The sequence below is a fragment of the Odocoileus virginianus genome, chromosome 23, assembly GCF_023699985.2.
Source record: "Odocoileus virginianus isolate 20LAN1187 ecotype Illinois chromosome 23, Ovbor_1.2, whole genome shotgun sequence".
Classification (NCBI taxonomy): domain Eukaryota; kingdom Metazoa; phylum Chordata; class Mammalia; order Artiodactyla; family Cervidae; genus Odocoileus; species Odocoileus virginianus.
In genome coordinates this window covers 476,049-595,145 of record NC_069696.1, presented here as the reverse complement: position 1 = coordinate 595,145, position 119,097 = coordinate 476,049, and the positions used below count along the sequence as shown (strand labels likewise).

The following is a 119,097-nucleotide window of genomic DNA, read 5'->3' as shown; positions in this document are numbered from 1 at the left end:
CCAGGCCGTCTGGTTTGCACTCTGGTTTGCCTTTTACTGACCATGTGGCCCCGGGGGGGAGCTCCCTTCACTCCCAGAGCCTCAGGTTCCTTGTCTGGAAAATAGGAATAATGAAGGTACCTGCCTCACAGGGCTACTGTGAGGACATATCAGATAAGGCAGGTAAATACCGCCCAGCACAGTGCCTGTTGTCTAGGCAGACTCCGCTAATGATAGTTGCCACCCTCACCATTATTATTGGTTTGGACCAGGGAAGGCTGCATGGAGCAGGAAGAGATGGCGCGTGACTGTGTGGGTTCCCATGGACCAAGCATGAGCTGGCCTGGGGCGCTGGAGGCTCACGTGTGTCCTCATTCGGGTGGTCGTGTGTGGAGGGCCGCCCTCCCTAGGCCTTCGATGGCAGGCGTGTGGGAAGTGGGTCCTGTCCCCACCCCCACCGCCACCCCGTGCTTCTCCCCGCTCTGCCCTAAAACGAGAAGTGAGTGAGTTCCCCCAAGGGGTCGGCCGCGCCCCTTCCTGTCCCCGCCCTGCCGGCTGCCCCAGGCCAGTGGAGTGGCAGCCCCAGAAGCAGGACAGGACTGTGCTGGGTGGCAGGTGGCCTGGGCGCTGAGAGCCTTCAGAGCTTAGCCCCAGCGTCCCCCGCCTGCCCAGACTCAGCGGCACCACCCCGTTGCCTGCACACCTTCACCCCCCTCCCCGCCCCGGGCACCCCCAGGATGGTGAGGTAAGGGCCGAGCACCCGTGGTAGGCAGGAGGCAGGGCGCCCCATGGCCCTGTGGCCTCTCCTCATCACCTTCTCGGCCCCCAGGTGGTTTCACCGAGACCTCAGTGGGCTGGATGCGGAGACTCTGCTCAAGGGCCGAGGGGTCCACGGAAGCTTCCTGGCGCGGCCCAGCCGCAAGAACCAGGGCGACTTCTCCCTCTCCGTCAGGTAGGTGGCCTGTGGCTCCAGCCGGGGGTGGGGTGCTAGACCTGGGCTGCTCATTTCGCTTCCCTAGGGCCCTGGGTGTATCCACCCCAACTCTGCCCGGGACCCCTACCCACCCCCTACCCCCACCTGACCTCCACTCTCCCATCCACTGGCCTTACCACCACCGGGTGCCCTGCAGGGTTGGGGACCAGGTGACTCATATTCGGATCCAGAACTCTGGGGACTTCTACGACCTGTATGGAGGGGAGAAGTTCGCGACGCTGACGGAGCTGGTGGAGTACTACACGCAGCAGCAGGGAGTTCTACAGGACCGAGACGGCACCATCATCCACCTCAAGTACCCGCTGAACTGCTCGGATCCCACCAGTGAGAGGTGAGGGGCTTTGCTCCCTGGCCCGCCCCACCGAGAGGTGGGCTAGCCTCCCTGCCTTGGGCCTCTTCCCTCCGTGCGATCCGCGGACCCCCTTTCCATCAACCCCTAGGAAGCAAGAGAAGGTTGCCTGACCCTTCTCCAGGGTCCCTGTCCACCCATGCCCCAGGCCCTACCAGTGTCAGAGAGGCCTTTCCTCGTGGCCGTGTCTCCCAAATGGCCGGCTCTGTTGTTAGAAAGCTCTTCTTGCCTGAGACAGAATCTGACCTCTTGTAACTGTTCCCTCCCCAGCACAGGTTCCTATGGTTGAGGAGGAGCGTAGGGGTCAGCATGTATGAGGACACGTAGCCTCATCTCAGTGTCCCCTGAGAATGGGTCTGCCTTCTGGGGCTGGCTAGTGCTGGACTAGTCCCTTGACCAGACCCACATCGTTGAAAACTGTGTCATAGGGGTGCAAGGGCCCTATAGCTGGGCACAGGACAATACTCTAAGCCTTTCCAGCCCATCTTTCTGGTTTCAAAGATATGGTCCCCAGAACTGGGCTGGCTACTCTCCAGGTTGTCTCCCCAAAGTGTGGGCACACCCCAAAACTCTGCATTTTATGGGCGGGTTGGGGGGGTGTCTCATTTTCCAGCCGTGTCTCCATAATAGCTTCTATAATTAGGGGAAGGGCAGCTGAAAAACTCTGGGTTGTTATGGGGGCTTTTTCTGGCACACTCCTAGGGCCAAGCCAACTTATCCTTGTCCTGTATTTGTGCATCGATTGTCGAAATGATTCTGAACCTGGATTCTCTCAACTTTTGGTCTTTCTGAGATGCATGCCTCCCAGCTTGCATCCATATTTTGTTCAAGTCACAGGTTGAGACTGAGATCTAGATGAGGCTGGGGTAAAGGCCCCAGACTCACCTCTGGAGACCCTTTTGCCTGTGAACATGCAGCCAGGGATCCATTTCTGGTGAAGCCGCCGCCCCTAGGAAGGAAGCACTTGGATGCCCTTGCTTGCGTCTGTCCTTCCCTGGTGTTCACCGCCTCTCACCCTCTTCCTGCACCGCACCTGCCACATTCATGGGGATTTCCTGTCCAGATCCTCTTGGGCTCCTCATGACCTGGCCTCCTCCTTGTCAACAGCCAGGGTCCGGCCTACTGGCTGCTGCCAGAGGATGGGTGGATGCAGGGGTGGTTGAGAATGGAGCTGGAAGAAGAATGGAGCTGAGATGACCCCCTGGGGCCTGGGGTCAGGGTTCAAATTGTGGCTGGAAGAGGTCAGGGACAGAGGGACTCAAGACCAGGGTAGCTGACTTAAAGAGGGGCTTTTTGCTCCCCACACCAGGAGGCCTGGATTCACCCTTGATCCTGGGAGCCTGTGAGGAAGGCCCTTTCTCCCAACCTCCGCTCTGGTTTGCTCTGGTTCTTGGCCTTGGCAGCTGCCCCTCCTCCTTTGGGGGGAATTTGCATTTGTCCCCTCAATGGCTAGCTCTTTGCCTGTGGTCAGCCTGACATTTGCATGGAGACTTCCTCATCCTGTGGGGCCTGGGGGAAGAAGGTTAGCCCCCTCCCCACTGCTTGGGGGCTCTGGCCTATCCCTGAGCTGTGGGATATGGTGGCCCGGGGGTTCTGCACTGGGCTGGGGACCCTGGAGGCCTCCGAGCTGTAGTCTCCTCCGGGCCACAGTACGATGGGGTGGGACAGACAGGCCCCCTCCCTCCTTCCCCCCATTCCTGCGGTTGGAAAATGCCCCCCTTCCCCTGTCCCTGGGCTGAGGAAACCTCACAACCTCACTTCTCACTCTCTCCCCAGAAGGAGTTTTGTGTTTTTTCCATCACGTGGTTTCCTGTGGGGCTGGGCATTGCGGGGCTACAGTTTCCTCCTGGGAAGGGGGTGTGTTTTGGGGAAAGGTCCTAGTTCTGCTTTCTGCCCCTCTGAACCCCTTGAGCCTCCCCACCAACACCAAACCCCAGCAGCCCCTTCAGTGACACCACCTGGGGCACCCCAAACCACTCTTCACCCTGTGGGGCTTGTCCACCTTCCCGGACCCCAGGGGCACTTCTCCCCATCTCCTCTCCCTTGTGACTTCCGTCTCTCCCTACCCCATCGCTCTCTGTGGTTTGGCCTCCATCTGCATTTCTGCTTCCCTTGCCCAGCTCTTTCATGGAGACCCTTCCTGGGTTTCTCCCCTCTGAACATTCTGGATGTGGTTGTCTTTCTGCCTGTGTCTTCAACTTTCAGAGGTGGGCTTGCTTAGAAGTCCTGAGGCTTGCCACTTATCAGCCAGGTCCTTGGGCCAGTGTGCAACTGCCCAGCCTCAGTTTCCTCATCTGCAGAATGGGTAGTACCTACCTCTCATGTTTCTGTGAGAGTGACGGACCTACTTATAGTGGCAGATTTGAGAGCGTGTAGCAGAGCTCAGTTCGGCACATGGCAGGTGCCCAATTTCCCTCCCCCTCCCTGAGCATCTGCCCAGCGCCCGCCCCGGGCCTTAGTCTCACCTCCCCGGATGCCGTCTTCCCTAGGTGGTACCATGGCCACATGTCTGGAGGGCAGGCGGAGACTTTGCTGCAGGCCAAGGGGGAGCCCTGGACCTTCCTTGTGCGTGAGAGCCTCAGCCAGCCTGGAGATTTTGTGCTGTCTGTGCTCAGCGACCAGCCCAAGGCTGGCCCTGGCTCCCCGCTCAGAGTCACCCATATCAAAGTCATGTGTGAGGTAAGGCCTCTGGGCACCACGGAGGCACCCCGCTGGGGGTCCCCTCTGGGTCCACAGCCTTGCCCGTGGAGAGGGGCAGCCTGGGCTTTGGCCCGAGGCTGGGGGTCCAGGCAGGGAGACTAAGGTGGCCTGACTTGGCACCCCTCAGGGTGGACGCTACACAGTGGGGGGTTCGGAGACCTTCGACAGCCTCACGGACCTGGTGGAGCATTTCAAGAGGACGGGGATCGAGGAGGCCTCTGGCGCTTTTGTCTACCTGCGGCAGGTGAGGGGTGGGCCTGGATGCCTCCTCCCATTCCTTGAGCCTCTGAGCTCTAGAAGCGGCTGACTTCTGGCCTTCCCCACCCAGCCATACTACGCCACGAGGGTGAATGCGGCTGACATTGAGAACCGGGTCTTGGAACTGAACAAGAAGCAGGAGTCAGAGGAGACAGCCAAGGCCGGTTTCTGGGAGGAATTTGAGGTCTGTGCTGGGACCAGCAGTGTGAAGGGCGTGGGGTCCCAGGCAGACCCTGTCCCCTTATTCCCCTCCCTCACATTAGTCTGCCCCACCACGTCTATACCCGTGGAAACCCCTCTCTGGGCCTGGGGCTCCATTTCCCTGACTCGTCTCACAGAGTCTGCAGAAGCAGGAGGTGAAAAACTTGCACCAGAGGCTGGAAGGGCAGCGGCCAGAAAACAAGAGCAAGAACCGTTATAAGAACATCCTTCCGTGTGAGCACCCTGGGCAACCTCCAGCCCGCCCTCAACTCAGGCAGCGTCCACTCACCCAGGAGATGTCTCTCCCCTAGCTGACCTCCCCCCATATCAGACGCTCTCCTTCCCCAGCTCTATGAGGGGCCCCCACCCACAAGGGCATCCCCCCTTCCTCCAGGCTCCCAGAGGATCCCCTCATACCCACCCTACCCCCTTCTTCCTCTGAAACCTCCAACCCACACAGGTTGAGATCCCTCAACCCGTGTGTGTCCCCCACCCCAGCCTGCCCACAGGGCCTCTGGGCAAGGATGGCCTGGGAGCTCAAGAAGGGTTTCTGACCAGGGCCCTTCTTGCTTGCTTTCTATCCACTCCCAGTTGACCACAGTCGGGTGGTCCTGCAGGGACGCGACAGTAACATCCCTGGGTCTGACTACATTAACGCCAACTACGTGAAGGTCGGTGTGCTCACCAGTCATGGTGGGGTGGGGGCGGGAAATGGGCCCCGGCTCCCGGGGATGCTGGGTCCAGAGACACTGGGTGAAGCCAGAGCTGCTGCCATGGGGGTGTGTGTGTGTGTGGATGAGGGCTCACAGCCCTGCTCATCTCTGCACTCTGTCCAGAACCAGCTGCTAGGCCCTGACGAGAACGCTAAGACCTACATCGCCAGCCAGGGCTGCCTGGAGGCCACGGTCAACGACTTCTGGCAGATGGTGTGGCAGGAGAACACCTGCGTCATTGTCATGACCACCCGAGAGGTGGAGAAGGGCCGGGTAGGCTGAGCCCCACACTGCCCCCACCCCCAGGACTGCTCCACCACCATTAAGCTGGAGAGACACTTAGGACCACCTCAGAGGGCAAGGGCCTGACCTCCTTGGGGAACTGAGGCAGAAATCTGAGTACACGATGACTTCTGGGTCTCTGCTTCCTATCTGGGACTCCCTTGACCATCAGACCCAGATTTCCAGAGGCCTCCATCCCTTAAGTGTCCCCCCACCCCGTGCCCACCGTCCCCCTCGGGGTAGCAGCCCCTCCTCTCCACTCAGCCTCATTACTCTCTCTGAAGTCGGCCCCAAACCCTCACCCCATGGGCAGGCTGCCCCCTCGCATGGCACCCTCTGCCCTGGAGTGGCTGTGACCTGTGCAGAGCTGTGTGACCTCTGCGTTAGGCTGTCCCCCTGAGGACCCTGGTACTCAGGTCTGGTGGCTGCCCTCCAGCCCTCACCTCTGACCTGCCGGGCTCCTTCAGGTTTCCGTGCCTCTGCAGGAGCTCATTTCTCCTAGGAAGTGACTTCATCTCTCCTCCCTATCTCTGCCCGACAGACTCCTCATTTTTTTAAAGACCCGGCTCACATGCTCCCTCCTCTGTGAAGCCACCCCTGATTTCCTCCATTACCTAGAGGGAGAGTTAGTCTCTTCCTGCCCCCCACCCCCACCCCGGGCTCCTCAGCAGCTCAGTTCCCTGGCTCACCCTTCTCTCTGTGAGCTCCTGGAGGCAGTGCGCACCAGGCTGTGTCTTACTTGTGTCGGTAACTTCAGCCTGGTTGGCGCGGCTTCAGGTGCGAGGTCCGTACCAGCCCGCGTGTGTGGAATGACTTGCTGAGTGGCTGGTCTGGCCTCACCACCTGGAGCACGCTGAGCCAAGACCTAAGCCTCCGACCCTCGGCTAGTTCACCCATTCATCCATCAGAAGCTGCTGGGCTAGCACCGGGCACTCAGGCCCTGCCTCTGTGCCTCACGTCCCCCCTCCACCCTCTCTTTTCAGAACAAATGTGTTCCATACTGGCCAGAAGTGGGCAGTCAGCGTGTTTATGGACCCTACACTGTAACCAATTGCGGGGAACATGACACAGCTGAGTACAAACTCCGAAACTTACAGGTCTCCCCGCTGGAAAATGTGAGTGTCCCCTGCCCCTGCCCCAGGCTGGGGGCCCTGCTCACGCTCGTTCTCCTGGGTTGGGTAGAATGAAGCCACACGGGGGAGCAGGGTGCACTGACCCTATGTTCTCCACCCAGGGGAACCTGATTCGGGAGATTTGGCACTACCAGTACCTGAGCTGGCCTGATCATGGGGTCCCCAGTGAGCCTGGGGGTGTTCTCAGCTTCCTGGACCAGATCAACCAGCGGCAGGAGAGTCTGCCTCATGCAGGGCCCATCATCGTGCATTGCAGGTGAGAGTGACAATGATCATGATGTCGGTGATAATAATCCAAGTAGTAGCTGGCAAGTGAGTACTGCCAAGCGTCCTGCACTGTTGTAAGTAATTTACATATGAGTGCATTTAAAGCCTCCTGGGCCCCCCACCTCTTCTGGGTTCCCTGATGGCTTTCAGACCCATGGGTGGAACTTAACTTGAATCAAGCCCATGGCTTGATCCCCTGCCTGGAGTGGGGAGTCCCCGTAGAGATGTAGCGTCCGGTCCAGTCTAGTTCAACCTGCCATGTGCAAATGAGGAAATGGGTCAAGCCTCTTGTGAGGTCACCGCTGGTCCATGGGGGGAACCTGGAGCAGGGCTCATGGTAGGCCCAGATCCTGGTCACTCCTGTTTTTTCACACATACCTACCCACGGTGTTTCTCCTTGGGGTCGGTGTGGCTCCCCATCTCTTCGCTTTACCATCTGCAGCCATGAAGGGGAGGGGTGCCGAGGCCTCTTCATGCCGCCCCTATTTCTCCCTTCCTGCCAGTGCCCCCAGCTCAGCCCCTTGGCTCATGCACCACTAGGTCCACTGGAGCTTCCCATGTTCATGTTTGGGAGACCCTGCTAAGCTGGGGAGCTGAGGGGTCAGCAGTGAGCAGCAGGGCCCCAGCAGGCTGCCTGGCCTGGGTGGAGAGAAGGGGGTAGGCAGGGGTTGCTGGACAGATGTAGCTTCTGTAAATTCCAGCTCCTCCACTCCCTGGCTGTGTGATCTCAGACAAATGACTTCATGTCTCTGATCCTCAGGTTCCTTATCTGTACATGAGACCCTCACACTGTGTCCGGAGTACAGTAAATGCTCCAGAAGGGGGGATCATTCATGTTTTGATATCTCCTGTGGGGGGGACGGAGGTCCGTCTCCTTCCCTTCCCTTCCTGCTCCCTCCATGTGACCCAGGCTCTGAGGGCCAGGACTTCCTCCTTCTGCCCACCAGCTCTTGTGTGTCCTGGGGCAGGGCCGGGTGGGCTGAGCCTGGAGGTACCCCCCACGTGCCGTCTCAGGGACTCTACCTCCAGGGACAGGCTTATCGCCAAGAATGACCCTGCTGCCTGTGACCCCCCCCCCCCACCTTCTTGAAATCCCCATGGCCTTAATTTAGACGTTACAGGAAGGAAGTGGGTGAGAGGGTGTTATTTTTAACAATCTGGGTTTGAAATTAGACAGTGCGACTTGGGGCATCGGCCTGACTGGCCTAGTGGTGGAGGTGAAACTGGGGTCTCTGTGGGGTGTTGAGGCTGCTGGGGTCTGTGTGCCCAGGGGGTGGCGGCAGAGGGTGGGGAGGAGGGGAGACCTCCTGTGAGCTGCTCTCCCAACTCTCCTGAGCCCAGTGGCCTCGTGGCACGCCGGCGGGGGCACTGTCTTCACCCTGCTGTTGGGATCTGAAGAAAAAGGGAGATGCAGCCTTGCAGAAAGATGGTCCTCATGCGAGGAGGGCAGCCTGGCTTGGGCCAAGGCTGTGGGAGAGGGCCAGGGGGCCAGGGTGCCAGGGTAGTAGGCAGAACAGGTGGGATGGGGTCCTAGGTCTCCTGGGGTGGTGGGGGGAAGGGGGAGAAGTGGAAGCAGGTGGCGGGGCTGGGAAGAAAGACTGGGAAGGGCATCGGGGAGCAGCATTTTAGCACTTGAGTGCAAGGCTCTCCCCTCAAATCCTTTGGCTGGAGGGATGAGCGTGGGTGCAGAGTTGGGCAAACCTGTGCCCTGCCTGCCCCACCCCCACCGCACTAACCCAGCCAGGTTCCTGCATCTTGTATCACTGCCCTTTCCCTAAGCCCCACCCCTGCCTTCTGCCCGCTCCCTAAGCCCTGCCCCTGCCAGCGCTGTTTGAGCCCCTGGTTCCCAGCCTATGCATGCTGGGCCTCTCACGCGCCCCTTCTCTCCCCAGCGCCGGCATTGGCCGCACGGGCACCATCATTGTCATCGACATGCTCATGGAGAGCATCTCCACCAAGGGTAAGGGTGACCGGTGGGGGACGCTGGGACTGGTGGGTGAGCAGCCCCCCGCCTCTTTCTTCGCTCGGGGCCTGACATCCGGCTGCCCTCTTGGCCAGGCCTGGACTGTGACATCGACATCCAAAAGACCATCCAGATGGTGCGGGCCCAGCGCTCGGGCATGGTGCAGACGGAGGCGCAGTACAAGTTCATCTATGTGGCCATTGCCCAGTTCATTGAGACCACCAAGAAGAAGTTGGAGGTCATGCAGGTGCGGGCAGAGCAGGGGCCTGGCTGGGCTGAGGGGGCCAGTGGGCGTCATGGGATGCTGCTGGGACCACCGGCCTCCCACCACACCTCTCCCCGCAGTCCCAGAAGGGCCGGGAATCGGAATACGGAAATATCACCTACCCGCCAGCCATGAAGAACGCCCACGCCAAGGCCTCCCGCACCTCCTCTAAGTGAGTGGCCCCTGCCTAGCCTGACCTTCCTTATCAGGGAGGTTCGGGTTCAAGTATAAGCTTGGTTCTTACAACCTGTATTCACAAATGTCTCCTGAGTGCCCTTCCACGTGGGGCCTGGGCTGAGTATACTGATGTGTGAGATGATGCCCCTGCCCCTAGGAGCTTCTAGTCTAGTGTCAGGACGCTGTCAGGGCTGGTGTCCTTGCTTTCCTGGCCTCAGTTTGCTCACCTGTGAGATGGGGTGACCCCATGTCACCCCAGGCTGGTGCTGGGGAACCCCGCCCTTGTCTCCTGACCCGCTGGCCCCCGCCCTGCAGACACAAGGAGGACGTGTATGAGAATGTGCACAGTAAGAACAAGAAGGAGGAGAAGGTGAAGAAACAGCGGTCAGCGGACAAGGAGAAGAACAAGGGCTCCCTGAAGAGGAAGTGAGCCGGGCCTGTCCTGGGGCGGCCACGGTACGGCCCTTCCCTGGCCTGTCTCTGGGGCCCCCCAGCTGGGCTTTCTGCCCCGGATAGAGGGGGCGGCTGTGGCCTCACCCTGACTTCACAGACCCACCAGACCTGCGTCTTGTCTCCCACTCCAGGTCCAGCCCCGCCTTATCCTTTCCTCCCTTCCCTTTGCAGCCTCAGCCCCGTCTCTGCAGAGGCCTCCAGTGGATGACCCACAGCCTGAACCTGGAGCAACACCTCCCCCCCCATTCTATTGTAATTTAAATAGCCGTGTCCCCACCTCCCTCCCCTGGGATTATGTATATAGCCCAGCAAGGCCCCAGGCGGGGCCAGGCTGTTCTCCTCTTGTAAATAAAGCCTCTAGGTCACTGTGTGTGGGTCTCTAACTTGGTGTGCCTGGCGGGAGGGGGAGACAGGCAGGGAGCCTTCACAGTCTAACAGGTGAGTGTGAGCACCAGCCAAGTCTGGCTGTCTCTTCCTTTTCTTTAAAGTGGAGGGTGATCCTGCCAGGGTGGTTGTGAAGATCACTGAGGTCAGGGATGGTGATATAACTGGCAATAATAATTCATCACACTTTTTTTTTTACACATTGTATTTATTGCATTGCACTGGGTCTTAGTTGCAGCATGAAGAATCTTTTGTTGCATTAGGTGAACTCTTTAATTGCAGCAAGTGAGATCTACATCCTTGACCAGGTATGGAACCTGGGCCCCTTGCAATGGAAGTAGGAAATCTTAACCAAACACTGGACCACCGGGGAAATCCCAATTCATTACACTCTTGCCATGTGTCAGGTCTGGTTTAAGAGACTAAAAGCACTGTGGACTTCCCTGGTGGTCCAGTGGTTAAGACTCCGAGCTTCCAGTGCAAGAGGTACAGGTTAGATCCCTGGTCAGGGAACTAAGATCCTACAGGTCATGTGGCATGGCCAAAAAAATGTAAAAAACAAGACCCCCGCCCCCAGAAAAGAACAAAACCAAGACTAAACGTATTGAACCGAGGTACCTGTATCAGTCCGACAGACTGTCTCAGTGGGACAGACTGAGACACAGAGAGATTAAATAACTTGCTCGAGGCCACAGGACTGTTTGTTGAGCAGTGAAACTAAGATTTTAACTCAGGCCGTTGGGCCCCAGAGCCTGCATTCCTGGAAACGCAGCCGGGGTCACTCCGAGGGGGGACACAACCACATTCTCTGGCCTGACTTCTGGGTCCAAGCGCTAAGAAGATGGATCAAGGCCATGAAGCACAGGCCCAGAGCCAAGCTGCCTGCTGTCCCTGCCCTCTGGACACCTGGTGCTCTCAGGACCGCCTGGCTCCTCCCTTCCTGGGGCCACTGCTACCTTTAGGCTCTTGATCAGAGTCTTAGTTTTTTAAAAAAATGTATTTATTTGATATCTGGTTGTGCTGGGCCTTCATCACTGCTAGGGGTTTTCTCTAGTTGTGGCGAGTGGGGGTTACTCGTTGTGGTGTGTGGGCTTCTCATTGTGACAGTCTTCTTGTGAGACATGGGCCCTAAAGCGTTTGGGCTTCAGTAGTTGGACCACGTGAGCTCAGTGATTTCAGCTCCTGGGCTCTAGAGCACAGGCTCAGTAGTTGTGGCACATGGGCTTAGTTGTCCTGTGGCACGTAGGATTTTCCTGGTCCAGGGATCAAACCTGTGTCCCTTGCATTGGCCAGTGGATTCTTCACCACTGAGCCACCAGGCTCCCCTAGTTTTATTTTTGATCACTTTCTGTGTGTACGCAGTGGACAACAATGATTCCTGTTTTATGTTGATTGAAAATGCTGGTCTCCTGGGGAGTTGAGTCTTAGAGAGCCCTACTCGGTAAGGCCCGGTTCCCTGCCACTGGGCCTGCTGAGACTGGATGGTCATTTGCTCAGTGGACACTTTCTGTATTGAGTGTCCCCACGTCCCTGGTGCTGGAGCAGTGCTGGGGCGAGGTAGTGGATCCGATTGTTCCTGTCATTGTGGAATCGAGGAGACTAGTGGGAAAGGCAGACCCAGAAACAGTCCACAAACAGAGAATAAGTACAGACAAGAATTAAGAAGGAAAAAAAAAAAAACCGAATTAAGAAGGAAGCAAACAAAGGTGGACTTCCCAGGTGGTAAAGAACCCACCTGCCAGTGCAGGAGACATAAGAGACTTGGGTTCCATCTCTGGGTTGGGAAGATCCCCTGGAGGAGGGCATGGCAACCCACTCCAGTATTCTTGCCTGGAGAATCTCTTGGACAGAGGGGCCTGGCGGGCAACAAGAGTGGGACACCACTGAAGGAACTTAGCAGGCTCACAAACAAAGGTGGAGGCAGAGAGCTGGGATTGGGCAACTCGGCAGGCATCTCAGCTCCCTGGAGCTGTCACCCTCCAGGGGGTGCGAGGGTGGAGCATCACCTGTGGGCCTCCGGGCCCCTCTCCCAGCAACCCTTTCTTCCCAGCTGAGCTGCACAAAAGAAAGGCGGGTCCCACCCCTCGAACCGCCCTGGGCTAATTGCTGGAGGCTGGGACTTGGCTTCTCCTGGGCTTCGAGGTGGGTCCAGGGGTGGCTCTGCCTCATGAGGTGCCTGGTCCTTCTGAAGAGTGGAGACGGGGACTGCGGCCAGGGCTGCAGAAGCCCTCAGAACTCCAATCGGCCGGGTCAGTGCAGAGGTTCCTGACCAGGAACTCAGGACTCTTGGCAGGGGCCCCAACACTAAGGGTGAGGACAGGGAGGTGCCCCTCGGAGATCCCTGTGCCCTCCGCAGGCTAGGATGTTCTGGGTGGGGGTCGAACTCAGTCCCTGCTGAGCTGAGCCCCCTCTGACCTCAGGATCTCTGGCAGAGGACTCAGAGGAAAGGGCTAGCGGACAGGGGGCAGGAGCGGCTGTGGGGTGAGGCCCAAGGAGGAAGGCGAAGGGGCCCAAAGGCAGCTCTGTCCTTTGTTCTTCTGGCGACAAGGCCTCCCTGGCCTGGGCCCCAGATCCAAGGAGGCAGGTAGCAGAGGACAGACTGTGGCAAAGGCTGGGGGCCTCCGGTGGGATGACTAGGCCTCGGAGGAGGTGCCTGTGGCTGGCACTGGGAGGGAAGGGGTTAAGGCAGCGGGGTGCAGCCTATGGCGGGAGGACACACCTGTGCGCAGGGGCGGCGGGCGGGGCCCAGGTGAGGAGACTGCGCTGCCCGGCAGGAGAGAAGGAAGAAGGAAGAGTGGAGGCCAGGGCGGCTCCGAGGCCTTGAATCCTGGGCCTTGATTCCCCTTGCTCTCCGTGGCCCATGCTCTCTGGGGGCCAGGCGGCCTGGTGACAGGTAAAGACTATGGGAGAGGGGTCCTGGGGCCAGGCTAGGGATTGCTGAAGGGGTTTGAGGGCGGGGAGCTGGTGTGTGGGGGCAGAGACTGGCTTTGGGGGTGGTGGGGAAGGGGCTCTGGGTGGAGAAGAGATGGTCAGGGGGCTTCCGAAGTTCTGCTTGGGCCTCAGTGGATCAACAACCCAGGGTGGGGCTGGTGGCCGCTGCAGGCTCACCCGGAAGTGTCCCCAGGGACGCGGATGGTGGGGGATGGGGGCCTGGGCCTAGGACTGGCCCTGGATGGGCGGCGGGGTGGGAGCCCCCGTCTTACCCAGCAGTGTTTGGGTGCTGGTTGGGAGTCTCTAATACTGCCGGGTAATGATGGAGGCCCCTGTCTCAGTGCCAGCGACGTCCACGGCCTCAGGGGCTCCCTGCGCACAGCTGCTGGCGTCCCCACTCCCAAACCTCCCCGCCCCAGCCCTGGAGGCCCCCTCTTTCTGAGTGGAGAGTGCTGGCTGGCTGGCTGCCCACAGAAGGGACACAATGGCCCCAGCCCCTCCCCCAACCCAGTGGGATTTGTCATCTGGAGGATCTAGGACCCACAGCTGACCTGGAGTTTAGGATTGGCTAGTAGACCTTCAAGAGACCTCAGCTGGCCCGCGGCCAGGGTCCCTGGAGGGACTGGCCAGCTCCAGCCTGGATGTCTGTGACCTGCTCTGGGTCCATCTTCCAGCACAGTGTTGGATGGTCTAATGGTGAAGCTCCTAACACTGTCTGGTAAAGATGGCCCCCGGCTGGTGCCCTCGGCAATGACCTTCAGGGAGGCCTGAAGACTACGGAGCCCTCCGGACCAGCAACCTCTGACCTTTACCCTTGGGGAGGTGGGGGAAGTCACTAGGAAAGGGAAACAATAGGAGGAATCAAAATGGCTGCCTCAGAGCCCCAGGGGATCTGGACACACAGGCTGGTTCTCTGGGCACCTCCATCCCCTTCCTGCCTCAGGGATGTGAAGGAAATGAAATTGTGGACTGGACTCTGGCTCATTCACCTCTCCCCTGGAGCTCCCAGCTCCTTAGGGCTTTGTCTCCCTGTCCCTGTCATGACAGTGAGCAGGGGCCAGTTAATCTAATTTCTTCAGAAGCCGAGAAGCAGCTGAAGGTGAGCCCCTGCTCTCTAACCCCGTCACCAGAACTCCCTGACTTCTGCACACACTTCCGCCCCAGGTGCCGACCATCCTCCGGTTCCCACCCTTCCCTGTCTCCCTTAATACAAGGAATGGGACACGGGTGAGGTGGCACGTGAGCACAGCCAGTGGGCTCCTTTCTCTGCCCGCTCAGTGAGGGCGGCATCGAGGAGGGAGGAGGCGACTGGTCTGTGGGGTAGCGGTGGGGGCAGGGCTGTGGGAGTGAAGCCCACCTCCAGAGGGCAGGCCCTGGCTGAGAAGAGCGGGCAGCCTGGGCAGGTGACAGGATCCGCAGGGCGGGGGGTTGAGCACGTAAGCCCTCCGGTGAGCTCAGGTGGTCTCCCCACAGTTGCGTGGAGCCTTGTTACCAAGGAAGCAGCTCCTGTTGGGATCATCAGATTTTTGGTCTAGCTCAGCAAAGCCACAGCTGCTCCGGCCTTAGAAAAGGAGATGTTGGTAAACAAAGGCGAGATGCGGTTTAGGAGGGCGGGGCGGGGAGTGCAGCTGGGCCTGGACCCCAAGGCCCGCGGTTCCCACCGTGGTCCTGTTTTGGATCCAGCTCTGCGGGCTTCCAGGGTGAGCAGCTGGCCAGGCTCTCCCGACCTGCCCCCGACAGCGTCCTCGCGCCCCCTGCTGGCAGAGACGGGGGAAGGACCCGGGAGTGCGCGGTGTGCGCGTGCGCATGTTTGCTTCCCCATGGGTGCCCTCCCTGGCCGCAGTCAAACACACACCAGGAGGCTTTGACTTCAGCTTCAGTAATAAAAATTTATTGAGAATTCCTGGGGTGGTGGTTATCGCCTCCGGACCACGAGGGAGGAATTAACACCGTAGCAAATCACTGAGAAATCACACTGTCCCAACACCCCTGGCCAACACAGGGAGGAAAGTCATTGCCCCAGAAGTGGTCAGTCTGTTCATCAGAAGGGTTGAGAGGAGCGATGCAGAGGGACCATCTCATGATAGCGGGGTGGGGGTGGGGTGGGCCCCAAGGTGACTCCTCAAACACCAGGGCAGAAGCAGATCCACTTCCTCCCTGGAGGCAGAGTTCTTGGTCACCAGGCTCATTTCTTACCCTTGATGAGACTGTCACTGTGGAAATGAGACAGACGGTGACATGATTAGGGGACACACCTGTGAGAGGCAGAGCATCTCGGGCCACCCCCTCCTCCCTGGTGTGTGGGTGGGGAGGTCAGAAAGGGGAGCTAGAGGGGGAAAGGCAGGTACTGGGAGATAAACCCCACAGCCCAACGCTGTGTCGACTACTTACCTTCCCCTGTGGACACCAGGTCACCACATGAACAAGGAACACAGAAAGACAAGAGAAAGGCACATGTGATTGATAAGTTTCAGGCCCCACCCAGCTCTAAACCCCTCCTCCCTCCCAAAAGAAAAAGGCAAGCCTGCTGGAAGCCGGAGTCTCTGGCTCTGGGAAGGAAGAGAGATGCTCCTGTGGCCACTGCCAGGTTTCACCTCTGCCTTCCTAGCATCCTTCGGTGACCCAGAGCAGCTCCCCAAGACAAGGACTGAATATCATCTTTCACTGCTTTGCAGTGGAAGGGAACTTTACAATTAAAGCCTTTACAGGAACAATGCTCTTCGATCTCATAAAATCAATCCCGTGAGACTCAAGGTCGGAATTACTAACCACCCACGTTTCTAACTTTGATCCAGAGAAATGGTGTTTTCCAGGGTCATATGAGTAGGCTAGTAACAGGCTCCAGAGCCGGAGCAGCCAGACTCCGGCCCCTGATCTGTGTGGACGACCCGTGAAGGCCCTGTCTCTCACCGGGTGAAACTTTCATCCTGTAGGTTGAGCACGAGGTTGTCAGCAGTGAGATAGATACGATTCTGTGAGGTGGCGATCTACAGGGCAGGAAATGAGACAAATGTTTGCATCAGGCAAAAAAGACCTTGATTCCTACCTGTACAATTCAATAACCACTGACAGAACACCTGGGGGTTAGAACAGGGATGCTGGGATGAGCGCCCTGGTTTCCGTGCTCACTCAGGGATCCAAAGCAACAAGCAACGGTGATGGGTTAGGTCCACAAGAGGCATGAACAGGTTAGGGGAGCCCAGGGAGTAATTTTTGATGAGAAGTGTCAGACAAGCCAATTTGAACAGAAATCTGAACAAGCAAGATTCTACTTCCCTCCCTTCAGTGTGTGCACACTCACCGTCTTGGAGATGTTCTGGGCTGCCCGGATCTTGCGTAGCTTGATATAACCTGGGTTCTTGCTCAGGGCCTCTCCCAGGTAAGCAGGATGCAGTTAAGGGGCCACATGAGGCCAGATCTCTATCAGGGCCCTGTCCTAACTACTCCCCGGGCTCGGCCCTCCTCTGGGCTGTCAGATCCAAGGTTGCGCTCACCTGGCTTGTGCCCAACCCCACCTGTCGGCCTCCCTGCAGGCTGCTGCCAGTAACTGGAGGCAGCGGCGAAGTGAGGCAAGGCCAGCTGTGCTGTTGATCTGCCTCATGGCAGGGAGCCAGCCCTCAGGTGCCCCACCAAGTTCTCAGATCCCACTTGGAAACCCCATCCCCAGGGGTCACAGGGCACAGGTCGCATTCGCCTTAAGTCTCATCAGCCAGCCTACGGGGGAGGATGTGGAGCCGCATGCCCCCGGCCTGCGCTGGGAGCGCTTCTGCAGAAGGATATCATCCGCGCTGCCTCGGCCTCACCCTCCGCCTGCACGATCTTCTGCCGCTGTTCCTGCTTCGCTTTCTCCACCAGGAACTGGGCGCGCTGGGCCTCCTGCTGGGCTGTGGTGGGAGAGAATCGGGGTCACGGGGATGTGAGGCAGCGGGAACGCAGTCGCACCTGCCTGCTTCCTCAGACGCCTTCGCCTCACTCACCCACTTGTTTGGCTTCCACAGCAGCCGTGTACTCGCGGCTGAAGCTCAGCTCGGTAATGGCTACGTCATCCAGAATGAGGCTGAAGTCCTTGGCCCTCTCTGTCAGCTCCCGTCGGATCAGCAAGGACACCTGGCGGGAGGGGGCAGATGGGATAGGGGAGTTGAGGGGGCCGGAGAACTGAAAGGAAGGCGTGCTGCCGTGACCACGGGAATCCCAGATCTCCGAAACACTGCAGGGGCACAGTGATGCTCTCCGAGTTCCTCACTGGGCCCGCGGGCCGAGCTGGAGAGGCCTCGGTCACACGGACTGCTAAGCTCCACTCTTTCCAAAATCGTGTGTACAGGTCTAGGTCATGGTTCTCCCTCCCCGCCTGACACTAACCAGGCCCGGCTCTCGTTCCCCACACTGGCCATCAGCACGGCTTTTTGGGTGGATGGGACCTCAGGTTACAGTCCTTTCCTAATGAGCTGTCTTTCCTAAAAGCCCGCCCATAGGGCTTCGGAGAGAAATGCTGACGTTGTTGCAGAAAAAGGGAGCTGGAGTCAGACCTGGGCCCGCTGGGTGATCAGCTGGGAGGCATTGAACTTGGCCACCACGCTCTTGAGCACCTCGTTGACAATGGACGGCAACACTCGCTCCTCGTAGTCCAGCCCCAGGCGCTGGTACATGCTGGGCAGCTCCATGGCATTGGGTCGGGACAGCACCCGCAGGGAGATGTTCACCATCTGCAGGTCTAAGAGAGAGGTCAGCAGTGGCTGGGCAAGGCTATGGGGGCTCACCTGGCTTCTTGGCAAAGCCGCCCTCCCCAGGCATTTTCTCCTGTGTGCGCTTCCGTGGCTATCTAGGGCAATGCCCTGTGGCCCAGAACGGCCTTGGGCAGAGGAGAGTGAGGAGGCTGACGAGAGGTGACTCAGCACAGGCCAAGTGCGTACTTGTCCATCCTCAAATCTTCTCTATGCATGGCCCCTCCTCCAGAAAATGACTTTTTTTTTTTGACGCTTCACTGAAAGTTGTTACACTGTATCATTATCACCAGTCTCCTGAACTAGACAGTAAGGACTTGAGAACAAAGGCTGTTTTGTGAATCCTTTATTTTTAAGGCCTAGGGTTTTGGGAATTTAAGCAACCTTCACTAAAGATAATGCAAAAAAGTACATTACAAGTGAGCTACTTGCCTCATTGAGTGTGTGTGTGTGTGTATTTGTGTAAGCGTTGATCTGGGGAATCTCAAAGGCACAACATCTGAATGGTCTAGGAGGGAATAGATGCCTTAGGGAATAGGTGAAGAGTGGGACCAAGTTTCCCCAGAACAGAATACACCAGTAGATTAATAAATCAAACAGTTAAACAAGGTTTTAAAGCGAGGCTTTGACCTAGGTAGTGAATAAGACAAAAGACAAACAATGCTCTTACTGAGTTTACATTAGGGAGAGGAACAGTTGAAAATGAGCAAATGCACAACATGTCCAGAATGTACTGCTTTAATCCCTGGGGCAGGTGCTTTTATTACACCTTGTTTGCAGAAGTGGAAGCCAAGGCCCAAGAGATCTGACACTACCATCTTCCCCAGTCTCTGACCAGGCTGCCGTTTTTACTGTCAGGGACGCCCCAGTGCCCAGACCTACCTTTGGAGCCTGTGGGGGAGGAAATTTTTCGGGGTCTGGCCCGAATGTCATAGATGATGGGGTACTGGAACCAGGGGATCCTGGAGGGGAGGGAACAGGGATAGGGGTTAGGAAGCTGCGATTTCACTAGTTCTGCCCGGTTTTCCTTCACCACGTGTTTCTTGGCCTGCTCCTCCTCTTAATGACCACGGTCAAGGAGAAATTCTCTTCTCCCTTCGGAAAATAACAGTATGTGCTGCTGGAGATTTGGGCAGCACGACTGTTCGGGGAGATGGGGTGAGGAGGGGAAAGGCAGCGCTGAATCTCGCTGTAAGTCTTACTACAGGTACTGGTGGGTCGACGTTCAAGGGTGAAGGGTCAGGGGCAGTCAGCTCTGCCCGCCATTACCTGAAGTGAAGGCCCTCGGCCAGAATGGTGTCCTGCTGCACGCCTCCGATCCGATTAAAGAAAATGGCTCTGTGCCCTCCTTCCACTGCAGGGAGAGGGGTGGGGGTCAGTCCAGGCCGGGCTCTGAGTACGTGCCAGCTTCTGGTGGGGCGGGGTGAGGGGTTGGGTGAGCGCGGGGCCCCGGCGGGGCTGGGAAGGGGTCCAGGGAAGGCTGGCGGGAGTCCGGAGAGCGGGCGCAGGTTGCTCACCGGTGAACACCGATTCGCGGATGCCGTAGGCCACGGCGCCGGCCCCCAGCAGTAGCTTCAGCGCCGTGCCCATACCCCGGGGCCCGGAGGGCAGCCGTCCCGCTAAGTCCTTCAAGTTCTGGGCCATGTTCGGTCCTGAGGCCGGCGGCACCAGTGGTAAGAAGGGGATGCCGGCCCGCCTCTACCGCGCTCCCCGGTTAGGGATGGCCACCCTTCACACGAGGGTTCGGGCCCCAGGTGCTCGCTGGAGAAAGGGCACCGGAAGTGCGCTCCCTTCTGATCCCTCCCCTCAGCCCACGGCGGACCGGAGCTGGGCGCACAGGAAATACGCATCCGGAAGTCCAGCCCCTTTCTGGAGCCCTGCCCTCCCAGAGAGGCTTTGCGAGTGCCAGACCTGGAGCCATCGCCATTTCCGAGCGCCTACTTTCGAAATGGCAGACGGAAGGAAGCTGGCGATTGGGGCGAGCTTGAGGCCAATTTAAAGACGTTACACAATTTCCGATCCGGATGCAAGATGGCTGCGCCCAGTGGGGCATTCCAATCTCGTGAGCGCCGGGCTGCGGAGCAGAAAGAGGATTGGGATGCTGTGGCGCTGAAGCGGCCCCGACTTGGGGCGGGAAGCAAGATCGGGGGCCGTAGGCTCATTGTGGTGCTGGAAGGAGCCAGTCTGGAGACAGTCAAGGTAGTCTCGGGCTAGGAGATGGAGAGCTAGTGGATCGATAGAATGGGATCCGGTGTGGTGAGGGTGGTGGGCTCAGGAGGTGATGGATGGAGAAAGCAGAGACGGGTGGAACATGCTTTTGGAGGAGTGGCCTAATCGACTGCCTTTTCGTTTAACATCCTGGGTTGGCAGTACTGGTTTTCTTTGCTCTTGAATTTCTGCCGCTCACATCCTTGCTTCGACTGATTTACCAGGATTCTGTGATAACCCTAACCCCAAAGTCGTCTTAGGGGAAAAGTTTCGTCCCTCGTGTCGTTCCTCGGTTCATCCCAAGACAAGTTTACTGGGCAAAGGGGAAAGGTAATTACTGTAGCTCAGTCAGTCAGTTCAGTCGCTCAGTCGTGTCCGACTCTTTGCGATCCCATAAACCACAGCACGCCAGGCCTCCCTGTCCGTCACCAACTCCCGGAGTCCACCCAAACCCCTGTCCATTGTGTCGGTGGTGCCATCCAACCATCTCATCCTTTGTCGTCCCCTTCTCCTCCTGCCCTCAATCTTTCCCAGCATCAGGGTCTTTTCAGATGAGTCAGGTCTCAGTATCAGGTGGCCAAAGTATTGGAGTTTCAGCTTCAACATCAGTCCCTCTAATAAACACCCAGGTCTGATCTTCTTTAGGATGCACTGTTTGGATCTCCTAGCAGTCCAAGGGACTCTCAAGAGTCTTCTCCAACACCACAGTTCAAAAGCATCAATTCTTCGGTGCTCAGCTTTCTTTATAGTGCAACTCTCACATCCATTCATGACTACGGGAAAAACCATAGCTTTGACCAGACGGACTTTTGTTGGCAAAGTAATGTCTCTACTTTTTAATATGCTGTCTAGATTGGTCATAACTTTCCTTTCAAGGAGCAAGCATCTTTTAATTTCACGGCTGCAATCACCATCTGCAGTGGTTTTGGAGCCCAGAAAAATAAAGTCAGCCGCTGTTTCCCCATCTGTTTGCCATGAAGTGATGGAACCGGATGCCATGATCTTAGTTTTCTGAATGTTGAGTTTTAAGCCAACTTTTTCACTCTCCTTTTTCACTTTCATCAAGAGGCTCTTTAGCTCAGTCGGCTCACCCTTTTATTTGTAGGGACTTAGTGTTTTGATTCATTGAAACGTGTCTGTCAGTCTCCTTTATTACTGCTATACATTTCAAAACACTGCCTGGATCAGGTTATCATTAATACGTTCACGTCTTTATTTTTACCTATCATTTGGCTCTTCTCCCAAATAAATCTGGCAGTTCCCTGTCTTAAACTTTATGCTATGCAGTGTTCTCATTCCTTTTGACATTGTTTCTCTTGCCCTTTAGAGCTAAACTTGTTCATTGAATAGAGCCAGAAGAAATAGCACAAGTTGAGAAGTCAGATCTGAATTTTAACTCAGGATCTTACACTTGTTTTAAGCATCTGATTCTTGAGAAAAGTTTGTAGTCAGTTTGTAGAACGCAGTTAATATCTTGCAGGGGTATTGTAATGAACGTGCTTTAAAAGTAGTACATTTCCATAGTAATCTAGGTGCAATTCTTTTCCACCTTTCTTTCCTCGGCCACTGTGGCACTTTATTAAGCTTGCAGTTTAGAAAACCTTTTAAATGACCAGCTAATCAGGTTTCCTTTCATTTTCTTCTATAATTGATATTTCTAACCTAATTATAGGTTCACATATTCATCCCTCCAGCTGTTAGTTCTCAGATTCACTTAACCACTTCTTTCCTGGTATGTTCTGTGGGGGGGTGATGGTATTTGTACCTGTTTTACTGGATTGTTGGGAGGATTAAAGGAATTAATGTGTGTAAAGGATTTAGAATAATCTTTGTCACTTGGAATTAGTTGTTACTGATTCAGGTTACTTATTAACCTGAATTAAGAAGGTGAAAAGGTTGTGGCTAAATTAAAGTTCCTAGAACATACTCCAGAGTAAATTAGGCCAGTTGTCATTAATGATACTCCAAGGGTGATAAAATCCATTGCTGAAGTTGAAGCTGAAGGTTGAAAAGTCTTCTGTACTGTTAGCTTTTGTCTTCCTTGTGCTGGTACCTCTTGCTTCTGCCAGCCTCATCAGCCTGCTCTTATTTCTTCTTTTTTAAAAAAAATATTTATTTGACTGTGCTTGGTCATAGTTGTGACACATGAGATCTTCATTGTGGCATGCCAGATCTAGTTCCCCCCTACCAGGGATCTAATCTGTGCCCCCTGCATTGGGAGTGTAGAGTTTTAATCACTGGACCACCAGGGAAGTCCCCTCTTCATTTATTCTTTGTATTCCAGCTTCACTGGCCTCCTCTAAGCTCTTTGAAAGCACTAAGTTCTCTTATACCTTAAGGCCATTGAAGATAATGTTGTTTAACTGCAAGCACCCTTTACTCAGCTCTTTGCCTCATTAATTCCTACTTAATGTTTATTCACTGGACAATTACTGAGTCTGTTACTCATTCTTCAGTTATTAAATGTTACTCTGTCTCATAGAAATGATTCCCTTCCTGGTATAAATCAGGTCCTCATAATCCTTTAGTGAACCATTTAGTTTTCCTTCATGGTTATCACAATTTGAATTAAATATTCATGTGGTTGGTTGCCTTTGCCACTAGAAGGTATAAAAAGGACAGAATAAGGTTTTAAAAATTCTTGTATCTCCAGTACCTACTATAGAATACACATAGTATTCATTCTTTGATTATTCTAATTAGTGGTTTTCAAGCTTATTAACCACAGCCCACAATAAAAAGAAAAATTACACGGTGAGCCAGTCTGTACACTCAGCTATATGAAGGAGAAAGTTTCATAGTCCTTTATCTACTATGACTGCATTTGAATTACTCTGATGTTTTCTGTTCTATTCCATTAAAAGAACAAAACCTTGGTTATAACTTACTAATGAGTCAAAACTAGATTCATCTATTCAAGAGATTGTTTTTTTTTTCTATAACTTAGAATGTCCTTGGAATAGGAAATGGCACCCCACACCAATATTCTTGCCTAGGAAGTCCCATAGACAGAGGTGCCTGGCGGGTTACAGTCCCCGGGCCCACAGAGTTGGGCACAACTGAGCACGCGCATACATACAAGAGTGTTCCATGGACTTTAATTCTTGGCCCTTTGGTTTTGTTCTCTGTGACATTTTTATGTCACTTACTCAGTTAATTTCAAAGTCTACATGCCTCTTCCTCTAAACTTTTTGGAGTCAGCTCAAAATGTTGCCAGACATACAAATGTTGTACTGGTACATAAAAACTTAGCCTTTCAAAACTTTTTTTGTACTTAAAACTTTTTACTGACCACCCTAATGCTCCTCAGGGCTCCAATTTGCAATTGTTTCTTTTAGCTGTTGCTCATACACCTTAAACCTGGAGCCATCCCCTTTTCTTTTACTTCTGAGAATGTTCCTTGGTTACACTACCTCTGGCCTCACTGGTTTTCACACTTCTTCCTGTTCAGATTTGCAGTGCTTCACATTGTGCATGCTTGTTTTAAGCAGACTGAGGGTAGTGACCATGTATGTTTTGCCCAGTGTGCATGTAATGCTTTTGTGGTAAACAAGCCTTCAGCCTTGCTCACTAACTAAGTTTTGCCTGGTTCCAGCACCCCTCACTGGCTTTGCTTGATACCCATAGGTTTTAAAATTAGATCCAGTTTAGAGTGTGTGGAATCACAGGCTGCCCTCTTCCTCCCTCTTCCCTCCAAGATCAGTGATGGGGGTGGGGATCAGGAAGATGTGGGCACAGAGGATCCCCTGCAGGATTTGGGGGCCCCACCCCAAGTGTCTGATGTATAGATCTGGGGTGGGCCTAAGAATCTGATTGTTCAGGAGGTTTTCAGATGCTGCTGATCTGGGGACCCCTCTTTGAGAACTGGCATCCCATGGAAAAGCAGCTTATGTAGCTCTTGTTCCCTGTTCTCAGGTGGGAAAGACATATGAGCTGCTCAACTGTGACAAGCACAAGTCCATGTTGTTGAAGAATGGCCGGGACCCTGGGGAAGTGAGGCCAGACATAGCCCACCAGGTAACTCCAGGGGCAGAGCTCAGGCCCTGGGGCCTCTGGACGGAAGGTAAGGCAGCTCTGGGGCTTCTCTTCCATCCTGACTGTGCCCTGGTCTCCACCTCACCTCCCTCAGAGTTTACTGATGCTGATGGACAGTCCCCTGAACCGGGCAGGCTTGCTCCAGGTTTACATCCACACGCAGAAGAATGTGCTGATTGAAGTGAACCCCCAGACTCGAATTCCCAGGACCTTTGACCGCTTTTGTGGCCTCATGGGTGAGAGAAACTTGGCAGAACTGATGGAGGGAGGAAGAGGAAGGGGAATAAAGTGTGGCGTTTTTAAGTGGGGGAGGGGTCACATGACTGATCTCAGCACCAGTGGTCTGCACTTTCTTCCCATGTGCGTGGGTTCCTGGCTGCAGAGAAGGCGGGGGGGGGCGCTGTCACTGCACAACCAGCCTCGTGCTTGGCAGCTACTTGTTGAGAGCATCTAAGTTGTGTGGATGCACGGGACACGTGTAACCAGCTCACCTAAGGATTTTCTGGTTGAATCATTGGGCATGAGAAGCTGGGTTTCCACCTAGCTCTGAACTCTGTTTTTCTGTCCTAGTTCAGCTTTTACACAAACTCAGCGTTCGAGCGGCTGATGGCCCCCAGAAGCTCTTGAAGGTGAGGTATTGTTACCTACTGGTTGGAGGTGGTGTTCTGGGTATGTTTCTGGGGCTGATTTTTATTTATTTTTCTTTAGGTGATTAAGAATCCAGTGTCAGACCACTTTCCAGTTGGGTGTATGAAAATTGGCACTTCTTTTTCTGTCCCAGTTGTCAGTGATGTGCGAGAGCTGGCGCCCAGCAGTGACCCCATTGTCTTCGTGGTGGGGGCCTTTGCTCATGGCAAGGTAAGGCCTGGGCTCAACTCTCAGATTCTTCACGGAGCTGAAGCTTAGCACAGAATCCCGAGAGCACTCAGCATTTTGATGATCCGTAGGAGTTGGGAGGTAGAGGGTAAGAAAAAAGCTGAGGGGCTCCACCTCCTGCCCCCAGCACATCCTGTGAGGAACGCTGGGGTGTGCCTCATGGTTGGAACTAGGCCTTCTCCATCCTTTTCCCACACTGGTGGTAAACAGTGCTACGAGATGGCAGTTTTTCTGCCCTAAAGAAGGGCTGAACCTGTGATAGAGCGAACGAGCCGCTGACAGATGCTCTTTCCTCAGGTGGACGTGGAGTACACAGAGAAGATGGTGTCCATCAGCAACTACCCGCTCTCTGCCGCCCTCACCTGTGCAAAAGTCACCACTGCCTTTGAAGAAGCGTGGGGGGTTCTCTGACAGCAGGGCCCAGTCCCCCAACACAGTGCAGACGTTGCTTCCTGCCCCTGTTCTCAGTCGACTGTTGGAAGACCCTCCCTGCACCCAGACTGGGGTCTGTGGAAGTCCAGGCTGTACGCCTGCTATCTGTTTATTTTATAAACGTTGTTCTTGTAAACCTGGTTGTCCTCTGAGAGTTCCTAAACTCGGCAGCATCTGATGGTGTGACCTGGTGTAACCCCTCAGACAAGACCCGTGAGGTTATGGTATTTGCAGTCTGGCGCCCTCAACGAGGGAGCCCTGATTGTTTCAGCCATGGCACGCGTGGAGGGCTGTGTTTGAAAGAAAGTAGCCAGGGGCGCCAGCCGTGAAAAACCAAACAAACTGAAGTGATTTTATGTGGTACAGTCAGTCCAAGGTAGAAAAGTGGGGCAGGCAGGGCCTTGCCCCTCCCTTCCCCCCATGGGGGGGGGGCGGAGGCAGCGGCATGGATACAATCATAGTAAATTGGCAGAAGAAAAACACAAGTTCCTCGCTAGAGGGGGAAGAGATAAGGCATCGTGCATGGGGGAGCCCAGAGGAGGGACCTGGGCCCCTCTGCTCCTCCCACGAGTTTCCCCTTTGGCCCCAAATGGAGACGTGGCCGGCGGCAGAGGCACAGCTGGGGAGCCCCGTCTTCCCTCACCCTGGCTTCTGGTTCTCTGTGCTCCAGGGCAGAGTGCTGCAAAGGGAGGCAGGTCGTTGGTGTGCCAGTCCTGCAGTGGGCCACCTGCGAGGGGAGGCAGCGGGAGGCCAGTTGGCGTCACTTCCTGGTCCCCGGACCCCAGCCCTTCCAGCTCCCTCCGGGCACCTCTCAGAGCAGTCAGCGCCCCATACCGTGTTTCTGGAAGCCAGGCCTGGTGAGGTTCACCCCATCTTCCCAGGACTAGCCGTTCCCTGCCCCATCCCAGTCCATGGCTGCCTTCTGTGACCTGCTAGTTTATGCTCAGTTGTAGGGAGGTGTACTTACCAGGGATTACTCCATTTTCTTTAACTTCTCTTTCCTCGGCACCATCACTTTACGGACGTAAGGCAATATGAATAGTAGACTCAAGAAGAAGACGTGGCCAAGGAAATAAATGGACTTGTACACCTGTGGGGACACGCAGCCTCCGTGGTAGACAGTAGCCTGGAACTGTCGCCCCCCCCCGCTGCCCGCCTGACCTCTTAGCAGTCCTTTCCCCTCCTGGCGGGTAGGTCCCTGGCTACCTTCATCCACTTGTCCCAAGTGAAGAGGCAGAAAGCGGTCATCGAGTAACCCATGAAGAGCCAGTGGATGGTCTGCTGCACCAGATAGTAGAGGGGCTGCAGGACGGTGATGGAGGCCAACCTGCTCAGGGCTGGGCTGTCTCGAATCAAGCTGGCAGCCTGGGGAGGAAGGAATGGGCTCACTCAGCCTTGCTCCTCTGCTCAGGCCCCCTCTGCCCGCCGTCCTGAGGGCTCACCTGTCGCTCCACGATCACAATGAGGAACTCCATCTGAAAGCAGACCAGGTATCCCGAGTGGAGGCCATGCCAGAGCGCCAGGAAGAGCAGCGAGAGGCCCTGGGACAGAACCTTATTTCCCAGGAACTTGAGTCGTTTGAAGAAGTAGCTGGAGAGAAGGGTGAGAGAGGATGAGCTTCAGACCCATCCTGCCTCCTGGCACCCGCACTGGGGCGGGAAGGCAGTATGTGCCGGTCACTTCAGAATGAAAGGCAGCCAAGCTGATGAGTCATGGTTTAGACAGAACGGACTGAATGAAGGCTCAGCTGGGGCCCCGCTTGGTACCATGGATGACGGATGGCCTGCCTGGTGCCGAGGCTGCAGCGGAGAGGGGTGGGCTAGCTAGCCCTGTACCCAGGCCGCTAACTACCTTGTTTCTGATTTTGAAACATAACAGGAATGGTTTTGGGGGCGTTGAGTTGGGGACAAAAGTGGGCATGGCTGGGGGTGTCAGAGTGCCTAGAGGGGTCTGCCTGCACTGGGGAAAGGTGAAGAAGTTAAGTGACACATCTCTGCCCTGGGCGCTTACCGGGCCACCCAGGCGTTGGTGTTGATGTTGAAAGAAGCAATGGTGCCCGTGAAGCGGGGGTTGGTTTCAAAGAGCCACACCTTCATGTTGGCACAGGCATCCCACTTGGCTGTCCCATACTCATCGAAGCCATTGAAGCCCAGCCCCGTCAGAATGCACACGCCTTCCTGAGGGAGCCAGGCCATGAATGTCCCACCGCCACCCGGCTCCCATTCCAGGCAGGTGGTCTGTGATCCTGCCCCTCTACCCCCCAACAGGTTCATCCCCTGTGAGCCCGCCCCTTCTACCCCCCAGGTGGTCTGTGACCCCACTCCTCTCTCCTCACCGTGACCAGCCAACAGGTGACATATTTGTACAGCACGAACTTGCCCCAGAGCAGCATGTACATGCAGCGGAACCAGAAGCTGCCGTTCTTGAGAGAAGAGAACGTGGGTGGATTAGGAATGCCACCAGACCAGGAGCCCTTCCTTGTCTTACCTCACATATGCGGCTGACTACTCTGCAATAGGCCAAGGGGAAACCCCTCAGAGAGGCCCCGAGACAGCGGGGCCTCACCTCCTCTCCTAAAGTGGGGGGCACTTGGGACACTGGTGCTGGGGGCTCTTATGTCCACATTCATCATCAGTGAAGGAGATGGGGCCGAGCCAGCATCTCTCCCCGGGTCCTGGGCTCCTAGTGCCCGTCTGCCCAGGGCTGGAGGAGCTTGGCCAGATCGCCCGGCTGTTAAAGAGAATGAACCCAAGCTGAGCTGCAGGGGGAGGTTGAGGTGCCGATGCGTACCCGGCATGGCCCTGTGCCCGCGAGGTTGTGCAGCGCTGGCTGATGGACGCCAACTCTCAGATCTAGAGCGAAACCAACAGGCAGTTGTGGGTGGTGCTCGCACCTCTCAGCTATCTACGGGGGGCCTGGCCTGGTGTCTCTGGTGCTGCTGTGCCGCTCTGCTGACGAAGCACTCACTTGGTAGTCGTCGCTGAGGAGATAGTCTTCGGTGATGTGGGGGCTAAGCAGGGTGTAGCCCACTAGGTAGACCAGGCCCAGGGCCAGGCGCCGGAGAGCAGGTATGGTGCTGGAAAGGGACAGGCGGGGTCATGGCGGGTGATGGCAGAGGCCCCTCCCTCTGCTCTTCTCGAGGGCGCGCGCTGCCTCGGCTGGGCAGGGGAACAGAGCATGCAAGCCCTGAGTCTGGGTGCTTCCCCTCAGGTCCGGCGGACCTCTGGGTCTCCCTGGTGTGTGCGGGCTACATGGGGACTGAAAGCCCGATGCAGAGCTCAGCTTTGGATCTGCTCTCTTCTCTCCTGGCTGGATCGATGCTCAGACACAGGCTGGCCAAAGTTCTCAGCAAAGGGATCTGCCTGGTAACTTGATCAGTTTCCTGATTCTTGGTGGCTCAGATGGTAAAGAATCTGCCTGAAATGTGGGAGACCCAGGCTCGATCCCTGGGTGGGAAAGATCCCCTGGAGAAGGAAATGCAACCCACTCCAGTGTTTTTGCCTGGAGAATCCCATGGACCGAGAAGCCTGGCGGGCTATAGTCCATGGGACTGTGAAATATATAGATTTTGATATATTAACATTTTTTAAACTGGGAAAGTGGGTTTTAAAGGCAGGGACATGACTGCTTCAGGCAAAATCCTATGGCATAAAAGTGTATTTTGATGTTTGTACCACAGGGTCGGGAGGGATGGTGGGAAGTGACCCAAGCTGACAAGTGCCCACTCCCCGCCATGAGCAGGCATGGAGTGCTGGTCACAGGGCAAGAGCCTGGCCCACAGGAGACAATGCAGCTGGCCGGCCTTTGGGAGGTCACTTCAGAAGCGCCTTTGTGTTGGGTGAGAGGCCTGAACGGAGGTCTTGATGAAGGGGGTGATTACCTGTTTGGTATCTTCCCTGGGACGTCGGTCAGCTCTCCCCGCACCAGCTTCATGTAGTGGTTCATGGAGAACTGGGGCCCCACCAGGAAGGCTCCGTAGAAGTAGGAGAAGCCGGCGACTTCCAGCAGGGAGGGGACACCCCGTATGGCGTATATCTGCTGCTCGGAGGACAGGGATTTCTGTGCCGAGAAGAGAACAAGGAGTTCAGGACCCCCAAGAGCCAGTGTGAGGGCTCCCCGCCCTGGTGCCCCACTGAACTGGGTTCTGCAAACAGAACCTCTTTGAGGGGATGACAATATGGAGAGGAGTTGGTGCTTCAGAGGGAAGTGGGTGTGTCGGGGGGAAGTTCAGCCATGGCCAGCTGCAGCCCTCTTCCCAGGGCCTTGCTGGCTGGATCACTGGGTTGTGAGCAGAAGCTGGACCTGGGCAGTCAGAAATGGTGATCATACCACCCGGCCCGAGGGCGGGAGGGGAGGCCCCACCCCTGATGATAATAGCCATCCTCCTCCCTTTGGGTTAAACTCCTTCACCTCTCTGCGGAGGGAGGGTACTTACCTGATCCTTCCCTCCGTCATAGTAGTCCATGGCCAGACCTGAGCAGAGAGAGAAGGTGTGGGTGGAGCGGAGGGAGGGGGCACACGATGCGGCCTGTGGACCGAGGGTGGGTGGGAGGATGGGAGGGGCGTGGGTGTCAGAGGGGACCCACCACTCACCGATCAGCTTCAAGGTCAGGACACAGTGTGGCATCGTCCACTTGATGTCATAGGTGCCGGTGGCTGTGCTGTAATATCCGGCCAGAAGGTAGGCCTAGGAGAGGGGTGAGTATTTATTTATTCCACCATCACTACAGTGCATCTCCCCCTGCTCTGAAATCCAAGGTATTCTTTCACTTTTTCCTTTCTCTTGCTCTAGAAAGTGAACCTGTAAAGGGAAACGGACGTCCTCAAGGTTTCTCAGCAAAATGAGGGCTAAACAGCATTTAAAGCATTAAAAAGTTAAAAAAAAATTTTGTTTTTTTGGCCTCACCGCATGGCCTGCGGGATCCCAGCTCCGTGACCAGGGATTGAACCTGGGCCCCTGGGCCCTCGGCAGTGAGAGCTCAGAGCCCCAACCATGGGACCGTTGGGGACTTCCCCAAACTGACAATGTAGATGCTCAACATCTTGCAGCTCATTCCAAGTGGGTCTCCCGCCTTGACTTTGAGGGACTCCTGTCGTGGACGGACGGCTGCGCTAATCCTGGCAGGCTCAAGAACCCTGATGGCGGGGTCCAGGGCAGAGGGCCAGTGGCCACCCCTCGGTGAGGCAGGCAGCCTGCAGGGGACGTTCCCGGGGCCTCTGGACACTGAACCAGAGCCTCGCTGCTGAGGGTCGCTGTGGATCTCCCAGTCCACGGCTTCTTCTCCACCCCAACCCTCATCCTCCCCCCGCCCCCACCCCGGCTGGCTGTGACCTGAGCTGCCCTGGGAGAGACACGTTTACCATCTGGACGCAAAAGGTGGTGAGCACAGCGGTGACAGTTCGGCCCATCAGCCGGAGGATGAGGAACTGCAGCACGATGCAGAGCAGGGAGTGGTAGAGCTGGGTTCCTGGGTGTGGAGGAGACAGCATGTTGTTGCCTGTTTTCCCCCTACCGCCCTTACATTCCCACCCTTCCTGACACTTCTGAACACAAGGAGGAGATATACAGAAGAAAAAAAAAAACTTTGGTATCTGGATCTTTCTTCTTTTTAAGGAGCCTCCTGATTTGGAGGAAGGGAAGGAAATTAACTGTATAAAAACACAGGACTGCCAGGGAGCTCCTGTATTTCTGGATGTTGGGCCTAAGGGATGCTCCTGGGGTTACTGCTTGGGTCTGTTGGCCAGTTCCAGCCCCAGCAGAGATAAACTGGTGTCTCTCTGTGGATGGCGTCTGGTAAGGGTTGTTTCATTGTTTTCGTCACTAAGTCGTGTCCGACTCTTTTGTGACCGACCCTATGGAGTGTAGCCCACCAGGCTCTGTCCATGGGACTTCCCCGGCAAGAATACTGGAGTGGGTTGCCATTTACTTCTCCAGGGGATCTCCCTGACCCAGAGATGGAACCCTCATCCCCTGCACTGGCAGGCGGGTTCGTTACCGCTGAGCCACGAGGGAAGTCCCTCTGCTAAGGGTAACCATTCTCAAAATGCTTTTATCTGGGAGAGAAATGTACATGAAGGGAGAAGCTAAGCTGTGTTCCTGCCCATAAAACCCTCTCTTTGCTCCCAGAGCATCACAACTTCACTCTCCATCAGATTCCCTCCAGGATGTTTTGTTCAGGTCTGTTCCTTCTCAGGCTCCCTATAATTGTGGTGCTAACTCGGTTCACTCACCAAAGTTATAATAAGCGATTGAGAGGCCCGTAAAAGTGTGGAAAAGGTGGATGAGGTAGCTGTCCTTGTAGAAAAGGTAACGCCGATAAAATAAAGCCAAGGGGTAACCTGGATGGGGAGAAAGAGAAATAGAGGGTTACTCATGGCTGGTGCCCAGGTTTGTTCTGGAAGTTGATCTGGCATAACACCCAGCCCAGAGAGGAAAAAAAAAACATGCATACTAAGGATGTCTACAAAGACAGCAACAGCATCCCTAATTATCAAAAGAAGCCTCTTTGTAAATACAAATTTAACACGGGAGATATTAATCTTATATTGAGGCAATACAAATTAGGTCCTATGATGAGGTTTCCTTTACCGCTTATTAAATATTGCTAGGAACTTTCTCTTGCATTTTTCTTAGATGATATAAGGGACTGAGGGTGCCCAACTGTGCCCAGAAATGCCATTTTACACCTTGATGATCTATTATAATTCCATCACCAGCAGAGTATTGTCAGTCACATTATTAAGAGGATAAATACAAATGATCCCTGGCTACAGACAGGGTTGCTGTCGGCATACTCAGTTGCAAAGCAGTTAGTAGGTGGGTACTCCTCACACACTTGAGGTCTGGGCACTGCCCAAGCTAATAAATCCATTTAGGTATACTGGAAAAATGTCTTCTGAAGCCATGATTCAGGGTATGGTCCCAGGGTTATGACTGAACTACAGGGGATCTCTTGATGGCCGTGAACTGAGGATGCACAGCCAAGGGTTGCTGACGGAAAGGGTCAACAACACTGGGTATTCCCAGACTAAAATCAGCACATTGCCTTGTTTTACTGCAGACTCATAGCCAGTGTTCTCACATCAGCCATCATGAAATCTGGCTGATAGGCTTGTCAACGTTCCTTCTGTAGTGCCTGAGCAGAGAGTTGAGGCCCCTCCTGTTTTTTGGAAGGAGGCTTTACCCAGTCTATCATTGCATAATTAGTGTTCTTGAGTTGGTCATGGTTTATAGCTGCTGCAATTCTTGCAATTTTGGCTGTACCTCGGGGCTTGTGGGATCTTAGTTCCCAGACCAGAGATTGAACCCAGGCCCCCAGCAGTGGAAGCTTGGAGTCCTAACCACTGGACTGCCAGGGAAGTCCCTGCAATTCTTAACTTTTCAATCGTAAGTTGCAGGTAGTTTATCACTGGTGATATAGTTGTGAGTCTGGTTAACTGCAAGGCTTAGATGAGCGTCATACATAAAATGCTGAATTAAGTGAATAAGTAAATGGATAATCATGTTATACGTTAGTTGATGTTCTGCTAGTTATTTTTCCCATAACCTTTTTTTTTTTTTTTTAATACTTATGATCACAGGGACTTCTCTGGTGGTCCAGTGGCTAAGACTCTGTGTTCCAAATGTAGGGGGCCCAGGTTCAGTCCCTGGTCAAGGAACTAGATCCCACATGCTGCAACTAAAGATGCTGTGTGCTGGAATTAAGATCCAGCACAGCCAAATAAATAATAATAATAATTAAAAAAACAACTTCTGATTACAACCTGTATACTTATGTATCCTAGTTTTTTCACACAACAATGTATCAGTCATTTATCTTCTTCGTGGTGGCAGGATCTACTGGTGTCCTTTGAACGCTGCTCTCATAATGGGCTATATATTTATCAAATATATAGCTTCATGCAAACAGTTGATGTAGATAATTCTGTGGATGACTGGCTCATTTGCTCATTCATTCATCCAACAGATGTTTATTATGTGCCCACTACATGCCAAGCGTTCTGTTTATGGAGCACAGAATGACGGAGGGGGTGGCGTGGAATGGTTTATGTTCTAGCCACTTAAGGTGAAGTGATGTAGGGCTGCTAGTCGAGGGGAGGGAGGCAACTGTGACCCTTTCACAGTCAGATGAATGAGTAAAGGAATACGACAAGTCTCATACGTACCGCATGGGCAGAAATCTTGTGGGACTAGCAGCAAGTATTGCTAGGAACCAGAGCCAGGTACTAGAAAGTATATATAAACACCCAAATGCCTTACATCTTTTGTTTTTAATATTTTAGGAATAGGGGCATAAATGAACAAAAACAACAAATAGGGTGGATCTTAATTACCTAGAGTACTCATAAAAAAGTTTCGGACAGCGAAGAGTTTACCCTTTAAAGCACTCAAAGGGTTAAAAACCTTTAACCAATTGAAATCACTGAAACCTTTCATCATTTGGGATGCTTGAAGTTAAAAAACACAACACACACTACTCCGCCTCCTTAAACTGAATATAACTGGACATTTTCTTGGTGATCTGGGTCATTGTTCTAACGGCACGATGGCTTTAGGACCTATTGGGGTGTGCCCACACTGTTCTACATTCTAAGTCCTTATATCCATTTTCCATACTTTTCTGCCCTTTTCTTTGCTATTCAGGGATCTACAGTCACTTCTTGATCTTTCAGTGCCAAGAATAGTCTCTCTTCCTACTTCTAATTTACAGCAGGCCTTAGAAGTCTTAACTTTGTTTTAAAGGTGCAAAACAAAACAGATAGACAAGATCTAAGACAAGAACAAGGGCCTTGGTATCTTCCTTGCAGACTTAGTGCGCAGTCCTTGTAACAGCTGCTCTGGCATTCAAGGCCCTTTCACTCTCTCCTATTTTCAGGTGTATTTGCGGGGGCGTTGAATTGGGTGAGGAGTTCCATGCAGATGAAGTCTGACTGCGCACCAGGAAATGTACCGATAAGGAGATGGAGTAATTGGGAGAAAAAGAAAAAGAGTGTAGCAGGCCAGGTTACCAAGGACAGGAAGATCAGAGAGAACAGCGGAGCCTCCAGGCTCTGGAAGCCACCAAGGGGAGGAAGGAGCTGTGCTGGGCGAGTTGCTGTGACAACCTGGAGCTGGTTGTCAACACGGTACCCTGCTTCCTGCTGCTGCTCAGCTCAGCAGGCTTCGGAGCCTGGCTGCCATTCATCCTACTGGGGATGTGCTGTTTGGGGGGCGGGTGTCATCCTACAAGCTGCTTCTGAGTCTCAGTGCTGCTGTGTGGGAGCCGACACTTGATACAGTGGCTGCAGTCACCTGAAGAATCTCTAAAAGGAACCAACAGAAGCAACTCTCACCCGCACACCCGCCCATCAGTCTGATGCAGTTAGGTCTGGGTGGCCCTAATGGGCAGCTGGGGCTGAGAAGCTCTGCCTTCCTAAACCCTCGTGCAGGGCAGGTCCTGGGGAGCAAACCCTGAGCTCAATGACTAGCTGCTATTTTCCCTGAATGGCACCCAATAGGCAGAGGTTTGCTCTCTAAATCTGGTCTGGAGGCTTTTAAGAGCTTGTGTGGCCACCACACTGGAACAGTTTCTTCTATTTGATTGTTTGCTTAAAGGGGGACCCTGGGGACTTCCCTGGTGATCCAGTGGCTAAGATTCTGTGCTCCCAATTCAGGGGGCCTGGGTTCCATCCCTGGTCCGGGAACTAGATTCCACAAGCAGCAACTAAGAGATTGCATGCCACAACTAAAACCCGGCACAGCCAAATAAATAAATATTAAAAAAATAATAAAGGAGGACCCTGCAGAAACTTATCAGTGGATGAAGGTTGAAGATCAAATCTGCACCCTAAACCCAGGATTCCCAAACAAGAAGGGATATAGGCCAAGAGCAGACTGGAGGGCACTCACTATGCCCACACCCTACAGAGGACTGCTGGGAGGCATTGCACTTGGCCCCTTCAGGCAGGGGTCCCCAACCTCCGGGATCCAATGATCTGAGGTGGAGCTGATGTAATGATAGTATTAATAGAAATTAAACACACAATAAATGTAATGTGCTTGAGTCAGCCTGAAACCACCCTCTACCCCTCACTGCCTTGGTCTTTGGAGAAAACTGTCTTCCATGAAACTGTTCCCGGGTGTCAAAAAAGTTGGGGACCATTGCCTTCAAGGATCCCAGTAGTTACAACATGGAGTGTATGTACCCCGCTGGTCTCCCCAGCTCGTCACCGGATGTCTCCTCAGGCCCCACTGCTGTCTTGAGTCAGAAACCTGGATCTATTAACTGAGATTGCTAGTGAAGTTCCTCACTCTCTGAGATCTAAGAGTTGTGAAATTACTCATTAATCCTAAAAGGTCCTGAAGTTCCATGTGAAGAAATAGAAATGGACTGCTTTCATTCAAGTCTGATGAATTTCTTTGTCTCTCATCCCATATCGCTATTTCTGGGCTCTGTGGGAATATGATACGACCCCATTTGATCAGGCAATGGTTCATGTGACCTTGATGAAGAGTAAACAGAGCATGTTTTGGCAGGTGTGAGGAAGAAGACAGAACTAGAACTGCTATGTGTTGTCTTAGCCAGGTATTGACACCTGGTTTTACCAAAAAGAAGACAACTACCTCCAACACCACACCAAGAGTTCAGAGGACACCCTCAGCATATATACATTAGCGGCTGTCAAGCATTTTGGTCTCAGCACTGCTGTTTTAAAAATCATTAAAAAAAAAAACTAAAATAGAGTTAATTTACAATGTTGTGTTAGCTTCAGGTATACACAAACTGATTCGGTTATATACGTGTGTGTGTGTGTGTGTGTGTGTGTGTGTGTGTGTATTCTTTTTTAGATTCCTTCCCATTATAGGTTATTATTAATATAAGATATTAAATATATCTTCCTGTGCTACACAGGAGGTCCTTGTTAATTAGCATCACTTTACACTCTTAAAAGCCTTCCATTGCAGGGGCCATAGGTTTGATCCCTGTTTGGGGAACTAAGATCCCATATACCATGTGGCACAGGCAAAAGAAAAAAAAATTAAAATTTTAATAACAAATATCTGGCCTTTGCTAAACAGAAGAAGGCTGGATGCTCAAAACTGCTTCTGAATTCAGTTTGTTGTAATATGTCATTTAGGCCAAAATATATGGAAAAAAAAAATCTGGCTTCACAAAGATATACAGCTGGAAAGAGAATCTTAATAGGTAATTAATGGATAGGTAATTTTGGATATTCTGTCTTAATAGGTAATTTTGGATATTCTGTCTTTGATAACATACAGAAAATCAAAACTCGGCAAATAAGTAGTTTCTTAAAGGTTAGTTAACATGGAATCTAAAATCATATCAATGAGCTTTTCACAATGTTACATTAAAATCCACAGGTCTCTCATGAGCTATAAATAGATCTTTTAGCCAGGCCTGGGTTTTTAACAGTGTGCATTGGTCATTGGGAAAATATTGGTTCAGTGAGTTAGGGAGATCTTTCAAATCTTGAGACATCCTTATAATACAATATACAAAAAAAAAAAAAAAAATCACATTTCTTAGTATTACCACTGGTTTTCAGCAGAGAAGTCTTTATAAAATGGGAAGTTGTCTAGCTCATGGTAGCAAATGTAAGTTTTGCAAAATTCAAATTTTCACTTTAAAGTTGAAATTTATCACTGATTACAAACACTGTCAGTTATGTTCCTTGAAGTGACAGGCTCACTTTGCACATTTCCAAGAAACTATCTGCCAAATGCCCAGTCTAAACAACCAGTTTGTCTATCAGTCATTTTTTCACGTGAAAATGGTCTTCTGTGTAAGAGAAACTGTCAGTTCAACGTGCAGTTTGAGCCAGTGCACAGGTGCTTTGCTTTGAGCCACTTCTACTTTGGGACAGAGGGTGTTCCATGCACGTGTCTCAGTTCTTCAAACAGAATGTTAAAAAGACATGTACTCTGGGTTTTATGCTTCATCCAGGACACTCTTTGGTTGCTGTTCAGTTGCTCAGTTGTATCTCTTTGCGACCCCATGGACTGCAGCATGCCAGGCTTCCCTGTCCTTCACTATCTCCTGGAGTTTGTTCAAATTCATGTCCACTGAGTCAGTGATGCCATCCAACCATCTCATCCTCTGTTGCTGCCCCTTCTCCTCCTGCCCTCAATCTTTCCTAGCATCAGGGTCTTTTCCAATGAGTGGACAGTGGATCGATTTGTGCACCCCCCGCCTTGTTTTTTTTTAGCATTTATTTTTTGGCAGCATTGGATCTTTGCTGTGGCACTCGGACTTAGTAGTTGCGGCTGGAGTCCTTCTCTACTTGAGTCACATGGGCTTAGCTGCCCCCAGGCATGTGGGATCTCAGTTTCTGGACCAGAGATCAAGCCTGTGTGCCCTGCACTGGAAGGTGGATTCTTAACCACTGCATTGCCAGGGAAGTCCTGGATCTGCCCTTTCTCGACCGACTGCATGGTGGTGAAGAATGTAGGGTATGCTGGTTCAGTTTGGTGTCCTCACCTTCACTCATGCTTAGGGACCAGCAGAGTTTTACCCACCATTGCTTCTGCACTGTCAAGTTCCAATGACAAAAGCAAATAACATTTTAATTTTATTCTGAAAAATAACTTTAAAGTTCTCAGGGACCCATAGGAGTTCATGGACTACACTTGAAGAAATGCTGACACGGAATGGTGTTTTGGCTTAATCTTCCTGGTTAAAGCACCCTAAATCAACATGCTTTTCTTCCTCCCTCCTTTCCTCAACTGCTCCTTCTGTTTTTTTTTTTTTTTAATTTATTTATTTGGCGGCACTGAGTCTCAGTTTCAGCATGTGGGATCTAGTTCCCTGACCAGGGATTGAACCTGGGTCCCCTGACCAGGAGGGCAGAGTCTTAGCCACTGGACCACTAGGGAAATCCCTCCTTCTGTATTTTCTTTTTTTTGGAAAGTTTCTCTGTCGTTGGTTTTGAGATTATCAGTTTCCTCTTTTTTTTCTTATTCTATTGAGATGTATTTCACACACCATCAAATTCATCAGAGTGTAGAATACAGTGGTTTTTAGTACATTCATAAGGTTGTATAATGTCCCCACTGGAATGTCTAAATTCCAGCAGGTTTTCACTCCCTGCCCCCCGCCCCCAAGAAACCCCATCCCTGTTAGTGGTCACTTTCCAGACCCTGGTGACAAAGTCACTTTCTGACTCTACAGATTTGCCTGTTCTGGGTATTTCATAAAAGCAGAGTCCCACCACAAGAAGACTTTTGTACCTAGCTTCTTTCACTCAGCGCCCTGTTTCTGAGGTTCACTTACGCTGTACCATGTAGCAGTACTCCATTATTTTTTTTATGGCTGAATAACATTCCTTCGTTTGGACAGATCATACTTCATTCATCCAACCATCAGTTGATGGACATCTTGGTTGTTTCCACTTTGGGGGTATTAAGCAGAAGGCTGCTGTGAACATTCCTGTATCACTTTTTGCGTGGTGCATGTTTTCCATCCTCTTGGGTATGTACCTAGGAGCAGACTGTTTGGCTCATTTGCCTGCTGAGCAGCACTTCTCGGTTGGTGGTACAGATCAGTTTTTAAAATTTCCCATCTGCTGCGGAGCAATACTTCAGGAAAGTACAAAGTCATGGGCTTGGATGATGTGGCACTATCGAACTGCTGTGAAAATCCCTAAATGTTCACTCTTACTCTCCACTTGCTTTGAGCTTTGATTTGTCAAAGGGTGGCGACAAATTGCACCAACCTTTCCTTTGGCTCTTTCACGGAAGGCTTTTTCTTCCGACTCCTAAACATGGCTGACCTCCAGTCAGTCCCAGCCCTCTGCTAAGCTCTCTACACCATCTCATTGGACAGCCCATCTACTCTCATGTAACTTAATGTGATCTTTATGCCAAAGACAACCTCACATCTTTAATCCTGACCTCTCGGGTTTCAGTTCCACATTTCCTACTTCCTGGTGGGGCATTTTCAGTTTGATATCTTTTACCATCTCTATCTCTGTGTAAATAAGACATGGGCTTTCCCCTGAATCAGGCTTCTCTCAGCTTCTTCTTTTGTTGATTAATGATGTTACTGCTCTCTGGGCCACACAGCGACATTCAAAGGCGTGAAGTTGTCTCTGCCTCTTCCCTTTCTCCTCAGTGCCCATATCTAATCACCAAATCCTGGTTTGTTTTTGTTTTGGCCGCACCACAAGGCTTGCAGGATCTTAGTTCCTCAACCAGGGATTGAACCCATGCTCCCTGCTGTGGAAGTCCAGAGTTCTCAGCCATAAGGACTGCCAGGGATTTCCCCCACCAAATCTGTCGATTCCTCCTTTCCAAAGTTTCTCGCCACCATCGCATCCCCTTCTTTCCCATGTTACATCCGCAGGGAAGGCCCTCAAGTGCTCCCGCTTCAAGTCTTGCCACGACCTCATCTCTGCCTGTAGCTGCATCCTCCGACATCCTCCACCAGGGGGCTCTCCCTGCCACTCCTGCTCAGAAGCCATCAGTGACTCTACCTGACCACTCCACACAGCACCAGCTCCCAAGACCTACCTTCTTTTTTTTAAGGCCTCCACTGTCTTCCTCCAGCTAACTGATACGCTAGTTTCTGCTCAAACATGCCTTGTATCGGGAATTCCACAGTGGTCCACAGGTTAGGACTCTGCACTCTCACTGCCGAGGGCCCTCCAGGGTTCAATCCCTGGTCAGTGAACTAAGATCCCACATGGAATGTGGTGTGGCCAAAAAAAGAAAAACCCAGCCAAACACACAAAACCACAACAGCCCCCCCCCAAAAAAAAACCCAAACAAAACATGTCTTATATCTTTCATCTCTAGACCTTCACTCATACCAGTCCCTTTGGGTGGGACACCTTCTTCAACCACTCTTCTAACCAAGTGAAGTCCTACCCATTCTTGAAAAACACTCAGTTCAAGTGTCTCCTCCTTTAGGGTTACTGTAGACCACAATTAATTCACGACCCTGCGCATTATGGACTCATGCCTTAAATACATGGCGCTTAGGACAAAGACTCGTTTGGCAAAATCATTATGTAATACACGTTGCCATTCCTTATACTTCTGTTCCGAATTAAAACTATCACAAGTTCACAATCTCTTTTCCTAAAGTCCTTCTGTGTCTTTGGATCTCCCATAGCATGCTATCCTGTGTACTTCATTTTCTGATGGGTTGACCTACAGTAATTGACACTTAATAGCAGTTTGAGTGTAAGTTTCCTCATCTGTAAAATGGGGACAGGACCTGCTCCAATGACTATTGTAAGGGCTAAAGGGGATAATGCATATAAAGTAGTCAGCACAGCCTAAAATATTGTAAGCAGTCACAAAGTCACACACACACACACACATGCAAATTCACATAGAGGGTGTCTGTAAACTAGGTCTTATCTGAGAAATTCTGATGAAAGTGGTATCAGGGGTTCCGAATCTAATCTTCATTCCATGTGACAATCAAATGACTGAGGGATTTGCTTCCCATCTTCACTTTAAAAAGAGAGTCATTGTCTATTTATTTTAGAAAGATACTGACTCTGGCTTGCCAAGAGCACTTTTTCTAAAATGCAACGTATGGTTAAATTAAGGCACTGGATGGTTAGAAGAACACCAACTCTGAGGTTAAGATGAGATTTGACAGCCTGAATCCCAGTTCTGCTACTTACTAGCTGTCCCCTTAGGCTGGTTGATGAGTTATTGCTTTTGGTCCTCAATTTCACTAGTAGAGTATCTAGGTCCTGGCTCATATTTCAACCTGGTCCATATCAGATGCTCAGTAGTGTGAGATGGGATCAACCTCTCCTTTACCAGAGGCCTGTCTAGCGACCTCCACCAGTCACCTGGCTTCAAACACTGTGAGTGCCGATGGCTCCTGCATGTCCCCCTCCCGTCGAGGTTCTCCGCCAAACTTCACACTCGTGTGCCATGTGGAGTCGGCACCCACCTAACGGACACCTCAGACGTAATAGGCCCCAAACTCAACTGTTGATGTCCTTCTCTCAGCAAGCCTGTTCCTCCCCTGGCTTCCTCATTTCAGTAAAGCCTTTCTGCTCAGCCCTTCTGCTGGCGCAAGGCTGAGGCCCTGCCACCTTCCCCTCCTCCTGACACCCTCCCCTCCTCCAGGCAACCCCATCTGTCAGCAAACCCTGTCTGTTCTACCTGCAAAGTGAACCCAGAATCTGACCACTTCTTCCCCTGGTCCAAGTTGGCGTCATCCCTGGCCTGTGTTATTACTGTCGTCTCCTGACTCATCTCCCCCAGGGCCTTCAGTCACGCTCTGCTCTGCAGAAGCTGAAGTCCAACCAGAATGCCAGACTGAGCTGCCCGCCCCTCCCCCAACCTCTCTCTGACTCATCTCTGACTCTGGGCTGCCCTTCCTGGAATGGCAGGCTTGTGCAAACCTTAGAGCCTTCACATTAATATGTTCCTGGCCTGGGATGCTCTTTCACTGATGAGCTCAAGTCCCTCCAGCGCTTCAGGTTTTTACTGAAATGTCACCTTATCTGTGGGGCCTTCCCCGACCCCTATCTTGAGATTGCACATGTTGCCCCACCCTGTATGCCACCAACGCACACTTCCTGTTTTTCTTTCCTACTTCATCTTTCCTATTTTCCCCTGGCACTTACTACTCTTCCACATGCTGTATATTCTACTTCTTGGTCTTTGAAGGCAAGATTTTTGTCTCCCCCCACCCCCACACTGTACCACAAGTGCCTTGTAGAGTTCCTGGTACAAGAAAGTTCTCAAAAATATTTGTTGAATGGATGAGAGAATAAAAGAATGAATGAACAAATACTCTGTATCCTAGGGAGTGAATAAAATATGTATTGAGCATCCATTATGTGGTCAGCAATGCATTAGGCAAAAGGAGACTATGGTAGAGTTGTAAGAGATGCTTTCAGACTCTGAAGGAGCATTTTAGAGAGAAAAGAATACCAAGCAATGATGTTGTGTAAATGCTAACTCTTGGAAAAGCCAATGTTGTAGAGGTTGGAGAAGACAAGAGGTCAATAATGAACAGAGCAGTCAGGATGAGCAGAGAAGAAACAAGGGAAGGGAGTTCCAAGGGAGAATTATGTACTAAAGACCCAGAGGCAGGAGAGGGCATGGAGGAGTCATGTTACAGACCGGGCTGACTACCAGATGGGGCAGGAAGGTTTGCAAAACCAGACAGAGTCAGAATTTGATATAATGGGGAAAAAAATCAAGAGGATTGGACTTCCCTGGTGGCTCAGAGGTCAAGAATCTGCCTGTGCCAATGCAGGAAATATGGGTTTGATTCCTGAGCTAGGAAGATCCCACATGCTATGGAGCAACTGAGCCCATGTGCCACAACTACTGAGCCTGTGCTCTAGAGCCCCGGAGCCACAACTGCTGAGTCTACGTGTCATAACTACTGAAGCCTGAAAGCCCCAGAACCCAAGCTCTGCACAAAAGAAGCCACTGCAATGAGAAACCGAGAAATGCAACTAGAGAGTAGCCCCCGCTCACTGCAATGAGAAAAGCCCATGCAGCAATGAAGACCCAATGCAGCCAAAAATAAACTGAGCTCATCACCTCTGTTTCTGGTCTACCCATTTCTGCCTTGGCCCTCAGCAACAGGGTAACATAACCCTAGCCCAGGCCAACTCACCCTCACCTCTTGTGAGAAGATCTGCTTCATAGGGTCAATGGGCTCCTTAGAGTAAAATGACTGAAACTGATCTCAAACTCAAAATTCATGCTTATCGTTGGAGATAAAGGGATGGGAGATAGCAGATCCCCTCCAAAAGGCTATGTCTGTCCATCACTGCTCTTAGGGATAGTTCACTGACAAAATTATGGCAACTCTGGAATTTCTAGATAAAAAAGATGGATGGAAAAACCTGTTCCAGCCTTATATCATCTGAATGCTGAAATTTTTCTAAATTATGAAATGTTCCCACAGATAATGGGTATTTTGCTTTGGACAATGGAAGGCCACTTTCATGATCAAGTTTCAGTTCAATTTTCCTAAGGATCACAGACTAGATTATAAAACAGGACTGCTTTTGAACATGGCTTATTTGTATTATTTATCTTTGGCCATGTGGCATATGGGATCTTACCTCCCCAACCAGGGATAGTACCTGCGCTACCTTAATTGGAAGTACAGAGCCCTAACCACTAGATGGCCAGGGAAGTGGCCGTCTAATGGCTTACTGGTAATGACAGTTTATTTTTTATCACATATTTCCACATGCTAGCTTTATCATGATTATTTCCACTGTGAAGAACTGCCACTCACATTTCTTTTCTTTCACCAAAGCGGAAATTCCTCATACTGAAGAACTATACAGAGGAAAGGAAGACAAATGGAGATAGAAAGGAGAGTAAAGCCCTGTGTGACTCTGGCTTTTTGCGGTGATAGGTAACTGATTGGTTACTGACCACGCTGTCAGCTGGGGGAACACTGGGACATTATGGACCTGGAGGTGGTGTGACACTCACCTTTGGAATTTGTTCACAATGGTCCTGTCTCTATTCGGCAGATTAAGCCTCGATGATGGTATGGCCGAGGTGCCAACACACCTGCCCCACTCCGACAGTCCTCTACGGCTCAGGCTGAGTCACATGCTGAATGGTTATTCATAGGATTCAGATTCTCTGAACCCATGAAACTTTATAAATCACTGACTCCAAACCCTTCATTAGAGAGAGAAGAAAGCAAAGCCCAAAGGAGCTAACTGGCTTGCCTCAGGTTAATAGAGCAGAGCCCCAGTTAGAACCCACATCACTTGACTTCTATGCTGATACTCCTGTCACACGTCCTGGCACCTGGCGGTGGCCGGCAAACACATCACTAGTCACTGTGGTTGTTCAGGCACTCAGTCATGTCTGACTTGTTTCGACCCCATGGGCTGTAGCCCGCCAGGCTCCTCTGTCCATGGGATTCTCCAGGCAAGAACACTGGAGTGGGTTGCCATTTCCTTTTCCAGGGGATCTGCCCGACTCAGGGACTGAACCTGCATCTCCGGCATTGCGGGTGAATTTGCTACCACTGAGCCACCAGGGAAGCCTCACTAGTCACTAGCCGTGCACTTTTAGAGCTACGGCTATGTTATTCTCTGATTCTCTGTTCACAGACACACGCACGCCCATGTCTGCTTATCACCCTATCTAAAACCATTTGAAAACTTTATCTCTGCTAAATTTAGGTACTCCCTGTTCTTTCTTTCTTCATCAGTTCTTGGGGACACCCCCTGCCTATCTTCTTAGGGTGCAATTCATTTCTGAAAGGGACCTCCTGCTGAGTATCTTAAACATTTTGATGACTATAGAATAGAATTCAGGGATAAATGATCAAAATGTCCTCGGAATAAGAACAGAAGGGGCGTTTTAAGGGTAAACTAGTAAATGGCTGTTATCTGTGAGAAAGGAAAAAGGCTCTTATGAAGGTTAAAAAGCTTTTTTTTTTTTTTAAATGGGAATTCCCTGGAGGTCCAGTGGTTAGGACTTGGTGCCCTCAATGTTGAGACCCCAAATTCAAACCTTGGCTGGGGAACTAAAATCTCATAAGCCGAGTGGAATGGTGTGAACAACAACAACAAAAAGGACATATTAGTTTTTTCAGTCACTTAACCCAAACAACCTAAACCTGAATTGCACCCAAAGTCCCATCAAAACTCAGTTTTTTATTGTTCCACTCAAGCCAGGGGCTCTTAGCAGTTCACAGGCAAGGCCACGTTAAGGTTAGCGCCAATGATACAAGCTGGCAATTGTGTGTGCAAACTGGTGCTGAGGCTGAGAAGTTATGATGTTATGATGAGACAACAGACTGACCCTGAAGCCACATTCCCTTGTATGACCCCACTGGGAAGAGGTACTCACTGGCTTCTTAGCCTAGGAAAAGTCAGCACCGCTCCCCTCCACCCCTGCCACCCTGGGTCAGGGGCCAGCCCTCAGGACTACCTCAAGCCTGATCAGATGCTCGGAACTATTTGTGAATGTTTGTCTCCACCATTACAGTCTTTTCTGTACTATTACAGATTGTGCAAATGGTCACATAGTTTTTTTGTTATGACAAAAATTTATAGACTGAAAGAATGTTAAGGCTGTTTGCTAGCAGGCTAGTTGCTAGTCACTGTTGACTAGTGGAACAGGACAACAAATATTGACCAACCCTCAGGCACTTGAACACACAGAAATGCTAGCAAAGATAGCAGCCTGAGGCTTACAATCAGAGAGTGTTTTTTTAATCACATTGTAAATCTCTGTAAATTAGTGAACCACATGGTGGCAACTTCTAGCCAGATTATCTGAGCTAGACTCAGGAATGAAGAGTAATCTGGTTGAGAAATTCAGCTTTGCCGCTTGAGCAAATCACTTAGATTCATTGTACCTTGATTTCTTCATGTCTAAGGTAGGGATGTAAAGAAAAGAATGTGGCCCCCCCCATTTCAGTTCTTCAAGGACCATGCCAGCGGCCACTGCAGCTGCCCACCAACGGCGCACCTAGGGGAGACTTCAGGATGGAGAAAAACTGGAAGGATTCTGTGCTTTGGATACTGGTCTAGATAGTTCAGATGTATTATCTAAGGGACAGTTTCAACGAGTCCAGATTCTGGCACCTTCACATAACACAGAAAGGCACTAAAATCATTAACTTGAGACGTCTGCTCAAGTTACTGACTGGCAGTAATCTTTTGATGCTCAAAGTGTGTGTTAGCTACTTAGTCGTGTTCAACTCTTTGCGACCCTACGGACCGTAGCCTGCTATAGGCCGCTCTGTCCATGGCATTCTCTAGGGGAATCTTCCTGACCCAGGGATTGAACCTGGTCTCCTGCACTGCAGGCAGATTCTTTACTGTCTGAGCCACAGGGAAGCCTCTCTGAAGCTCAACTACATGCTTTTTTCCAAGCAAAATAAATTCACATATTAATATATCCCTGATCTCTTTGGAGCCTCCCTCAGAGCCATCCAAGAGGCTGTCTTCCAGGCTGTATTCCTCAGTAAAGTCCTTGAATAAAACTTAACTTGCCATTTTTAGGTTGTGTGTTTTTCTTTCAGTGAAAAGGGAAAATACTAGACATCTTGCAGGCTGTTGTGCAGATTATAAGAGAAAATATCCATAAAAAAGCATCAAACATGTACTTCCTTGAGGCCACTTAAGAAATATTTACATATGAGCAAATATTTTATACAAGCATATCTATACCTAACTTCTTAAAATCTGTGTGAGATCTTTTAACCAGTTTTAAGACATACACTCTCAGGCTCAAGCCTCTAGCCTTGAGCTAGGGGTGCGAAATTTTGGTCTTCACCCATCTTGATCTGATTTTAACTAAATTAAGTCTATAGCAAGTTTCAAAAATAAAGCTCTGAGTTGACCCCAGTACTCCCAAGAAGAAGGCGATTTGCCACGAAGTTCATCCAGCTTCATTCAGTCTGAGGCCCTTTCTCTGCACGGGTCTGTTTAAGGCCTGGGTGTGTGTGTGTGTGTGCAGGGGTGGAGGTGGGAGCTAGCAACGTGCTCACGTGGTCATACATTTAGCAACGTGCTCACGGGGTCATACATTGTTATAAAACGTGTAAGATATTTTTGAATTCTTAAAGAAAGTCATCAAGATTAGAGAATTTTCAGGTCCCACAAATCCTGGATTATTAAAAACAAAAAAAAATCAACCATTACAACAAAACTAGGCGTTTGTTGTCATCGTCATTCAGTCTTTAAGTGGTGTCCGACTCTTTGCAACCCCATGGACTGCAGCCCACCAGGCTTCCCTGTGCTTCACCATCTCCTGGAGTTTTGTTCAAAGTCATGTCCATTGAGTCAGTGATGCTATCCAACCATCTCATCCTCTGCCCTAAGATCTTACAGAAAAACCTGAACGAACATTTGGGCCAACTCAGTATTTCAGACCCAGGATGCCTGTTTAAGTCCAAGAAGGGAAGGAGTGCTGACGGCACCTACCAGAGAGTTCTACCGGCTGGGAGCACAGGCTCAGCACAGGTCAGGGAGAGAGGCGGAGGGCTGGCCAGGCCTGCAGAGCCCCGGCCTCATCTCCTCTGCTCGGTCCTGTCTGCCCCTCCGCTCACTTCTTTTCTTTCTTTTGTGCCTTGTGTTACTGCCTCCTCCTCTTCTTTCCCTGATATAAAGGCCTGAAGTCTTCTATTCCCTGCTTCTTGGCTTTTACACTTCATGGTTCTCTCTCAGAAAGTCTTGAACTAGTGTGTGGCAGCCTGAGTTGTTTGCCCCCTTTTGATTCCTGACACTGGTTTTCAGTGGAGAAACTGGAGTTCTTCACTCCTGTTGTGACTTGATCTGGCCAGGGGTTGCCCCAAGGCTGCCAAGTGGCTGCCCCAAGGCTGCCAAGTGGCTAATTAGCTTTACACAACCCTCCCAAATAACTTGTCTTGGTAGTTTCTCTCCCTCCTGTGAAGAGTTGCCAAATCTAGGCTTGTAAGTACAAACAAAGTAGGTGAGACTTCTTTTTCGCAACAAGTATTCCAGCAAGTGAAACAATAAACTCTTGCTGAACCAGCTGGGATTCTAACAGGAGAAAAGACAAAGGCATCACACCCTCTAACTGAACCTATGAATCTGAACAGGTGTGGTTATTTGTTGGGTTCTGTTTCTCTACCTTTGTGAGCATATGGAGTCACTCTTTATTCTTCAGGTCTGCGGATTTGGTGAATTTTAGTACATTCGCAATGTTGTGCAACCACGCCCACTACTAATGTCCTAATACCTCTATCACGCTAACCAGAAACCCCACACCTCTCAGTCGTCACCTCCAATTCAACCCTCCTCTCATCCCCACCAACCACCAATCTACTTTTTGTCTTTATGGATTTGCCTATTCTGGGCATCTCACATAAATGGAAGCAGACATTACGTGGCCATTTGTGTCTGGCTTCTTTTGCTCAGCATCATGTTTTCAAAGTTCATCCATGCTGTAGGAAGTTATCAGTACTTCATTCCTTTTTATGGCTGAATATTCCATTTTATGAATATTAATATTTTGTTTATCTATTTGTCAGTTGGGTCATTCACTGTCAATGATAATAATGTGATGAATATGTGCATACAGGTTTTTGTGTGAACATATACATCAACTCTTTTGAGTAGATAATTAGGGGTGGAACTGCTGGGTCCTACTATAACTCCTTAACTTTGAGAAACTGCCAAATTGCTTTTTTCAGGGGCTGCCCTGTTTGACGTTCCCACCAACCACACATGAGGATTCTAATTTCCCCACATCTTCACCAACATTTGTTTACTCCTTTTTTTGGTTACAGCCATACTGGCAGGTGTGAAGTGGTATGTCATTATGACTTTGATCTGCATTCCCAAAGACTAAAGATGTTGAGCATCTTTCCACGTGCTTATTGGCCATTTGCATGTCTTCTTTAGACAAATGTCTATTCGTATTCTTTGCCCATTTTTAAACCGAGTTGTCTTTTTATTGTTTAGTTATAAGAATTCTTGATATATTCTGGATACTAGACCCTTACCAAATAAATGATTTACAAGTATTTTCTCTCTCTCTTTCTTTTCTGTTTCTCATTTCTTTTCACTTGCTTTATAGTATCCTTTGATGCAAGAAAGTTTAAAATTTTGATGAAGTTCACATTATCCCTCACCATCCATGCTGAAAAAAAAAATCCAATTTCTTTATCAGCATCTCAATATTACTTGAAGATTTGGGAAGAACTTTAAAAACTATTTAAAAATTTTGTATTTTATTTATTTATCCTGGCTGCACCCTGCCACATGCCAGGATCTTAGTTCCCCAACCAGGGATCAAACCTACACTCCCTGCATTGGAAGTATGGAGTCTTAACCCTGGACCGCCAAGGGAAAGTCCCCAAGTTAGGTATTTTAGAATGTAATAAAAGCACATAAACCTTAAAAATATAAAACGAGATTAAGACTTGAAGAAGTTGGAAGCTTCTGGTGAGAAGATGACCTGGCTCCCTATAATTACTGTTAGGCTCTTAGTATAAATAATACAAATGCATGCTATCTAGGGGGGCTTCCCAGGTGGCCCAGCAGTAAAGAATCTGCCTCCAATGCTGGAAACGCAGGAGATGTGGGTTCGATCCTTGGGTCAGAAAGGTCTCCCAGAGGAGGGCATGGTATACCCACTCTAGTATTCTCTCTTGGAGAATCTCCATGGACAGAGGAGCCTGTGGGGCTACAGTCCATAAGGCTGCAGAGCTGGACACTGAAGCAACTTCGCACGAATGCTATATAGGAATTCCTAGGTTTTGCTTTTGTTTCCTTCTTTCAGAAGAACTAAAGATGAACTAAAACATGGGGTCAAATTATTCTTTAGCTAAAGAATGAGGGTTTCTAGTAGCCCTTCTGGTTCAATATTTTTAATTGAATATTTTTAATTTTAATATACATTATATTGTATTCCAACTATAATCAATCTTTTCCACCAGAGCCTGAGGTATACACCATGGGGGCCTTAAAGGGCGCTATGCCAGCTGGCCTCTGCTTGCTGGCTGGCAAACGGAAGTTTTATATTTGTGGACAGTAATCCAGAATGGTGTCCAAGTCCATCTGAGTTTAGAATCGCTATCACAGCAGAAACTGGAAACCTCAAGGGCTGTAAGCCATTGAGCACGTCTGCATGGAAGCCACTTCTCATTACAGCACATACAAATACACAGCGACCTGAGCTCAGTCTTCTGGGATCTCATATCCTCCTCAGATTTGCACACAACATACTCACATGAGTTCTTTCTCTTTTTTTTAATAGTGAGCTCTTAGTTGCCTACAAAATTACTATCTTACCACTTATAATTTTGTGTAGCAGGTATGACCATGTATGCTTTTTTATCGAAATGCCATAGCAATATGACAGATACTTGATACTGAAAAGCATCTTTAACTGGCAAAAGCTTTTTATTTTTAATTTAAACTTAGCCTGTGGTTAGTGTGGGGTATTTAAATTGTCCACTCGACTTCATGTGAATCAAGAACAAAATGTGAGTCTTATCACTTTTGTCCTGAACTTCTCTCCACTTTCTGACAAACGGTCCCTACAATTAGAATGCAATGACATTTCCATCAGAAGTCTCTATTGCTAACAATTATGGTACATGAAGTTCTCAAATGGAATCCTTCGTTAAGGGTGTCCAGAGTTTCATGAATCTCATTTATGTTCAAAGCCACTGCTTGAACAGGGAGGAACTCAGATTTAAAAAGCAATCCAGGAACTTCCCTGGTAGTCCAGTGGTTAAGACTCCATGCTCCCAATGTAGGGGGTGTGGATTCAATCCCTGGTTGGGTAACTAAGATCCCACATGCCCCACATGCCGCAAAATGCAGCCAAGAAATAAATAAAATAAAAAACCATCCATTTTAAGCCAAAAGGAAATCCTTATCCAGAAATTACTCATCCTTAATTTTCGTGTCTTACTTGCCACCTTCCCCATTCTAGCTTTGAAAATAGGGAGAAATAAAGATGTACACAGCATCTTTTGGAATACACAAATCTTAAGCTTTGAGGTCTCTAGGAAGCTATTATTGTTTCACAAAGAGAATTTTAGGTGGGCCCTAAATCTCCCTGCCCTTGACTTCAGTAACAGGAGGGGAACGGTCAACACGCTTCAGCCCCCACCTTAAAAACTCTCTACTTCAGGAGGACAAATCACCTAGAATTACACAAGGGCATCTAATTTTTGTTAGAGCTACAGGTCACAACAGAAGGCCTGGAAAGATTATCATCTCTATTACCTATCTGATAATAGACAGATTATCAGATACCTCATGTTCCTAAAGACCAATTTTACTAAAGATGAGGTAATGAGTTAAGCACTGCATCTGATAAATAATTTTTAAATTATATTTAATTAATAACAAGCAGCAATAGTTTGAAACAGAATACAAAACTTACCTGCCTTTAAAAAAATAATATAGTCATCAAAGAGCTTTCTTATTTGATAAGAAATCAGAGCTTATCTGACAAGAGATGATAATGATATAATAATGTCATTAGTACATTAATCCTATGATTCAGTAATAATAATAATATTTGGAGATGTTAGCAAATGGGGAAAACTAAGCTACAAAGAATCTGAGAGCATTTTGTTTATCCCAAAGATCGTAGGGTACAGGTTTAAGGTACTATGGGGGACATCAACTGTTACAAAAAAGGGACCTGAAGCCACACATTAAGACCGCAGTCCTCAGACAAGTGGGGAAGTGTATAACATGGAGAGCTGTTAAAACACGGACACTGGGCCTCATCCTGAGAGCCTCTCGTTTAGTCCCTCCTGAGAACCTGATTGCTTAACAACTTCCTAGCAGGTCTGATGCTGCTGGTCCCAAGACCACACTTGGAGTCTACCTAGAAAGGAAGGAGATGAATATCTACTGAGGGAAAGGAGAGAACAATTATTTAAAGCTATCCTGGGTCAGGCTTGGCCAAGAATTGATACATTCCATCTCACCTGGTCCTCAGAGCTTCCCCAGAACAATGCTTCTTTCTTACACTTGGCCAGAGCAGAATGAGAGCGAAGGGTCTGCCTAGGCAGGTCTCTAGAAATAGGCAAGCCCTTCGACGACTATATCATTTTAAAAAACGCAGGTCGATTCTGTATTCTGTTTCAAAATATTGCTGCTTGTTATTAATTAAATACAGTTTAAAAATGTGTATCAGATACAGTGCTTAACTCTTAACCTCAATTCTTTACTCAAATTGGCCTTTGGGAACATGAGGAAAAGGATGGCTAAAGCTTAGTAACTGGTCGATGGTGGAAGAGTTGGCACATATTTAATCTTACTATAATTATTTTGTGGCTGCAATTATTTTAGTGCATGTGTGCTTAATCACTGGATGGCCAGGGAAATCCCCAAATTTAATCTTAATTATAGAAACCTACACCTAGGCCTGCAGGTCTGTAAAGATGCTTGTCCTGCCAGCTCACCCTGTCACATCACGCCCCACCCCCCCATCCCTGTCCCCTGAAGACTCAGTCATGCTTTCGTCTGCTGCTCCTTTATGGAACCTCTGGTGTCCCAGCCAACCTGGACTGCCTGCTGTTCCTCAGGTCTTCCTCACTTTTCCTGCTCTCCACATACATGCTCATTACCCTTTGTTGTTGAAAAGTTTCCCTTTCTATCTCCACCTGACTAGAATCTTCCATGCCTTTTAAGGTCTAGCTGAAATGCCATTTCTTTTTTGAAGACCGAACCCCATTTTTAAAAGGCTGCTGGACAGAACTCCTTCAATGAGTTCCCATGACTGTCCAGACAGATTTCATGTCAGTGGGCATGTAATTGCTTTGTTAAATTATCCTGTGCATAGAATCTCATGGGCCCTGTTTTACACATGTCTCTGCAAAGAAATGGGCTTCCCAGGTGGCATAGAAATAAAGAATCTACCTGCCAATGCAGGAGACACAAGAGATGCAGTTTCAATCCCTGGGTCAGGAAGATCCCCTGGAGTTGGAAGTGGCAACCGGCTTCAATATTCTTGCCTGGAATATTCTATGGACAGAGGAGCCTGGTGGGCTACAGTCTGTGGGGTCGAAAAGAGTTGGACACGACTGAGTGACTGAGCACCCGTGCACACTGCAAAGAAATGGTTCTGTTTGACATTAAAGTTATAATGCCATTCAAACATGAAGTTTTGTGCAATGTATGATATTGGAGTGTAGATTTAAAAGTTGGAAAAATATAGTTAAAAGAAATCCCAACAGGAAGCTTTAGGTTATGATGAAATTTGTAGCTATGAATTAGAATAAAGATAAAAGTCTAAAATGAAGAATGGACCTAGCCTTTTGGGACGAGACAAGGCCTTGAAAGTCTTTAGGACAACCTCCTCATTTCACAGTCATAGAATTTTTGGACTGTGCTTTGTATTAGGGTCAGAAGTCTCATTTGTCTCATTAATGGTGCTCAGTTTCCACCGTGCCTAGCTGTGGGCTCTTCATTTTGCTACTTGGAAAAAAAAAAGCTTTTTGCCCTGAATGATGGATTTAGTTGTGAAGGGCCAGGCCTGACTCTGGTCCAAAGGGAGCTGACCTGTGGGATCTCCTTTGATTTTAAAGGTTGCTAACCACAGTGGTGCTGATTCTGAAGCTCCAAGGAAAGAGTCCTCACCCTCAAGTGCCACTTTAGATAAGTCTATCAGCCAAGCCGTAGTCATGGCCAAGCTTGAAGGAGGAGCTTGTGCTAGGTGGGGTGGCCATCTGCTCCATTTGGCTGATGCCATCTTTGGCTGCTGAGAGGTACCTAACATGCTGATTACATCTTGGTTTAGTCATGTCGAAGGTAAAAAGTAGAGGATACCAAGGGCCTTTGTCTTTCCCATCCCACACCCTCCTCCCAGTCCCGAGGTGGTAAAGAGCAGGGGTTTCAGAGGTGGGCAGAAACGGGTATGAGCTGGAGGTCCCAGCTTCCTATCTGCACGAAGCAGCTAATAAGAGGACTGTACATAACTTAGGGGTAATTGCCAGGCCAGGAGGGGTATTGTTGAGCACTTTATAAATGTCAGCTACCAATGCCATTATCAATACACTCTAGATTCTCTTCCCTCTCTGTAAGCATCTCCGTGGCATTTCAGTCCCTCCCTGATTCAATTATGACACCACTGAAAAGTGAAATGTGTTAGTAGGGTCATGTCTGACTCTTTGTGACACCATGGACTGCAGCCCCCTAGGCTCCTCTGTCCATGGGATTCTCCAGGCAAGGATGCTGGAGTGGGTAGCCATTCCCTTCTCCAGTATTGACTTCTAAAACCATTATCTTTATCAACTGTTATCAACCCTTATCAACTGTTTTCAAGCTCAAGACTAGGCTTCACAAGACAAGCTGGAGGTGCCCTTGGAACCTAAAAGTCAGTCCCCAAACTAGGTCATTCCCTGGCACTGAACAACATCTAACTCTCACTTGACCTCTCCACATCTGTGAAAGTCACTGTCACCTTTTCAGCTCCCCTGGCAGAAGAACTGAGCTTGTTTTTTCCCCCCCTCCCCCAACTATTATACTTCTTTCTCTTTCAGGCAATCAGTTGCCAAGTCATTCATCCACACTTTCACTTACTCAGCAAATATCTTTTGGGCCTTTTCCACAAGCCAGGTACTGTATTCAACTGATGAACAGAACTTAAACAACTGCTGCCCTCATCTGCAAATACATAATCACGTGTTGGCATGTGTACTCACTCAGAAGGGGATTTCAGTCTGGAGGAGAAAGTACAACAGGTCACATAACTTAAGATGAGAGGTAGGAGAGGACTCTGCGAGGAAGTGACAATCTGAACCGAGGCCCGAAAGAGGAGAAGGCTCGGTGAGGTGGGTAATGAGCACAGAGCACTCTTGGCAGCTGGATCAGCAGGTACCATGGCTCGGGTGGGAAGGGCCTGATGCCTTTTCTGAGGAGCTGGGGCAAGGCCACGTGGCCACAAGGCTGTGAACTTGCTCGGGTTGAGGCTGGAGTGGGAGATTCCCAGGGGTGTATGGAACCCCTGGTGGGGGCTGAGCCAAGCGAGGGATGGGGTCAGGTCACTCTGGCTGCGCCGGGGAGAACGGACTGGGTGGACAGGAACAAACTATAGAGACCTGTCCAGGGGCTATTCGGGCAGTTTTGGTGACAGATGGTCAGTGGCTGTGATGATGGAGGGAAGGAGTGTATCTGAGGCACAATTTGGAGGTGGTGCTGATAGAACTCGGTGACTGGGGTGAGGGCAGAATGAGGGGATGGTGATAAGGCTGGTTCCTGGGTTTCTGGCGCATGCAGCTGTGTAGATGAAAAGTAGTCATGGAATCTATCTTCCAAGCTACTCTGTACTCCTGGATCCGCTCCCAGGACAGTGCTGGCCCATCGCTCCCCTTTCAAGTATCTGCGATGGCTCCTGATCACCCGCTTCAGTAAGCACACACTTCTTCCCTTGGCTTTCAAGGATCCACCACCTACATTTTCAGTCTTTATTTTTTTTAAATTTTCATTTTCTTGGCTGTACCATGGAGCATGTGGGATCTTAGTTCGCTGACCAGGGATCAAGCCCGCACCACTTGCACTGGAAGTGCGGAGTCTTAACCACTAAACCAACAGGGAAGTCCCTTCCAGTCCTATTTTCTACCACTTCTCTACTTAGGTCCTGCTTCAGTCCAACTGGACCACTTCCTGTTCCTGGAATGTGTCACCACACATCCTTGCCTTAGTGCCTATTCCTCACCATCTCAGTCTGCTGAAACCCTATTCGACTTTCAAAGTTCATTAAAGGTCCAGTCGTTAAACCTCCTAAAACTCTGGGAAGCTCTGCCAGCACCTAGAGTGCCGCCTGTTATTGTGGTTACAAAAGTACTTATCGCGAGCCTGTTCCCTGCCCCCAACAGACCACAGGTCATACCTTCGGGTGCCCAGCCCCATTACTCATCCTGTACCACTGCCCACTCCTGTGCAGGGCCAAGCACAGTGCTTCACCCATAACAGGTACATCTTGCTGAATTTATTTGGGACAATTTGTGTTGCTAATTATGCTGAGGAACGAGGAGACCTGAGTTGTTGAACTGGAGATGTTTTCCAGTGGCATCTGCCAGCACCAGAGCTCACAGCAAAATTTACCTTCCACCAAACTCCTGGCAATCAGACGCAAGACAGACACACACATGCCCCTCTTGACAACGTCCTCTGCCTGTTTGAAATTCTCCAGTGCAGCAGTGCTCATAAACCCACCCTTTCCTTGCAGCACCTAATATCAAAAAATTACAGCCTCTAACTCAGGAGTTTTAAAACTGCTTGCTGTAATCCATTAGTGGGTTTTGAAATCAATTTAGTAGGTTAAAAATGATACTAAAAAATAAAATAGAAAATAGCTAAGCACACTACTTATATTCAGGATGAGTAATGTTTCCTGAAACTTCTGTTTCCAATGCAAGTATACATCTGTGTGTTTACTGGGTCATGATGTAAAATGTTATTTCTCACCATGGGCCCCAGTTCAAAAGGTTTGAGGGCTAATGCTGGGTAGATCAAGATCAGCACACAACTCAAACAGGGAAAGATGTTAGGGAACCAGTAATGAGACTATCTAACTAAAACAGTGAGACATTCATATTTTATCCCTTTAAAATGTGAATGTCTGATATACCCAACTCTTCCTTCAGGGGACCTGCATTTCAGTGCTTTTAACCAAAATTAATCTCGTTAGTAGAAAGTGAGTCAGAAATTGTTTCCAGCTACAGGCCTTTCAGTACCTCAGACAAGGATTTCCTCCAGTATCCCAGTTCCCCAGGAGAGGTGGTTCAGGAACTCCATTGCTGAAAGGCTACTGGTTTCTAGGTTACAATACACAGAAGGGATGATACTTTTGTAGGAGAAGCATATTTACAACCAGAAAAATGCACCCTTTCTTCCATGCACTTGTCAATAAGCTCATCAATGTATGTTTCTGTATATGTATGTAACATAAACCTAGAAAATACAATCCTATACATCCATGTGTGAAACTTAGGCCTGATCAATTTGGGGGTCAATGTGAACCCAAATTGACCTAAAAATGAGATATACTATGAGTTACTGAAGGCAATGACACATGTGGGCTAGGAAGGGGGGATGTGGGCCATGGTAGGATGGGCAAAGGGGCTCAGGAGTGTGATGGATGTATTATACCAAGTTTTTATTACCTTGATGCTTGGTGGTAATGAGAGGATGAGGTTAGAGGGGTAGGCTATTGGAGAAAACAACTTTCTAGACAGGTGTATGCCCCATGATAGTACACAGTCGTCCACTACAAGTGCGTAGGCTGTATTTGATTATGTCATCACTAAAAAGACAGATTCCAAGCCTAATTCTAGCCGCAGCTCCATTTAACAGGTTGTCCCTTATAATTTGTTGCTCCTTGTGTTACAATCTCCATTTATAGTTGAGACATCAACAGCTGACTTCCTAATGAATGAAATGTAAACACTCTTAATTGTCAATTATAATCCCAACAAATAACTGGGCCTGGAAACAAGGGTGAAGAAGTAGGAAGTTCAAAGCTGGTGTGGTGCAAAGAACCCTAGATTGAAGTACTGATAAATTTGGGTTAGATCTGGGTGACAGCAAGTAACTTCCACAACCTAATGTTCCTGCCACCTCTAAAATTTTGTAATTCTACAAGGGAAGGTAAAGGTGATCTTTATCTGGAAGACAGAAATAGTATCTTGGCTTGATGTGCTATGGGCAAATGACAATGATATTACCCAAGGTTGTTTAAATATGAATTAATGCCTTTCCCATTATCCAGATCGTATTAGCACCCTTTAGGTGATATTACATACCAGCATTTAAGGCTTTCCACATCTGCCCAAATTTATCTCAAATTTCTTGTGATTCAGACCTGTGCCTGCACCCATCCTCCCCCACAAGTCTGGTGTGTTTAATTCTTCACCACCCCTACTCTCCTAGCTAAAGTCCCATAACCTTCATAAAGCCTTCCAACTACTCAAATATTTAATATCAGCTTATGACCTTTGAATTCCTACCAGACTTTATAGCAGTCCTATCAGATAGGCATTATTATGCTCATTTCATCTAAAGGCCCAGAGAAGTTAAGTGGTTTGCCCAGCATCCTAGTTTGTGAGCAGCAGGACTGATTTGTTTGCCCTCCAAGTCCACACACTTTTTTTTTTTTCTTACCGTGCCATGCTGCTTGGCTATTAAAAAAAACCATAGAGGAAGGATGCAGTAAAAAAGCCCATAAATCAGTTACAATAGGGTTTGTTGGGACATAAATGCAAATACACCACATCCTTTGAACCAGGTGTGTAAAACACGCTTGGGGTAGCGTTGAATAGTTTTTAAGGGCTTGCCAACCCTGTTTTCCAAGCCCAGTACTAAAATGATATTCCACGGTAAATGACAGGTGGGTGGCTAATGACAAGAAAAAGCAGTATGGTTAAAAGAAGAAATTAGAAACGGGACAAAAAGACGAGAGTGTAATACAAGCTGGCAATGCACAGAAGAGACACAGAATATGCAAGCATGGAGTATGGGGCTGAACGGGTCCATAGGACTAAAATATCTAAGTTAGGGAGCCTATACCTGCCAATGAGAAGCGCGCGTGTCTGAGGGTTGATATTAATAACAGCAGTACACATGGACAGAGAGTAGAACTCAAGAGAGAGACAAATAAGGACAGGTCGTGGGGACACAGGGCAGAGCATGACAGGATGAGGGTGGTGGCGCCCAATGAGGGGCCAGAAGGGTACAAGAGGGGTCGAAGGGAAAGGTAAAGAGGTTCAGAGGGTACAGTGCCCCCAGACTCCAGAATAGTGTCATCTTCCTCTCCACAGCTGGTTGGTGTGTGCGAGGATTCACATCCGCACCCCGAAAAGCCCTCCCGGTGGCTCCGAGAAGACGGCGAGGTCACATCCCCGTCTCCCGGGGACTCTGCGAGGGGTCCTTACCTAGGAAGATGGAGATGATGAGCCGCAGCGCCTGTTCTGACGCGCCCAGGGACGTCGCCAACTTGTTAAGGCTCAGGTCTTGGAAATCCCACCGCAGCCCCCTCGTCAGCTCCGCTTCCATGTCCCCCTCGGCTGCGGACGCCATCTTAGCTCCGGGCGTCCCCCAGGGACCCCTCTGCTCGGCGCGCCCCGAATGTGGGCACAGCGCTTGAGCTTCACCCCCAATTCCGGCCCGGAGCCCGCCCACGGCGTGCGCATTGGCTGCAGACCCGCCCAGAGGCTCCGAACTCAGCCGGTCATTGGTCATCCCGGGCCGGGGGCGGGGCCTCACGCGGCAAGGTAGGCCGGGGGCGGGGCCTCATATTTGTAAGGCAAAGGTGACTCGGCCCGGGAAAGAACGCGGGGCAGGCTGGGGGCGGGGCTTGGAGCCGGGAACCAGACCCGCGATTGGAAAAGTAAGAAGCCGGCGGCGGAGGACTGTACAACTCAGTTCTAACAGCTCGGGGGAGGAGTCGAGGCGGGCGAGAGTCCGGCCGGCTCGTGCGCTGCCTCTCTATTGGCTGAGACGGAGCAGGCGAGAGTCGGGGCGGGGGGGGCTGTCACCCGACCGCGAGGTTACTCTCGGTCGCAGGCGCGCCGGGGTTACTGGGGCATGTAACAGGAGGGCGCGAATTCCTGCGGCGGCCTCGCGAGCGCCCCCTAACGGCGCCGCGGCTGTTCTTGAACCGTTAGACAGGCCGCCTTCCCTCCCAGACCGAGAGGACCACCCCGACGCCCCCAGCACTCTCTACCTGCTCCTTTGATTTCCTGTAACTTCCTATATTAAAACGTTGCTTCCTCCGAGAGGCGATGAAATTAAGCTACGCTGATTTAACTGTTCAGTCAGTCAGTCAGTTCAGTCTCTCAGTCGTGTCCGACTCTTTGCGACCCCATGAACCGCAGCACGCCAGGCCTCCCTGTCCATCACCAACTCCCGGAGTCCACCCAAACCCATGTCCATTGAGTCGGTGATGCCATCCAACCATCTCATCCTCTGTCGTGCCCTTCTCCTCCTGCCCTCAGTCTTTCCCAGCATCAGGGTCTTTTCCAATGAATCAGCTCTTCGCATCAGGTGGCCAAAGTATTGGAGTTTCAGCTTCAACATCAGTCCTTCCAATGAACACCCAGGCCTCATCTCCTTTAGGATGGACTGTTTGGATCTCCCTGCAGTCCAAGGGACTCTCAAGAGTCTTCTCCAACACCACAATTCAAAAGCATCAATTCTTTGGCGCTCAGCTTTCTTTATAGTCCAACTCTCACATCCATACATGACCATTGGAAAAACCATAGCCTTGACTAGACGGACCTTTGTTTGCAAAGTAATGTCTCTGCTTTTTAATATGATTTAACCATTAGCCTTTTCATTTAAAATTGAACTACTTTGTCACTAAGTAATACAGGTTCAATATCCAAGTGCAAAGAGGATAGAAACTGGAGACAAAAGTCCTTTTGTCCCACCTTTCTTTGCATTCTTACTTCCAGTCTTCAGTTCAGACTAACAAAAATGTGCCGAGGCCTGTGCTGGGCTCTGAGCCCAAAGCTATGGAGTGGAGATGGTGCACGGACATATAAGGTATTAATGACGTGTAATTAACTGCAAGGGAAGGCAAGTGCTCTGAAGGAAAAGAAGAATGTTCCATGAGAATATGTAACAAAGGAACACCAAGTTTTCAGTGATCACTGGAATTCGTGGAGCATTCTTGCCCAAGTGCAGCTTATACTTCTATAGCACTTTGCACTTTATGCAGCACTACGAGTCATATTATTTCACTTAATTGCTTATGAAACAGGTTATTTACAGACACAGAGGCTTGGAGAAATTAAGCAACCTGCAAAGTTCCTTCCCTAATAAGTGGCAGAGGCAGAATGGAAACCTAGGTATGTTAAAGTTCACCTCTCTCCTCTTCAAGGGGAGACAAAATGAAAGAAAACAAACAAACAAACAGAGAAGTCAAGAATAATATAACTTCCCCCTTACAGGGACTTCCTTGGTGGTCCAGTGGCTAAGAAGCTGCCCTCCCATTGCAGAGGACCCAGGTTCCATCCCCAGTCAGGGAGGTAGATCCTGGCTGCCACAACTAAAAGGTCCCATGTATCCCAATAAGAATAAAAGATCCTGTGAGCAAAAAAGACCTAGTGCAGTCAAAAAAACAAACGCGCACAGCTGAGTCTGGTGTATTCCTTCCTGTCCTTCAGAGGTCCTCTCCTTTGGTACTTATCAATCCCATGCCTACTTTTATACTTTATACAATGTGTATATCCAGAAACAATTGTAATACAGTTTTGCATGCTTTTAAACTTTATAATTGGCTGATTCATGTCAATGTATGGCAAAAACCACTACAATATTGTAATTAGCCTCCAACAAAAAAAAAAAGGAAAAAATAAATAAACTTTATAATTACAGCAGAATGTATCATTTTGCAACTTGTTTTTATGATTAACATCTTTATTGAGGCAGACTCATGTTTTTATAGGTAACTGTAATACAGTCATTTTAATTATGATGTAACATTGCCTGGTATGATTATGCCACTTTTTCATAATCATGTTGAGGAATACTTGGATTGTTTCCTATTGATGTATTTATTTTATTACAAACATTGCTGCTGTGGCCATTCTCCTTTAAGCAAGAGTGAAAGTTTCTCTAGGACTGTAACTCCAAAGTTTTTTTTTTTTTTATTAACTGGGATCTATTGCTCAGTGCTAAAGAATCCACCTGCCAATGCAGGAGATGCGGGTTTGATCCTGGGCTGGGAAGATCTCCTGGAGAAGGAAATGACAACCCACTCCAGTATTCTTGCCTGGGACATTCCATGGACAGAGGAGCCTGGTGTGCTGCAGCCCATGGGATCACATAAGAGTTGGACACAACTCAGCAACTAAACAACAACTACTGTAGGAAACATGTTGCTACCCAGTATACACATGCGTTCATACACTACATAACAGATATGTATAGTACTCACACTATATGCACACATCACACACTCCCTTGCTATGTATGTGTTCTCTGATACCTTCTGTTCTAATTCATTAAAAAAATAATCAGGATCCACTAACTTGATATCACTACTTGCTAGTAGTCCATGATTCTCAGTGTTAGAAACACCCCTTTAGGGATTATAACCAGGAGAGGAATCATGAGTGGTAAGGTTTGCTCACCTTCAATTTTACTAGATTTTGCCTAATTGAAGTGTTTGGCTAAATTTTAAGACCCTTAAAATCTTTGATTTTCTGAATAAGTAAAACATATTTGTTAAAGCATCCAGTCAGCTAGACCCTGTGTAAAAACAGGAGTCCATTTCTTCCTTATATCCAACTCAGTAATTTGTCTGCCCTTTCTCGCACCTCTGGTGTTCCAAGGCAAGGAACAATGTGGCAGGAGGCTGTGTCTCCCTTGACACAACAGGTGCCTGTTTACTTTCTCCCTCAGGTGCTTGATTGGCTGCATTCCCTTCATTCTTCCTACTGTTCCAGGGAAACACCTGTTCCTCTAATTACACAGGCTGATGAGCTGCTGATTGGGAGAAGATTGGGATTCTATGACCTCTTACTTTATAATTAAGCACATTCGTGGGAGGCTTAGTAAGTCAGGTTCTGTGCTGGGCCCTCGACGTAAAGATGGCTGAGACAGCCCCTGCCCACAGGAAGTTCTGTGTCGAGATAAGGAAAGATAATTAGAAACCAGAGTGGAAGTGTTTGTATAGAAATAAGCATAATGTATTAGTGAAATCCCTCATTTCTTATGACTTTTCCCCTGCGCCCCCCTTCCCTTTTTTCTTTATCAATTTCAGTATTTCCTTCTACTCCCTTTCCTCTGGCTCCTTGACCTCTATTATCTATAACTATCTGCAAGTCTTCCCATCTTAAAGTTAGTTAGCCGCTCAGGCTCAGTCGTGTCTGACTCTTTGCGACCCCATGGACTACATACAGCCTGCCAGACTTCTCTGTCCATGGGATTCTCCAGGCAAGAATACTGGAGTGGGTTGCCCTTTCCTCCTCCAGGGGATCTTCCCAACCCTGGGATTGAACCGGGGTCTCCCACATTGCAGGCAGATTCTTTACCCTCTGAGCTACCAGAGAAGCCCTCCCACCTTAAAACACCCTCCTTTTCCCTGAGGTATCTGCCCTCTTTTCCTTTCACTCCCTACCTACTTGTAGAGAACCTGTCTTTTTGGAGTTCACTCAATATCCTGGTATGGATTTACAATCTGTCAACCTTTGGCAGTAAGCTTGGGACCCTGTGACTAGTTATGGCTGATGGACTATATGCAGAAATGAAGGATCATTTCCTGGCCAAGGAGTGAAGGATCAGGATGACTCCGAAATTTCTCTCTTCTCTTGATAGTAACACATACGGAGGACAAGTGTTCTGAGATGGAAGAAACCACCCAACCTGCTTCTTGCTCAACGTTTAGCTTGAATGAAAAATAAACATTTGTGAAGCCCAAAGATTTAAAGTTATTGCTTTAACTTGCCCGGACTAATACATGGGACTAATACACCAGTCTTTAACCCCATTAGAACTTGGTGTTCATTTATGAAACTATTCACTCAAAGACCAACTATTCCTTACTAGTTACGTGTACCTTCCCTCTGAAACTGAGCTGGACATTGTGGGGCTCCTGGCGTGGCGTGGTGGCCTTTCTGTCCCCCATTTCTTTTTTAAAAAATAATTTTATTTATTTATTTTCGGTGTGCAGGGTCTTTGTTGCTTTCAGGACTTTTCTCTAGTTGCGGCAAGCAGGGGCTACTGTCCAGTTGCAGTGGGCGTGCTTTTCATTGTGGTGGCTTCTTTCGCTGTGGAGCTCAGGCTATAGGGCACATGGGCTCAATAGTTGGTGCCTTCTGGGCTCTAGAGTGCAGGCTCAAGAATTGTGGCACACGGGCTTCGTTGCTGATCTGGCAAGATCCCACATAGCGATGTGGGATCTTGCCAGATCAGCAATCGAATAGAAGGTCTCCTGCAGTGGCAGGCAGATTCTTTCCCACTGAGCCACCAGAGAAGCTCTGTCCCCCATCTCTTGTAGGTAAGACTCTAGCTTCCATGACCTTCCCTGAGTTCCAAAAGGTGGATTCAAACAATTTCTTGATTGAGGGAGAAGCAACTAAGGAAACAACCTGAGGCCAGATCAAACAGATCAGAGAAACTCACCAAGATTAGGAGACACACCACCTGAGATGAGATTAAGGGAGTGAAAGCCCTGCTCACATTCTAATCTTATCAGACACCCCACCTTTGACCCACTGTCATAAAAAGCCTCCTCCAGTTTTCTGGAGTTGAGACACCTAGTTTTTCAAGGCAGAACCCCAGTGTATCTCTCTTTGCCAGACAAACAATAAAGCTATCCTTTTCTATTTCACCCAAAACTCTGCCTCCAGGATTGATTTGGCACCAATGTACAGAGAGGCCGAGCTTCTCTGTCTCATATTTTTTTAATAACTTTTTTTATTTTTTGGCCTTGCCATGCATCATATGTAATCTCAGAACCCCAACCAGGGATTGAACCTATGGCCTTGGCAGTGAAAACTCAGAGTCCTAACCACTGGACTGCTTGGGAATTCCCTGTCTCATATTCCTTTTTTCCCCCAATGGCATTCTTGATTTCATGGATGAACTCTGCTATATTAACCTTCTGAGAACGTGAATTATGGATTTGGAGGGATTTTTAAAAATTGTTGTTTATATTTCTTCTTTTATTCTCAGTACTTTCTTTTTCCCTCTGGGGTTTTGTTTTCTGTTTATCTCTTTTAGGGCTTCCCTTGTGGCTCAGCTGGTAAAGAATCTGCCTGCAATGTGGAAGACCTTGGTTCGATCCCTGGGTTGGGAAGATCCCCTGGAGAAGGGAAAGGCTACCCACTCCAGGATTCTGGCCTGCAGAATTCCAAGGACTGTATAGTCCATGGGTTCACAAAGAGTCGGACAGGACTGAGTGACTTTCACTTTATCTGTTTTAAGATGCTGGTCATCCTTTCATATACAAACAAGGCATTACAAAGTTGTTTGGATGTATGGGCTGTGAATAGGGCTTGTTGCCTGGTGAATTTCCCTGAAATTGATTGGGGTGGGAGTTCCCCTTTTGACTGAGAAACTTTGGAATGTCAGTAGGTGGAGGGTTTATTCTCTAGGATTGTTCAGCCTCTTCTGAGAGGAACTTGGGTATGGCATAAGCCTTCTTGGAGGAGGTAATCATTAACCCCACCATAGAGCTGCCAGAACTCACACAGGACTGGGACGTAGACTCTTGGAGGGCACAAACAGAACCTGTGCACCAGGATCCAGGAGAAAGGAGCAGTGACCCCACAAGACACAGACCCAGAATGGCCTGTGAGTGTCCAGGAGTCTCCAGTGGAGGCGTGGGTGGGTGGTGGCCTGCTGCAGGGTTGGGGGCACTGAGTATAGCAGCACATGCATGGGATCTTTTGCAGGAGGTCACCATTATCTTCATTACCTCCACCATAGTTTGGCCCCAGGTAAATAGCAGGGAGGGAATACAGCTCCACCCATCAACAGAAAATTGGATTAAAGATTTACTGAACGTGGCCCCGCCCATTAGAACAATACCCAGTTTCCCCCTCAGTCAGTCTCTCACATCAGGAAGCTTCCATAAGCCACTTATCCTTCTCCATCAGAGGGCAAACAGACTGAAAACCACAATCGCAGAGAACTAACCAATCTAGTCACATGGACCACAGCCTTGTCTAACTCAATGAAACTATGAGCCATGCCGTGTAGGGCCACATAAGATGGACGGGTCATGGTGGAGAGTTCTGACAAAATGTGGTCCACTGGAGAAGGGAATGGCAAGCCACTTAAGTATTTTTGCCTTGAGAACCCCAAGAACAGTATGAAAAGGCAAAAAGATAGGACACTGAAAGATGAACTCTCTGGGTCTGTAGGTGCCCACTATGCTACTGGAGATCAGTGGAGAAATAACTCCGGAAAGAATGAAGAGATGGAGACAAAACAAAAACAACACCCAGTTGTGGATGTGACTAGTGATGGAAGCAAGTTCTGATGCTGTAAAGAGCAGTATTGCACAGGAACCTGGAATGTTAGGTCCATGAATCAAGGCAAATTGGAGGTGGTCAAACAGGAGCTGGTAAGAGTGAACATTGATATTTTAGGAATCAGCAAACTAAAATGGACTGGAATGGGTGAATTTAACTCAGATGACCATTATATCTACTACTGTGGGCAGGAATCCCTTAGAAGAAATGGAGTAGCCATCATAGTCAACAGAAGTTCGAAATGCAGTACTGGATGCAGTCTCAAAAATGACAGAATGATCTCTGTTCATTTCCAAGGCAAACCATTCAATATCACGGTAATCCAAGTCTATGCCCCGACCAGTAATGCTGAAGAAGCTAAAGTTGAATGGTTCTATGAAGACCTACAAGACCCTTTTAGAACTAACACCCCCCAAAAATGTCATTTTCATTATAGGGGACTGGAATGCAAAAGTAGGAAGCCAAGAAACACCTGGAGTAACAGGCAAATTTGGCCTTGGAGTACAGAATGAAGTAGGGCAAAGGCTAATAGAGTTTTGCCAAGAGAACACGCTGGTCATAGCAAACTCCCTCTTCCAACAACACAAGAGAAGACTCTACACATGGACATCACCAGATGGTCAACATCCAAATCAGATATTCTTTGCAGCCAAAGATGAAGAAGCTCTACACAGTCTGCAAAAACAAGACCGGGAGCTGACTGTGGCTCCAATCATGAACTCCTTATTTCCAAATTCAGACTTATATTGAAGAAAGGGAAAACCACTAGACCATTCAGTATGACCTAAATCAAATCCCTTATGATTATACAGTGGAAGTGAGAAATAGATTTAAGGGACTAGATCTGATAGAGTGCCTGATGAACTATGGACAGAAGTTCTTGACATTGTACAGGAGACAGGGATCAAGACAGGGATCCCCAAGAAAAAGAAATGCAAAAAGCAAAATGGCTGTCTGAAGAGGCCTTACAAATAGCTGTGAAAAGAAGAGAAGCAAAAAGCAAAGGAGAAAAGAAAGATACACCCATTTGAATGCAGAATTCCAAAGAATAGTAAGGAGATATAAGAAAGCCTTTCTCGGTGATCAGTGCAAAGAAATAGAGGAAAACAATAGAATGGGAAAGACTAGAGATCTCTTCAAGAAAATTAGAGATACCAAGGGAACATTTCATGCAAAGATGGGCTCAATAAAGGACAGAAATGGTATGGACCTAACAGAAGCAAAAGATACTAAGAAGAGGTGGCAAGAATACACAGAAGAACTATACAAAAAAGATCTTCAAGACTCAGATAATCACAATGGTGTGATCACTCACGTAGAGCCAGACATCCTGGAATGTGAAGTCAGTCAAGTGGGCCTTAGGAAGCATCACTATGAACAAAGCTAGTGGATGTGATGGAATTCCAGTTGAGCTATTTCTAATCCTAAAAGTTGATGCTGTGAAAGTGCTGTACTCAATATGCCAGCAAATTTGGAAAACTCAGCAGTGGCCACAAAACTGGAAAAGGTCAGTTTTCATTCCAATCCCTAAGAAAAGGCAATGCTAAAGAATGCTCAGACTACTGCAACACTGCACTCATCTCATACACTAGTAAAGTAATGCTCAAAATTCTCTAAGCCAAACTTCAACAATACGTGAACCATGAACTTCCCGATGTTCAAGCTGGATTTAGAAAAGGCACAGGAACCAGAGATCAAGTTGTCAACATCTGATGGATCATCGAAAAAACAAGAAAGTTCCAGAAAAACATCTATTTCTGCTTTATTGACTATGCCAAAGCCTTTGACTGTGTGGATCACAAAAAACTGTGGAAAATTCTGAAAGAGATGGGAATATTAGACCATCTGACCTGCCTCTTGAAAAATCTGTATGCAGGTCAAGAAACAACAGTTAGAACTGGGCATGGAACAACAGACTGGTTCCAAATAGGGAAAGGAGTACGTCAAGGCTGTATATTGTCACCCTGCTTATTTAACTTATATGCAGAGTACATCATGCAAAATGCTGGGCTGAATGAAGCACAAACTGGAATCAAAATTGCTGGGAGAGATATCAATAACCTCAGATATGCAGATGACACCACCCTTATGGGCAGAAAGTGAAGAAGAACTAAAGAGCCTCTTGATGAAAATGAAAGAGGAGAGTGAAAACGTTGGCTTAAAGCTCAACATTCAGAAAACTAAGATCATGGCATCCGGTCCCATCACCTCATGGCAAATAGATGGGGTAACAGTGGAAACAGTGACTGACTTTATTTTCTGGGGCTCCAAAATCACGGCAGATTGTGATTGCAGCCATGAAATTAAAAAACACTTACTCCTTGGCAGGAAAGTTTTGACCAACCTAGACAGCATATTAAAAAACAAAGACAAGACAAAGGATTAATCTCAAAAATATACAAGCAACTCCTCCAGCTCAACTCCAGAAAAATAAATGACCCAATCAAAAAATGGGCCAAAGAACTCAACAGACATTTCTCCAAGGAAGACATACAGATGGCTAACAAACACATGAAAAGATGCTCAACATCACTCATTATCAGAGAAATGCAAATCAAAACCACAATGAGGTACCATTATACACCAGTCAGGATGGCTGCTATCCAAAAGTCTACAAGCAATAAATGCTGGAGAGGGTGTGGAGAAAAGGGAACCCTCTTACACTGTTGGTGGGAATGCAAATTAGTACAGCCACTATGGAAAACAGTGTGGAGATTTCTTAAAAAGCTGGAAATAGAACTGCCATATGACCCAGCAATCCCACTTCTGGGCATACACACCAAGGAAACCAGATCTGAAAGAGACACATGCACCCCAATGTTCATCGCAGCACTGTTTATAATAGCCAGGACATGGAAGCAACCCAGATGCCCATCAGCAGACGAATGGATGAGGAAGCTGTGGTACATATACACCATGGAATATTACTCAGCCATTAAAAAGAATTCATTTGAATCAGTTCTAATGAGATGGATGAAACTGGAGCCCATTATACAGAGCGAAGTAAGCCAGAAAGATAAAGACCATTACAGTATACTAACACATATATATGGACTTTAGAAAGATGGTAACGATAACCCTATATGCAAAACAGAAAAAGAGACTCAGATGTATGGAACAGACTTGTGGACTCTGGGAGAAGGTGTGGGGTGTTTCAGGAGAACAGCATTGAAACATGTATATTATCTAGGGTGAAACGGATAACCAGCTCAGGTTGGGTACATGAGACAAGTGCTCAGGCCTGGTGCACTGGGAAGACCCAGAGGGATCGGGTGGAGAGGGAGGTGGGAGGGGGGACCGGGATGGGGAGTACATGTAAATCCATGGCTAATTCATATCAATGTATAACAAAAACTACTGTAATGATGTAAAGTAATTAGCCTCCAACTAATAAAAATTAAAAAAATAAAAAAAAAAAAAAAAAAATAAAAAACAGAGACATTACTTTGCCAACAAAGGTCCATCTAGTCAAGGCTATGGTTTTTCCAGCAGTCATGTGTGGTTGTGATTTTTGGACTATAAAGAAAGCTGAGCGCCAAAGAATTGATGCTTTTGAATTGTGGTCTTGGAGAAGACTCTTGAGAGTCCCTTGGACTGCAAGGAGATACAACCAGTCCATCCTAAAGGACATCAGTCCTGGGTGTTCATTGGAAGGACTGATGTTGAAGCTGAAACTCCAATACTTTGGCCACCTGATGTGAAGAGCTGACTCATTGGAAAATACCTTGATGCTGGGAAAGACTGAAGGTGGAGAAGAAGGGGATGGCAGAGGATGAGATGGTTGGATGGTATCATTGACTCCATGGACATGAGTTTGAGTAAACTCTGCGATTTGGTGATGGACAGGGAGGCCTGGTGTGCTGCAGTCCATGGGGTCGCAGAGTCAGACATGACTGAGTGACTGACTGAACTGAACTGAGAGGAAGCTGCTATCTCCTGCCTGGAGGATGTACGTCCAGTTTTTGGGTCCACATCTCTCCCTTGTTTCTTGCAGTAGTGTTAGTTGCTCAGTTGTGTCTGACTTTGCGACCCCATAGACTGCAGCACACCTGGCTCCTTTGTCCATGGGATTTTCCAGGCAAGACTAATGTTTTTAGGTCTGGAGTTTTTCCTGTCCATTTTCTAGGTGAATATAATTCTCTGCCTGGTAGTGGTGGGGTTGGGCACTTACCTGACCTTGGTGGTGGGGACGGAGCTTGAGGGTCCAACTTTTTGGTTTTTTTTTTTTTTTGGCTGTACCGCTGGGATACAGGGTCTTAGCTCCCTGGCCAGGTTTTGAACCCATGCCCTCTGAGGTGGAAGCATGGAGTCTTAACTGCTGAGGGGTCCAACTTTGGAGTCTAGGCTGTCAGCCCAGTCCTCCTGTTTGGGCTCTTGGCCAGCTGCCTCCCCTGGCCTGTGTCATCACTACTCCCCCATCTTCTTTCCATTTTCCAAAACTGAATTTAAATGTTTCACCTGCTTTTCTTCCATTCACTTTGTTCCTATAGATTTATACCTTCCTTTAAAGGAAATGGCAACCCACTCCAGTATTCTTGCCTGGAAAATCCCATGGATGGAGGAGCTTGGCAGGCTCCATGGGGTTGCAAAGAGTCAGACATGACTGAGCAACTTCACTTCACTTTTACTATGTTTTACTGGGATTTTAGGCACAAGAGGCAAGTTAATTTGCCATCTTTATGAGAAATTTTCCTCTTTTTTCTTAAAAAATTCTTTTTCTTTTTAAAAATAATTATTTATTAGTTTTTTAGTTTTTGGCTGTACTGGGTCTTTCTCTAGTTTAAACGAGGGAGGGCTGCTCTTCCTTGATGTGTGTAGGCTTCTCATTGTGGTGACTTCTCTTACTGTGGAGCACGGGCTCTAGCCGTGGGCTCAGTAGTTGTGACTCTTGGGCTCTAGAGCACAGGCTCAGTAGTTATGGCGCTCAGAATTAGTTGCCCCATAGCATGTGGAATCTTCCTAGATGAGAAACTGAACCTGCATTGGCTGGCAAATTGTTATCCACTGCACCACTGGGGAAGTCCCCTCTTTGTTTTAAAAGTATTCTTCTATTGGTCTACTTAAAAAAATTACTTTTAGGGAATTCCATGGTGGTCCACTGGTTAGGACTCTGTGCTCTCACTGCCAAGGACCCAGGGTTCAATACTTGGCTGGAGAACTAAGATCCCACATCCTATAAGCTGCATGACCAAAAACAAACAAAAAAACTTTTAGACAATCTATTTTTTGGGAGACTTTTATGTTTTTAAAGAACATGCTTAAGCTTCTATATTAGTCTGGGTTCTGCTGAGAAACAGAGCTAATAGAATATATATATATATATATATATACAGTTAACTCTTGAACAACAGATGTTTGAACTGCGTGGGTTGGGTTCATGGCTATACAGATTCTGTTTTACTGTATGCATACTGTAGTGCCACATGATCCACAGTTGGTTGAACTAATAGATGCAGAATCACTAATAGGGAGCATCGACTATATAGTTACACACAGATTTTCAACTGCCTAAGAGGTTGGACGCCCCTAACCCCCATGTTGTTCAAGGGTCAACTATATATTATATATACTAAAGCATTAGCCCTCGTGACTATGGGGACTGAAAAGTCCCAATATTCATACTTGGTAAACTGGAAGCCCAGGAGAGAAAATAGTTGAGTTCCAGTTTAATTCTGAAGGCCCGACAACCAGACAAGCCGATGGAGTGATTTTTATTAATAGTCTAAGTCCCAGTCCAAAGGTAGGGGACCGATGTTCTTGCTCAAAGGCAGGCAGAGAACAAATTCTCTCTTACTCAACCTTTTATTCTGTTCAGGCCTTCGAAGGATAGGATGAAACCCACTCACTTTGGGGAGGGTGATCTGCTTTTCTCAGTCTTAATATTCCAACATTTATCTCATCCAGATAAACTCTTCAGACACACAACCAGAATAATGTTTAGCCAACTATCTGGGCCCACATGGCCCCCAGGCAATTGACACATAAAATTGAGCATCATAGGTCTACCCCCTGTCAACTTGCACTCTTTTGCATCTCCTGAAGCCATTCTTATTCTCCAAATAAAAATAGCAACAAGGTCATCATTCCACCAAACATGATACAATCATCCTGTGTGCAACTGAAAATGCAACCAACCCCTTCCCCAGAAGAAGAAGTAAAGTCCTTGAGTGGTGTTTGCTCTTTTCCTTGGTCTCTGTTAAGTGAAAGTGAAAGTTAAGGTGAAAGTCACTCAGTCATATCTGACTCTTTGAGACTGTATAGTCCATGGAATTCTCCAGGCGAGAATACTGGAGTGGATTGCTGTTCCTTTCTCCAGGGGATCTTCCCAACCCAGGGATCGAACCCAGGTCTCTCACATTGCAGGTGGATTCTTTACCAGCTGAGACACCAGGGAAGCCCCTTAACTTAAATACTATGATGTGAAATTAAAAACATATCTGGGAATTCCCTGGTTATGACTCCACACTTTCACTGACAAGGACCCAGTTCCCATCCCTGATTGGGGAATCAAGATCCCACAAGCAGCATGGCATGGCAAAAAAACCAAACAACCCTAATCTCTCCCCCGCCAAAAAAAAATCCAAACACATAAATTGTATGAAAGAAAATCAATATATATTATGGTACATGAAAAGGAATAAGGAGAAAAAGCCCAAGATTATATATATACGAAAGTAAAATTCAAAGTGTTAGTAGCTTAGTTGTGTCCGACTCTGCGACCATGTGGACTGTAACCCACCATGCTCCTCTGTCCATGAGATTCTCCAGGCAAAAATACTGGAGTAGGTTGCCATTCCCTTCTCCAGGTCGTATTTCCTACCCAGGGATCAAACCCACGTCTCCTGCATTACAGGTGGATTCTTTACCATTTGAGCCATGAGGGAAAAGTTGAAACCATATATGTGTGTATGTGTGTGCGTTTGTTATGTGTGTTTCACATAACAAAATGAGAAGGAATACTCGTGATAATTACAGTGTTTATATAACTGGTCACATGGTCAGAGCTGGTAATTATCACTAGCTTCTAGTTGCGGTGGGCGGGCTTAGGTGCCCCACAGCATGTGGGATCTTAGTTCCCCGACCAGGGATTGAACTCATGTCTCCTGGTTTGGAAGTTGGATTCTTAACCACTGGACCACCAGGGAAGTCCCTATTACTCATTCTATTGATATAATCCTTTTGCAAGCACCTCAGTTGGTTGTGGTTCTTTTCTTGGTGGAGTGACTTGAGCCTTCATTCCTGAGAGGTCTGAATCATTAATGGTCCTGCCTGGCTTGGACTGCCAGTTTTCACTGACCTTTATCCCAGGGCATGTTAATGGGAAGAGAGGCCCTAAAGGGCTCTTTGGTGCGGTCGGCTTAGTCTCCCTTATGCCGAGTGTGGAGAAGCAGTCCAGTTTCCCCTTGGAAGTCAGGGTCACTCAGTCCAGCCAGCACAGTAGCCCCCTTCTTTGAGTCTCTCATGCCTCTAAATCAACAGGCAAAGTGGCCGGGCAGCAGTCCTACCTTGCAGTTCAATGGAATCATTGTTATGTCTCCTGGCGGAAGCATTCCTTCCTCTGAACTGAGACCTCCAGGCCAGCAGAGCGTGAGGACACAGGGACACTTGTGGGTTCTAGGGTTAGTAGTGATCGCCTACTTCTACTCCTTGATACCTGGACACTTGAATCTTGGCTATGGGAGGAATAGCGCCATATGTTAGATGCTGATTCAGAGTATAAACAACCTTCTAGAGAAACTTGCCCCAGCCCTGCAAGGTATGACCTCTGTAGGGGAGCAAAATTTGCCACGCTAAAATGTCTCTTTGGTATGTGGATTATCTTGAGCTGAAGATAAGGAAGGAAAGACTCAGGAAGAACCTTTGACCTTCTTCCTAACTGCCTAAAAGAATTCAGACAGAGGTCTTGTTCCTAGAATAGACCTATCACCAGAGATGTCTGCAAAGGATGTGGGTTGAGTGGGGTGGGGGGGTGGGGAAGCTCCAGGCAGGACCTAAGATCAGGGTCTGCTTTGGGTCCAGTGTCTCTCCATATCCCCACAAACATTTGTTAACCAAACATCTGCTTTTTTAAAATATGTTTTTCTTTATGATTTTTGGCTGTGCTGGGTCTTCCTTGCTGTGCAGGCTTTCTCTAGTTGTGGAGAGTCGGGCTACTTTCTGATTGTGATGCTCAGTCTTCTCATTGCAGTGGCTTCTCTTCAGGCTCTAGGGTGTGAGGGCTTCAGTAGTTGCAGTTCCTGGGCTCCAGAGCATAGGCTCAATAGTTGTGATGCACCGGCCTTGTTGGTGTGTGGCATGTGGGATCTTCCTGGATCAGGGAAGGCAGATTCTTTACCACTGAGCCACCAGGGAAGCCCACCAAACATTTTTTCATCTCCATATGTATTGCCTTCCTCCCCTTTGAGGTTCCAAAACCATTTTCCCATCATTTTATCTTTCTTTTTTTTTTTTCCTGATGTGTACCATTTTTACAGTCTTTATCGAATTTGTTACAATACTGTTTCTGTTTTACGTTTGGGTATTTTGTCCATGAGGCCTGTGGAATCTTAGCTCTTTGACCAGGGATTGAGCTCAAACTTCCTGCATTGAAAGGTAAATTCTTAACCACTGGACTGCCAGGGAAGTCTCCCCACCATTCTCTTTTGTCGTTAGCTGAAGATGCTATTAAAGATTAAGATTTTGTCTATTTTGTTGCTCAGTTTTCCTGGGTCTCTCCCTTGTAGACAAGTTACTAACTTTTATTTGATTTTCTCCTGTTATTCTGTCTCACATCAATTCAATTTTTAGACCAGCCAGAGCAACCTAGAAGGGTAGAGGACAATTTCTTCCTCCTCAAAAACACTGTGGGAGAGGGAAGTTTCCTCTTCCTCCTCTTAGTTCTTTTTGGTTGACAAATTTAAATGGCATAAGTCAGATGAACAGGAGAAAATAAAATTTATTACGTGGCGTGAGGAATCCACATAAGCATGAAGAAGTCCAAAGACAGCAAGGCAAGAAGAGAATATATATTATCCTCACACTTTCCTGGCAGTCCAGTGGTGAAGAGTCTGCCTGCCAATGCAGGGGACACGGATTCAATCCCAGGTTCGGGAAGATTCCATGTGCCTTGGAACAACTAAACTGCAACTACTGAAGCTTGCACAAGAGAAGCCACCACAGTAAGAAGCCCGAGTACTTCAAAGAAAAATAACCCCTACTTGCTGCAACTGGAAAAAGCCTGGAAGCAGTGAGGAAGACCCAACGTGGCAAAAAAAAAAAAAAAAAGAGAGAGAGAGAATATGTATTATCTTGAACTAAGGAGAAGAAACCCTGGAGAAGGAAATGGCGACTCACTCCAGTATTCGTTCCTGGAAAATTCCATGGACAGAGGAGTCTGGCAGGCTATAGTCCATGAGGTCAGAAAGAGTCGGCTACGACTGAGCACATCAGTACAGTAAGGAGAAGGAGGTAGGAGCATGATACTTCAAAGGAATGTAAGGTAATTCACAGGAAGATTAAAAAGAGTTAATATTTGTTAAATAAATCCAAAGACAATGGGACACAGAGAGGACTTTGATCAAGGGTGCCTTGCTAGGTTCCTCCCTGCTTACCACACCTAAATTTACACTTTGCTATAGTTATCTATCCTGATAACTCCTTCCTGGGACAGGCAATTAGTGAGGATGTTGTTCAAAGGTTCTTTCTGAGTCTTTCAGGCCTTGCCTATTTTCAGCTCAAAGTAATTTGCATGCTAGCATGGCACATCTTGGGGTGGCCTGTCTTGAACCCTGTCATCACTGTAACTGAGTCTTCGGAAGTCCACAAAAACTATCTAGCCACTGCCTCAGAGTGGTGAGGAACATGATGCAACCAGTGAATTCCATGAACAGGGACTTGTTGCTGCATTTCTTTCACTGTGGAGTGAGTTCCTGGATGTTCCTGGAAGCTTGGCCTCTCTGTAAACTGGTGTCGAATCAAATCCTGGAGACAGTGTTTTGTATGAAGTAGAAAAGGATATCCTATTGTTTGGCATCACTGACTCAATGGACATGCGTTTGAGCAAACTCTGGGAGATGGTGAAGGACAGGGGAGCCTAGTGTGCTGCAGTTGACGGGGTTGCAAAGAGTCAGACACAACTGAGTGATTGAACAACAAAATTGCTTTGCTGGGCAAGGGGAGACACAGTGGGGTTCTGCCTTGAAAAAACTAAGTGTCTCAACTCCAGAGAGGACTTCCTTGGTGGCTCAGCAGGGGAAAAAATCCACCTGCAATGCAGGAGACCCAAGTTCAGGCCCTGGGTCAGGAAGATCCCCTGGAGAAGGGAATGACAATCCACTCCAGTATTCTTGCCTGGAGAATCCCATGGACAGAGAAGCCTGGTGGGCTACGATCCATTGGGAGTCGGACAAAACTGACGGGACTAAGTGCTCATGTGTGCAACTCCAGAGAACTTGATGAGGCTTTTTATAACAGTAGGTCAAAGGTGAGGTCTCTGACAAGATTAGCATGTGAGCAAGGTTTATACTCACTTTATCTCATTTTAGGTAATCCATCTCCTAATGAGCTTCTCTGTTCCCTTTAATCTGGCCTCAGGTGATTTCTTGGTTGCTCGTCCCTTGACTAGCAACTGTTTGAATCCATCCCTTGGAACCCAGGGAAGGTTATAATGGCTGAAGTCTTGCCGACAAGAAATGGGGGACAGAAAGTCTTCCATGCCTGGGAACCCCCCCCCCCCAGAGCCCCACTCGGTTTCACTAAGAAGAAATGTCATCCATCCATGATGATGGATAAGGTGTTCTGTAAGTCCACAGATGGTAGGTTGACAGAAACATTGCATGTGGGGAAGGTGAAGTCATACATGAAGTGTCTAAATGCAGTAAGAACAAAGTGCTGGCTTTCCATCATGGAAGTGAAATAGAGAAGAGGGCAGGGCACAACCTTTAAAAGAATGATGTTGCCATTGAGGTCATGACACAAACCGATTAGAATCATCCTGGGTGGCTCAAACAGTAAAGAATCTGCCCGCAATGAGGAAGACCTGGGTTCGGTCCCTGGGCTGGGAAGATCGCCTGGAGAAGGGCATGACAACCCACTCCAGTATTCTTGCCTGGAGAATCCCCATGGACAAAGGAGCCTGGTGGGCTACAGTCCATGGAGGTGCAAACAGTCAGACACAACTGAGCGACTAACACTTTCTACAGGTCCAAGATGGCTGAAGATTAGACGTTCTGTAGAGCTTGAGCCTCATTTACACTCATTGTAATACATCAGTGTCTAAATGACACACCCATGGGCACCATGGTAGTTCCCAGGCTAAGCATAAAAGGCCAAAAAGTGGGCAGTGGCCAATACCTAGAAATCTCTGTCCCTTCTCCAAAATAGTTGGAATAATCCTCCCACTTGTCAGTCTATGAAATTGTTGTTAATTGTTGTTCAGTCACTAATTTGTGTCTGACTTTGTGACCCCATAGATTGTAGCACGCCAACCTCCTATGTCCTCTACCATCTTCCAGAGTTTGCTCAAACTCATGTCCACTGAGTCGGTGATGCTATCTAACTATCTGATCCTTTGCCGCCTCCTTTGCATTTTGCCTTCAATCTTTCCCTGCATCAGGGTCTTTTCCAGTGAGTCAGCTCTTTGCATCAGGTGGCCAAAGTATTGGAACTTCAGCTTCACCATCAGTCCTTTCAATGAATATTCAGGATTGATTTCCTTTAGGATTGACTTGTTTGATTCCCCTTGCAGTTCAAGGGACTCTCAAGAGACTTCTCCAGCACCACAATTTGAAAGCATCCATATTTCTACAAATGACCCAATTTAATTTCTTTTTATGGTTGAATAATATTCCATTGTATATAAGTACCACATCTTTATCCATTCTTCTGTTGAAGGACATGTAGGTTGTTTCTATGTCCTGGTTATTGTAAATAGTGCTGTGATGAACATTGGGATACATGTGTCTAATCTTCTGTTTTTTAATCTTGGTGACTAATTAAAAAGTTTTAAAAGTGCTCTGTAGGCCAATACTGAAAAATGAAAGTGTTAGTTGCTCAGTTGTGTCTGACTCTGTGATCACATGGACTGTAGCCCTCCAGTCTCCCCAGTCCATGGAATTCTCCAGGCAAGAAGACTGGAGTGGGTTGCCCTTCCCTTCTCCAAGGGATCTTCCTGACCTAGGGATCAAACCTGGATCTCCTACATTCTAGGTAGATTCTTTATCATTTGATACACCAAGAAGCCAATACTATACAAAGCAAATCAAACACATTTGCTGGCTAGGTTTGGCATATTTTCTTTCAGCAGCCTTATCTTCTCTGATCAGTTTACCTGTGTAATGAGAGGCAGAGGATGGTGGTGCAGCCTGACTTAGGATTCTTAGCTATCTGGCTCTCTCTGGGGAATGGGCCAGGTGAGTGTATCAGAAACCTGCTTGGTTGAGGAGCCTCTCCCCAGGAGAGAACTTGACCAAAGGCAAGGAGGAACCTGTTCTGATATGCTCAGTCCAGTGACAAAATCTCTGGGTCAGCACTGATGCGAGACTCCCCACACTGGACTGTGACTCCTGTGAGGGCAAGGGCCATGTCATTTGTTTACACTGTGCAGTCAGAGCTTAAGCGGAGCCTGGCACGCAATAGATAGTAAGTGTTGACTGACTGACTGACAGCATTCTTATTACTGCCCACTGCATGTCACTCAAGTCGTTTTTCACATCAGCCCTGATCAGTTCCTATCTGGATCCACGAGACTGTGTGTAAACAATGCAAGAACCACGTCACTGAAAACTCCACAAGGCATGGGAGCCCCGACACTTTGCCCTGGTGCTCCCTAAAAGAAATAACCAAAAAGCAAGAAGGGGGATTTCCCTGGGGGTCCTGGGGTTAAAACTCTGTGCTTCCATGGCAGAGGGCATAGGTTTGATTCCTGGTTGGGGAACTAAGCTCCCACAAGCCACAGGGCATGGCCTATATACATATATATATGTATGTTGTTGTGTTCAGTCACCCAGTCTTATCTAACTCTTTGTGACCCCATGGACTGCAGCATGCCAGGCCTCCTTGTCCCTTCCCATCTCCCGGAGTTTGCCCAGGTTCATGCTCATTGCATCGGTGATGGCATCCAGCCCTCTCATCCTCTGACACCTTCTTCTCCTTCTGCCTATATATATATATATATATATATATGTATGTATATAGGCTGGCGCTTCCCAGGTGGTGCTAGTGGTAAAGAACCCGCCTTCAGTGCAGGAGATTTGGGACATGGGTTTGATCCCTGAATTGGGAAGATCCCCTGGAGGAGAGCATGGCAGCCCACTCTACTATTCTTGCCTGGAGGATCCCATGGACAGAGGAACCTGGCAGGCTACAGTCCATAGGTCACAAAGAGTTATACATGACTAAAGTGACTTAGCATATATATGCTATATATAATTTAATTTATTTATAATTTATATTTATAATTATAACATATTTATATTTTATAAAATATTTTATAAATGTAAATATGAAATATATATGTATTCATATAAATATATATTAAAAATTAAACTCCTAAGTATCGTGCTCTAAGAAGCCTTCTTTGAAATTTTAAACTCATTAAAATAAAAAAAAGTCAAGAAGGCAGTGTTTGCCTCTATGTTACTTACGATATGGTTTTAGCCTGTAAAGGGCTTCCGAGTAATAGCAGGAGCTCCCTTCCAGGAGATGGCACTGCTGGGTTGTCATAGTCCCCACAGGCTGGTGAGGAAGTTGCCGGGTCATAGAGTGTTTATGAACACGAGGATCCTGTGTACATGGGGAGAGGGTACAGGAAGCAAAATTTGCCACTCTAAAGTGTATCTCTTTGGCACGAGGATTCTTTTAGGTTGGTTATTTGTAAGAAATAGAAGACTTAGGAAGTCGTTCTTTTACTTTCTCTGCCTAAAAGAAGTTTCTTTTTATTTGAAAAGATCTTGAATTTTATATTGGATTATAGCTGATTAACAATGTTGTGATAGTTTCAGGTGTAGAGTAGAGTGATTCAGTCATACATATACATGTATCTGTTCTCCCCCTAACTTCCTTCCCATCCAGGCTGCCACATGACATTGGGCAGAGTTCCCTGTGCTATACAGTAGATCCTTGTTCATTATGCATTTAAAAACATAGTAGTGTGTACATGTCAATCTCAAAGTCCCTAAGAATTTATATAAAGGTGGGAACTCCCTGGGGGTCCAGTGGCTAAGACTCTGTGCTTGTAATGCAGGGGGCCCGGGTTTGATCCGTGGTCGGGGAGCTAGATTTCACATGCCACAACCAAGTGTTCCCATGCTACAATGAATACTGAAGATCCTGCGTGCTGCAACTAAGACCTGGCATAGCCAAATAAATAGATACCAAAAATAGAATCTGAATGAAGAGCTTGGTCCAGGAAGAGCACTCTTACCAGAGATGTCTACAGGGAAGAGGGGCTACGTGTCTGGTGGGGCCGAGATCAGGCCTCCCTGTGTCTCATTGTCTCTGCACGGCCCAGCAAACATCTGTCTAGCAAGCATTTGTTATTCCATATCCACATGAATTGGCTTCTTCGCTGCTGAAGTTCAAATTCCCTACCCCCTTCTACTTTCAGATGGCATGTGAGCCTCAGTCACCTAACTTGGACCCCACGTTCTTTTCTAAATTTTAAAAAAATTAATTAATTAATTGACTAGTTTTGGCTGTGCTGGGTCTTCATTGCTGTGCTCAGGCGTTTTCTAGTTGCAGCCATCCAGGGCTACTCTCTATTGTGGTGTGCTGGTTTCTCGTTGCGGTGGTTTCTCTTTTGCAGAGCACAGGCTCTTGGCACTCGGAGGAGTTGCCAGGAGTTGCAGCTTGAAGGCCCTACAGTGTGGGCTTCATTCGTGATGGTGCAGTGGCTTAGTTGCTCTATAACGTGTGGAATCTTCCTGTACTAGGGATCGGACTCATGTCCCCTGAGTTGGCAAGCAGATTCTTATCCATTGGACCACCAGGGAAATCCCTAACATGTCAATTTAATTCTGAGATCAGCCAGAAGAACCTAAAAGGGTAGAGGAAAGTTTTTTCCCTCCCCCAAGTAGAAGAGCTCAAGAAATATTTAAGGGGGTCTTATTTGTATCCACAGCTTGGAGAAATATAGGTTACATTTGGAGGTTGTGGCAGACACTAATAGCTGCTAACCAAATCTTCTTTCTGGGCACACCCTCAGAGTTAGATGTAAACTCATGGTTGACTTCCAGCTAATGGAATGTGAATAGAACTTGTATGTACCACACCTAGCCCTGGTCCATAGAAATCTCCCACTCTTGGATCCACTATGTTCTTTTTTTTACAGTGGCCCTGGAAGTAATGTGTGGAAGATGGCAGGCCTTTGCTGTTCTGCTGACTTTTAAAAAACTTTTGTTTTTGATATTTATTTATTTGGCTGCATTGGGTCTTAGTTGCAGTTCAGTTCCAGTTATCTATTGTTAAATAATGTGTGTGTTTTCTCAATTGCTCAGTCGTGTCCGACTCTGTGACCCCATGGACTGTAACCCGCCAGGCTCCTCTGTCCATGGAATTTTCCAGGCAAGAATACCAGAGTGTGTTGCCGTTTCCTTCTCCAGGGGATCTTCCAGACCCAGGGATCGAATCCAGGTCTCCTGAGTTGCAGACAGATTCATTACCATCTGATCCACCAGCGAAGCCCTAAATAATGAAGTCACCCCAAAACTTAATGACAATATTTACTGTCATTATTTCTTTTTCTCTGGCGAGTGGGATCTTGTTCCCCAACCAGGGATGGAACCTGTGCCCCCTTCAGTGGAAACGAGGTGGAGTCCTAACTACTGGACAACCAGGGAAGTCTCTTATTATTATTTCTTTATTATCTCTAATGGTTCAGGACATTCACTGGGTTCAGGTAGTTGGCTCTCACTTATGGGTTTCCTGCAGTTGCAGTCAGATGGGGATGGAGTCATCTTGTGAGCACTCCCTCACTCACAAACCTGGTGTTGAGATTAATGCTGATTGACAGCTGTAAGTGCAGTGGGTTCAGCCAGCACGTCCACATGGCCTGGGCTTCCCCACAACATGGCATCTGGGTTCCAAGAGTGAGTGTCCTGTGAGTACGAGGATGGGGCCTGCGTTCAATTCCTGGTAGGGAAACTATTAATAAGGTCCTGCAAGCTACACAGTATGGCCAAAAAACAAACAAATGAAAAACAATCTCCCCCCCAAACTCCCACAAAATAAAAAAACTAAAAATAAAGCACTCCTGGGCATATATCTGGAGAAAAATATGGTTCAAAAGGGTACATACATCCCAGTGTTTACTGCGGTGTTATTTACAATAGCAGGGACATGGAAGCAACCTAAATGTTCATCCATGGAAGAATGGATAAAGAAGATGTAGTACATATATACTATGGAATATTACTCAGCCATGAAAAAGAAAGAAACATTGTCACTTGCAGAAACATGGATGGACCTGGAGAGTACCATACTATGTGAAATAAGTCAGATGGAGAAAGACTAATACCGTATGATATCACCTATACCTAAGAAAAATTGTGGAATTGAAGTGATACAAATAAACTTATTTACAAAACAGACTCACAGACTTATGGTTACCAGGGGGAAGGGTGAGGGGAAGGGATAGTTAGGGAGTTTGGGATGGACATGTACACACTGCTATATTTAAAATGAATAACCAAAATCCATGGCTGATTCATGTCAATGTATGACAAAAACCACTACAATATTGTAAAGTAATTAGCCTCCAACTAATAAAAATAAATGGAAAATAAATAAATAAAATGAATAACCAGCAAGGACCTATTGAACAGTCCAGGGAACTCTACTCAATATTATGTAACAACCTAAATGAGAAAAGAACTTAAAAAAGAATAGATATACATATAATGGAATCACTTTTGTTGTACACCTGAAACACAACGTTGTTAATCAACTATATTCTAGTATAAAATAAAAATTAAAAAGATAAAAATAAAAGCTACTACAATTATTATTGTGGGAATTTCACATGATTTTCTTTCTAATACTAGAAATTTCCTTGAGGGAACTGGGCCTTCTTATTGGTGTTTGGATGTAGTTTTGTTTGTTTGGTAGTAGTTGGTGTTTGTATTGGTTTTGCTATATTTTTTAAAATTGATTTTTCTAAATCAAAGTAGTATATCAATAAACAATCCTCTTTTAGTGCTCCTGAACAGTACGTGAATTGGAATTTTGGCAAGCATGGCTTCTATTTGACCATGGTCCAGATCCCCTGTATGCTGTGCAACTAGGATTCTCCTTAATCCCAATGTTTCCTTCTAGAAATACTTCCTGCAGGGAAGCGAAGCTCGCAAGTGCTGCATGGCACAGGGGAGACTTCAGCTTTAATCTGCGAGGGCCTGGCTAAGGTCCAGAGTGCTAAATTGGCCAACTCCATCCTTCATTCAGGGCCAAGGAGGAAATTGGAAAGTCTGACCTTGAATTCAAGTGGCTTGTTTAAAGGTTTGAGAGTGGAAAATTCTCAAAAAATTACTCAGTGGGTTTCAAGGTGATATACTTATTGTAGGTGAGCTTCCTGACATTACCTGTACCCTGAAGTCACCCTAATTTGTTACTGAAATTAAAAAGTGGAAGAAAGACTAGTATCAGGGCATCTGATAGAGGTATTATTCCTTAACTAGGCTCATAGGCTTCGAAAGAGTCAGGGCCTCAGTTCAAGAATCCACTGAGGGCTTTTTTCCCCTAGCTGAAATAAGCGTGGATTTGAAGGGAGAGTCACACCTAGGAGAAAGGCGTTTCCCATCTTAGTGATTACAGAGTCAAAAGACACTGAGGCTCAGGGTTGAAAACATCTGCCCTCTTTGCACCGTGGAGGCTGAATTACCAGACTCAGAGCTCATCTATCAGTGCAGCCTTGAGAGCCAGAAGCTTGGGTCTCCAGAGGAGAAATGGAAATGAAAATTTCTGCATAGGAGCACCCCCAACCCTACATGCTAAGTACAGAATGCCCAAACGAACCCTTTTCCAGATGATTTCTTCTGATCGTGTAACATTGCACGTGTGATTTGCTGTCTCCTTGAGAGTTAGAAAATGAAAATGTTTCACTTGCATGACAAAATCGAAAAAGAGAGGACTGAACACGGTGTGCATCAGAGACAGTCACCAACTTTTTGGCGAGTGTTGAATTCCACAGGATGAGGAGAAGGAATCATGGACAATTTGGTGACATGTTCTTTTTCCTTTTGCTTGTGTTTGGAGATGAAGTTATTGCTGTTTATTTATTAAGGGCTTGCATGCTTAGTCACTCAGTAGTGTCCAACTCTTGTGACCCCATGGGCTGTAGTCTTCCAGGCTCCTCTGTCCATGGAATTTTTCAGGCAAGAGTACTGGAGTGGGTTGCCATTTTCTTTGCCAGGGCATCTTCCTGACCCAGGGATGGAACCCTCGTCTCCTGTCTCCTGTATTGGCAGGTAGATTCTTTACCCTGTGAGCCACTGGGGAAGCCTTTTTAAGGGCTTACTGAGAGCAGAATATATGCTGAATGCCTAGCATACATGATCTCATTTAATCATGGTCATAACAGGCCCTGAAAATGACAGCTGTTTTTGAGCTAGTGATATTATTCCAGCTGTTTTTGAGGTAGGTGATATTATTCCCATTCTACACATGATTAAGCTCAGAGAGGTTAAAAAACTTTTCAAAAGTCACACAGCTAAAAGCAGCTACTAAATGGTCTGAACTCACTGGTGCACTCATGTAGTCATTCATTTCTCAGGTACTCACTGAACTTAGTTCTTTATTTCCAAAATTATTCTATTGAAATAAAATTGATATGCAATGTTGTGTTAATTTTTGCTGTACAGCACAGTAATTCAGTTGTGTGTATATATATATTCTTTTTCAATTTTTTTCCATTTCAGTTTATGACAGGATATTGAATATAGTTCCCTGAGCTATACAGTAGGACCTTGTTGTTTACCCAATGAGCATTGTTCTTAATTTTAAGAAATAGAAACCAACTCTGGTAGATTGTAGCAGAAAAGGAATTTATTAAAGGGATCCTGGATTGCTTGCAGAAATGCTGGGAGAGCTGGGGAGGCGGGTGTGGACACGTCATACCAGGAACAGTGGACACAACGTGGCTGCCACTGCCCCTGCCATGTCCTAGACACTTCACCTTGCAAGGCTCACCCACTGGGGCAGGATGCTGGGTGCTGCTTGCAAGCCCCAGCTCCTCCTCCATCTTAGGGTAGCTACCACTGTCCCTAGAGGTACTGTAGGGTCTGCTTCTTAGCATTACTGCTTCTGGATTCAAAGTCTAGACAGTGCCTCTGATGAATGGAGCGTGAGTATACCGTTTGCTCTAGAGCTGATAGACTGCTAAGAGACACGCTTTCTGCATTTGCATTTACTCTCCTGGGAGATGGGCTCTGTTCCCAAGACTCACAATAAAGAACTCCCCGAATGTGGTAAAGATGTTCTGATGCTGGGCAGCCAGAGGAACACCTGAAGTTCCTCTTTATGTTGAGTGCATGAATGATGCAGCTAGATGTGGTGGAGCATGCAAAGGTGAGTCCTAGAACCTGCCTGCAGGCACCTCATTGACTCAGAGTTCCCTCCCTTTCAAAGTGTGCATTTATTTGGCACCACAGTTTGCAGAGCTCTCTCTTCTCACTGTTTCCTTAGATCATTCGGACAGACAGCCATGCAAGGTAGACAGAACTGGTACTCTATTTCATCCTTGAAGAAGCTAAGAAGTTAGATGATGAGCCTGAGGTCCCCCTGCTGGTGAGTGGCAGAGTGGAGACTTGGCCTGTCTGAGTCCAGGCCTGGTGTCAGCCGGAAGCAAGACGTGATCACAAACATCATGCTGCATCAATTCCTAGGCATGTGGTTTTCCCCTGCAATTTTTTTTTATGTGAACAAAATCAGCCTTCTTTATTTATTTTTAACTTTTCATCACAGACATTTTCAATCATACACTCAAAGAAAATAATGTAATAAATTCCCATTACCCATCATTTCAATAATGATAACCTAAGGCCAATTTTGTTTCATCTATAATCACCACTCAACCCCACCTCCACTCCTAGAATTTTATTTTATTTTAATTTTATTTTCCAGAACTCCCCTGACCAGAGATTGAACTCGTGCCACCAGAAGTAGAAGCATGAAGTCTTAACCACTGGGCAAGTCCCACCCCTCAGTGTTTTTTTTTTTTAAAGCAAATAGGTTTCCCTAAAAAATGGGACTTTAAACTTAGTGATTACACACATCGAATGCGTGTTTCTCTTTCATCACCTCACCAAAACACTGGATATGGTATGGCACCACTTTATGCCAGTTTGAAGTAGCACAGCAAAAGTATCGACAAAGTCTCATTTTAGATGTTGATTACAAATTATTTCTTTTTAGTACCAAGAATTGTGTAGTTATTAAAAATTAAACAATTTCAGAGTTGGTAGGCTAGTAAGTCTGTTGCATTTTTGTCACCACAGCTGCTTAACAGAAATGCCTACCTACCTTCAAGATCATTCCACTTGTATGGTTTGGAATGGAATAATTTTGGTGACTATTTTTCAGATTAACACTTGCCATTTTTTTTAACGTAAAACTGTTTTTAATAGCTCAAACAATGCCATGAAGTGCTGACATTTATGTTTAAAACTCTCTTCCGGGGGCTTCCCTGGGGATCCAGTAGTTAAGACTTTGCTTTCCAGGGCAGGAGTGTGAATTCAATCCCAAATTGAGGAGCTAAAATTCCAGATGACTTGTGGCCAAAAAACCAAAACATAAAACAGAAACAATATTGTAACAAATTCAATAAAGACTTAAAAAGTGGTCCACGTCAAAACAAACCAAAAAATACAACTCACAGCCATATCAATAGTTCTGGAGTAGAAGTTAATGTGATAAATTGCTCTGAAGAAGGCCAGGCCCCACAACATCTGGCAATGTTTAGGACACTTCTGAATTCGGATGCATCTTGGAATCAATGATACAGCACAGTTTAAATGGCAACTTAAAAATTCCTGTCACCCTGCTTATTTAACTTATATGCAGAGTACATCATGAGAAACGCTGGGCTGGATGAGGCACAAGCTGGAAACAAGATTGCCGGGAGAAATATCAATAACTTCAGATATGCAGATGACACCACCCTTAAGGCAGAAAGCAAAGAATTAAAGAGCCTCTTGATAAAAGTGAAAGAGGAGAGTGAAAAAGTTGGCTTAAAGCTCAACATTCAGAAAACTAAGACCATGGCATCCGGTCCCATCACTTCATGGCAAATAGATGGGGAAACAGTGGCTGACTTTATTTTTCTGGGCTCCAAAATCACTGCAGATGGTGATTGCAGCCATGAAATTAAAAGACGCTTACTCCTTGGAAGGAAAGTTATGACCAACCTAGACAGCATATTAAAAAGCAGAGACATTACTTTGCCAACAAAGGTCTGTCTAGTCAAGGCTATGGTTTTTCCAGTAGTCATGTATGGATGTGAGAGTTGGACTATAAAGAGGGCTGAGCACAGAAGAATTGATACTTTTGAACTGTGGTGTTGGAGAAGACTCTTGAGAGTCCCTTGGACTGCAAGGAGATCCAGCCAGTCCATCCTAATGGGAAATCAGTCCTGGGTGTTCATTGGAAGGACTGATGTTAAAGCTGAAACTCCAGTATTTCGGCCAGCTGATGCGAAGAGCTGACTCATTTGAAAAGACCTTGATGTTGAGAAAGATTGAAGGCAGGAGGAGAAGGGGACGACAGAGGATGAGATGGTTAAATGGCATCACTGACTCAATGGACATGAGTCTGGGTAAACTCTGGGAGTTAGTGATGGACAGGTAGGCATGCTGCGGTTCATGGAGTTGCAAAGAGTCGGACACGACTGAGCAACTGAACTGATGTCAAATAACGGGGCACTTCACTTGAAGGAGTTGTAGATTTGTTGGAATACAGTCACTAAGACAGGGGTAGAAAGTGAGAAGGGATAGGAGGAGAGCTGGGGGGGTGGGGTGGTCAGGGAAGGCTCTGATGAGGAGGTCTGCCACCCTTGGTCCCTTAGCTGAAGCTCTAGATTCCAAAAGGCTCAGGAATATGAGTGTTTATTTGTTTTCTTCTTCCAAATTTGGCACCAAAACCTAACCTGAACTAACGCAAAGTAATTTTTAAACATAATCTGTAATGATAACTTCATTCTAGTCACTGTGAAGATCAATCTGTTTAGTTGCAGAAATATTAATGTTTGTTGATGGAGCATTGTCCCAGTCCCTCAAGGGGAGGAACAACAAGAGATGTTACCTACTTTATTATTATTATTTTTTGGCCATTTTTGAAGCTTGTGGGATTTTAGTTTCCCAACCAGGGAGAGAACCTGGGACCTCGGCTGTGAAATCACAGAGTCCCAACTACTGGACTGCCAGAGAATTCCCTGCACTGCCTTTTTATTTTATTTTTTTAAAAAACATGTTTTATAATTTTTCTTTCTGTCATTTTGGTGGCTTCTCTCATTACAGAGCTCAGGCTCTAGGTGTGCGGGCTTCAGTAGTTGCAGCTCGAGGGCCCTAGAGCAAGGGCTCGGTAGTTGTGGTCGTGGGCTTAGTTGCCCTGTCCCACCGTGGAATTGTCCTGGACCAGGAATCCACCCCATGTTCCCTGTTTTGGCAGCTAGATTCTTAACCACTGGACCACGAGTGAAATCCCTGATGGCTGGATATAATTTAGATATGTGGAGACATGGAGGGATTTTAAGAAGAGGAAAAAGCATCATCTCACATGGCGACAGAGGATGAGATGGCTGGATGGCATCATTGACTCAATGGACATGAGTTTGAACAAACTCTGGGAGATGGTGAAGGACAGGGCAGCTTGGCCTGCTGCAGTCCATGGGGTCACAGTCAGACTCGACTTAGCTGCTGAACAACAATAACACATCAGCTTGGGTTTAAGTGTAAGTCAGTATCCAACCATTACATTTGCATTAGAGGCAGAGATGACCTGCATTTCTTTCTTTCTTTTTTGTAAATATTTATACACTCTGTGTACTTTCTTTCTTTAAAAGTTATTTATTTATTATTTATTTGGCTGCATCTGGTCTTAATTCAGCATTCAGGGTCTTTTAGCCATGGCATGTGAACTCTTAGTTGTGGCATGTGGGATATAGTTCCCTTACCAGGGATTGAACCTGGGCCTCCTGCATTGGTAGCAGGGAGTCTTAGCCACTGAACCACCAGGCAAGTCCTTAAGTGGCATTTCTGATAACTTTTCTCTCTTAATTTGTGTTTCATATGTAGCTGGAGGGTTGGACTTCCTCTGTTTTGCTTTTCCCTACAGTATTAATCCCCTCCTTTTCCCATAAATCACCTGACTTCCCCGAAAACTCTGTAACACACCCTTTGGCTAAAAAAGAGTGTTAGGCAATCAGTGAAATTCCCCAATCCCTCTTTTCCCGCCTGCAGCCTGGGACAGAGGAGTATCAGGCTGGAAAAAGGATGCAGTTCTTGTTTCAAAAGCAGAGGGAGCTCCAAGATCAAAGCTGAGTTCCACTTTCCCTAAGCCATGGTCTTCCAGCCCCCTCTTTGTTTGGATCAGGGAATTTCAGACAAGCACCCTCGGGTAGAGGATCACAGGGACAGAACCAGAGAACCAGATCCAGGGAGGCCGGCGGAGGTTCCTGCAGAGGGAGCGCCCAGCTCTGAGCCGCTCTTCCTGGGAGCGGGCAGGGTCGCCCGGCCTGCCCACTGGCAAGAGGGACGGGACTGACCCACTTGTTCCCATCAGCTTCTGAAGGTAAAATCCTTAAACTTGAAGAGCAGAGCTTTGATGGAGGGAAAAAGGAAGGCAGAAAACTTTATATAGGGAAGTTTCGGGCAGACATGGAGGGCTGAGAAGAGCAGAATCCAAAGGAGGGAGAATATAGAACACCTATTTCTCTTAGGTTGATCCCATTCACCCCCATGTCACCCACCCCCACCCAAAACAGTGTTCAGGGTTAGAAGCATATTTGGCAACACTTTACTCAGAACTGCAAGGAGGTGGCTTATGTTTTTAGTAAAGGTAAAAAAGAAAAGGAAAAAAAGATCTGGAAAATTAAGGTAGGAAATTGAAGAAACAGCTTTTGTTTCCTTTTCTGTTCATTCAGCTGCCCCTTTTCTTCTCCCCCACACACAACTCTGTCTGAGACCACTTCCCCGAAGGTCACTGCCTTCCCCTAGGGAAACAAATCCATTCCTCCATCAGTGGTCTTTGGGAGCAGTAAGAGAAATACATGCAATAATACACAGGCAAGAGAGTTGGTTTGAAGTGATAAAGGGGCTCCTTGTCAAAAGAGGAGGGAGATCTGTCCTGGTGGATTGGTCATGATGGGGACAAACTCCTGAAACCCCAAGTGGAAACAGGGATACTGTCCTGTGAGAGGAAAAGAGAGGCTGACAGAGCGGGGGCAGGGTGGAGGTTGGGGGTGAAGAAGAAGAACAGAGGAAGCAAAGAACTTGAAAAAAGTCTCGTGATTTTGGAGGAAAACTGGGAGAAGGTCCTGAGAAGCCATGGTAGAAGGATAAGGTTTAGTTTCAGTCTAGAACAAGAGCCAGTGTGAGAGGATTGGTGTCATACATTGTTGCTTCATGATATAGCTCTGTTTAACCTCTGTGTTATTCTTACCAAGATGACACTGACCCCTTATCACCAAAGCAGGTGCCTGTGTTTGTTAGACAAATACTGCCAGGCCTGCCACCCCTTTAGCTCCAAAGTCAGAGGTGCAGAGAGCCAGGACCAAGAGATGAGCGGCTCACCAGGGATGAACAAATTGCCAGAGATGTGGTGAGTGATCCCAGGTCTAGAGAGATGTACATGGAATGCATTCCCTTCATCCTCTCAAGAAAACAGCTCCGATCCTAAGCCTGGGTTTGGCTTTGCCCTAGGCCTTTCTGTTTCATTCCAGCCCAAGATTCTCTTCCACATACTGGTGCCCTTCGCCTCTCCCCTCCCTTCTCCCTGCCCTAGTCCACTCATACCTGGGTCACCCACCTCTCCAATTGCCTTTATTATTATTTTTTAAAGGTGCATTGTCCTGTTTTCCCTTGTGGTCTGGGTTTATGCTGAGCCTACTATGTATGGAGAGGTTCTATCCCCCAACTACCCTCAGGCGTACCCCAATGAGGTCGAGAAGTCTTGGGACATAGAAGTCCCTGAAGGGTATGGCATCCACCTTTACTTCACCCACCTGGACATAGAGATGTCTGAGAACTGCTCCTATGACTCACTGCAGGTACACGCGAAGGGCACAAAAGGATGGGGCTGGGGAGGTGGGCTGAGAGGGTGAGCACTCAGTGAGCTGGGAAGTAAGGTGGGAAGTCGTCTATCTCTCTGCCCTCCATATCAAAGTATTACCCTTTCACAGGTTCTTTTGACTCTTCTCTTAGATAATGTCGGGAGGCCATGAAGAAGGGAAACTCTGTGGACGGAGGACCAGCAAGAATTCCAACTCTCCAGTGGTGAAAGAGTTCCACATCCCATACAATAAACTCCAGTTGATCTTCCGGTCGGACTTCTCCAACGAGGAGCGTTTCACTGGCTTTGCTGCGTACTATGTCGCCGAGGGTAAGGCTCACCTCTCTGTGTGCCTCATTGATCCAGCCATGAGACTGGAAGCAGGGCAAATATTGAGCAATGCAGGGAGTGAGGATTCCATTTGTAACTCTTATGAAGTATTGACTTGACTTGGATCACTCCATGAATTCCCTTTGTGAAAATCAAACGTGTAATCAAACGTGTATCTTGGTGGTGATGACGATAATGAAAAAAATAGATAAAAAACATCCCAGTAATTTATTGAGAACCACTGTGAGCTCGGGTATTGTGTTAAGAACTTTACTTATATTCATTAAATCTTTACCTAAACTACATAATTTGAAGAGCTTCAGAAGTATCACTAGTGGTAAAGAACCCACGTGCCAATGCAGGAGACACAGAGTCACGGGTTTGATCCCTGTTTCGAGAAGACCGCCTGGAGAAGGGAATGGTAACCCCCTCCAGTATTCTTGCCTGGAGAATGCTGTGGACAGAGGAGCCTGGTGGGCTACAGTCCATAAGGTTGCCAAGAGTTGGGCAGAAGTGACTTAGCACTCACTCAAATTATATTTATTTACTTATGGTTGCGCTTGGTTGCCATTGGTGCACACAGGCTTTCTCTCCTTGCTCTCTTGGGTGCTACTCTCTAGTCAGAGTGCATGGGCTTCTCTTGGCTGTGGCTTCGGCTTCTCTTGTTGCCAAGTATGGGCTCTAGGCCTTGTGGGCTTCAGCAGTTGTGGCATGTGATCCAGGAGTTATACTGCAGGAGCTTAGTTGCCCTGAGGCACGTGGAACCTTCCTGCACTAGTGATTGAACCTGTGTCCCCAGCATTGTCAGGCAAATTCTTAATCACTGGCCCTCTAGGGAAGTCCTACCTCAATTCTGAAAGTAGGTGTTACTATCTCTACTTAAAGATAGGAAAAGTAAAGATTAAGAAGTTAAATAACTTGCCAAGGCTCACACAAGGAATGTGTGGTATTCAAACCGATTTAACACGCAGCAAACAAACTTTCGCATTCTATGTGCGTCTACACCTATCTTCAGGTTATCATGATGTTACAACATCTCATAAAGCCAAAGTCTTGTTTAGATTTGACAGAAGTGCCAGCATCATGTAAGGTAATACATGTACTAGTTGTTGCTCCCTGCAGAAGACATATCATGTTAAGCTTGCAGAGTGCTGTCCCTGGAGTGGAAATACTCTGTTTATGAAAAAGGTCAAGGGTCTTCGGTGTTGACACCTCCCACTATAGAGGCACCATCATAGAGCACAACTCTAGAATCATATTTCAGGAGAGTAACATAGAATAACTGGAGGAGGGGCATGGCAACCCACTCCAGTATTCTTGCCTGGAGTATCCCATGGACAGAGGAGCCTGGCAGGTTAGAGTCCACAGGGTCACAAAGAGTTGGACATGACTGAAGTGACTTAGTACAGTATAGAGTAATAGTATTCTGAAACGAGATTCATTGAATATCTCTAAGAAACAGGCCCTTCCTACTTTTCTTACACTTGCAGTTTTGGGCTTAACTTCATTTTTCCTTCTAGGTCTTTGTCCTTGACCACTGTCTTTCTCTGCTCTTTGTAGATATAAACGAGTGCACAGCTTTTGCAGATGCTCCTTGCAGCCACTTCTGCAATAACTTCATTGGTGGTTACTTCTGCTCCTGCCCTCCGGAATACTTCCTCCATGAAGATAAGAAGAACTGTGGAGGTGAGCTTGGCATCAAGAGAGGTGAATGTTCCCTGGGATTTGGGTTGGCTGGAGGCTTCAGTAAGGTGTCTGTCTACCCTTTTTGATTTTGATTAGCCCTGGGCTTGACTTGGCATCAATTTTTAGTTACTCATAAACAGAAGGGGAGCCACAAGAGTGGAGGAAGGTAAGCCTACAGGGTTAAGTTAATTAATTGTTGAAGAGAGATAGGTGTCAACTTGGGCCTCTTCATAACCATGAAAAGCTCCACATAAGTGATGCGATGGGAACCCAATACATATTAGGTATCTCTGCTGTTATGCATTGGTGTGTAATTGTGGCACGTGGGCTTCAGTTCATGAGAAGGATCATAGAAAAGAGCCGGGACTCCTTGGCCTAGCCCTTTATTTGAATCTCCTTTTCTTTTTTCTTCTTTAGTCAATTGCAGCGGGAATGTATTCACCACAATGACTGGGGAGGTTGTGAGTCCTAATTACCCCAGTCCATACCCAGAGAGCTCAAGGTGTGACTATCAGATCCAGTTGGAGGAGGGGTTCCGAGTGGTGGTGACCATGAGGAGAGAAGACTTTGATGTGGAACCAGCTGACTCCGAGGGCCACTGTCCTGACAGTTTACTTGTGCGTGATGGATGATCAGTCTTCTTCCAACTCACTCAGAGAGTTCTCCTTGAAGACACATCATCTAGCTTTCTGTCCCTTCTTTTTTTCTTTCCCTCCTTCTTATTTTCTTTTATTTTTATCCCTTCCGTGTTACCTTTTTCTTTTAGTTCTTTCTCTCTTCTGATTTCCCCATTTTGCATTTTGATTCTCTTCAGTTTGTGACAGAAGACCAGCATTTTGGTCCTTACTGTGGGAATGGCTTTCCTGGGCCACTAACTATTGAAACCCAGAGCAGCGCTCTGAATATCATCTTCCAAACTGATGGATCAGAACAAAGAAAGGGATGGAAATTTCGTTACCATGGAGATCGTGAGTAACCTAGAAGCTGCCCTTTGGTTTGTGGGACCAGAGTCCTTACCCAAGGTAAAATCGAAACAGTAGATTGTTGTACTAATGGGTATCCTGAGAACACAGCAGCTCCTCAGCACCATGTAAACCTGTCAGTTGTTGTGAGAAACCCACAATTTCTAGGAATCCTTCAACTGGATTTTCAAATGCAGATGGCCTGGGGGTGGTTAGTTAGTAACGTCATTATTCTATTTTATTTCATTTCATTTCACTGCCAGACTTGTGAGATCTTAGTTCCTTGACTAGGGATCAAACCTGTGCCCTCAGCAGTGAAAGCACTGAGTCCTAAGGGCAGGATTGCCAGGGAATTCCCTGCCATATTGTTTTAACCACCTCCATGTTGGAATGCTGGGTTTCAGGACTGAGGATGAGTCAACAACTGTAGAAAATATGTTGTTTGGTTGGTAAGTTGTGTCTGACTCTTTTGTGACTCCATGGACTGCAGCCTGCCAGTCTTCTCTGTCCATGGGATTTCCCAGGCAAGAATACTGGAGTGGGTTGAAATTTCTCCAGGAGTTCTTCCCGACCCAAGGATCAAACATGCATCTCCTGCATTGGCAGGTGGATTCTTTACCACTGAACCACCAGGGAAACCCAACAAATGTGAGAATGATTATATATAATAATGATTCTCCAATGATTTGGTAAATTTCTTTTCCTATCCTTTTCAAGCAATCCCTTGTCCTAAAGAAGTCATTGCCAATTCCTTCCGGGAGCCTGAGAGAGCAAAATATGTGTTCAGAGATGTGGTGAAGATAACCTGTGTGGATGGGTTTGAAGTTGTGCAGGTAAAGCACTGTCAGGGGCTCCTCTCTAGTTCCTAGGTCAGGATGAGCATACTGGAATCGTCTGATCAGTTACTGAGTGTTCTCGTTTGAGTGAGGTCTAGGACCTTCTTCATCAAGAGAAGCCCTCAGGATCTCTACTTGTCTTCTTAGCCATAAAGATCCTTGGACATTTTCACATTCTCCTTTTGGCTTCAGGCTTCCTGGGGAAGGGGACTAGTATGCTGGGGCAAAGTTGTCTTTTAGTTCCAACTCCTGAATGCTTTGGGTCATTCTGCTAAGATGTCCCCAAGCTTCTTGTAGTAAAGACTTCTCATTGATCCAAGGCCAGAGATCAATTCCATTTTTGGCTTTTGATTCCCTGTATCTCTCTTTATAAACTAATATTGAGGTTTATTATTTTCCAGGGAAGTGTTGGTTCCCCATCTTTCTACTCTACTTGTCAAAGCAATGGAAAGTGGAGTAATTCCAAGTTGCGGTGTCAACGTATGCATCTCTTTAAAATGGGACTACTTTTGTCAAAAAGTGGGCAGTGGCCCAATTCTTGGAAATCCCCACTCATTACCCAAAATAGTTGGAATAATTCTACTCATTAGCCTATGAAATTACTCAGTCTTATGAAAACTCACAACCCTGGTGCCTCTCACCTTCTGAGATGGCCCACAGTCTGTCTGTGGACTGTGTATCTTCCTGAATAAATCTTCTTTCCCTTAAGAATAAAGAGGGGAATAATATTCCCCCTCCCACAGGAAGTGGGAAGATTAAGGCACAATTTCTGAGATACAAATGCATGGTTTCTTCTTAGGCTTGTGAGATAGTGAATTGGGTTTCAAAGGGAAGTCAGTTGTAGAATCCTAGTCCTGATCTGACCCTAGGCCAACCAGACTAGCAGGTTTTTTACAAAGAAAGGGTCTATGAGATTAGTAGAGTTAATAGCATTCTATGGGTCCATTTCTACAGAGGCCTCACCAATCACTGGGAATCAGGTTCATTCTTGCCACTTTCAATGGGCCATCTGAAGTGGCAGGACTCAGTGGGCTGGGGAGATGAGCATGGCCACAGAGAGGCTGATGTGGGGGATTCACCCCAAATGTGCTTATGAATGGGGGGGAGGCAGGGAAGGAGTGAGGAACACAGTTGGGAAGATGGACTGGCCCAGGGACTCTTCCTGGGAAGAAGTGTCTATCCTGATCATCTCTCTCCTGCCTTCCTCCTGTAGCCGTGGACTGTGGCACTCCTGAACCCATTCAGCATGGTAGAGTTGAAGATCCGGAAAGTACTCTGTTCGGTTCCATCACTCGCTACTCTTGTGAGGGACCATATTACAGCATGGAACATGAAGGGAGCGGTAAGATTTCTTTGACTAAAGAAAAGAGAAAGAAAGAGTGAGAGTGTTGGAGGGTGAATAGAACAATCTTTCTGGGTTGGAGACAGTTTGGAGAGAATGAGGGAGATGGGCTGGGCTTTGTTCATCCTCTTTGTTTAGTCTAAAGATACAGTTTTCACACAGGATGGGGTTGGGGCATGGGTTGTATAGGATCACCTGTAGAGTATCATAGAGATCACCTAGTTCAGCTTCAGGAACTCCCCCTAAAATATCCATTTTCATGTGGTCATCCAGCTTTTGACCACCTATGTAATGTAGAACCCACAGGAGTAAAGCTTCCAGCTTCAAGTCTCTATTCTATGATGACATTTTTTTTCTCACACCATGTGGCATACAGGATCTTAGTTCCCAGTCAGGGTTCAAACCAGTGGCCCTTGCATTGAGAGCACAGAGTCTTAACTGCTGGACCACCAGGGAAGTCCCACAACTGACTTTCTTGATGGAAAGGCCTTGGTGGTGCTGGATGAAGGACTGGATGGCTCATGATATGTCCCAGTTCATTGCTTTCAATTTAATTTCCTACTTGAAGCACTTTCCCAGCCTCCACCTTAATCCTCTTCCTTCTGCTTTGGAGAATGTTCCTTCTAATCCCTGGGCAAGGGGATTGTCTGGGGCCAAAGGGATTGTTTGGAGGATGTTCTCAAGATTATTTTATGGTAGGTTTGGTCCCATTGCCTCCTAAAATCCCAGAGGCGCTGAGGCTCTGAATGGAAGGCAGAAGATAAGTGAGAAGATGTGATGCTGAGTGTGTTCCTTCTCTCTGTGCTATTTCAGAGGTGTATCACTGCAGCGGCAATGGGAGCTGGGTGAACGAGGTGCTGGGCACAGAGCTGCCAAAATGCGTTGCAGGTAATCAGGGCTCAGACTTGGGTGGAGAGCGTGTCCTCAGGTGTGTGTGCATTGGGCTCACCTTCTAAAAGGAGTTGTAATCCTCTTGGGAAGGGAATTGATGGTCTGGGCCTGCCAGAACCTAGCTCAGTGAGGTGGAGACAAATCTGGACATGGATTTGCCAGGGCCTTTATCAACTGCACTGCCACGGTGACTGACCCTAAAGAGAAAAGTCAGCCAGTGACAGTTGGTGTCAGAGTCTGGGATGGTTAGATTTGGTAATGTTGGTGCAGGAAGGGGATCTAGGATTGCTAAAAACAGGGTGTGAAAATCGAGAGTGAGCAATCAACACTTAGAAACAAGATTAGTTGAATATCCTAGTTATTATATTAAAAACCTATCTGGCAACAAGATACAGAAGAATGAAAGGAACAAGGGGTTGTATAGAGATTAGACGGCTTCTCCTGGTGGCATAGATGGTAAAAAATCTACCTGCGACTTGGGTTCAGTCCCTAGGTTGGGAAGATCCCCTTGAGTAGGAAAACGCAACCCACTTCAGTATTCTTTCCTGAAGTATTCCATGGACTGAGGAGCCTGGTGAGCTAGTCCATGGAGTCAGAAAGAGTCGGACATGACTGAGCAACTAACACTCAGACCATCATTATAGAGATTAGAGTTGAGTGGAAGAAGACTCCCAGACCAAGCCAGGAATATAATGATGCTCATAGTAACAACACTGTAATTGAGAGCTAGGGACTCAGCTAACTAATTGAATTTATTATCTCATTCAATCAAGTCTTTGCAATAACCCTCTGGGTGAGGTGTTATTGGTCCTGCTTTACAGTTGAGTGAATTCATTGTGAGTTCACAGTTTAGGAAGGGATGGGATAGGCTTTGAACCCACATCTGTCTGTTATGCTCAACTCAGAGTCCATTTGGCCTGACTAGTGTAGGATTTAGGTAAGCCAACTTGATCTGAAATACAATTCAGTTTTACTTGCATTGGGTAATGGCAAAGCAACCTTACCTGGGTCATTGGAGGATGAGATGAAAGATGGGAAAAGAGAACCCTCTTTTTGCCCTACGTCCAGTTACTAGGAGGGACTTGGCTGCAGTTAGGACTTGAATGAAGAAGGTGGTAAGTGGACCTGGGCATCAGAGGCAAATAGAAGGCTTGCCTTCCCAACTACATGTGTGAGAATAGTCTCCCAGCTCGGGCTCCTAGTTGGGTCCGTGACCTGATGTGTTGAGCCTGGGGTGACATGTGTCTCCTGTAGGACTATGAGTTAAGCTGTCCATAGTGTGAGGCTCATTTAGGTTCAGTACTTTATACACAGGCTCAGTTTAACCAGTCTCCCCTACAAGCCTGCTCTTGGCACTGGCGATGTGGGATATTTGATCCTTAGGTGAGTTCAGATAAGTCAGGCACTGAGATGGTTGACCAAATACAGTAAGTCCCCTACATATGAATGAGTTCTGTTCCAAGAGCATGTTCATAAGTCCAACAACATGAGCTTAGGTACCCAACTAACACAACTGTACTGTACTGTAACACCTTATAGTATAATAATGGCTTATAATACTTTTCACACAAAAGGTTTATAATACTTTCACACAAATAATACATACAAAATACAAAACAATACAAAAAATAAAGAAAACACTTTCTTAAAAAGATCTTTTTTTACTTATTTGACTTTGCTGTGTCTTAGTTGCAGCATGTGGGATCTAGTTCTCCAGTCAGGGATGGAACCCAGGCTCCTTGGTTTGAGTGCACAGAGTCTTAGCCCATGGGCCACCTGAGAAATCCCAAGAAAACACTTTTAATCTTACAGTAGGGACCTTGAAAAGTACAGTAGTATCATTCAACAGCTGGAGCTTCTTAGCAGTACCAACCATATCACTGCTGTTTTTACAGTGGTTTCCAGACATCCTGGGCTTGAAGTAGATTCTATACTACTGTACTTTACACCACTGTAAGTTCACAAAAGCACAGCCACTTGTAGAGGATGTGTGTGCAGGACAATGTACCCCAGACACCTGAACTTACTTACGTGATTGGATGTGCAAGCGCATGTTCACATCTTTGAAAGTTTACAACTTGAAGGTTGGTGTAGGGGATTTCCTGTATAAGGTTGGCTGTGTTGTGCTGAGAACAATGAAGCCCAGCAGGTGTTTGAGTAGCTGGAGGATTGCTGGGGGCCAGCGACTACCCACCTTGTTCTTTTTCCTTTCTAGTCTGTGGCACCCCCAGCGAGCCTTTTATATCAACACAAAGAATATTTGGAGGCTCCATGGCAAAGATTGAAAATTTCCCCTGGCAAGTCTTCTTCTCGAACCCATGGGCTGGTGGGGCTCTCATTGATGAATACTGGGTGCTGACAGCTGCCCATGTCGTGGAGGGAAATGATATGCCAGTGATGTATGTTGGATCCTCCTCAGTGGTCACCTCACAATTGTCAAATGCTCAGATGCTCACTGCCGAGAGAGTGTTCATCCATCCAGAATGGGAGGTCCTGGATCCTTCGATAGTACGGAAGAATTTTGACAATGACATTGCACTGGTGCGCCTGAGAGACCCAGTGCAAATGGGACCCAAGGTCTCCCCTATCTGCCTACCAGGCACCTCCTCAGAATATGACCCCCCAGAGAATGTCCTGGGGCTGATCTCAGGCTGGGGTCGAACAAATGCCAAAAGTCATGTTATTAAGCTCAGAGGGGCAAAGCTACCCGTTGCTCCCTTATCCAAATGCCGGGAGGTGAAGGGGGTCAATCCTGGAATAGATATCAGTTCTTTTGTTTTCACTGAGAACATGATCTGTGCCGGTAATGACAAGGGTGTTGATAGCTGTGAGGGGGACAGTGGTGGGGCCTTTGCCGTACAGGACCCTAAGGAAAACAACCCCAAGTTCTATGTTGCTGGTTTGGTGTCCTGGGGCCCCCAGTGTGGGACCTACGGGATCTACACTCGAGTCAAGAACTATGTTGACTGGATAAGGAAGACAATGCAGGAAAATAGTGCCCCCAGTGTAGACTAACCATACAGGTTCTACCAGCCTCTCTAAGGGCCGTGACCCCTCTGGACTTTCTGTTCCTCACAATAATCCCATTATTTCATCATGACTGAGAGAGGACATGGGAGTAAGATTGAGCTGTTGATAGAACTTGTTTGTTGGGATACCTGATTGGAGGTAGGGTTCTGCTCCTGTGGTTGTGTTGGTCTTGGATGACCCACTCCTGTTCCAGTTCTGACTCTGAAATTTGCTGTGGGGCATTCTCTTGATTTTTTTGTTTCCCCTTTACCTGTTTGAAGTTGACTGTATCATTTCTGCTATCTACTTGTAATAAAGCATGTTTATAACCCAGTGCTGGCTGACTTGCCTCATTCCACATCAAGACCTCAGCACCACAGAAAGGGAGTTTAATGCGCTGTTGTGTCCTCGAAACTCAAGGCCCTCACAGCTCATATTTAAATATCATGAAAACAGGGAATCAGCTTCTCTCCTCTCTTCCAATGGAGAGTAACTGAGCATTGTGGATTAGCATGACATCAATGCGAGGTGCCATGTTCTGCTTTCGAAACTCATCAAACATACCTGAACCTCAGTCAGAAATCCACATACAGCAGTTAGAATTGGCTGTTTAAGATCTTAGAGTCTGAAATTTCAAGGTAAAAATTGCTTCAGTATGTCTCCTGAAAGTGAGTTTTCCTTTTATGAGCATTTGTTTAATACAAAATTATGACCCAAGAAAAACAAAAGAAATTCCACATGCTCTCATCTGCTTCCCTGGTGGTTTTGGTTAATTTGTCAGTCAGGCAACAATGTCTTCTCTGGATTGAATGCTGCACTGAAATATCACAGTTTATTCTGGTGAGGAGGGACCCAAAGTCTCCCTTCTACTCTTTTCCAAGGAAACAGAAAAACAAGCAAGCAAGCAAAGAACTCCTCATTTCCACAAAATGATCAGTGGTGAAGAAGGACTGGACAATAGAGACTAGTATTTTCTTTTAATTGAAGTACAGTTGATTTACAACATTGTGAATATATATATATACATATATATATATATATATATATATACACACACACACATATATATATACACTTCCTCAGTGGCTCAGCAGTAAGGAATTTGCCTGCAATGCAGGAGCTGCAGAAGATGTGGGTTCCATCCCTGGGTCAGGAAGATCCCCTGGAGGAGGGCAGGGCAACCCACTCCAGTATTCTTGCCTGCAAAATCCCAAAGACAGAGGAGCCTGGCAGGCTACAGTCCATGGGATCACTAAGAGTCAGACACTATTGAAGGGACTGAGCACTTACACATATATCAGTTCAGTTCAGTTCAATTGCTCAGTGGTGTCCGACTCATTGTGACCCCATGGACTGCAGCAAGCCAGGCTTCCCTGTCCATCACCAACTCCTGGAGCTTGCTTAAACTCATGCCCATCAAGTTGGTGATGCCAACGAATGATCTTATCCTCTGTCATCCCCTTTTCCTCCCACCTTCAATCTTTCCCAGCATCAGAATCTTTTCCAATGAGTCAGTTCTTCACATCAGGTGGCCAAAGTATTGGAGTTTTAGCTTCAGCATCAGTCCTTCCAATGAATATTCAGGATTGATTCCCTTTAAGATGGACTGGTTGGATCTCTTTGCATTGAAGGGACTCTCAAGAGTCTTCTCTAACATCACAGTTCAAAAGCATCAATTCTTCACCACTCAGCTTTCTTTATAATCCAATTCTCACATCCAACAGTTAGAACCTGACTTATAACAACAGATTGGTTCCAAATAGGAAAAGGAGTACGTCAAGGCTATATGTCACCCTGCTTATTTAACTTATATGCAGAGTACATCATGAGAAACACTGGGCTGGATGAGGCACAAGCTGGAATCAAGATTGCCGGGAGAAATATCAATCACCTCAGATATGCAGATGATACCACCTTTAAGGCAGAATGCAAAGAAGAATTAAAGAGCCTCTTGATGAAGGTGAAAGAGGAGAGTGAAAAAGTTGGCTTAAAACTCAACATTCAGAAAACCAAGATCATGGCATCCAGTCTCATCACTTCATGGCAAATAGATGGGGAAACAGTGGAAACAGTGGCAGACTTTATTTTTTGGGCTCCAAAATCACTGCAGATGGTAACTGCAGCCATGAAATTAAAAGATGCTTGCTCCTTGGAAGAAAAGCTATGACAAACCTAGACAGCATATTAAAAAACAGAGACATTACTTTGCCAACAAAGGTTCGTCTAGTCAAGGCTACGGTTTTTCCAGGAGTTATGTGTGGATGTGAGAGCTGGACTATAAAGAAAGCTGAGCGCCGAAGAATTGATGCTTTTGAACTGTGGTGTTGGAGAAGACTCTTGAGAGTCCCTTCAATGCAAGGAGATCCAACCAGTCCATCCTAAAGGAAATCAGTCCTGAATATTCATTGGAAGGACTGATGTTGAAGCTGAAACTTCAGTACTTTGGCAACCTGATTTGAAGAGCTGACTCATTTGAAAAGACCCTGATTCTGGGAAAGACTGAGGTGGGAGGAGACGGGGACCACAGAGGATGAGATGGTTGGATGGTCTCACCAACTCAATGGACCTGAATCTGAGTAAACTCTGGTAGTTGGTGATGGACAGGGAGGCCTGGCATGCTGCAGACCATGGGGTCACAAAGAGTCGGACAGCACTGAGCGACTGAACTGAACTCATATCCATATATAACTACTGGAAACACCATAGCTCTGACTAGATGGACCTTTGTTGGCAAAGTAGTGTCTCTGCTTTTTAATATGCTGTCTCAGTTGGTCATAACTTTTCTTCCAAGGAGCAAGTGTCTTTTAATTTCATGGCTGCAGTCACCATCTGCTGTGATTTTGGAGCCCCCCAAAATAAAGTCTGTCACTGTTTCCATTGTTTCCCCATCTATTTGCCATGAAGTGATGGGACCAGATGCCATGATCTTAATTTTCTGAATGTTGAGTTTTAAGCCAACTTTTTCACAATACTGTTTTCCATTATGGTTTATTATAGGATATTGAATATAGTTCTCTGTGCTATATTGTGGGACCTTGTTTTTTATATCTGCCCTGTATATAATAGTTTGGAATCTGCTAATCCCAGACTCCTCATTTATCCCTCCCACCCCTTCCCCCATCAGTAACCATAAGCTTTTCTACCCAGAGATTAGTACTTTTTAAACTGAGGACAAGAGAGCTATCTTGGGGTGGCCATTGCCCCAGATGGGGTGTCTTACGAAAGCCATGGCCTGAGATTAAGAGTTCAGGGGGACTCTGGTCTGTTTGATGTGACATGTGGTTTTCAGGAATCCAGTTTTTTTTTTTTTAAATCAGAAGCCAAAAGGGGTGTATATGTGTCCCATCAAGAAAGGACTTTGATCTCCCACAGACCAAAAGGGCCAAATTCCACAGCTGACCTTAGACTGTATTAACACATGATGAAGTAACCAGAACACTAATCGAAAGGTCTGAAGAACCAAAGGGGAGTTACAATAGGAAGCTTCTGGAAGGAACTTGTCCAATTAAGCAAGGAGCATAAAGCCATTTATGTTACTCCTTAACTGCATACCTGCCAACTACCTTTCCCCCCTCCACCACCAGTCATTCCATGTGCCATGGAGTTGACTGTGAACCCTGGACTACAGTGCTTTGGACAGGAGAAGGGAGAATCTTCTAGGAAAAAAAAAAGAATCGTGAAAATATTAAGATTAAGAAATATGCTTGTAATGTAGACATTTTCCTTCTTTTTAATAATTGGAGGAATAGAAAAAAAATTAACCTGGAATCTGACAAATAACAGAGGAAAGAAGTCTATCTCTACCAGCGAGAGTCTTCAGTCTATCTGGGTTCTGCCGTCACTGATTGGCCGAGATATTGGTGACGATTTGCTTGTTGCTGCTGCCTCAGACAACAAGATGGGTTGTTTTTCTCATCATTAGCTGTATTATCAGATAATTCCCTGGTGAATGGCAGGGGAGGGTTCTAAGTGAGTCATCATCAGAGACTTTAGAGCTGGGAAGGGCTCCTTGCCAAGGCCTAGAAAGGCTAGAAAATTTTTCGTTGTGGTTTGAAGCAATCATACAGCCTTGCAAGTCACTTGGGAACAACATGTGTGCTTCAAATGAAACTCAAGAAAAGACAGCTTTTCAAAAAGCAGGTGAACTGTCACATTTCTTTGGTCAGAAGAAAAGAAAAAGGACTGCTGGGTCAGCAACTCACGCCTGGGAAAAAAGATGGTGACCAGAGGCCAAGAGGACTCTCTGGGAAAGACCCTGGTTGAAATTGGACCAGAAGGAGCTGGTGGGATTTTGGTATTCTATAAGTTGCTTTTACTTTGATTTCTATCAGAAAAATATCCTGTGAAAATGTGACTTTTAAACTTTCTGAATATGCATCCTTTTTTTTTTAGATTTAAAAATATGAGAAAACTTCTTTTCAGCTATTTTCAGGTGTAACTCACAAATAAATTGTAAGATAATTAAAGTGTACAATGTGATGATTTGACCTGCGTATATATTGTGAAAAGATATCTTCTACCCAGTTAATTCACACACCTCTCACCTCACGTGTGTGTATGTGTTACTTGCTCAGTTGTGCCTATTTCTTTGTGACCTCATGGACTGTAGCCAGCCAGGCCCCTCTGTCCATGGCATTCTCCAGGCAAGAATACTGGAGTGGGTTGCCATTCCCCTCTCCAGGGGATCTTCCTGATCCAGGGATCAAACCTGCATCTCTTGCATCTCCTGCATTGGTGTGTCTTTACTGTCCAAGCCACCAGGGAAGCCCTCAACTCACATGTTTATCCTTAATTTTTTTTTTTTTTGTGGGAACATTGAAATTCTACTCTCTTGGCCAATTTCAGTGATACAATATATTGTTATCAATTATAGTCACCATGTTACATATTAGATTCTCAGACCTTATTTATCTTGTAACTATAATTTATACCCTTGTATCGATCACTCTCTATTTCCCCTATGCCTCAACCCAGGGTGACAACTTTTTTACTTTCTCTTCCTATGAGTTTAACTTTTTCAAAAAGATTTGACACATATGTGATATCATGCAGTATTGCCTTTCTCTGTCTTATTTCACTTAAAGTAACCTCCTCCCATTTCACCCATATTGTTGCAAATGACAGGATTTCCCTCCCACCCTTTATTTTAAGGCTGAATTATATTGTATACATTGTGTATATACACATACACACAGACTCACACACTATTTTTTCTTGATCCATCCATCTGTTGATTGACACTTAGGTTATTTCCAAGTCTTGGCTATTGTGAATAATGCTGCAATGAACATGGAAATATAGATGTCTTTTTGGGATAATCATTTCATTTCTTTTGGATAAACACCCAGAAGTGGGATTGATGGATCCCACAGAAGATCTGTTTTTGATTTCTTGAGAAAACTTCATACTGTTTTAATAGCAGCTGTATCAATTTTCATTCTCAAAAACAATGTACAAGGATTCCCTTTTCTCCATATTCTCATCAGTATTTGATATCTCTTGTTTTTTGATAATAGCCAGCCTAACAGATATGAAATGATATTTCATTTTGTGTATGTATTCATTTTTTCTTTTGGCTGTGCCACGAGGCTTGTGGGATCTTAGTTCTCTGACCAGGGATTGAACCCATGCCCTTGGCAGTGAAAGCGCAGAATGCTAACCACTGGACCACCAGGGAGTTCCCTCACTGCGGCTTCAAATTGTATCTCCCTGATTATTAGTGATGCTGAGCATTTTTTCACGTACCCATTGGCCACCTTTGTATGGCTTCCGTAGGGAAGGTTTGTTCAGGTCCTTTGCTCATTTTTGAATTGGGTTATTTCCTTTTCTTTTTTTGGCTATTGAGTCATATGAGTTCCTTGTGTATTTTGGATATTGACCGATTGTCAGAGAAGCAGTTTCAGATTATTTTCTCCCATCATGCTGGCTGCCTTTTCATTTTGAAGATGGTTTCCTTCATGAGCAGAAGCTTTTTAGTTTGATGTAGTCCCACTTGTTTATTTTTGCTTTTGTTGCCTAGTGGTTTTCTGGGGGTGCAGGTTTTGTTTGAAAAACCTCTTGTACTACAAAGGAATACAAATGACATAGAATACCAACAACAGCCAGCAAGGTGCTAATCCTAATTTTAACCACTGTATTCTGTCTGACCTCCAAATAGGCTGTTTGCAATCTATCTTCCTTTATATTTAGCCTGAAAGTAAATGATCTCTTTTGTCTTCTCTGCTTGGAACTGACTTTGATATATTTTTGGCACAGTATGCTCAGGTTTGTCTGGGTACTCTCTACTCATGGGTAAAATGAAGCTGTTTCTTCTTCTCTCTTGCACAGAAAGCAAGAAGAACCTAAGGTTTCCAATGGGAAAAAAAAGATTGGTTAGAATAAAAATTCACAGGAGCCAGGGACAAAAGCAAAAAAAGTGCCTAAGTAAACAGTGGAGACAAACTCAGGATAAAAGAAATACAATTCTGGGATCACTAGAAGCAAAGAGAGAATCTGGTCTTTACATGGGACCAAGCAGAGGTAGTGATAACGGAAAAGGGCTGAACCCAGGAGGCTGGACAGAGGTATTCTGATCGAGATTTTGGAAAAATTAATTAAGTTGGACCTGGGCTTCCCTGATGGCTCAGAGGTAAAATGTATGCCTGCAGTGTGGGAGATGCAGGAGACACAGGTTCAATTCCTGGGTTGGAAAGATCCCCTGGCAGAGGAAATGGCAACCCACACCATTGTTCTTGCTGAATGGACAAGAGGAGACCCTGCACAGCTACAGTCTAAAGGGTTGCAAAGTGTTGGACGCGACAGAGCAATTCAGCACACAGTTTGGACCTGGGTGATCTTTTCATCTGCTTGGGCATGTGTGTGTGTGTGTGTGTGTATGTGTATGTATTAATACTTGTGACATAATTTAATGTAGAATTTCCCCCAGAAATTTATGAAGTTGTCTCAGTGTGTCTTAGGTGGTCCTGACCCTTTCCAGTCTCCTTTCCTTGTACTTGGCTGCTTGCTTTGGCATCCTATGCTGTCCTCATTATCATCTTTTATCTTTCAGTGTGAATAGATATGGTAACTCATCATGATGAGCAGAGATGGAGAGATTACTTGAGAGTGGGGATGTAAAATTGCCTTCAGTTCAGTTCAGTCCCTCAGTTATGACCAACTGTGACCCCATGGGCTGCAGCACACCAGGCTTCCCTGTCCATCACCAACTCCTGGAACTTGCCCAAACTCATGAGGCCATCCAGCCATCTCATCCTGCGTCATCCCTTCTCCTCCTGCCTTCAGTCTTTCCCAGCATCAGGGTCTTTTTCAATGAGTCAGTTCTTCCCATCAGGTGGCCAAAGTATTGGAGTTTCAGCTTCAACATCAGTCCTTCCAATGAATATTCAGGACTGATTTCCTTTAGGATGGACTAGTTGGATCTCCTTGCAGTCCAAGGGACTCTCAACAGTCTTCTCCAACATCACAGTTCAAAAGCAGCAATTCTTTGGTGCTCAGCTTTCTTTATGCTCCAACTCTCTAGAAATGCCTTTAATGATTGTAATAATCTATGTTGCATTACACCAGACTGACTGAAAGGTGTGTTGCATTCTAGCAGGCTGACTGAAAAAGTATGATTGTAAGATCATAGTCATGAAGAAGGATCCTGCCTTCTGATTGTGTGTATCAAGGCGGTAAGACGCTATAGGACCCCTCCCTGGTACAGCTGACAGCGTGCCTGATGCTGCCTTAAGCCTGTCACTTGTGGTATCTTATTTAACTCTTTAATATTGATTAAAGAATTTACTGGCATATGTTGTACAGCAAAAGTGATTCAGTTATATATTATATATATATATATATTCTTTTTTCATATTCTTTTCCATTAAAGCCTATCACAGGATATTTAATATAGTTCCCTGTGATATAGAGTAGGACCTTGTTGTTTACTCATCCTATATATATAATAGTTTGCTTCTGCTAATCCCAAGCTCCCAGTCCTTCCCTCTCCCACATCCTGACCCCTTGACAACCACACGTCTGTTCTCTACAACTGTGAGTCTGTTCCTGTTTCATAGCTAAGTTCACTCATGTCATATATTAGAGTCCACATATAAGTGATATCATGTGGTATTTGTCTTTTTCTGACTTACTTCACTGAGTATGGCAATCTCTAGGACCATTCATGATGCTGCAAATGGCATTATTTCATTCTTTTTCATGCCTCTATTTCATTCTTTAATATTCATATGAGAGTGCGAAAGATACTATTTTATAAGGCTTGTATGAGTTACTTTTATTATTACCCCCATTTTATAGAAGAAGAAACTTAGGCTCCGTTTGCCTTATGTCTGTGGAAAAACTTTAGCCAAAGAATAAGTTTAACCAGAGAAGTGAGAACATGCAGAAACAAAGGAAAACAGTCAAAGGAGTCCAAATAATGAGAGTTTAGACATTAAGCATGGTCAAAGGACCTCTAGTTCCTTCTCAAGGGCTATAGATAATATTCTGAGCCATATCCTGTGAGCTGCCTTATAGATACTGAAACCCCGGGTGGAGAAGTCAACTACAGGAAGACTAGACTGTAGCCATGATATAAACTGCTACAGTTCAAAGAATTGGCCTTAAAGAAACGAGAACAAACTGACCCTGGAATTGAAAAATAAGTGTACTTAATCAAGGTGATGCTGCTCAGATCACCCATGACTAATTTCCAGATGACTGTCAGAGCCGACTGTGCTGTTTCTGCACGTTGCCTCCTCCCTCAGCCTGTAAAAGCTCTAGCCCACTGATTGCCAGTGGGGGGAGTTGGCCTTTGGACAGGCCAACTCCTGTCCTTTGAACAATCCCAACTGATTGTTCAGTTGCTAAGTCATGTCTGATTCTTTGCAAGCCCATAGACTGCAGCATGCCAGGCTTCCCTGTCCTTCAGTATCTCCCAGAGTTTGCTCAAACTAATGTTCACTGAGTGGTGATGCCATACAAGCATCTTATCCCCACTAGTTGCTGGTATCCAAAATAAAGCAAACTTTCCCTTTCATCACCAACGTGGCCTCTTTATTGGCTTTCGAGCAGCCGGTTCCCTTTTTGGGTTACATTACCTCCAAATACCATGATGTTAGAAGTTAAGGCTTCAACATATAAATTTTGAGGGAGAGACACAGACTCACTCCACAGCAGCCGCTATTTCTGAGCCTGCTTGGCTGATTTCTCCTGTTCTCCCAGACTTTTGATGGTGTGTCTCAGGGCATACTCATTGATCTTGATTTTTTTCTCTTCTCTATCCTGCTTCACTCCTGTGGCGGCCTTGTCCAAGCTGTGGCTTTAAACACTCATCCATATACCTACCAATGACTCTGAAGTTTACATTTTTAGCTCAGACCTTTTGTGTCAACTCCAAAATCTACACATCAGCTGACTTAACATCTCTCCTAAGGAGTTTCATAGACAACTTTGTAACTTTTTGACAGTTATAACTGTATCATTAGAACAATCATTTTAATGGGTCTGCTAATTCTTACGTCAGTATCAGTTTTGGTGGATTTTTCTCCTTGTTATGGGTCATATTTTCCTGCTTTTTTGAATATTTCATATTCTTTGATTGGCTGTCAGACTGTGAATTTTATCTTGTTGAGTGCTGGATATTTTTGTAATTCTATAAATATTTTTGAGCTTTGTTCTTGGGCTCAGTTAAGTTACTTGGAAACATTTTGAACCTTTGAGTCTTGCTTTTAACATTTATTATCTGGGACCAGAGCAGCATTTAATCTATGGCCCATTGTTCCCTGCTGCTGCGATAAGACCCTTCTACTAGAGGAAAACAATAGAATGGGAAAGACTAGAGATCTCTTCAAGAAAATTAGAGATACAAAGGGAATATTTCATGTAAAGATGGGCACAATAAAGGACAGAAATGGCATGAACCTAACAGAAGCAGAAGATATTAAGAAGAGGTGGCAAGAATACACGGAAGAACTATACAAAAAAGATCTTCATGACCCAGATAACCACGATGGTGTGATCACTCACCTAGAGCCATACATCCTGGAATGTGAAGTCAAGTGGGCCTTAGGAAGCATCACTATGAACAAAACTAGTGGAGGTGATGGAATTCCAGCTGAGCTCTTCCAAATCCTAAAAGATGACGTTGTGAAAGTGCTGTACTCAATATGCCAGCAAATTTGGAAAACTCAGCAGTGGCCACAGGACTAGAAAAGGTCAGGTTTCATTCCAATCCCAAAGAAAGGCAGTGCCAAAGATTGTTCAAACTACTGCACTCTTGCATTCATCTCACACGCTAGCAAAGTAATGCTCAAAATTCTCCAAGCCAGGCTTCAACAGTACATGAACCAAAAATGCCCAGATGTTCAAGCTGGATTTAGAAAAGGCAGAGGAGCCAAAGATCAAAATGCCAACACCCGTTGGATCATCAAGAAAGCAGGAGAGTTCCAGAAAAACATCCAAATCTGCTTTATTGACTATGTCAAAGCCTTTTACTCTGTGGATCACAATCAACTGTGGAAAATTCTGAAAAAGATGTGAATATCAGACCACCTTACCTGTCTCCTGAGAAATCTGTATGCAGGTCAAGAAGCAACAGTTAGAACTGGACATGGAACAACAGACTGATTCCAAATTGGGAAAGGAGTACATCAAGGCTGTATATTGTCACCCTGCTTATTTAACTTATGTGCAGAGTACATCATGCAAAATGCTGGGCTGAATGAAGCACAAGCTGGAATCAAAATTGCCGGGAGAAATATCAATAACCTCAGATATGCAGATGACACCACCCTTACGGCAGAATGCAAAGAAGAACTAAAGACCCTCCTGATGAAAGTGAAAGAGGAGAGTGAAAAAGTTGATTTAAAACTCAACATTCAGAAAACTAAGATCATGGCATCTGGTCCCATTACTTCATGGCAAATAGATGGGTAAGCAATGGAAATAGTGAGAGACTATTTTTCTGGGCTCTAAAATCTCTGCAGATAGTGACTGCAGCCATGAAATTAAAAGATGCTTGCTCCTTGGAAGAAAAGCTGTGACCAATCTAGACAGCATATTAAAAAGCAGAGTCATTAGTTTGCTGACAAAGGGCCATCTAGTCAAAGCTATGATTTTGTCAGTAGTCAAGTATGGACGTGAGAGTTGGACTATAAAGAAAGCTGAGCGCCAAAGAATTGATGCTTTTGAACTGTCATGTTGGAGCAGACTCTTGAGAGTTCCTTGGACTTCAGGGAGATCAAACCAGTCAATCCTAAAGGAAATTAGCCCTGAATAGTCATTGGAAGGACTGATACCGAAGCTGAAACTCCAATAGTTTGGCCACCTGAGGTGAAGAGCTGACTCATTAGAAAAGACCCTCATGCTGGGAAAGATTGAAGAAAGGAGGAGAAGGGGATGACAGAGGATGAGATGGTTGGATGGCATCATGGACTCGATGGATATGAGTTTGAGCAAGCTCCAGGAGTTGGTGATTAACAGGGAAGCCTGGCATGCGGCAGTCCATGGGGTTGCAAAGAGTCAGACACGACTGAGTGACTGAACTGCCCCACCCTACCTAATGCCCTGTGCATTTGGAGGTTTTCCAGTTTGGTTAGGCTTCCCAGGTGGCTCTAGGGGTAAAGAACCTGCCTGCCAATGCAGGAGATGTAAGAGAAGTGGGTTCGATCCTTGGGTAGGGAAGATCCCCTGGAGAAGGGCATGGTGCCCTGCTCCAGCATTCTTGCCTGCAGAATCCCCTGGACAGAGGGACCTGGCTGGCTATAGTCCATAGGGTCGCAAAGAGTTGAATATGACTGAAGTGACTTGGCATGCACCCATGTTGGCTCTAATTTTAGTTTTTTAAGGAACCTCCATTCTGTTCTTCATAGCGACTGTATCATTTTACACTGCCACCCACAGTGTAGGAGGGTTCTCTTTTTTCCACACCTTCTTTAGCATTTTTTGTTTGTGGATTTTTTTAACATACAATATAAATGATTTATTAACAGCAGATCATCCTCATGGGCTAAATGGTCAACCAGACATTCAGAATGGAGCCACAGGTTCAGCGCAGCCTCTGAGCCTCTTGCTCTGACTCCAGTAGGGTGAGCACATTGCCCTAATGCATGGGGACTTTCATACTTTGAATGATGGAGCTGCTCACATCGCCATGAATTCTATATGCACCAGCATGACCGTCACTGCAAACCAGTCCTGCCCAGTTCCTTGGTGACCCTGGCAAGCTTAATGGGCTGCACACAGCTTGTGTCTGTGGTGGCAGTGATTGGCAGGATAGCTATTGTTTGTTGATTTTTTGGTGGTGGCCATTCTGACCAATGTGAAGGGATACCTCACTGTAGTTTTGAGTTTCATTGCTCCAATAATTAGTAATGTTGAACATCTTTTCATGTGCTTTTTGGTCACCTGTTGGGTATTATTGGGTCTTCCCTGGTGGCTAGACAGTAAAGAATCTTCCTGCAGTGTGGGAGACCTGGGTTCAATCCCTGGGTGGGGAAGATTGCCTGGAGGAAGGTGTGACAACCCACTCCAACATTCTTGCCTGGAGAATCCCATGGATAAAGGAGCCTGGTGGGCTACAGTCCATAGTATCATGAAGAGTCAGACCCAACTGAGTGACTTAGCATGCACATACCTGGGGTGCTATTACCTTTAATCATCTCACAAGGCTTTTTTCTCCACCCTTCAGTAATTTCCCCAGCTGTGGCTGAATATTTGCAGGGATCTTCTGGAGTTCTCTCTGTGTGGCTGACTCCTCTCTGATACTAAGTTCTGTGTGCTTGTGGCTCTGTGTCTTCAACTCAAGGAGTCTGCTGAGCCTTCCTGGGTTTCTCCTAGCACCTCAGGTTCGAATCTCTCTCAAGGCAGTTAAGCTGGGGCAATCATAGGATCCAGTCTCTCAGAAATCATCGTCTTTAGTACCTGAGGGCCAATGTCTCAAAAACCGTTGTTTCATATATTTGATATTTTTGTTGCTGCTGCGGTTTTGCTGTTTCAGGAGGGAGGGTCCATCTGATCTCTGTTACTCCATCTTTCTAGGGTGCTAGGGGTGCTAAGTTGCTTCAGTTGTGTCCGACTCCTCGCGACTGCCAGGCTCCTCTGTCCAATGAATTTTCCTGGCGAGAATACTGGAGTGTGTTGCTATTTCCTTTTCCAGGGGATCCTCCTGACTCAGGGATGGAACCCATGTCCTTTACATCTCCTGCACTGGCAGGCAGGTTCTTTACCACTAGCGCCACCTGGGAAGCCCTCTCTAATAGGCATTTGTTAAAAACTTAATGGGCTTTGAATTAATGGGCAGGTGGTAAAGAATACACCTGCCAATGTAGGAGATGCAAGAGACGTGGGTTCAGTTCCTGGGTAGAGACGATGCCCTGGAGGAGGAGCTGGCAACTCTCTCCAGTATCATTGCCTGGAAAATTTTGTGGACAGAGGAACCTGGCAGACTACAGTCCATGGGCTCACAAAGAGTCAGACACGACTGAGCACATGGACATGACTGAGTGCGCGCACACACACACACACACATTCAACATGTTCAAAAGAGGATTCATGTTTTTATATCAAATCTCCTCCCCTTGTAATCTTCTGCATCTAGTTGACTTCTTTCCTTTTCTCACCCTTCTCTCTCCAATATTTACTCCATCAGGAAATATTTTGGCTCTCTGCAAATTTTGACTACTTTGTATCACCTCCACTAAATCTACCTGGTCTGAGTTATCATCAGTTCTTGCCTGGGTTACCATAATTGGTAGCCCGTTACTCCTAACTGGTCCCTTTCATGCTTCCCCACCCCCCTCCCCCCATATATAGTCTGGCCACAATCCAGAAGCCAGAATAAGCCTTTCAAACTGAGTTTGTATCACTGAGCTCTGTTTTGGGTGTCTTTGTAAGTCCCTAATGGAGCCAGCATGTTCTTGCCTCAGGGCCTTTGCACTGGCCATTCCCTCTTCCTGAATGTTTTACCCCTAGGGTTTCCCAGGTGGCGTTAGTGGTGAAGAACCTGCCTGCCAATGCAGGAGACGTAAAGGATGTGGGTTCCATCCCTGGGTCAGCAGGATCCCCTGGAGAAGGAAATGGCAACCCACTCCAGTATTCTTGCCAGGTAAATCCCTTGGACAGAAGAGCCTGGTGGTTGCAAAGAGTCGGACACGACTGAAGCGACTTAGCACCCTAGCACATGAAATCTCTGAATATCTGAATTTTTTCAATCTTTGCTAAATATAAGCTTTCTCAATGAGGTTATTTCCTTAAACCTTTCAAAAATTAAAAATATTGTAATACAGCTCTGAGAGTTGGAGCATAAAGAAAGCTGAGCTCTGAAGAATTGATCCTTTTGAACTGTGGTGTTGGAGAAGACTCTCGAGAGTCCCTGGGACGGCAAGGAGATCCAACCAGTCCATCCTAAAGGAAATCAGTCCAGAATATCATTGGAAAGACTGATGCTGAAGCTGAAGCTCCAGTACTTTGGCTACCTGATGTGAAGAACTGACTCCTTAGAAAACACCCTGATGCTGGGAAAGATTGAAGGTGGGAGGAGAAGGGGATGACAGAGGATGAGATGGTGGGATGACATCACCGACTCAATGGACATGAATTTGAGAAAGCTCAGGAGTTGGTGATGGACAGGGAAGCCTGGCATGCTGCAGTCCATGGGGTTGTGAAGAGTTGGACACTACAGAGCAACTGAACTGAACTGAACTGAATACAGCTCTGTCTTTGCTTTTGGAACAGCTTCCTGTTGTTGTTTAGTCATTAAGTCACGTCCAACTCTTTACAACCCCATGAACTGTAGCCTGCCAGGCTCCTTTGTCCATGGGATTTTCCAGGCAAGAATACTGGAGTTGGTTGCTATATCCATTTCCAGGGGGTCTTCCTGACCCAGGGAAGGAACCCACACCACCTGCGTTGGCAGGTAGGTTCTTTACCACAGAGTCACCTGGGAAGCCTGGGTGAAACACCCACATGGCTCAAAATTGGGAAGGTCAAAAAGGAATTTAGTGGTAACTTTTCTTTTCACTACTATCTTCCCCCAGAAACCACCACTGTTTCTTATTTAACCTTCCAGTGATATTTTATACATATGAAAGCAATATATAACTACTCTTTTTAAAATACAAATGGTAGTATTTTATTATACTGTCCTGCTTCTTACTTTTTTCATTTATCTGTCTTAGAGATTGAATGACTGTGTTGTATTCCATTATTTGGATATTCCATAATTTGCTTGAAACTTTGGTACTAGAACTTTCAGAATTCAGGATTCTAATACTTTGCTATAACCAACAATGCTGGAGTGTCTACCCTTGAACTTAGGTCATTTATCTCATATATGAGAATATCTGTGGGAAAAATTCTTGGAGGTGGAATTGTGGGGTCAAAGGAATGTGCCTTTGTAACTTTGATTGCATGTTAGCAAATTGCTCTCTATAGAGTTTGTACCAATTTACATTCCAAACAAAACAAAACAATAAAAACCCCCAAAACCAAAACAATGCATGAGTGACTGTCTTCTCTATGTCTTCACCAATATACTATATTACTGGTAAATCTTATTGGTAAAAAAAGTGGCATCTTAATTTAAATATACTCCTTTTTATGAGTTAGGTTAATCCCAAAAGTCCAAAAGCAATTTGTACTTTTTTTCTGTTAATTGCCTATTCACAGAATATTGGTTTTGTCCTTATTTTTCTATTCAGTGCCCTTGAAGAATAAGATGCACATGACTTTGGGGGAAGAGAGTGGGAACCAGGAAGGTCAGAGCAGTCATTGAATTCTCCTGAGGTCACATAAGATAATTACAATAAGGACCAGGGACTCAGAATCTTAAATTTGCCAAGAATCTTAGAAATAACATACAACTGAAATTTTTTAGATCTAGTTTTAGTTTTTACCATTTTCATCTCCACCCACTCCACTCCTATCTCCATCAGAATCCTGAAAGTGTTTCACTTCTAAAAACATTTCTAAACATTAAAAAAACTGCAATCAGCATATACTCTCCAAATGTAGGCCACGCCACTTGTGTATGCTTTCACGTAGACTCTATGAGAAAACGTTTTCTTTTCATTTTCACCTACAGTAGTCCACAATCCTGACATCTAAAATGCTCTTAAAAACAGAAAGGGTTTTAACAAGTTTGACACCAAAACTTATTTAGTGGCAAAACCTGACAGTAACTGATAGGTAACTATCCAGAGTGTTTATCTGTCACACTTACTATGACTATTCAAATGTTCTTTCAGAAGAGTTGTTCTTTCTTTTAAAAAATTGGAGTATAGTTGTTCACAATGTTGTGGTAATTTCTGCTGTATAGCAAAGTGAATCAGCTATATGTATACACATATCCCCTCTTTTTTGAATTTCCTTCTCATTCGGGTCACCACAGAGCATTGAGTAGAGGTCCCTGTGCTATACAAGAGGTTCTCATTAGTTATTTATTTTATACATAACATTAATAGCATACATGTCAATCCCAATCTCCCAATTCAACTCACATGCCCTTCCTTTTTTTTTCCCCATTTATTTTTATTAGTTGGAGGCTAATTACTTTACAATATTGTAGTGGTTTTGGCCATACATTGACATGAATCAGCCATGGATTTACATGTGTTCCCCATCCCGATCCCCCCTCCCACCTCCCTCTCTACCCAGTCCCTCTGAGTCTTCCCAGTGCACCAGGCCCGAGCACTTGTCTCATGCATCCAACCTGGGCTGGTGATCTGTTTCACCCTTGATAATATACATGTTTTGATGCTGTTCTCTCAAAACATCCCACCCTCGCCTTCTCCCACAGAGTCCAAAAGTCTGTTCTGTACATCTGTGTCTCTTTTTCTGTTTTGCATATAAGGTTATCATTACCATCTTTCTAAATTCCATATATATGTGTTAGTATACTGTATTGGTCTTTATCTTTCTGGCTTACTTCACTCTGTAAAATGGGCTCCAGTTTCATCCATCTCATTAGAACTGATTCAAATGTACTCTTTTTAATGGCTGAGTAATATTCCATGGTGTATATGTACCACAGCTTCCTTATCCATTCATCTGCTGATGGGCATCTAGGTTGCTTCCATGTCCTGGCTCTTATAAACAAAGCTCCGATGAACATTGGGGTGCATGTGTCTCTTTCAGATCTGGCTTCCTCGGCCCACACCCCCTTTCTCACCCTGCCATCCGCCATGTCCACGTGGCTATTCTCTACATCTGTGTTGCCTCTCCTGCCCTGCAAATAGGTTCATCAGTACCATTTTTCTAGATTTCACAGGTATGTGAGAATATATATCTGTTTTTCTCTTTCTAACTTACTTCACTTATCTGTGTTCTTGCAGGGTGCTGCCCTGGACACTGCTATAGTAGGATGGTATTACATTACACAGATGGTATATTGCATTTCTGAAATCTGTAAAATGTTGAACATTGGAAGGCACTTGGACTTGAGGGTGCCAGATAAGGGATTGTGGACCTACATTTGGACTTACCAACTTGTCATTACTCAGGAATGTTTTAACTCTGCCTTGATCTTCTTTAATTCAGGCCTGTGTGAGTCAGCTCAAGTAAGGTTGCTCAGACAAGTCCAGCAGAGTCATTTGTGCAATAATCAGTTCAGTTCAGCTCAGGTGCTCAGTTGTGTCCTACTCTTTGCGACCCCATGGACTGCAGCACACCAGGCCTCCCTGTCCATCACCAACTCCCAGAGTTTACTCAAACTCATGTCCATTAAGTTGGTGATGTCATTCAGGCACCTCATTCTCTGTCGTCCCCTTCTCCCCCTGCCTTCAATCTTTCCCAGCATCAGGGTCTCTTCCCATGAATCAGTTCTTAGCATCACGTGGCCAAAGTATTGGAGTTTCAGCTTCAACATCAGTCCTTCCAATGAATATTCAGGACTGATTTCCTTTAGGATGGACTGGTTGGATCTCCTTGCAGTCCAAGGGACTCTCAAGAGTCTTCTCCAACACCACAATTCAAAGGCATCAATTCTTGGGTGCTCAGCTTTCTTTACAGTTCAACTCTCACATCTATACATGACTAGTGGAAAAACCATAGCCTTGACTAGACGGACATTTGTTGGCGAAGTAATGTCTCTGCTTTTTAATATGCTCTCTAGGTTGGTCATAGCTTTTCTTCCAAGGAGCAAGCATCTTTTAATTTCATGGTTGCAGTCACCATCTGCAGTGATTTTGGAGCCCCCCAAAATAAAGTCTCTCACTGTTTCCTTTGTTTCTCCATCTATTTGCCATGAAGTGATGGGACCAGATGCCATGATCTTCGTTTTCTGAATGCTGAGCTTTAAGCCAACTTTTTCACTTTCCTCTTTCACTTTCATCAAGAGGGTCTTTAGTTCTTCTTCGCTTTCTGCCGTAAGGGTGGTGTCATCTGCATATCTGAGGTAATTGATATGTCTCCTGGCAATCTTGATTCCAGCTTGTGCTTCATCCAGCCCAGTATTTCTTGTGATGTACTTTGCATAAAAGTTTAATAAGCAGGGTAACAATATACCTGCAATAATGTCATGATAATATTCTGGCATAAGTACTTATATTGTTTATCCCAAGTTCTCAGTCCTTCTCTGGCCTTTAAACATATCTTAAATAATATAAATTATTTGGATATATTGTTAATGGGATTTCCCTGGTTGTCCAGTGGCTAAGACTCTGCACTTCCTCTACAGGGGTATAGGTTGCATTCTTGGTCCAGGAACTAAGACCCCACATGCTGGGAGGTGTGGCCAAAAAGTAAGTACATACATATGTAAATAAATGATTAGAAAAAGTACTGTTAGTGACTCAATTTGGGAACAAAAATTTCATACCACTCTTCTCTTAAGGAATATTTAGAGATTGGAAACTGACCTGTTAAAAAAGATCTTGTATCTGCAACTGTTTTTGTGGGAAAATAAGGATTTTCTTTGTAGTGTATAATCAAAACAAAAGACAGAGATAAAGTATCTACAACTCTAATGATAAATGTGTGCAGCAACTTAACTATTCCCATTGCGTTTCTATGAAAATATTTTACATATGATTTCACTAAATATTTTAAAAAATCAATTAATTTTTTGGCTGTGTTGGGTCTACATTGTTACATGGGCTTCTCCTAATGT

At 46.8% G+C, this 119,097-nt stretch overlaps 5 protein-coding genes and 1 non-coding gene across 11 annotated transcripts; 3 read left to right on the top strand and 3 right to left on the bottom strand.

Moving 5' to 3' along the window:
* The first annotated feature begins 538 nt into the window (after positions 1-538).
* On the top strand, positions 539-10,104 carry PTPN6 (protein tyrosine phosphatase non-receptor type 6). Of its 2 annotated transcripts, none has more exons than XM_070453087.1 (16): positions 539-724; positions 809-931; positions 1,110-1,304; positions 3,812-4,001; positions 4,150-4,266; positions 4,351-4,464; positions 4,619-4,715; positions 5,073-5,152; positions 5,318-5,467; positions 6,460-6,591; positions 6,711-6,865; positions 8,769-8,836; positions 8,935-9,086; positions 9,185-9,276; positions 9,597-9,737; positions 9,866-10,104. In XM_070453087.1, the coding sequence occupies exons 1-15, from the start codon at positions 717-719 to the stop codon at positions 9,709-9,711; spliced, it is 1,788 nt and encodes a 595-aa protein (XP_070309188.1). In that variant the 5' UTR covers positions 539-716; the 3' UTR covers positions 9,712-9,737; positions 9,866-10,104. The 2 variants fall into 2 exon arrangements, with proteins under 2 accessions (XP_070309188.1, XP_020734401.1); XM_020878742.2 differs by having other exon boundaries at positions 540-724; positions 9,906-10,104.
* Positions 10,105-14,918: 4,814 nt separating this feature from the next.
* On the bottom strand, positions 14,919-19,581 carry PHB2 (prohibitin 2). Its single transcript, XM_070453083.1, has 8 exons — positions 19,288-19,581; positions 19,040-19,124; positions 18,653-18,732; positions 17,576-17,760; positions 17,027-17,156; positions 16,830-16,933; positions 16,351-16,428; positions 14,919-16,036 (listed from the first exon to the last, which is right to left on the bottom strand). Exons 1-8 carry the CDS (start codon positions 19,412-19,414, stop codon positions 15,956-15,958), a joined length of 870 nt encoding a protein of 289 aa, XP_070309184.1. The 5' UTR covers positions 19,415-19,581; the 3' UTR covers positions 14,919-15,955.
* Positions 16,520-16,762, bottom strand: LOC139030722 (small nucleolar RNA U89). Its single transcript, XR_011483128.1, has one exon. It is a non-coding gene; the product is annotated as a small nucleolar RNA U89 (small nucleolar RNA).
* A 99-nt stretch (positions 19,582-19,680) lies between the features above and the next one.
* EMG1 (EMG1 N1-specific pseudouridine methyltransferase) lies at positions 19,681-25,514 on the top strand. 3 transcript variants are annotated; one of them, XM_070453084.1, is made up of 6 exons: positions 19,681-19,969; positions 23,894-23,995; positions 24,108-24,249; positions 24,584-24,642; positions 24,795-24,871; positions 25,187-25,514. In XM_070453084.1, the coding sequence occupies exons 1-6, from the start codon at positions 19,802-19,804 to the stop codon at positions 25,497-25,499; spliced, it is 861 nt and encodes a 286-aa protein (XP_070309185.1). In that variant the 5' UTR covers positions 19,681-19,801; the 3' UTR covers positions 25,500-25,514. The 3 variants fall into 3 exon arrangements, with proteins under 3 accessions (XP_070309185.1, XP_070309186.1, XP_070309187.1); XM_070453085.1 differs by having other exon boundaries at positions 24,722-24,871; positions 25,187-25,449; XM_070453086.1 differs by lacking the exon at positions 24,584-24,642 and having other exon boundaries at positions 25,187-25,449.
* Positions 25,515-25,647: 133 nt separating this feature from the next.
* Positions 25,648-58,912, bottom strand: LPCAT3 (lysophosphatidylcholine acyltransferase 3). Its single transcript, XM_020878772.2, has 13 exons — positions 58,672-58,912; positions 31,553-31,660; positions 30,683-30,789; positions 29,915-30,008; positions 29,757-29,794; positions 29,202-29,380; positions 28,289-28,397; positions 27,657-27,743; positions 27,332-27,498; positions 26,764-26,911; positions 26,528-26,686; positions 26,289-26,411; positions 25,648-26,048 (listed from the first exon to the last, which is right to left on the bottom strand). Exons 1-12 carry the CDS (start codon positions 58,814-58,816, stop codon positions 26,295-26,297), a joined length of 1,458 nt encoding a protein of 485 aa, XP_020734431.2. The 5' UTR covers positions 58,817-58,912; the 3' UTR covers positions 25,648-26,048; positions 26,289-26,294.
* A 30,385-nt stretch (positions 58,913-89,297) lies between these two features.
* On the top strand, positions 89,298-100,346 carry C1S (complement C1s). Of its 3 annotated transcripts, none has more exons than XM_020878711.2 (12): positions 89,298-89,478; positions 90,382-90,507; positions 90,748-90,955; positions 91,110-91,287; positions 92,848-92,973; positions 93,391-93,590; positions 93,788-93,941; positions 94,653-94,768; positions 95,173-95,251; positions 95,985-96,113; positions 96,927-97,001; positions 99,220-100,346. In XM_020878711.2, exons 2-12 carry the CDS (start codon positions 90,467-90,469, stop codon positions 100,017-100,019), a joined length of 2,106 nt encoding a protein of 701 aa, XP_020734370.2. In that variant the 5' UTR covers positions 89,298-89,478; positions 90,382-90,466; the 3' UTR covers positions 100,020-100,346. The 3 variants fall into 3 exon arrangements, with proteins under 3 accessions (XP_020734370.2, XP_020734369.2, XP_020734368.2); XM_020878710.2 differs by having other exon boundaries at positions 90,379-90,507; XM_020878709.2 differs by lacking the exon at positions 89,298-89,478 and having other exon boundaries at positions 90,353-90,507.
* The last annotated feature ends 18,751 nt before the right edge of the window (positions 100,347-119,097 follow it).

Excerpts from the sequence above, each read along its gene's own strand:
- PTPN6 (XM_070453087.1), top strand. Across the intron at positions 1,305-3,811 it reads TCGGATCCCACCAGTGAGAG|GTGGTACCATGGCCACATGT; the intron begins GTGAGGGGCTTT and ends CGTCTTCCCTAG. Across the intron at positions 6,866-8,768 it reads CCCATCATCGTGCATTGCAG|CGCCGGCATTGGCCGCACGG; the intron begins GTGAGAGTGACA and ends TTCTCTCCCCAG.
- PHB2 (XM_070453083.1), bottom strand. The coding sequence starts at position 19,414 with ATGGCCCAGAACTTGAAGGACTTAGCGGGACGGCTGCCCTCCGGGCCC. Across the intron at positions 16,934-17,026 it reads TGTGGAAGCCAAACAAGTGG|CCCAGCAGGAGGCCCAGCGC; the intron begins GTGAGTGAGGCG and ends CTCCCACCACAG. Across the intron at positions 16,037-16,350 it reads CCCAGAACATCTCCAAGACG|ATCGCCACCTCACAGAATCG; the intron begins GTGAGTGTGCAC and ends CCTGCCCTGTAG.
- EMG1 (XM_070453084.1), top strand. The coding sequence starts at position 19,802 with ATGGCTGCGCCCAGTGGGGCATTCCAATCTCGTGAGCGCCGGGCTGCG. Across the intron at positions 19,970-23,893 it reads CCAGTCTGGAGACAGTCAAG|GTGGGAAAGACATATGAGCT; the intron begins GTAGTCTCGGGC and ends CCCTGTTCTCAG. Across the intron at positions 24,643-24,794 it reads GCCCCCAGAAGCTCTTGAAG|TTGTCAGTGATGTGCGAGAG; the intron begins GTGAGGTATTGT and ends TTTCTGTCCCAG.
- LPCAT3 (XM_020878772.2), bottom strand. The coding sequence starts at position 58,816 with ATGGCGTCCGCAGCCGAGGGGGACATGGAAGCGGAGCTGACGAGGGGG. Across the intron at positions 29,795-29,914 it reads CCTGACCTTGAAGCTGATCG|GTCTGGCCATGGACTACTAT; the intron begins GTGAGTGGTGGG and ends CTCTCTGCTCAG. Across the intron at positions 27,744-28,288 it reads TCCTCAGCGACGACTACCAA|AACGGCAGCTTCTGGTTCCG; the intron begins GTGAGTGCTTCG and ends TCTTCTCTCAAG.
- C1S (XM_020878709.2), top strand. The coding sequence starts at position 90,353 with ATGACACTGACCCCTTATCACCAAAGCAGGTGCCTGTGTTTGTTAGAC. Across the intron at positions 91,288-92,847 it reads TGCGTACTATGTCGCCGAGG|ATATAAACGAGTGCACAGCT; the intron begins GTAAGGCTCACC and ends TGCTCTTTGTAG. Across the intron at positions 94,769-95,172 it reads ATGGGTTTGAAGTTGTGCAG|GGAAGTGTTGGTTCCCCATC; the intron begins GTAAAGCACTGT and ends ATTATTTTCCAG.